At 40.3% G+C, this 121,896-nt stretch overlaps 3 protein-coding genes across 4 annotated transcripts; all 3 read right to left on the reverse strand.

The window, feature by feature from the left end:
- Positions 1–32,284: 32,284 nt before the first annotated feature.
- Positions 32,285–36,747, reverse strand: DUSP6 (dual specificity phosphatase 6). Its single transcript, XM_064702037.1, has 3 exons — positions 36,214–36,747; positions 35,203–35,640; positions 32,285–33,795 (listed from the first exon to the last, which is right to left on the reverse strand). Exons 1-3 carry the CDS (start codon positions 36,614–36,616, stop codon positions 33,488–33,490), a joined length of 1,149 nt encoding a protein of 382 aa, XP_064558107.1. The 5' UTR covers positions 36,617–36,747; the 3' UTR covers positions 32,285–33,487.
- Positions 36,748–72,720: 35,973 nt separating this feature from the next.
- POC1B (POC1 centriolar protein B) lies at positions 72,721–117,904 on the reverse strand. 2 transcript variants are annotated; one of them, XM_064702039.1, is made up of 13 exons: positions 117,779–117,904; positions 117,455–117,539; positions 109,531–109,702; positions 108,582–108,761; positions 107,271–107,378; positions 106,283–106,398; positions 105,787–105,920; positions 104,965–105,033; positions 101,903–102,055; positions 94,404–94,490; positions 81,812–81,847; positions 74,952–75,134; positions 72,721–73,754 (listed from the first exon to the last, which is right to left on the reverse strand). In XM_064702039.1, exons 1-13 carry the CDS (start codon positions 117,791–117,793, stop codon positions 73,653–73,655), a joined length of 1,440 nt encoding a protein of 479 aa, XP_064558109.1. In that variant the 5' UTR covers positions 117,794–117,904; the 3' UTR covers positions 72,721–73,652. The 2 variants fall into 2 exon arrangements, with proteins under 2 accessions (XP_064558109.1, XP_064558111.1); XM_064702041.1 differs by lacking the exon at positions 81,812–81,847.
- Positions 112,646–117,279, reverse strand: GALNT4 (polypeptide N-acetylgalactosaminyltransferase 4). Its single transcript, XM_064702038.1, has one exon. The coding sequence runs from the start codon at positions 116,964–116,966 to the stop codon at positions 115,215–115,217; it is 1,752 nt and encodes a 583-aa protein (XP_064558108.1). The 5' UTR covers positions 116,967–117,279; the 3' UTR covers positions 112,646–115,214.
- Positions 117,905–121,896: the final 3,992 nt, after the last annotated feature.

Below are 121,896 nucleotides of genomic sequence, written 5' to 3' on the forward strand. Positions count from 1 at the left end.
CAAATATTTTTGAATTTATACAAATTTTGCAAAGAACCTTGGCTAAATATATATTCTTCTCCTCTAGATCCCCAAAAGTTTTGCTGAAAACACAAAACCAGCTGGGCACATGTGGTTTGCAGGAACTCCAGTCAAGGCACTGCTGGGGAGATATCTCCAAAGCTCAATGGCCCACGTGCCTAGGGAATTAAGTGGATGTAGGGCTGCCTCTGCCAAGGTTGCTCGAGGCAGACCTGTGGGTACCAAAATACCTTCAGAGTTCAAAATCCAAGGGCTTGCCCTGTAATTTTAAATGCTAATCCAAGTCACTTGACCTCCTAACAGCAAGATGGCAATTTGGGGTTTCATAAACTTTTATCTACATTCTAACCAGTCACAGGGTAACCACTGAATGTGGATCTTTGTTTTGTATCTAATAAGTACTGCTGGGGTCTTGGGAGGATTTGAATAAATTTAAATAGGCTCTCAAAAAGTTTGAAGTCAAGAAACTAGGAATATATCTTTATTTCTTCCAAATAAGGCTAAAAATATACAAAATTGTTCCAGTTCATAAAATATTTTTACAGGGTTTTAATTTCTTCCTAGATTAGCATAAAAGGAGATTCAGTTTAAAATTTCCTATGTGCAATGTTTTATACTTTACCATTAGAAAAGATGGAGCAGATTCTTTGTATGTGATTTATAATATATTTTTATGCATGTATAGCCCAACCAGATATACTAATAAATACACAGCATGAATCACACCTGCGCAAGCCACTACTTCTTTCCAATCATAAATATATATTCCCTTTGGGACTACTATTTACTGTCTCCAAACAAAATTTTGTTCTGCATTTGAAAATGTAAATTTTCTGTATATAATCAGAATGACAGGGAGTGAAATCCTGAATGATTTAACAAACTGCATAGAGCCATTCAATCTAATTCTCCAGTGTAGACCACAAATGTTATAAAATGAAGGTGACAGAAATCATAACTCAAGTTCTTTATGCTTGGCTTGTGGAGAATGATTGTTCAAAGTGGAAAGTCAAAGCCATTTGGCTTTTGGCAGAATCAAGAACATGGAAAGGACTTTGTTTGTTATGCCCATTATGATATTGAGAAATATATGGTATCTCCACAATTGCATCGGGTGATTCAACAAGAGCTGAAATGAACAATAAGGATGTAATTTTGCATTATCTGGATCTGCAGGAAATGTCATATTTAAGGGTCTGGGTGTTTTCTAAGTATGAAATAGGAGAAGGTATACTCCTGTAACACATTTCAAGGGATGACTTACACACTACATTTCTCTTGTTTCAATGATGATTTCCCATTTATATCTGCATTATATTTGAGCTATACAGCCACTGTAATTTATTAATTTTATAAATATGTACATTTATCTATGTATCTGCCCAGATATAAAAATATATCTTTCTATCTAGAAGTGTCTCTCTGATAGATAGCCACAGCATTTACAGGATGGCATGCAAACATGTCTATCTTGAGGCAGGCTGAACTATACACATTTTCTCAAACATTCAGATTAAACATCAGAAACCTTGTAGTCTGGAATCTATGGGAACATTCAATATTTCAGGCTTATGAGAAGTTGTGGTGACACCAGATCACCAAAACTTTCACTTACAATTTTTTACTTTACTTTTCATTTGAAATGATTTACCAAAAATATTCAGCACTTTTTAACAATAGGTGTAACAGGCTGGTTTTATTGTTATTAAAAATTGTTCACACTATCTAGTGCAAATACAAACAGTGACACTAAAGCTAGATTGGCCTTCTTATATCTTACCCTCATTTTTGCAGGGGACTAGGCATTTCTTACCTAAGGAAGTTGTTAAACAATTCTATATTTTTCAGTGTTATAGGAGACCAGTAATGCTGGCTGATAGCATCATTCTAAGGGCTGCTGAACCAAGCTATTCAAACATCCATTCACAGTGGTTGATATCAAAAATGCAATGTTTCAGTTCTATTTGTAATAATTAGTAAACTGTCTGCAATCTTTTTCCTTGGTCTAAATCTTGTTTTCCAATTTTGCACTTTCATGAGCATTTAATACTGGTCCTCATTTTTCTTCCAGGCAATTGAGAGCAACAGTGGGAAATTTGCTTTAAGATTTGCTCTTAAAATCTTGCACCTCTTTTTCTTGGGTCTAGAAGAGTCCCAGTGTAGGCTAGGTTGCCATACTGGAGTTCAATAGGGACCTGAGGAAAAAAAAGTAATTTTATAGAAAGCAATGTTGTCTGAAGTAGCACAGGGGTGAGTTAGTGAGCATCATACTGACCAATATACTGAGCAATGCTCATCCCAGAAGAGCTCCCTTAGGCTCACTTAGTCCCTGCAGATTAGTGAAGCATAGCAGGTGTGGTAGGTGCTATACCCTAACCTGTGGTAGCATTTTACCATGATTTGAAGAACTAGATTATCTCCTGAATTGATCAGAAAAGGCTTTTTTTATCCCCTGAGATGCTTTTGTGCAACCATAAGCTACCCTCCTCACAAGGGGAGGTTTGTTCCCACCTGCAGCTCTGTGTGCGGTTCTGTAGCTTCGCGTGTTCTCTGCAAGGCACAAAGGGCATGAAAATGTTGGGGTCCAGAGACAAAGGTGATCAGAGGGCTGGAGCACCTCCCCTGTGCTGACAGGGTGAGGAAGTCAGGGCTGCTCAGCCTGCAGAGGAGAAGCTTGAGTGGAGACCTCATGGCAAATTCCAGTGTCTGAAGCCAGCCTACAGGGAAGCCTGAGAGGGACTCTCATCAGGAACTGCAGTCATGGGACAAGGACTAATGGCTACAAACTGAAAGAGGGGAAATTTAGGCTACATATTAGAAAGAAATTCTTTGCTGGGAGGATGCTAAGATACTGGAAAAGGTTGCCCAGGGAGGTTGTGGATAACCCAACCCTGGCAGTGTTTAAGGCCTGGTTGGATAAGGCCTTGAACAACTTGGCCAAGTGGAATGTATCTCTGCCCATGGCAAGGGGATTCTGAGAAGATTATCTTTAAGGTTCCTTCCAACCCTTAACCCTATGTTTCTATGACCTAGATGGAAGAGATTTTCCTCCTTGAAAAAATATTCATGCTATTGTTCTTCTGTGATTAGTGCCAGACCTCTCAATTTGACTTCTTAAGTACCAACAGCATTCATATGTGATACTGGGCAAAAAAAATTCAGTGAGAAACCAAATGAGTTTTCATGTTCCTAAGTGGGCAATTATTTTAAGCATTCTGGAAAGTGCTTTCACCTTTTCCCTTTCATTTGCTCTAACTGATTTTGTGACTTTCGTTCTCCTAATGATGACCAGAGGCAAAAGCAGACAACAGAAGATTCTCATGTCAGGCAGAGCAGGTTCTACTGATCACAGAAGAGAGATATAATTAAAGCCTTATCACTGTAATTGTGCTGCTATTTGTGACACAGGAGAGATTCTTCAACACAGAAAGATTTGTACAGTCCGTTTGTCTAAGTTCAATACTCAACAAATACTCAACTGTGCATCTGCAAGCAATTTTCACAGCAAGTGTTGATGTCAATTGAAATATGAATGCACCAATCAATAAACTAGCAAAGTCTTGTTGCCAACAGAGAGAAATTTCCAGCTTGAAGGAAGAGAAAAATTATAAATTCTAGGTTATCTGATCCTGAAATTATTTTTATAACTTGCCTGTGATGTTGTAATTTAGGTTATCATTTTCTGATGAAGGATGAGATAGTTCCCACTCTCTCAAATTTGAGCTTCAAATGAATTCTTGAATTTAAGTAAACCTGCAACTAGTTTTAAGTCTTCTTTGAATTTTACAGGTTTACTACAGTAATGTATTTCACACTGGTTTTAGTCAGCAAGTTCAGAACCTGGAATAGTCAAAAGTTTCTGGTTTGGAGTGGTGGCTTTTGGAGTTTAACTTGCTCACCTTATAAAACTTGCATATTACGTCTGTTTAATACATTGTTCTAGTTACCATGACTACGTGTAATAAATGTTTGTATACCTCAGCAGTGTCTACATCCAGTTAAAACCCCTTTACTGACATTTGCTTCCTGCTGCACTTGGCACTATAAATTGAAATCAGGAACAATTATGATTTTAAAGGAAACAGATATTCCATGTTCACACTTTTGAACCTGTTTTTTCAAAATCCCAGGTGGTTAGAGTAGCACATACACAGTTAGAGTATCCACAATTATTTCAGTTATTTATGAAGCAGCTGGTGGGAGGGCTGATGGCTGATTTGTGCCCACAAATGCATCTCAGGTGAGATTCAGTATCCGGCTTGGTAGTGTTAATTGTGCTAAAGTACAGATTCCTGTCAACCTGGAGCAAAAAAGGTTCTACTTCACATCTAATTATTTTTCCTGGAAATAGCACAAGTAATGGATACAAATTGAGACTGACTCTAAGGACAATCTTCTTTGCAAGAAGGGCAGTGGAGTACTAGAGAAAGGCTGCCCACAGGAATGTGGGCTCTTCATCCCTGGTGGTTTTCAGGAGTTAGCTAAACAGTCATGGCTGACCTGATCTGGTGGTGGCAACACACAACCACAATGGGAAGGAATACACACAGACCATCAAATCCTCTTCAAAGCAATATTTTAAAGACTTTTTGGTTTTCAAACTTAAGACAGTCTATTGTATGCATTGGATGCTGTAAGTTTAATATTCCAGTACTCTCCCACATGCCTGTATCCATGCACATAAGTATGTGTACACATGTTAAAATTGCCTGTAGAAATACAACCTGTACTTTTAAGAACACTGGCTATGCATGCATTTTTATTCAAACCTCTGCAGACACGTAGGTCCCAAAACAGGACTTCTAAATATCCGCTTGACGTATGTGTGTGTATTAATTTTGCTCAAATTGTGGTTGTGGCCTCCTCTGGGGTTTGTGAGATGAGTCAGGGAAGGGAGGATTGCAAAACACAGAGTGCAGCTGTCAGCAGCAGCTCAGGTCCTCCAGGGTGGAGGCATGAGCATAACCAGCTGCTGCACACATTTTAGCTGGTCCTTCCTCTCCTGTCCAAAAGGAACTAAACATGTGCTGGCTCAGGCGATGGCACAGAGTTAAGATAAGATAGAAGTGTGACACATTTTCTAGGGTTTTGAGAGGTGCTGATGCTATCTGTCTCTTGAAATGCAAGACCTTTAAGTTTTAATGTTAGATGCATTGGATATATTTATCAGCACTGGATTCCAAGCGTCCCTCCATGAGGGCAGGATGGTTTTGACAAGAAGAGTAGATTGTGAGTAGTAAGGAATGCCCAAAAAGGAGCAGCTCATTTAAGCAGCACCAATAAAGCTTGGGGTATCTGGAATGCCATGAGAAGGGGAGTAAGCCTCTGTAGAACAAGACAAATCTTCCATTAACTGAATTTTGCTGAGCTGGGTTGATGCCAATTTGTAGAGCACATTTTGATGGGAAGAAATCAACATTTTAAATGAAGAGTTGGTTTTGCTGAAAGTTTTCAGGTACTACAATGCCACTTGGAGATAAATTAACCTTTGGACCACTTGTTCTTTAGTCAAAATCAAATACTTCTGAAAGTTTGATAAAGTCTACTTTAGGAAGCACAAAGAACAGACAGAATTCTGCTTTAAGAATTTCTACTTTCAGAAATATTTACTAGTCTCAAAAGATACTTTTTATAAAATTTACAGTAAAAGAAACAATAACATTTAGCACACTTACGAGCCACCATATTTATGGCCACAGTGTCTGCTTAAGGACAAGTTTTGGACTTTTCTTATGCAGAACTCTTCCAGCTGCCAAGTAAACAGAAGTGCAATGCAGCATAAATTTTTTCAAACAATTTCTAGCATTTATTCTTGTACCTAAACTGTAACACTGGACAGAAATATATTGTAAATACATTTGTAAAATTCAGAATTTACTTCCATTGTTCTAAATACTATTTGTTCCCATCTCTAATTCCTTCCTCACAAATCCTTCTGTTTCCTGTGCTCTACTCTCAGCCAAGACATCCCTTGCAAAAGTGAAGCTTGGCCTCTCTGGTGCACACCAAATCACACACCTTTTTGTTCACCTCTCCCTGATCCCTGTTATGTCTGGCTCACTGCCCAGAGCCTGCTCTTTCCCAGAGCTCGGTTTTCCAATACATCTCACCTACCTCAGCTGGTTTTTGGCAGGAGGGGGACAGTGGGAACAGACAGCTGGCAAATAGCAGCTCCCAGCAGATGCACAGTGCAGGGAAGGAAGGAAATTCTGTAGCAAATGGTGCAGATGGAGCTTGACCTTATTGTGTTCACATGGCCCTGCCATTCAATGAAAAAATCCTTCCCTTAGTCCTGAGCAGCTCTTTCTGTGGTTGCTGTAGACCCAAGGCCAGTCAACATCTCATTGCACAGCTGAACACTAAAATTTGCTTTCTTAAATGTAAGGCTTGCCACAGGTTTTGTATGTCATGAGAAAAAATAACTTCTGCATGTACGAAGAAGCCACTCTTAGTAAAATAATGTGAAATTGCTAAGATTTACTTTAACAAGTTAGGTAGGAAAGCATTTCTGATGAAAATGCCTGAACATCTCTTTTTTGTTTGTTTTGGTTGTTTCATTAACACTAATTGTTCATTTTTTAATTAGCACTAATTTTTTAATTGCACTAATTTTTAATTAACCTTATTGCCACAGATGCTGACAAGCAAGGCACACAAGAGTATACAACAAATTGTGATAGCAAGTAAAAAAACCATCCAAAATCTATCTTTAAAAAACATGTTGCATCTTCACAAAATTCCCTTTAGGACAATTTATTAAATTATGTCTTCTATTCAGTCTCAGCCTACAACTTCCTGTTTACTTGGAACTGTAGTGTGTGATTTATTTCAAGTCTTGGGTTTGTTTTCCTTTCTATTTCTTTTTTTCCAAATTATTTCAATTGCTTGTAAAAGCTGATACAGAAGTTCATTCCAAGACTGAAGTTAATGAAGGCAGCAGATCTTGATTCCTTACAAAATTAGAAAGCTGTGACCATGGAAACAAAAAGAGAAGTAAAACCTGAGATTCTGTTTTTCTTCTCTGCTGTATGATGTGATGAGAAATAATCAGTTTAGTGATATCTGAGGACAAATATTTTGTTGTAGCAATTCCAAGACATGAGGTGCCAGGAAACAAGCATCAGACAAGCTCCAAAAGATGACACACACTGAAAAGTAACACCTGCCACTTCCCCAGCTTATGTGTCTTGGAGTGCAGCCTTCCAGCAAGCAGCCCTAAGCCATCTATCTGTGGGTTTGTAACTATTGCTTCAGCAGAAAACACAAAATTGGTTTTGGTACTGGCTCATGGAAATATGTCATGATAGTTCTTTATGCCACAAGTTAATGCATTACCACAACTTGTTAATGTTGCTATTGTCCCAAGCTAGGTTTGGGACTTCATCTCCCTCACACAGCTACTTACATGTTATTTAGTGAGATCTAGAAGGTGCCAGCACATCTTGTGATGATATGTCAGCAAGCCTGACCTGGGCTGGTTTTTTTTCACCAACTATGTTTTTATGTTCACAGATTCTTTCATTTTCTATTGAGAACTATGGCCACATACTAGTTTCCTGTCTCTAAAGAACATTATATTTATAGTACATATTTTTAAAAAAGTTGTTTAAAGAAACATCATCTTAACAGGATAACTCCTCTCGCTCGCTTCCCTCCAACATGACTCTCAAAAGCCTTGTAGCCTTTCTTACTCTTTATTTGGAAACATCAGCCTCTCATCCTTCTAATTTTCCCCAGAGAACACAGACTTTCTTTCCCTACTCTTTTTTTAATAGGTTGGTTTTTCTGTATTGCTTCTGAAGCAGTCTCCTGTCTCTGTTGCCACAGATAGAAGTCAGCCTCCTCATCTTTAAACCCATGAAAGTTTATATCTATTTGGTAAAGTTGGAGGAATGGTTTAACAGATGAAGTCACAGCCATAAAAGATGAGTCACACAGAGGTAAAATACAGCCCCCACCACCCCCCCTATATACCCATGCACACTGGTCATGAACAGAGCAGTTACTAAAAATTAAGCCTCATCACCTACTCCAGGTATGGCTTTGCTCTCCAAACTTTCAGTTCTTCCGAGCTGGGATGGCAGAAACAAACAGCCCAAACATGATTTTGATCAGTAACTCAGACTCCACAAGACAGCAACACAGCTACTGGTTTTTTCTATTTTTGTAGGGAGTCCACCCAGTCCACCCATTCATTCCCTCTTTCCTTTCATCAGTTGTCTTGGTACCTGCTATATAAGCAACTCTGCCTGTTTCAAATACAGAGCCCATTTATCCAGCTCTACTCTATCAATGCCACTCCAGCAATTTTTTGAAGCCTGACTGACTTTACCTCAGAATAACGGAACAACTTGATGATGAAGTAGAAGTCCAGCAAATGGTCAGCACAAGAACAGAAGTAATGTCTTCTCTGGTTTAAAAATCATTTTTTTTTTAGCTTGAGCTACCTTGGAAAAATGTCTGTACTTGATCCTAGTCTAAAAAAATCCCTAAAGCTGAATCTAGAACTGACAAGACAACAGAAATATCTTCTAAGAACGCAGGAAAAATCTCTGTCGGTGCCATGTCAGTGATTAATTTCCTTTGCATAGACTTCAATATTTGTCATCCCCCCCACTCCATTCTTACAGGGCTCACCTGTTAGATATCTTTGGGATATCTTCTACATTAAGTCATTTAATAGAAATTACCCAAACACTTCTTCACACTATTTGAACATATTTAATTTCTATCCTTGGAGGGTCATTACCTTGCAGTGTCAGTGATATTTGGAGGGGGCTAAACAGCATACCTCCCTAAGTGGAAGCAGCACTGTATGTTAGGGTACTGCAAGGCTCCCCTCGGGCTAATTAACCCTGATTCAGGAGCACCACAGTGTGCTAATAGCTGTGCTGCTGATGAGGTGCCCAAGTAAGCCATACAGAGCTAGGTTATGAACCTGTGCTCTCTAGACAAATCTGTAGCATAATTTTTCACTCACACTCCAAAGAAAACTTTTTAGAAGTCTAGGACTGTGAAGTCCTTGGCTTTCCTTTAAAATTCTTTCTGACAATTCCTCCAGTTAGTCATATATCTTCATATTTAATAGCTACAATTAATTAATAATTTATCCTGTTCTTTAACTGTGATCTATACAACTAGTTTAGCTTTGGCTAAAAAGTATGTTTACTCCAGTCAATACTTTCCTCATTATTCTGTAAAAGCAACTCACATGGTAAAATAAAGAGTAACTTCTGTACAGCATTGAAACATCTTTCTTTTGAAAGAGTTGTTAAAGTATTTAAACTTGTTTCTTTGCCTGAGAGCACGAAGAAGTCTTTCTGGTAAAAGAGCTTTATTTCTCCTAGTTTATTGTTTTTTCAGCTTGCATCTGGTAACACCTCAATTTTTTTCTTTTCTTTCCTTCTTCCTATGGAGGAAAAAATCCTATATCTACCCCTTTATTTTCCCTTATGTGGTGAAAATTGCTGTAATGTTTTAGCAATGTCTTTACAAACAAAGACATTGCCACCTTTTGGAACCTTGATAGTCTCTTTCAGATGTTTCCTGTTTTCCTATAATAAAAATGACTTGATGTGTTTTTGATTCCTGTGCAGTCTTGTTTTCTGTTAGCACCACCTGGTTTACAGCTACACCACCATGTCATTCCTGAAGTGACAGTCTGCTTGGGCTGTCTGGTGGGGCTGAAGTACAAACAGACCACACACACAGAGTACCAAAGGCTAAATACACTGCAAACTTAACTCTGACTACTCAGGAAAGTCCAGTCAGAGCACAGTTTTTGCCTTTTTTTCTTTTTTAAAATCTTGTTAGCTTTTTAAAATTCATCACGTATTATTAATGCTTTTCTCCCCCAGTTGCTTGAAATGGGTCTTCTCTAACTTCTTTTCTTGTCCTGGACAATTTTGCTGCTTTTAAAGTTCTCTTTCATCTATATTTCCCCACCCTTGAACAAAATTAACAGTGTTACATTAGAGGCTAACAGTATTAAGTTAGAGATTTGCTTAGCTGTGACTATCTGCTGTGGTCTTGGTTTATTGGGATACTCTTGATCAAAGTCCATATTTTAGCTTTCCTGATGACTTCACTAATATCCCACTATCTATCTAACTGTTTAGCAACAAGTCATCATGTTATCAGCTTGAATGACAGTTATTTCCTAGTTTCATAAGTTTTTTATGATGGGACTCTGTCTTTCAGTTTTCAGTCTGCTGTTTTTCCACATTTTCTTTGCCACTTATAAAAACATTGTCTGGATGAAGCTGTTTCTTTGGCAGACAAAGAATAGAGCATTACAGCGTAAGAAGTGATGTGTTTCGGTTATTCAAAAATTCAGCCAAGCCAAATTTACCAATCATCATAATGCATAGCAAAACTTGCTTAAGAATAGCAGAAGCATATGCAATTAATTAAGTGATCTTTCCCAAGGTATCCAACCTGCTTCTGACAGTCAGCTGATGGATTTCCTGAGCCAGAGGTTCCATCTAGTAGACAAGACTCTTCTGCAAGGATTTGTCTGATTCTTTTTAGAACTCTTGCAAGCGTTTGGCTTTCAGAGCATCCTGTGGCAATGAGTTCCACTATGCATGCATGTGTTGTCTAGAAACAACATGGTGTGGGGAAAATTCCTTTTTGTGTGTGTTTTAAACCCAATCACTTAACTAGGTATGCTCTCATTCCCAAATTGCTACACATTTTGAATTACAGTTCCAAGTTTTTCTTCCCTTTGTCATGTATAATATTTGAACTTTGTCCATAAGCCTCAGCTCCTTTTTAAACTCAAACTCTCATCCATTTAATCTTCCTTTACCTGGGAGGAGGTGAATAACCATTTCCAAAAGGCATTCAGGAACACTTCAAGTGAACCTACAGAGTCCTTGATTTGGGGACCAATGCTTAGGTTCCAAACACTACCTCTCAGCTGTAAGACACATAGTGATGCCCTGCATCACTCTCCAGCCACCTGTATGGCTCACTTTTAGACTTCTTACAAGCTCAAAAGAGTGGGGTTGCTTTTCAGCTTACCCTGTCAGAGGAGACTTGCAGCTTTAAGCTGTGAATCAGAACCTTTAGCAAAAATTTAATGCAGCACAACAAGGCAAGGTCCTTCAGATACAGGGCATTGGAGAGTAAGCAGCCAAGCAAACACTTACATAGTACTCAGCCATCCCCTACTGCCACATTGCTAAAGAAAAACGTGCAATTACTCCAGCAAGCAGTTTTACATGATATGTAGGCAGACTGTCTGTGCTACACTTTAACAGCCTCCAGCTATAAATAACATTATTAGGAAAGCACATTGCCTTAGAAGGAGAGAACAGAGATAATCACCTTTCTAACTGTCTAGAAACATATTTAGATTTCATATTTAAGATTAAAAATAGACTCAACAAATGTATTCAGTTTTTGACACTGGGTTAAGCTTCTTAGCCAAATGATACAATTGACACAATAATGCCAAGATTTTATGACAAGTTTTAAAACCCATTAAAATGCTAGTCAAAAATCTGAGACCTTAAAAGGCTTTTTAATTAAAAGGTGAAAATTAGGGCCATGACACATTTGTCCCAAGAGATAAAACACAGGTGGCTCAGATGGCTACTCCCTGTTGTGGTACATGTACCACTCTCTCAATGGACACCACAGCCCTGAGCCTCAGACTGTTCAACTACCACAGATTTCAGCCTGGGTTTCCATCCAATATTGAGAATAGTTTATGTACAATGTCAGCCTGCAAATTCTGTCTGACTTTAAGGGGAACATTCTGCACAAGTCCCTGCCACATGAGGGGTATTATGGGGTGAAGTCATGTCCCTGCTGTGTCCAAGGATCAGATGGTGGGGTTACTTGGTATGCACTGCACTGTCCTCTTTCTGAAGCAAAATAGAGAAGCAGAAGTCTCACATCTTTCTTGCTCTCACACCTTCAATTCTTCCTTCTTAACATGGTAGAAAGAAAAACTCTGAGCCCTGTGGCTCTGTTTATGCACCATTGTGCCACTTCACCCCTGTTCAAGCACCACTGGCCCATGGACATGCTGGCCTGCTGGAAAGGCCAAGTGTCTCCCCTGGCAGAGCCTAACCTGGAAAGCCTGACAGCCATTTGGTCATCAAGCATTTCCCCAGGAAGCTGTGTAACCACAGAGCATGCAGCTCCCTATGGATAGACGCTGTAGCATACGTTCTGACCCAAGAAACTGGATATAGCTTTGTGGTAAGCTAAAAGACAAGTGTTCACGGAATCCTCATTAACCCAGCCACTCTCCCCTCTTGCAGTGTGTGGATGTTGATGCCACAGCCTTCAACAGTATTGTTAGGATGCACAGAAACCTTGTGGCATATGCCATTGAGGGCATTATAGCCCTTTATGTTGTTTCTTTCTGTTTGGCCCATCAAAGCTCCAAGGAGCCTCAGAAACAGCAGCATTGCTTCAAAGCCTGAGAGCCAAAACCAGGAGCAAGTGGCTAGGTGGAATTTGGCCAGGCAGATATGCATACCTCTGTGGAAAAACTTCATTGGCCAGAGTTACTGAACTAGTGAACTACCTATAAAACTAGGTCAACTAGGTTGGACTTCCACTTTCTGTTTGTAGAAATGCAAAATAAACAAATGCACACATTGAGCCCTATCACTTTAGGAAATTACAAACCAAGGATGCAACTGGGCTCCAGCCCACACAGGATATTCATTCACACAGGATACCTGTATTGAACACTCCTTGCTATAAATTTGCTTGTTTTCTTGACAGAAGGTTAATCCCACACCCAGGCGCTCCCTGTATGTTCTCAGCAACGTTGTAAAACAAGCTCTCTGAGTCAGGAGTTACACACGGAGGGTAAATACACCCAAAGCAATACATCCTACAAGGATATCTGGTGTAGGACTTCACTGGCATGCATGCTCTTGTGTAAGTGCCAAATCCAAGTGAGATTGCAATGTGGGATACTTTTATAATCTATAAGGAGAATAAAAAAGGTATAACAATCTTTAAATTATCTTCATAATTTGGTTCCTCTGAAATAAAATATTTACACTTTCTGTTGATTATCACACACTTGTCTTTGCCAGTTCACCTACTCAGACCAACAGGTTCTTGATTTTTGTGCCTTTCTAAACTTTATAGTAGCTGACCTATTATGGTATTTTTTCTCAATTATTTCAAGGAGAGAACGTCCACAAATAGAGATGTGTCTAAACAGAAACACTGAAGACATAAAGCACCACCTCTATGTTAATGACTATTTCACATATCTACAATACTAACTGAGTAGTTGAGAATACAAGTAACATCCAAGTTAAAAACAAATAGCTTCATTACAAGCTGAGCAGTAAACAGACAGCTGGCTTTTAAAGGATATTTTACTTCCTGCTCCTTTCTACATACGTAATGTTTATTTTAAATTTCTGTGGGCTTAGGCAAACTGGACAGCTCTACAAACTTCTGATTAGATTGTTTAACTTTCTGATGAATGAGCAGTACAAATCTCTCTTTGTGACAAGACCCAGAAGTTAAACATATTGCAGACTCCTGCCATAGACATTTGGCACCTTAATTTGTACTGTAGCAGCCCAAGGTCCTGGTGTGATGGTGAAGAAAGAATTGTCATCCTTACTTACACACAACATTCAGCCAGTGGATAATATTTGCTATGTTTAATTTTTGCTCATATAAGCCTCAAAATATCTACTTTGCAATTGCTAAACAAGGAAACTAGAAGTTTCATAGCAAGACTTTTCTTTAGTTAAACCAATTTCTCTCCAGATTATGAGATCATTTTGACAAAACACAGTACTGCTAAAGCAAAGTGGGATACACAGTGGTTTTTAGCACGAGCATTTCTAATGGTATTTTTAAATTAGTTTTAGTTGCTATTCAATTCTATGAATATTTCTGACCTAATCTCCTTTCTCATTTGGGGCGTGATCCAACACTCACCAAAACAGATGAGGACCTTTACACTAATTTCAGTGGGAACTAAAGTGATCCCTAAAGATCAATTAGAAGATCATTGCTTAGTTATGTGTGAAGTTCTTCTGGGATGGATTTTACAACTATTTTGTTGAAGCCATCCAGAAAGTGGAGATTTGTTTCCTGTAATTCATAGCCCCATTGGGCAGTGCAATAGAATGCATTATGAGTGCTAATGTGAGCACCAACATCTAGACAAATATCTTGTTTATTCAATGCCATCAGGGTTCTTGAAAATAACACCCAATAAATTCTTAATGATAAGTACCTAAAATAAGTGTCACTGAGACACACTGGATCAGAGCAGAAAGCAAGCACAGTATCATATTCTGAGATCTTTAGAGCAGTGTTTAATTATTATACCTGAAGAGAGTTCTTTCCTTTAAAGGTGACATTTACATAGATCATAAAGTCACCCAAATAGAGTAGATGTGGGGAAGACAGTGCAGGGAAAAGGTTGTCTCATTTTTTTGTACTGCCTCCCAGCATAGGAAGTTAAAAATATTCCAACAGCTGGATAATCCACCTTTGTCTAGAAACAACTACCATCACTTCTCATGTTTTTCGTTGAATCAGCAATAGTATCTAAATAGTATTTTGAAGAAATATTGTTAGGCTATGTGGGGAAAAATGAAGAAGTCAAATAAGGCACAGCATATGTTCACCATGCCAGTCTACTCAGATATCTTTACTTAATAACTGTTTTTCAGGATGAATGAAAGGTGGGAAAATTATTGGAGGAGTGTCACTGGGAAACTATTAATTCAACAAAGACAAAATGGGTAGTGTTGAAAGAGGAACTTCTGGCTAGAGGATGACTAACAAAGGAGTTTCTAAAAGATCAGTCAGGCCCTTCTAAAAAGGCCTATCTTCTTCAATACTGTCATCAGTATTGGATGGAGAGTTTGGCACAGAAATAGAAATGAGCTATTGAAAGCTAGTGACAATACTTATTTGAATGTATTTGTCATTACAGTGAGGGAACAGGCTTTTTAAAGGAAGAGTTGGACAACTTTGAGGGTGAGAGTATTAGAAATGGCATAAAATTCAATATTATTTTTGCAAAGTATTTCAATTACTAATGAGATTTTCTTAAACACACTACTTGCAAATAAATGAGACCGAGAAATAACTGAGAGCACCAGTTGCTCACAGGATGATTATGATCCATCAATGTGATATGACTCTGAAGAAGGCAATCCCCATAACTCTTTTTTTCCAAGAGACATAAGAAACCATTAATGTCTTTGTACTTGTGAAATCTCTTCTGTACATAATTCTGACTGCTTTGTGTTCAAGAAAGTTAAATGCAAGCTGATAGAAATATAGTGAACAAAGTAGTGACAAACAACTGAAAGCACTTAACTTTTCTAACAAAATAAGAAACATGTTTGCTGAACCTCAGGGGTTAAACAGAGAAAAGAGAGAAAAGTATTAGAGCTAGACAATGTCGGAATGATTAAGATCAAGGGCAAACCAGCCATGGGTGAACATGGACTAGAAATTAGGAAAAATTTTGTAACCATGAGAATGTTATGATCTGGAACAGCTTTTTCATAGAAGTGTGGAGCCATGCTTTTGCAGTGGATCTTCAAGAGTCTATAATGAAGAGAATATAATGTGGCCACCTGAGGTAGCAGAAATTTGCACTTCCTTGCTAAAGTTTTATATACATTGATTTCGCTCTTCCCTTCACTTAAAATCTCCTGGAGTGATTTTGATGAGTAGTTAGAGGAATCTGGGTCATTCATGGGCCCAGCTGTAGTTTTACCACAAGCCCTTGAGGCTGATGACTTGTTATAGCAAGTTCAAGAACAGATTAGCAATCAGACTGTGAGCCAGAGGTGGGATGAATGTAACTTTTGCTGGAAATTTTGTTTGCTGCAACACCACAGAGAATGAACTGCATTGAACAGATGGAACAAATTCTTTTTTCATATTTACCTTCATGAACATAGCCCATTACATGGACTGATACACAAGTATTTTCAAATGAGAGGAGCAGAGTAGTTCATACTCTCAATTTATTCCTGCTAACAGATGAACCTCTTTATTTTCTGTGAATATGAAAAAATGCTTACAAAGGTAGAAACTGTAGTGATAATGGTATTTTTTCAATAAACTCTTCTTGGTATCACCAATACTTCAGACCTACTGTTTTGCTGGGGTTCTGTGTGGTTTACCTGTAAAATCAAAACATCTCACAGGTTGTTGGAAGGATTCAGATACCAGCAGTCATTTTCATACATTTTGCATTCATTAGCAGTCTTCTCTTTTGCTGACCTTTATGTCATGTGCCATCATAGTGTTGTGTGAAGTATTATTACCTTTGTTTTACCCAAAGACTATATGAGTTACTGAAAAAAAAGGTCATAAATACTGTGAAGAGATGACAAGCAAGATCTCCCAAGTCCTGGAATAGCATTTCAGCCATTGAATAAATCTTCACTTTCATCCTAGAAAACTTCAGCTGAGGCTACCAGGGGTTCCTGAATGTAAATACCAATGAGATTCATGCCTGGAATAGAAAGTACACCGTATAATTTCTCACCTGTGCAGCTGAAATGACAAACAAAAAGCCATCAGTACTTCCTACAACATAGAAGAGACTAGCTACAGAAGGACTCTTGGCACTGAAGCCTGTTAATTTTGGTTTTCTGAATAAAGGCTTGTGCTGTTGTACAAAAAAAATATTCTCTTTCTGTTGTAAAAGGGACCATATAGCAAAGGACCCAGGCAAATACACAAGAGAGCTTAAAAAAGGAAACCTCTTAGGCACTATGTGTTTCAGATCTTTATCAACAATTTAACTTCTTTGTGGCAAGGAGCTGTTGTTCATAGACCTCATGTTCCTTTCTGATAATTGATTTGGGCTGTGTTGATTTATAGAGTGAATGGTCTGCCTATGTTTTTGAGTTACCTGCTTTGCTACTTGCCCTGAAGAAATCACCAATAAGTATTTCCATTGAGATACTCTCTGCCATCTCCCAAGCTCTGGCTTAAGTCCTTTGTTCAGGCTTAAGCACCTATTAGAAATATGGGATAAAGTTGCACTCAGGCTCCTTTTAGGGACATGAGTCTGTAAGACGTCTGAGTGTCCAGGACCAGCTGCTAGAGTTACACACCTCTGACAGGGAATCTAAACAGCCCACTTACTGAGCCAGTCATTTAAAGTTAATTATTAAGAAACAATTAAATTATTGTAGTAGTCAGCCTGTCCCTTATAGGAGAGCTTTGCAAAATGACCATCATGACGCCATTGCAATCCTGGTCCCTTGCCAAACAGTGGCATCATTGACAGAACTGAAGGATCTTCTTGTGGATGGGATTTAAAATCTCTAATGCTGAGACATGCTCCAGATCTTCTAAAGAGGAAATGTAAGCCATTACAGAAAGGCTGGACGCCTATATCTCCAGATTTTCAGAAGAAAGAGGCCAACACTCTTTTCTGAAAGCCTTTATGATACCAGAGTATATTTATGAGCATGATAGTCTCATGAGGAACTTAGATCATAGAATGGCTACTGCTGGTCTCAGATGAGACTTCTGAGGCCATTTTCTCCCATGAGACATCTGTGAAGAAGCACAAGCATATAACTCCAACCACCAGGAAAATTTCAGGTTAAAGAGGTAAGGACACACCAACAGTATTTTTTCTACCAACAGGACTTTCTATCAAGATTTTAAGTTAACCTCCTCAGAGGAATTTTGTGCCAGAGAAGTTTTAATCCTAAAGAAGAAGCAAAGATTTTGGTCCAGGCATTGTATTAGCTGTAATGTCCAATATAAAAAAATAAGCATAAATTGTCAGCTTTGTCCAAAGAAAAAGTGCAAACACAAAAGATCTCTGGAGGGTGTTCCTCTGGATATGCACTTTGTTAGATTTTGGACCCTGCTGACTTCAGACAGACACATGTAACTGATACCAAATCTTCACCACATGCATGTAAATGGCTTTGCTTTATATGCATTATGATCAGTTAACCCACCTCAGGTGACTTAAGTATTGAAGGTGTAAGTGGAGCTAAAGTGGTGGATAACTTTTGGCTACCCAAAAAGCCTCTTGGCTTAACTGTTTGAACTGGGCCCATGGGTACTGGGGATGTCACAGTATCAGTTTCTCCTGGACAATGGGGTCATTCATTGTGAATACACAAAGCTGATAAGAAGGCATAAAGAAATCACACTTAGAGGAACTTCCATGTCACCTTGGTCACACTACACTTTTGAGAAAAACTCAAAGCAGAAACCAACTTTGAGAAGCGTCTTTGCCATTCTTGGCACCTGTGTTATCTGCCAGCTGCCTGTAGAGATCCAAGGTGATTTCACCATCACCTTCTTTATAGCCTCATTTCCTGAGGAACCTGAGCTTCTCTATCATCCTGTCTTTCCATTTATATTTCAGTTTGCTTGTCATTTTCCTCCTACCCTAGTAGCTTTTAAATCTGACAACTGCTCACAATCATGTTGGGATAAAAGGGAGAATTTCCAATGAAATACGAGTTCCTACAAGTCTTGTGAAAGCCAGCAGGTGGGTAGAGGAAAGCAACTAATACAAATTGGAGAATGGAGATCCAGAAAAAAGTTTCAATATGAGAGCCCCAAGACCTTCTGCCTGGATGATTACCTTGCATGTGTCTGCTTTCTTCTCAGTGTGCAATTGGGTCACAGCATCTGCAGCACTGTGCTACCTCAGCCCATAGTTAAGGGACAGGGGCCTGAAATGAGGTGAAGAAAAAATAGGGAGATGGAGGAAATGGATTAATGTAAGGATGTGTAGCAGACATGAGGGAACTGGGGAAGTCTTACAGACTTTTGACAGAAACTGTGATTACCACGGGAAGGTCAGATGAAATTCCATAGGAAGCTGGGCTTCCTTGTTCTGCTTTTCATGAAACAGGATATGGGGCATACTTAGAACTGAACTCACTCAAAGTACAGTAACAAAAACGCAGACTTTAAAGTACAGCCAAACTATACGTTCATTACTATCTTCATTCCAGATTAGGCCATTTGACAACAGATGTAGCTGCCCCTGTGGAGTAACCATACTCGAAATGAAAGGGACATGCAGCTAAACTTCCAATAAAGGGCCTTACTGAGTGGCTCCACTGCTGAAAACTGAGTATCTGAGCTTAAACTAAGGAAATGTTGGCTGCATCAAGTACTGAATGCTGGTTACATTCAAGCATAAATTATACCCTTGCCATAGTTGAAACAGACTCCTGTCAAAGATCAACAGATGTCTCAAGAGTCACATACTTCCACTCCCTGTTTGTTGCCAGCATCTGATCCACTAATCATTCATGCTGCATGTATGCCCACTCCCTCCAGGCTCCCTTCTGAAGCAAAATTACTAGTTTCTTGGAGAAGAAGTCTGGACACAGTTAACAGAATAGCTTGCTCCAGGCTCCACTCCAGACAGAAAAAAATGGACTTGAACCGCAGCAAGTTTAACTCCCTCAGTCCATGACAGTTGTCTGATCTTAGTCCAATAGGCCTTGTGTCCTCAAATTCCCTACACACTGTCCTGGGATGGCATAAGCAGGCAATACATGCTTTGAATTAGTACATCACAACTGCTTAATAATAAGCTTGCATAGTAATATGGGGCCAGCAGAGACCTGGTCAGCACCCCAAATGTGGCCTAAAGAGAGTAGTTCCTTCTGAGCCATGTGGACAGGAGCTGTCTTGCACCACCTGGTCTGGGTCAGAGATTAGCCTTGGGGCAGCTGCTCTGGTAGCACAGTCACGGCCCATGAGGAGGCCAGGGCAGAGGCCAGAGCTCTCAACACAAGGACTTTGCTTCCAGGCTTACAGCTGGAATTTGAACTATTCACACTGATAGGTGCCACCCCTCACCATCAGCTCTTACTCCCGGGAGACTAGCGTGGCCCCTCCAGCCTTTTTCCTCAGAGGCCAGTTAAAATATTCTCTCAAAATAGATAATGAGGTAATAATTTTATTTTCCTAGTTGCTTAAGGAGAGTCTTAGAAGAGTTAATCCAGGGATCAAAGGTCTTTGTTAGCAGACAGCCTTTTGATTCCCATGTGTGCTGGTCACAGAAATAACAGTGAAAGTGTACAGACCTGGAAATGACAGCCAGAATGAAAACCAAATCTGCCACAACCTTCTAATGGCACTTAGCATCTTTTAAATGTTTGGGTCAAATATGATTTTGCTGGTTTATGTAGTCTGTTGTGAGATTTAGCCAGCTGTTGTAGCTTTTCATGCGAGTAAAACTTTCCAAAAGGGCCTTAAACTCTAGTGACTGAATACAGTTATTTGTATGTCAACTGCAGCTTCTATTTATAGGATGATGAAAATATCCCCCAATCAGTAACTCTCTAAGAGACAGGCATTTCATAAAAATAGATTATAGAATACAAACAAAGATGAAGGCATGTTTTAGGTTAATCAAAACACTCATATTCCAAACTCTCCTCATAACCCATATATTTAAGACATTGGTAAATTCAGATAGTAAACCCGTTCAGACACAAACACACCAACTTTACATAGGATAAGGAATTTGGCTATTCAGGAAAAAGGAATATTAATATATCCTACAGTGAATTAACCCAATAGTAAATGGAGAGGTTTAATGACTCAAAATTAAGTTAACTGTTTTCTGTGATACCCAGTAGAGCTTGCATGAAGGCACTTACCAGAGGTGAATGTGCTTTTAAAGGGTGTTAATTTAAGACCTGAATTGTTTGAAGATTGACTTGAAAGAATTTCAAAGGACGTAGCTTAATTAAAAATATTCCAAACTTTGCATTCCTGGCAAAACCTTTTGACCTCCCACGACATTTAATGCTCGAATGTGAGGAGCTGACTGACTGCTACTCACTTCACTAAAGGCACTGGGGATCCTTCCCCCCATGCCACAACCATCATTAATTGTTGATGGGTGCTCATTACACTGACCTAAAGCCAGAACCGGAGAAGCAGCAGGTCAGGAAGTGCAGGCACCCAACTGCAGCACTGGGGGTACCTTTCCTGGCTATGCGTCAAACGCGGCTCATCCTTTCAAAAAGCCCCAAGAACAGAGAGTACACTGGAAGCTCTGCTCGCTGCAGCCATGCACAGCCTGGCATTCCCAGTGGCAGAAGGATCAGATGGGGCTGCCATCCATAGCAGGCTGGCGAGGAGGCCTTGGAGAGGCTGCTCCTAGGCCTCCGGTGATGAATGGCCTGCTGTCGCCCGTGCCGAAGGGCCTCTGCAGCACAGCCTGTTTGCATTCAGTCAACACTTGGCTTTTATAGGCCTGTGGAGCCAAAGATTGCTAGACTTTTGAACCCCAGGCTAACTTCTGTCTGGCTACAGCCTCATTTTCTGGAGCCAAAATCTTTTTTAACAACTACACAATAACAAGTAATTAGGGTAAAGTCTGCTAATCTTCTCCTTTGGGCCTGGAGGTTGTGTATTCAAAACCCGTTGAAGGTAGAATTACTGCCATCAAAGCCGGAGGTTACTTTGTGAAAGGGGTTGAACTCTAGGTCAAGGAAATGTTAACTGGACAAAGAGAGATCAGGCAGATAGTGTTAAAATTAAAACTGCCCTACTGAGATAATGCAGAATTGACTGCATTTGCTCTGAAAACTAGCTGAATGAACAATGTGAAGGGAAGGCTAGAGCAGTTCTTTCAAAAGGTGAAAACATTGCAAATAAAGGATTTACTGACTTTCTTTCATTTGGGAATTTATTTGTAGTCTCTTTATTCAGTAAGACAAAGTAAAATATCTTTTATTATTTTATGTCGCATTGTGCTTGGGCCACCCTGTTTCCTGAATCTATTTGATTTACTAAATTGAATAAGTTCTTATTATTAAATTTAATATTTCTTATATATCTTCTCTCTCCCCTCTAAAAGCCCCATGCAAAAATTCTTAGAAATTGAAAGGTTTCTGCTTTTGACTTAAGAGTCCTGGGAACAAATGGAACTTGCTGGGCAATAGGAAGGATAAACAAGCACAGACACACACATATGAGGAGAAAACGCTCCAGAAGAGAGTGGTGTCCATGAAGTGCCCTGGATAGGGTACAAGGGTAGATTTTATGTCTCTGGTACTTGTATATAACATAGGTCAGGGAGAGACTCCAGTTTTTCAAGGGCTTAAAGCCCAACCACTTAAAATCTTCAAACACTCAAAATCACAGATTTTGCCTGGAAATTCATCACAGAGCAGGACAGCCCTCATTCCACCACATGGAGTCATTCCAAAATTAAATCCACACACTGCTGTCAAGAGTAACAAATACATGGCTGTCCCCTCACCAGTATCAAAGCTGACAGCTCCGGCAGGACCAGAAGCACTTTGCTCTCCCCCAGTGCTGTGAGGAGGCTCTTCCCTGCTGCTGCCGGTGGATTTTCAGTCCATGTGTGGGAGTGGAAGGGCAGAAATGTTGAAGCCAGCTATTTCCCATGCCAGGTTCTGCTGGGCTCTGTCACAGCACCACTGCTAGCTCCCTAACTTTTGGGAAATGGATGGAAATGCTTCAGCTGACACAGGCAAGGGGCATCTTTGGAAATGTGATGGCAATTACCACAGCAGTGGAATTAACTTACGGGTCAATTCTCAGGGCGAGATTTATTTAATGGTGTTGCAATTGCCAGCTGGATTAAGCCAAAGACAGGAAAATGGACGCTGCTTTTTGCTTCCAAGCAGAGCTATCAGAAGAATTCTCTTGTGGGACTACTTCAAACCTGAAGGCTCCCAGAGCAACTGGTACAGCTACCATCATGGGAAGAAAAAGTGTTTTGCAGAAGACCAGTGGTAGCAAAAATAATCCTCATCTCTGAGGTGGGACACTTCAATACATGGGGAGAGACATCTCCAGCCCCACATTTTGCTCCCAAGGAGGTGGCATTCTAGAGCTCTCCCCTGAGCGGTGGGCAGAAGGAGAATTTCCAGCCTCTCCAGGAAAAAAGCAATAGCCAGTGTTGCTTGGTGCCCATTTTATTGGCATTTTCCAGGGGTCTTAGAAACACCAAGTTGCCATTACCTTCATGAAAATACAAACTTTCTCCGTACATGAGTTATAAGACACAGGCTCATCAACATTAGCTTTCTTTCACAGTGTACAGGTTTTGCATGTATTTTCCTTTACTTATATCAGAACAAAATAAATTAGTGGTAATGACTAATCATGGCACAAAGCTTTTTTTCTTTGAAGCATTCTTCTACTTTCTGGAGACAGAAAATGACAAGTGCATTTTTATGTTAATTATGGCCACGTGAATTACCCCAGATAGATGGCACAACATCAGTGCTAAAATGCACCAAAGTGAAGCCTGACTTTTTTTCTAAAACATAGCACAGGAGCAGAACAAGAGGCATTGGAATATATCTCTTCAAGTTTCAGGTTAAAAATAATTATTCTCTGCTGCACTAGCAACAGTAGCAAAACTAGTTAAATGTTGTCTGGTTTAAAAGCTTCACAGATTAAACTAATCAGTGTAGCTGTACCATGAAGCAATCCTGCATTTGTGCAAATATAAAAAATTGATCTTTAGTTGGATATTTCTCAGACTAAAGTGCAAGTGGGTTTCCTAATGCAAATACCTCCATCCACACTGTTTTCTGTTTCAACTCTGTGAAATGAAGTTTTGTGGCCACTATTGAAAGCTGCCCATCAAAATACCACATAATAGTGCTTCCATTAGGACAGCTTTTTGTTTTAGGATAAGATATATAGGAACATTGTGGCTGTTTCACAAAATTCTGTTCAAAATGGGAAGTAAAAGTAGGCAGAAAATGATGCTGCAGAATAAAAACCTGGCAACCTTATGTGAGGAACTTGTAGATTTGCAGATGGATGTTACCCTGTTGGATAGCTGGGAAGCTGGTTTAGGAATCTTCCTGGCTTCTTTCCTTTAGGAAAGAAATCAAGTGTGTGAGTCAGGTGCGCGCTCTGGTACCATTCCTTTTTAATTCTAAAAGATCTTTTCCATGAAGCCAACAGAAGCAGACATCAGGAAGCACTTTCCTTCCACACACACCCCCCAGTCTCTTCCAATTCTATGCTCAGACATTGAGGCCATGGTTGGGTTTTGTAGCTAAGCCAATCACAGCTCAAATGAATGCCAAACAATTCAGTTCTATCCATTATTGCCATTAACTGCATCCTCCTCTTCCTGACATTGCTCTGTGTCTGATGCTTTTCTGACCTCATGGTTTGCTGTGCCAGGGCCAGATCACCAGAAGAAATATTGATATATTTCACAGAGCTTTGCAGACAAGCAAGTGCTTAAAGGAAAAGAAGAAACAAGAGTACATAAATGAAAACAAAAAGGAGAAAGCAAATAGACTGTCTTTTCAGAGACAGCTGGTCATCTGATTGCTTGGCCTAGCCTCAGACTGTGCACTCCACCCCGACTGTCTGCTCCATCTCAGTGTGATGACCATGACTCTTTCCCTTCTAGGCTGGTGACTTTTTCCTTTTCTGTACAAACAACAGCTTGCCCATCATACTCTTGTTTTTGCATGCACAGACCAAGTATTTTAGTACTGCTCAAGCTTTGTGTCATGCACTCCTTGCCTTGGGCCATAACCCACATCTGCTTCCTACCATCGCTGTATGAAAGAGCATTTATTAAATTCTCTGGTACTGAGCCTGAAAGAAACAAACCCATTGTCTTTATCCAGGTCTGTGATTATCAACACTTTAAAGATTTGCCTGACAAAAATTGAGACTTCTAGGTAGACACACAAGACACCAAAAGAACCAGAAGCTTTTCCAGAGAATGAATCAATCTTCGGCCTCACTGTAGGTAGAAGGTGCAAGGAACAGAATTATCTGACATTCACTTTGAAATAATACAGGTTCATTTCTATGTTTCTTGACTAACAGTAACTCATATTTACAGGAATACATTAGAAAGTCAATTTTTCTTTTTTTCTCTAAAGTAATGGCACTCACATGCGCAGCTCCTGCGCCTGATTCATTGCTGCATTACTTCAGCTTTATTTCAGGAACTCCATTTATAGTGCAGCAACTCATGAACCATGAGTCCTGTCTGTGACGCTCTCAAAAGCAAAAGTGTAGAATGGGCTTTTAAGTGGCTCATGATACAGGATTCCATTGCCCCAGTTCCCTGTTCGATTCTCCTCTGTGGAACCAACTCACAAGACTGTGAGGGCTCTGCACCTCCCAAAAAACCTGCTGCTTCTTGCCTTATAATGAGCCAGAGCAAAAGAGCATTTACCTCTTCAGTTAATTCAGAAATCTCTAATAATGTGAGAAATTCACCTGCCCAAGAATCCCCAGCTTCTTCAATCATTAGTGGATATTATCAATTATTATGCAGCCAATGGTGTGCAGTGTGTTTTCACATGCCCCAGCATTTGATTTTGCCAATGGTTAAACACTTGAGTAACTTTGTTAACCAGGATTAGCTCACTCAAGTCTGCTGTAAGACCCAGCCATCCGAGCATGTAAACCAGTAATTATGGAATATAGCAACATGCCCTTTGTATAAGTCAACTTGCACCCTGCACCTGGCTGTGCAGGACTGAGGGGAAAAGGAAATTTTCTTTTGACCTCAGATAACTATTATGTTTATTATTAACATCACAATAATATCCCATAGCTATAACCAGTTTATATTAGCCAAGGCACTGTATAAGATAGCAGATTGATTAAATCCCTGCCAAATGAAGATTACATACACTTTGAAACACACATACCTACAAAAAAAAAAAAAAAAGAAACAAAAAAGGAAATCTGTTAATTTTATTTCACCATAATTGGCAGATTATTTTAAAACCTTAACACTGTAATAATAAACACCTCTTGAGTGTGATCTCTGCTACTGTTATGTAAAGCCATAGGAATGTCATTCATTTACATCTCAACAGAGAAGTTGAAATATTATTGCTGGCATAAAACAAAAACACCATTAAAAGAATATTATTAAGGTTGTAGTGTCAAGCAATTTGAATTTTACAGAGGAATGTATAGACCTAGCTGCCACTTGAGACACTTCAACACATACAAAATTTAACTGACAATGAGCCCCAGAAACAACTACATTTTCTCATCTCTTGCCTTTCCAGCAACATCACCAAGGTGCTCTGCTTTCTGTCAGTTGATATGTGTTTTCTTTTCTGCCTAACACCAGAATTGTTCTTAGCTGACTGGCCCCATTAATATTTTGTTCAGGGAAAACAGGGATGTAAGGAGTATTTATACTGCACAGTGCAGGGATGCTGGAGGCAGATGTGATTGGTACACAAGTACAGTACATATCTCCAATCAAACCTACCAATTTTGGGGCAGACTTACTGCACAATCCTGCACCTCACAGACACAGCATCACAAATCCCATCCCTCCTCAGAGTGTGCTATGCTGTCCTGCTTGGCAGGCCTGGCAACCCAGCACCAAGGGCAGGCTCAGCTAAACTTTATCACTGCTAACTTATAAAGAAAGTTGCTCACGAAGATTCAGTTTCTTGGCATGTTCAATCCACTGTCTTCCAACAGCTCAAATCTTGGGCAAGAGGAGCTATTCAGGGGAGCAGCACCAGGCACATCTCAACACACCCTGACAGATTTAGAGTTCCTTCCTTCAGGCGCAGAAAGCTGAGGATGTTCAAGGAAACAGTAACAGATTTTGTTACATAGACAAAAAACAAGGGATTTTCTTCAGAAAAGAAGGGCCAAGTCTTTTAGGATGACATATTCAGAGGGATATTAATTTCTTTTCATCTTTTTAGACTAGCCTGAGGCATTTATATTCAAGTCCAAACAAGGTCTAGCAAAGCTGTAAACCTCTGAGAAGTTTCTTTCAAGAAGAATTGGTGCACATGAATAATAGGCATTTTCTACTCTCTGCTCTGAGAGCAATTTGCAAATATAAAAGATATTTTCTTCACATACAGAAGCCTGCAAAATTTCACTGAATCAAAAGACTTAAGTGAAGGACTGTAAACGTGTGTTAAAGCCTAATTTGTTGTACCTGATTTGTATTTAAGAAATCAGACACGTTTAATCTTTATTTATAACAAAAACATCCTGTGCAGAACCCAAGTGTTACTCAGTTCCTAATGCTTAAATAGAATATCAGCTCAGTGCTGGGCTGAATTTCAGACTAGATGAGAGGTGCCGTGCCATGTTTCTTCACAAAGAGCCAGGCTAGCCTAGAAACCCCTCAAATAAATTCATTTGGTCAAAATACTGACACAGAAAATGCAATTCAGACCACTGATAACACAGGAAATCCTAATCAATCAAGCAATAGTTGAAATCTCAGTGGTCATGATTTTATTTTTTTAATGCGAGTAGGTCCCTCAGATACTAAAATTCTCTTTTTTTATAAATAAGGAAAAAAGTTCTCTCTCACCACATTGAGATATCTTGACTTTCTACCTCTATATCTATAACATTACTGTATGCAGGGAAAAATGGAACTAAGAATCCCACTTACAACCTTAATGGTCACCAAACAGAGAGAGATAATGTCTTCAAGGGGTTCAAAAGTGGAACCGTAGACTCCACTGTTACACTGACTCACATCATTTGGTTGTCCAATGTACCTACTAAACAACCAACATGATTTCACAAATACTGAATACTAGTGCTTCCAGTCTGGCTTTGGTTGGATGTCATTTCCCAAAAACTGCCACCTTCAAACCATAAAGAACTTTCACCTTATTTGAACTGTCAGCCAGCAACATTTTTCAGATGGCTTCATTTGCAGATGGGAATTCATTTCCTTCAGAGTTGAGGTCAGCAAGAAAAAAAAGATGAAAAAACAGATTTCTGTAATGCCCCAAAACATGATTTTAACAGAAAAAACAGAAAATTAAACAGAAAATTCATTAAAATAAAAGTCTGGAAGTTAAGCAAGGACTTTTGGGAAGATGGAAGATCTTGGGACAACTCTGCAAGACACTTGTGTCCCTGGCAAAATGAGCAAAGTGCTTCACAATGGTTTCCACATTATGGTAAACAGACCTCCCATGTAGCATCATTTTGTGTGCTGGTATCTACAGTGCTAGAACAGCGTAGGGACTGGAGAGTGCCAGCATTTTCCTGCACATCCTGTGTCCTGGGGATCGCAGCTGTGAAGGAGAGCAGGGAGCACTTTCTGTTGCATCTCTCAAATATAGTCCTGAATGCAACATCTGTCATTAAGAAGTATTTCTTAGGCAGACTCCATACCCCCCTTTTCCATCTGATAATCATCTCCTTGTGTTTGTGGTAAGTCAACATCCTTCATCGTTGCCTTATGAGGAAAAGCTATGGCTGCGAGCACTGCAAAATTCCCTCAGCACTTGCAGATCCCTACGATAACAAACAACAGAAAGCATCTAACAGGGTTTTTTCCTTTCCTTACAGAGACAAGCACTTCGCTCAAAAGAAGGCAGCTCCCATACCAGCCTTCTCTCTGTACTATCTGCTAAGTTCCAGCACATGCTTCTCTCTCAAATTTGGCAATGAAAAAAGGAGACGTATGATGTTACACTCCATTTCTGGCTGTTGCAGGGTCAGGAAAGGGCAGAGTTTGTATAACCCAAGTCATCACACGCCATGAAAAACCACTGATGGGTAGCCCTTATTTCCTTTTGGCTATGAGGTGTTTGGAGCAAACTCAGAGACCTTTCCTGGATGCAGCATCTCACCGAAGTCCCAGAGTGTCCCATACGTGCTGCTGCACACTGGAGGGGGCTGGCCCCATGCTTGTGCTCCTGGGATAACTGAGCAATGCTGAGCACGCACACCCAGGGTCTAGGGGGGCACAGAATTGAGCTCAGCAATTTGTTCCACCGTCTTCACTCAGGCAAAGCTTTCAGTGATTTATAGCAGCATGGAGAGAGGGCTTAAGCTGTAGCTTTGTTTAAACGTTCATATACAATTGTTTTTCCTGGAGCTCTGAATAAAGTGTCATCATGCTTCTCAACAGGGAAAATTTTTGGATAAGCTTTTCAGAGAAGCTGAAGAAATGTTATCCAGACACAATTATTAAACCTGGCTTCAGTTTTGATGGCAGAGCTGCCTTTGTTGGACACATTTTCTGTCTTCCCCACTTTCCTCACCACTCCCCTCTCTTCAAATGGGGAGTCGGTGCCCTCTGACATTGGATAGGCCCAAAGGAAATGCTGCTTCCTCATGCCTGCCTTCTCTGTTAACAGCAGCTACAGAGAGAACCCAGGGAAGCCATGTGGGGCCAAATCTACACAGAGACAGGGCACAGAGATGAGAAATAATGTCATCTGCTAGGAAGTGGCAAGAGGACAGAAGTAGTGTTTTGTTACTTTTTCCTCTAAAGTATACCTTTCTTATAGCTCACTATAACTGACTGAGTCCATAAGACTCATTTTGTTTTTCACTGTGAAAACAAAGAGGAGCAAGCTGGCTTAAAGCTGGCAGAAAGATGAGCTGATACAGGAAATATGAGGAAAACAGTGAGAGAATAACAGAGAAAGAGAGGGTAAGAATACAAAGGAAAAGTTGGAACTATGAAGCTTAGAAAAAGACCTGTAGAAAATTAGAAGGCATAGGAGAAAGAGCAACATTAAAAAAAAAAAAAACACACAAGAAGGAATATGGGGAAAATTATGGCTACTACAGCAAAACACAGAGAGAGTTAAGACTTTTTCAAAGGAGGCATAAAGCAGTGTGAAAGGGTGTGAATGGGAAAGAGGAAATGCAAGAAGGGGAACCAACACAATGTTACATGTTGCTGTTGCATAGAAAATGAAAAGCAAAGTGTACACAAACACAAATGGAAACCTTGACCTTACCAGAGCAAATAGGACAGGGTGCCACAGGACACAATTTTGTCCTTTGTATTAAAGGTAGATGGGTCATGTGAGAAAGCTCTGATCATTCCTAAGAGAACAGATTTCCTTCCTAGAATCTCCACACTTTGAAGCATTTCCTTACCTCACATTACTACGTTATAATATGAAGAGGCAGGCTGTGATTTTGTTAGCTGCAAAGGGCAGACATTTCTCCTCTTTCCTCCTCTACCCACCAGGCCTGTCCCTACAGGCACAAAGGATTTATTCTTCCCTTCACAAATTACTTTACCAGCTGAGGAGCTGTAATAGCTGCCAAACCCCTCAGAAGTCTGAGACCTCTGCCCCATCCCAGCAAGGACTGAAACGAAACAGGGGACAGAGGAAGTGAATTATTTTGAAACAAGTGCTGGGGAGGGGATAGATGGAGTAACCAGGACATGCACTGCAGAAGCAGAACCCAGGCTGAGAAAAGCTGCAAGTGCTGATGTACGATGAGCCATTCCCTGCACCATGCTCGGACAGAGTTTTTTGGGAACCTCTGTTGCAAGGGTGAACATTGTGGGTTAGAGCTCTCATCACTTTTCTTCCTAACCCCTTGTAATTCAAGCCAGCCTATGACTGCCAACACTCCCAGCAAAATCAGTCATTGAACCAGGTTTTGGGTTGGCTCCACTTGTAATTTGGGGTTGCCTGTGACCAAAGTTGCTGTCACACAGTCTGGTTCAAGTTCAGCCAAGGGTCTGAAACAGCCCTGCTTTGGGCCTCACTCAAGGAAAAATCTGGAACAAGTTTTCAGCCTGACTGCTGTGTGTGTGTGTGTGTGTGTGTGTGTGTGTGAGCAAAGCTCCTCTGTGCTTGCTTGTCGCAAAAAATGATGAATTGCAGAAGTACCCATTTGGTGTTAGTCATTCTGTGCAGCAGGAAGGAAGCAGGAAGCCCTTGTGAGCATTAACTTTTCAAAGCAGTTTGCAGAAAAAGCCAAAGCTCTCCTCCCCTGGGCTGCACAGCCACATACTGATCTTTACCTCCTCACCTCAAGGGCCACGCAGCCACAGCTAACACTGGCAGCTCCTTCAGCGGAAGCATTTGCCCGGTGCAAACAGCTGAGGCATTTGGTGCCAGCCCTTTCCCTGTGCAAGGCGTGCTCAAAGCGGGGAGGGAAGAGGAGCCCTACACTTGCCAAACGGGAGAGGTCTGATTGCACTCAACAGGTTCAGTTCACGCTGTGACCCTGCCTGGCTTCCTGCTATTCAGATGTGTTACTTCCCCTTTGTGGTAATGGCCTGTGGCAGCCGGCCAGAAAACACTATTAATTTCAGAAGTGGCCTGACAACAAACCCATAGCGAAACGAGAGGAAGTGGCAGGGAGGCCATCTGTTAACTTCAGCAGAACAGTAGGGACGCAGCTATGTAGGTTCTACAAGGAAAGCAGATTAATAATCCACAAAGAGGAAACTGGCTAAAATTATCCACAGACCATATTAAAAAAAAAAAAAAAACACACCAAAAAAACCAAACAAGGGAGTCACTTGAGCTGCAGCTGGACAGGAAATTGCTAGAGCTGCTTGCAAATCTCCACTTTGAACAGAACAGCATAGGGAATGCCAAGAGCGGAAACCGTTCAAAACTGGATTAGCACAAGCCAAGTTTAACTGCAACCCACTTCTACTTTCACAGTTTATGCACTCAATCTAGGCCACTGCATGAGACACTGACTCACTTTTTTCCCATGTTTTGTTTGCATTTCATTTCACACACTTGCAGTTTCTAAAATTACTTCAAATGTGCTTTGGCTGCCAGGAGTTCTGCAGTACCTCAGCCGACAGCCCCAGCCCCTCGCTGTGGTGCTGCACACAGATTTTGGCACCACCCTGCCTTGGGCCAGTTATCATCAGGAAGGATGTTAATGAATATAAGTTGCAGCAGGAAGTTTTGCAATTGCTGTAATCCCCCTTTTTCCTTCTGCAGAGACAGAACTGCTCGAAGGGTCCAAAGAGGAAATGAGGTGACTAAGGGTATATATAGACTTTTCCTCCTTGCCTTCATTAAGTTGCAAGGTGGCTGAATGGCAGCAGAAAAATCATTTACAGGCTGCAGACTGTTGATGAATCTCTGTGAAATGAGTTCCTGCCAGACAGCTAAGCAGAGCATGAACCCATCTCCTGGCATCTGTAATAAGAGTGACCAGAATTCATAAACAAAGCCAGAAAACAACACCTCCTTACTCTAAGCAATAATGAGGAAAAAAAATTATGGCCCAGAGTCAGGTGCATCCCTAGTACAGCAAAGAGATGCTGGAGTATTTTGTAATTAACCTACAGGCCTTCAAAACCATTCTCTTCACCAAAGCAAGATGAGAATCTAGCACATTCACTGTTTATTCATTTAGGCACCACTGGACCAAAGGGGAAATCAAGGTTTTATTGTCTTAGGGGGATGCACAAAAGCCATTGAGAGCAATTATTGCCTTTAAACATAACCATATGGGTATGTGCAATTAACCACAACTACACAGAGGGGAAAGGGGGAACAAACCAGCCAGCTTCTCCATAACCAAAAATAGTTATTTATTTATTAATAATTTAAGGTTTTACATTCTTATAATAAATTCCATCTTAAAACTTTTACACTGTAGATTAGACTCTCCCTTATTGGCAACCATGTGCAGGTTCACTGTGCGTACACACAGGTACAAATGCTCGCACATACTTCCAGTTTTATACAAAAAAAAGACGCAAAATATTGCATTTGAGGTGAAGCTCCCTGAAGAATTTGTACAGAGGTAATGCACTGTTTAGCACATCTGAAAGTTTTAAAAAGTCATCAAAAATCTTTCGCATTCAAAGACAAGCCTCCTCCCAGATGATCTATTTACAAAAGGTAAGGCAAAAAATTAATTTAATTTAAATATATATATATGTGTGTATATATATATATATCATATGGAACCTACATCAAAAGCATGTGGAAAAAAAATCACCACAAGGAAAATAAAGATATATGAAAGAAGAGACTCTACTTCCTCACAAAACCTGATCTGCAAACTTCTTACCATTGCCATTTCTCCCTCATGGAAAGCTTGCTTCAATGAAATTCAGCATGCTGCAAATATATTCTTTGCAATTAAAACAAACAAACAGAGCAAAATTTATGAAAAGAACAAAAACACAGGTGTCCCTTGGATTGATTTCTTGAGTACATGTGAATTAAGAAAAAAAAAAAAAATCAAATAAATTTAAGGTTAAATATTTACATTGATCAAGTAAAATACTACCAAGCTCCTAGCAAACAAGTACTCCAAATTCACTACGCTGAAATCTCTTTCTTTGGCTCCTCTAAATTAAAACAAACGAACAAACAAAAATAACCAGTCTTCACTGAAGACAGAGATGTGTGTCACAGATCTGAGAGCAGAGGGCAGGAGGACAGTCCCAGCCCTAGAGAACACGTGCCCAGCCTGTCCAGCCTCACCCCAGCACACGGCAAGTCCTCGGACCGGCTGCTGCCCAAGCAGGGATGGACACGCTGCCCACCTGCTGCCCGGGGGCACCGCGGCGCTGCCCCGCGTCCCCTCCCTTCGCAAGAGCCGATGCCACACTGGGTAACCTTTCGTTGCCTGCGCTGGCAGCTGCCTGTTAACAGCAGAGGCCAGAAAAAGAGAAAGCTGCATTTCTTTATCAATGCCAAAGAGAAACCATTGAGGAGTGATCCCATGAAATGGACAGGAGAAGGGAGGTGGTGGGAGCTCACGTGGACTGCAAGGAATCCACCTGGAAGACGTTCTGGTTGGAAGGGGTGGTGAAGTACAGCTGCTGGTTCGGCACTCGGTTGTCACAGGGGCTGCTCAGTCCCAGAGTCCGCTCAAAGTCCAGCAGCTGACCCATGAAGTTGAAGTTGGGTGAAATGTTGGACTTCTTCATCTTGACAATATCATAGGCATCATTCATGGACAAGTTCAGCTTCTGCATGAGGTAGGCCACCGTCACTGTGACCGAGCGGCTGATCCCTGCTAGGCAATGCACCAGGACGCCGCAGTTCTTCCCCCGTGCTTCATCTGTACAAAGAGGCAGAGAAGGACACGTAAGACAGAGGGTTGGTAACTGATCTCTCAACACAAATGAGATTAGTATCAAGTAGGAAGAAAGTACAGTTCTGATCCCAGTGGACAGCAGTGCAACTCAAGAGTTAACTTTAGCGGCTTAAACCAGGACACGAGAGGAATCCACTCCCCCTACTACCCAAGTCCAAGAGCTGAGAAAACTAAGAATGAGACAAAGAGAGCAGGACACGCTGCATGACACTGTTTTAAAGGCCAGGTTTAAAAGACAGGCTTTTTGCCTGGAGATTTGCCTTTACATTCTTACAGTCCCCTTGCCCCAGCATGGAAATCCTGCAATATGTCACTGAAAGGCTTTATACAGACCAGCAGACTGCAAAGGTCTATTAAATTATTCTCCAACTGTTGTGCAGCTAACAATGGAGGTATTCAGGCATTTTAAAAGAATGAGGGAAGTCACAGGGGACAGCCCATTAGGAGGAACAGGATGTCAACATTGGTTGAAAATGGGTTCCTTTGTAATAGGAAATGCATTACAATGCCTGGAGATTAGTTTCTTTGTGGCTTCTAGCCCACATTTCTTCCTGCTAGGCTCAGATTACCTACATTCTCCACTATTACCGGTATCATTCAACCGGATTACAGCACAGCTTCTCAACAGATAATGCAATGCCCACCCCACCGCACCCCGATGGGGCAATTTGAGTCCTCCCCAAAACGAAGGAGAGTGCAGATTTTCACCAGAACTCCTTGGGCCCAAGGGTACAGATTTCCATCTGAGGGCTGGCTGACAGAGGCACCGAGCCCGAGAGGTATATCATTATTACCACGAGATTTAAATTAAACTCTGGCAATATATTTGCCAGGAATACCGCTTATTCATAACTTGCATGTAAAAGCTAAAGTTAGATTCCCAGATCGTTTCTTTTTATTATACTGCTCTTCAGTAACCTCAAGGAAAAAGGAAAAAAAAGCCCAAAAACCCAAAAGCAAACAACCCCAAAACCAACATCAACAAAGAAAACGATCAAATAGGCTATCGACCCCAGACTCATCTGCCCCCCACCCGCCACGAAATGGTTTAAGAGCCCCCAACATCCGCAGGGCTCAGTCCCCAGCTCCAACACAAATGACTCAAGGAGGAATTCCACAGCCAGACAAATTAGGTATGCCTGTGCAACCCTGCAAAGGTCGCTTACAATTCACGGGGACTCCTCAATAACCCCCCCAAACAGTCCCCGACAGCCCCTCAACTTAAGCCGGCTTTAAAATCAGAGAACGGGGCATGCTCCAGAGACGGCCATAAATGCTGCTACCGCTTCTCGCCCGAAATTCACGAATTCTGCAAGATACAACGAATTCTGCCTCTTGACATGTAGATGTTAGCAAGTAACCGGGTCTTACCTATAAATGAGATGGCCTCAGGAAAGAACTGAGACAGATTTTGGCTCCAGTGGTCAGAGATCGGGATCTGTTTGTACTTGAATTCACCGGCGTTTTCGAAGAGATTAGGCAGGTTAGGAGTAACATTCAAGATGTATTTAATGCCGAACTCTTCTAAAACATCCAAATTAGTGGAGTCCTTGGCACAGCCTAAGTAGAGGTAGGGTAAAATCTCCACCGGAAAGGAAGGCTGGTTGTTGGAAAGAGGGCTGCCATCGGAGTCGGTGGCACTATTGGGGTCTCTGTCAATGTCAGATTCAATGTCGGATGATGAATCGGAGCTAATTCGGAGGCCTCCCAAGCCCAGGACTGGCAAAGGAGGAGAGCTGCTGCTACACGAACTGTCTAGGTTAGTTTCACAGTGCAAGGCGAACTCGGCCTGGAACTTGCTAAAACCACCTGGAGAGAAAAGCAAAGAGGAGAAAATGCAACCTGATATAAGATGGCACGTTGACTTACTTCCCTGGTACAGCCCTGCCTGCAAAGGAGCGTCTGCTTTGCACCCTCTCGAGCTCCGGGAAAAAGAAGAAAAAGCATGTCACACTCTCCACGCAGCCAGACTAACTTAAAGGAAGGGTTAAGAAAATCGTCCGCTGCGGTGGAGGGCTCAGCACATCCAAGATTAAAGCTCTGTACCGCTTTGCCCTGCGGGGACCGCTGGAGAGGTATCTCGGCGGCAATTCCTTCTGCCAGGCTCATGCCGGAATCCCCTTTAGCCCTGTCCTCCCCACGCTGCCATAGTGATTTCAGACAGCAAGGTTTCTTTAAACAATGCGAGAACAAGGATGGGGGGACGGGAGGGGGGGAGAGGTGCGGAGCAGGGGGAAAAGCCCCTTTCCCAGTTCGGTGCTCTGCTGGCGCATCAATCAATCCCCAGCGCCCGGGGAACGCTGCAGACCGCGTCCCCCCTCCCTCTTACCCGGGCAGAGATCTCTCCCCCAACCCTTGGCGGCCCTTGGCGGCCCTTCTCACCTTCCAGATAAAATGCCTTGCAGCCTTCATCTTTGAGGCGCTTGAGGAGCAGCCCCAGCACGGACTCGCCGCCCGTGTTCTCGTTCCAGTCGCGGCTGTGCTCGTCGTACAGCACTACGGTGTCGGTGCCGCACCGGCGGGCGAAGCGCTCCCGGTCCTCCTCGCTGCTGGCGACGAGGGAGCGCAGGGGCAGGTTGCCCTTCTGCAGGCGCCGCAGCATGATGCCGGGGATGGCCACATTGATGGCCGACTCGATGTGGGACGACTCGTACAACTCCTGCGGCCGACAGTCCATCAGCAGTAGCCGGTCGTTGCCCATCTCCAGCTGCTCGTTCAGCCACGCCACGGATTTACTAATCGCCATTTCCGACGCGAAAGGGACGGGTCTGAACGTATCTAGCATGAGGAAGGACGGGGGGAGCGGAGCGTGCTCTGGAAGCGCCCCTCTCTCTCACAGAGGCATGCGGCTGGCTGGGCGGGCGGGCTGCACCCCTCTAACTCCGCACAACTTATCTCCCTCCGCCCCAGGAAAATGAATCACGCAGCTCCCCCCGCGCCGCTTCCCCCGCGCCGGGCGGCGGTGCAGTCACGGGGAGGGAGAAGCAGCCCCGGCCCCGGCGTGTGTGCGTGTGTGTGTGTGCCTGCGTGCGCGAAGCCAGCCTGCCCCGTCTCCTCTTTTTTCTGTCAATGAATCCCTGAATGAACCTGCCTAATCGCCGCTGCAGCCCGAGCCCTTGGGCTTTTCCTCCGCCGCGAGTGAATGAAATCCAATTAACGCGCCGCCGAGCGGGGCTCCCCGGCTCAGCATGGAAGCGCTGCTGCGGCGGTGGCGGCGGAGCCCCTTGCCTCGCGTTCCCCTCCTTGGCTGGGCTGTGCTGTGCTGCCCCCGGGCCGCCCGCAGCGCCCCTGGGCCGCGGCCCCGGCAGCCGGCGGCTCCTCAATGGGCAGCAGCGCGGCTCCGCTCAATGGATACATTCTCCGCCGCAGCCAATGGGGGCGCGCGGAAGGGGCTGTTGCCGCGGCGACGGGCCGGCTGGAACAGGTTGTGTTGATGAATCGTTAATGAGTTTGTCATTCACAAAAACGGAAAGGAATTTCCGCTCCGGATAAGCCGAGTGCAAACAAGCGGCAGCCGCGGCGCGGCGGGCGGGGGCGGCGGGGGCAGGTGAGGGGGCGCGGCCCGGCGCTCCCCCCCTTCCCTCCGCCGGCACCAGCCGCGGGGCGGCCGTCGCTGCCGGCGGAACTAATGGCACTTTTTCTTTCCTCTCCCTCCCTTCTCCATATTTTCACTCCCTAAGTCATACCCCGCGGGGGCCGTGTTCCCCCCAGTTCCCCCGAGCTGATCGTGGCCCGGCTTTTCATTAGGGCGTTCTGCGAATCCCATTTTTAGGGAGGCGGGTAGGCTCTGTCCTCGGCTGATCCCTACGGGGGTGAAGAGTAAACCCCGAGCTAATCTCTTCCTACGCGGTCCGGCTTTATTCGCTGCACGCAGCGCAGCCGGGGAGCCGGCCCCACCGCAGGGACATCCCGCGGGCGCTCCTGCTGCAGCCCGGCCGGGTCACCCCGCAAACGTGAGCAGGGAAAGCGGCCCGGCCGGGTTACCCCACAAACGTGAGCAGGGAAAGCGGCCCGGGCGGGTCACCCCGCAAACGTGAGCAGGGAAAGCGGCCCGCCCGGCTCCTCCAGGTAGCCTGAGACTGAACGGGGCTGGCCCGGCCGCGGCTGAGCGCGCCGCAGCGAGGAGCCCGCAGGCAGCCGCGGGGCTCGGGGGCCGCCGGCGGGGCGCGGTGCGACCCTCGCACCTGGCAGCGCCCGCCCCGGCCGCCGCACCGGCTCCTCCTGCGGGCGCGGCCCCGCCGCCGCCGCCGTGCTGCGCTTCCCCCAGGCCGGGCGGCGGGCGGAAGGGCGCCGCGGCCCCGCCGCACCGGGAGGCGGAGGGCAGGGCCGGGCGGCGGTGCCCGTCGGAGCGGCGCCGGCGAGCAGGGGACGGAGGCGACCGGGGGCCCTGGGCTGAGCCGGGAGCTGTGGCTCCAAGGTGCGGGTTAGCAAATGGGTAAGAGAAAAGCGAGGAGCGACAATAAATCAGAAGCCTGGTCTAAATGCTAATCCTGCCACCAACATCTGCTTTGAAGTAAAATTGTCCAGGAGAGGCTAATCTCTCTTCCACTACTATTGCCCTTCAGGGCTCGCTGTTTTTAACCTCGGCTGAAGGAGGTTCTTTAGGTAGTGAGTGGCTGGAGAGTGTGACCCTGGGAACAGATAGTTGCATGGGCAGTGCTGTGTGTTCCACAAAGAAAATACCCGTGATGTTAATTAAGGTTGGCACATCAGTCGCTGCAGTTTCCAGCAAGGCTGACACCCAGATGGCATTAACGACATCCTCCCCAGCAGGGATTTTGAGAGGATCCCTTCTTTCTACCACTTTTTCAGAAGCTTAAAAGTGGGACTGAAATATTACACAAATCTTATCTCGCCCCCTTACTCATGAGATTTCCTTGAACTGATGTTCAACTCACTGGGCACACCATACACCCTGTCCCATGGCTCCGCAAGGGCAACTTGTCCAGCTCACCTTGCCCACTATGGACCTCTCTTGTGAAAGACTTTCCACCCTGTTCTTACCAGGTGCTTCATTTACTGCTCTGAAATGTTCAGAGTATAATGTTTAAATGTCCAGAGCAGTGGCAGAGCAAACTAGAAAGCAGAAGCCTTTGGTTTTATGTATTTAAGCTTTTTTTTGGGGGGGATACCTGCCTAGTAGTATAAAAGCACTATTACAATATGTAATGATAGCATTTAAAGATATTTTTTACCTTTAATACTCTTAGTTTTGAAGAAAATACTATGAATGTTCGAGGGTAAGTGAATGAAGGCATTAAGATGTTAGATGAAGCATACTCCAGAGAGTTGTATTTCCAAAGTGGAGCTGGAGACAAACTTGTAGTGGTGGTAGCTATAGTCTGCTCATTGCATGGCAGGAGTCTGAGGGTTGCATTTGGTAATCTGGACTCAGGCAGGAGATTTTGCACTGCAGAAGAGTTAAACTGGTCAAATACAAACAGCACCCTTTGAATTTGCAGTTATACCTCCCTCAGCACACACAGCTGAAGAACTCTAAAGGAGAATGAGAGCTATGTACCGCCTTGTTGTCTTTCTGTTTGCATGGATGTATGCACTCCCTTTTCCTCTTTCTGCCTGAACCACTCTGTCCTGTCAGCCACTGAGGGATGCTGGAGCAGATTCAGTTAACCATGCTACCATCTGATGCTTTGTCAGAGACCAGATGTACAACCCAGGCTTCATCAAGAGACCAATTATCCATCAACTTCCAGAAGTTTTTGTAGTATCTGAGAGTGAAAAGAGCCTATTCCTGTCAGCCATGATCCTTTCATTCACCCAGCCTCTAGCAGTTAGGTTTCCAACTCTGAAATGTTTATTTTTGGATGGGGAGGGACATTGTTTATTTTTTTATTTTTGTTTATTCACTTCCTTGTCTGCAAATAAGACTTCTTCAGTCCAGCTCTAAGCTTATTAGTAACAAACAGCCTATTTTGCTGGCTTTTGGATCCCTTTGCTCATTTGTAGCATGTGTAGGGGTCCCAATAGATCTACATGAGTGCTTATGACCTGAGCTTCTCTTGGCCAGACATGTCAGACAGGAGCATTGCATGAATGACAATGATTAAAATTTAGTTTTGTTTTGCCCAGTTCCTTCATATCTCTCCCTGTAATGGAAGCCTTGGCCCTGAATTAGACAGACAGGCTATCTACATAGTGTAATGGGAGAGAGAAGTACCAAAAAGGCAGGTATCTATGACATTTTGAAACCAGGCCAACTGGGTCGCTCTGAGACACTCCACAGTCTGGAATACTAAGGCAGCAATGTAGAGGCATCCTCAGAAGACAAGGAATTGATGAAGTTTCTTCTTGCATTAGACATCAGGGATGAGATTTTTTTATATATATATATAGGTGCTTTCTTCCTCTAAAGATTTAGCTTCATGCCTCTCTTCTACTTAATTGAAGCAGAATTTTATGGGAGTCTGTCTTTCTATGCCACTGATGATCTGAACCAGAATAGCAGAGACACCTTCTGAATCTGCAGTGTTAACTTCAGGCAAGCAAAGAACACTCTGGGACTGCCTGCTGGAGAAGGCCAAGGAGCATAACACATGCTGGCATCGGGATTTGGGTGAGATGCCACTTCAACTCAACTCTGGAAGTGCAAGAGCTTGGAAAATGTAGTCAAGACAGGTTTCTCCACTGGCAGGTCATACTTAGGTGTGAATTTTGAGGATCATGACTATCAGCTTTGATTGAACCAGCCTGTGATTCAGCTAAAAAGTCATTCAGCTTTAGATGCTGGAAGTTAGAGGTTCACATTTTAACCTACTTATTTCCTCTTATCACTTTCAGAAGGTCTTCAGAGAGGACAAACTGCACTCTTGAACCGCTCAGTTCCCTTTGCTGTCTCTAAATTGTGCCTGGTGGAACTTGTAATTGTTTTAGGTGGAACATAAAAGCCTGTACTTTTACATGCTTACCTTGCAGTCTGTGATTCTCACCTTCAGGTTTACCTCTGAGTCCTTTATACTTCTCCTTTTATTTTCAGTAAAAGTGAAAAATCAATGTATGTCTGTGTTGGTTTCTGTGAATGATCTGTTTGAAAATAGAAATACACAAATCATCCCAGACCAAATTGTCTATAAAGTGGAATACCACTGGTGTAAGAGTGGTTAGTGCAAGGTGTCTCAAAGGGGGAACAAAAGTGTCCTATAAAACATTTTTATTTGTGTAAAGTACAAACAATTTATGGAAATGACATTTAACTGGTTATTCAATGTCCAATTATTCACATCTAAAATAATCCCTGAAGTTGGAGAAATAAAACACTTGAATGACTCCATTTAGGAAATCCTTTTGACTCAAGTGCTTTCCTTGAAACAGCAAATAGCTGGATGACTTCAAGCACACATTTAATTGTGCCTTGTAATAAAGTAATGTAATTAGCAATTACTTAGGAATGATGCTTTAAAGTACTTAACAGCTACCACAGACATGCATTTTTTTAGGAGGACTCCTTGTGGTATAAACAAGGCTCCCTTCTGAATGCAGCTCCTGAGTTCTCCAAATTGTTCCTTAGGGTGTGCAAAGGTGAGCAGTTCTGTTTGACAGCAGATCACTGCTGCCTGTTGGATTCTCTTCTTAGAGGATAAAACTAAGCTTGTAGAGGGCAGTGCAAGGCACACATTTAGCAAGACTTGCAGTGTATTGGCCAAGTACAGAGGCAAGTGCTGTAATATTTTTTCTTCTTTTTTCCCTTCCCACCACATGCTGCCATTGCTAGTGACACTTTTGGTGGCACTGACCTGTGTATTACTTCACAGTGATTTACAGTCTTCTGGCAACAGAAACATAGCACAGGTGGGCAGCTGTCTGTTAAAAATAATAAACATGAAGAGAACAGAAGGCTACGTGTCTGCACACTTTTTTATAATTACATGCTAATTTGATAGCTTTCAAATTAAAAATGGACTGTATAATAGTGGCAAAAAACAGAAGACTAAATTATAAAAGCAGACTAAATTATAATTTAGCAGACTAAATTATAGAAGTTGTACTGTGTGTGTGATTGCATGAAAATACAGATGCACCATTATATTTGGTGGCAGTGATTAATAAATTTGCTTACTGGTTGGAATGTAGATTTATATGGTTCTGTTACCTTAGCTAAGGAATCAAGCAATTCCTATCTAAAACTCCTGATCCATGGTACAGAAATATCCTGCTATTTGTATACAGACAGCAATGTGCTTATATTATTTCTTTGCCAATACCAAAGAGTTCAGTAGTGTCCAGAGAGTGTTTTCATGTTGTGCAGGCTGGTGTTTCTCTCTGCTGTTGACTGCTGTTCAGTGGCAGCCTGTATCACACTGTACTGGGCACATGCATCACACCAGATGAGGCTGCTGAGAAAATGCTATAATCTCTTTAAAATGATGCTCATTTTGATTGAAGGGCTAGCTAGGCACTAACATGTGGGCTTACCTGGGGAGGCATAGTGCTGTCACCAAAGGATGTTCCTTCAATAGCACAGTCCCATTTTCATCCTGTTCACTCATCCTACAAGGAAGCAAACCTGACAGCATCAAGGAAGCGTGGAAAGCAGCTCTCTCTCCCCAATGCTAAAGATTTATTTTCTGTGTCTGCAAAATCCCCTGCTACCAAATCTCTCTGTTCTGACCATGGGAATAAAGCCTGCCCCTGGGATGACTGAAGGCTTGTTCTAGACCATAAAAAGAGTAAACAAGGGCTTCGTTTGCACAGTGCAGGGTAAATCAGCTGTGCAGAGAGCAGAGCAGGGACAGCAAATTACGTAAGAAAAAGATTTTCATCCTGGGACAGGCATATTCAGGAAAAGAAATGCTATGCAGCTATCTTATATTTTGTTCCCAAAGAGAGGCAATTAGTAGTTCAACTAAGGCATGAACAATTCAATTTCCGCTGTCTGTTTTCTATACAGCCACTGAAATGTGTCCTGGGGACCCCGTGGAGCTGAGCACAGTTTGGCTCCAGGATGTCACAGGGGGAGACACATGGACAATTATGCATCCTGACACCTGCAAACTTCCATTTAGCACTTCTGCTTTACTCTTCACAGATGAAAAGTCCCTCATGGAGACTTCTCCTGGGCCAGGCAGGACCTGCACCAAACCAGATTCATACACTGACAGAGGCAGGAGTTTCCTTATTACTGAGCCTGGAGCTTTCCCTTGTGACCTGCTGCTGTCAGAAAAGGCTGGTAAAAGCTTGCTGATGGCTAGACCCAGGCATTAAAATGTCCTACTCTGTTTCAAAAAAAACAAAGGACTCAAGTCACAGGCTAAATTTGAAGTGCCCATAGTGCTGTCTTCCAGGAGGTGGAATGTGATATAAGTCACACAAACCTTTCTGGTTTAGTTTGTTACAATTTGCACATCCATTCCCCCCAAACAAACAAAAACCAGACAAACAGACAAACCAGAATATAAAAACAAAGTTGCCAAACTCCAGTGTCAGTCAGTCACTACAACTCCTACATCCCATAGATCAGATAGGCTATTTCATTTGGAAGCTTAAGTGACTTTAGTTGATAGGAGAGGGAAACAAGTAGAAGGAACTTTATGTAACTAGAACAAGTGGGGAAAGGGTAATGCCCTAAATTTGGAGCAGTATTACAGATGTTTGGGGCAATGTTGGGTTGTTTACATTACTAGAAAAGTATATATTGAGGGAACAGAGTCCTTTAGAAAGGCATACATCTCAAGGGAAGCCATAAATGGGTGTGGTAGTTCTTTGGTTCAGTATTTAAGAGCTTTGCAATATAAAATATACCTCAAAGGCTGGGTGTGTACAAAAGCAATCTCTGCAAATGTTGGCAAGACAGTTACTGTTGTCAAGTTTATTCTGGCTTTAGTATGCTTAGGTAGTTATGAGGACTTAATAGCAGAAGTGTCACATCCAAATACCAGGTCATCACTGGGTATGTCAGAGCACAGTGACATGATGATTACAGTACTGCTCATGGTCGCAGTTTTTGTCATTTATTTGGTACATTGGTGTCACCAACATACCACAAAGGTAAATTATATTAAAATACTGCTTTCTCTGAGTAATTTTGTAGCAGAACTCTAAAGCATGAACCATTTTTGCAAAGTTTCCTATTCTGGCTAAATTGTGTGCACAGATCTCTGTTCAGGGGTTTGCAAGACACTGTTGTAGAGACACCTTACAGCCCTGTGCTTCCCAGTGGTACACTGGAGCCTCCCTGCTCTTTCTTAGAGATTTTTTTTCTGGTAATCATTGTATATATTGGTTGGTAATTTTCTTTTTGCTTCTAGTCCCAGTTTGCAGCAATCTGCTTCATTTCATGTGGCAGTCCCATCAGATCAGAGAAGTTAAGCACTTCTGGATCACAATAGAATTTTAATGGGAATAAGAAAAGTGCAGGAAGCAGCATTCAGTGGTTACCTGCTCCCTTTTTAGACTGCAGCAGATTTGTGCTTTATCACAGGGTTATGATGAGCTGCATGGAGTCATGCATGCATGCACTTTTCTTCAGATAAGAAAGTTTATGGCTAGCTGTGAAAACTGGGTTCATGAAGGTGAATGTTACACAGCAAGGAGGCTAAAACTAAGTGGGTTGTAGGTACAATTACTTCTGTATCGTGTTTCAACAAGGAGAATCCTGCAGACCATGGCCAGGTGCATCTAATCCCAGCCTTGCCCTTGTATGGGGCTCAGGCAAGTCTTTGGAGAGTAGACACTGCCTGCAGTACTCCCATTTTTGGCTGCTTCCTCTGTGATTGGTGGGCAGGATTCTGAAGATATGGAGGGGTTTGGGTTTTCTTCCCAGAGTGAAGTGTAACTTTATTTAATCAGGGAAATCACATTAGGATTATGCTATGGATGATGTATCCTGGATGGTTTGGTCTTCAATACGTAGATGAACACTCAGTGAGTCAGCCCTGCAATTTTTGGTGGAGTAGGTCTATTCCGGTGTGTGGGTGTTTGCAGAACAATTACGTAAGTGTCAGGGTAACGAGGAACTTTTGACATTTCTGGCAGCTTAACTGAGTTCTTTTCAGTCAAAAATATACTAATTGTTGTTCTCTTGCATTAAACACACATCATTGCCTTAACTGGATTTGGGAGGCTTTTTTTTTTTAAGCATCAGTTGTCAGGGCAAGGCACTGGAGCAGTTTTATTCTTGAGAAAAGAGGAGATTTTTCACTGCTAGAGTGAGACAAACATTTATGAGAACAATTTAAATCATGTAAGAAGGTGCGAAAGTTGATATGCCATATGCCTGGAATTTACTATGCTAAAGCTAATTACTGCCACTGAATGCAAGGGCCCATCAGTATTTTCATTACACCCACCCTCAACACCTTGTCTTTTCTTCTCTTTTTTTTTTTTTTTTAATTTTTTGAGTTTTAGTTTGCCAGGGTTTTTTGCCTATATAATTTTTCCAGTGGAGAATGATGATGCAGCCTCCAAACTGACCCTTGAAATATGTGCTATATTCAAGGTGAGTAGGTTCAGTACCCCACTGAAGAATGGTGTTGCAAAGGCAACTGCTTTTCTACATGTATTGCAGAGGGAAAGAAGAACTGGTTTGTCTGCCAAGATCAATATAACAAAGTCAGTCAGACCAGGTCAGTGTCCAAATGACATTTTCAGAAAGGATTTCTCTCTGGAGATTAAATATGAAATAAACAAAAACTAGTAACTGTTTTCATTCTCATTTAATCCAAACTGTGTCTTTGGTACCAAAACCTGTAGTATAACTAGTCAATGGGATTTTATTTTTTTAATCTGGTTAAATATGAAATATTTCAAATTATCATAATCTTGATATACTGTCTCTTCTTCTACATGGAACAATTAATGAGCCAGATCACTGCTCTGAATGGTGTTGAGCATCCTGCTGACATGCCTGAACATCTAACAAAACAGCATTTGTCAGTGGATTTTGGAGAGTCAACTGTCTGCAGGATGTTTTTAATTTTAAAAAGTGTATTTCCTGAAGTCAGTCAGGGAGAGGGACTCTGTTGCATGCTGGGTACAGCATGGTTCAGAGTGAGAGCAGCCTACCAGCTTTGCTGGTGCTTGTCCACACTCAGTGTATTGGCTGTGTTAGCAAGTCCTTACTGAGGCTAGAGGTATGTAAGGTGAGGATTCCACCAGTGACAGTATGTGGTGAGGAATCACCAAAGAATCTGAGTTCTTTGGGCTCAAATCAATACAGTTTTGGCCAGGATTTTTTCTAATTAGTGAGGACAACTTCAGCCTAGATATTCTGTCTTAATGATGGATACATTATGTGAGGGTAATAATTGGATACAGGGGAGCATGTGTGTTCAGAGGGTTTGATTCTCCCCTCAGAGCAGAATCAAAGTGTGAATCTGAAGTTGCTGCAACCCCATTTGCTTCCCCAAAACAGAAAATTCTGCAGGTCTGCAGCATGAACTGGTTGCTTTATATTGCTTGTAGTCTGCTAGAATGAAGGGATTCATTGTTCTGGTGTGTGCAGGAGGAATTGCTTGAATCCAATGAGCAAAAACAAAGGAACTCTCAGTGCCTCATATTTCTTCCCCAGGATTTATGCAAAGAGGAACCAAGTCTTCTGCATTGAGATTTCGAGATGAGAGTGCTCTTCACTTTAGTTCAGTGCCTTCAAGTGCCACCCCTGTTGATTCATGTAGTTACTCAGAGAAAACTGGAGGCAAATAAGCATGAGTTCTTGCATTCAAAGGGCTCTCTACACTCAGTGATAAAATTAATCTCTTTTGGATTCAGAAACAGACTAATTATTTAAAAACAATTGCTCCTCCTCCTTTAAATACATCAAACTCCTGATGCTTCTGCTATTACATGTGGACAAGAAGTGTTAGAAACAGGTAGGGAGGGGTCACCTACCTGTATCGCTCAGCTTCAGAGCAACTTAGAAATGTACGACAGGGATTTTCTTTGAACCATTTTGTTAGCTGGACTTTTTTATTTACTGAAAACCTCCAGAGGTAAATGTACAGTATTTCGTTATTAGTTGGTAAAGCTAAGAGATACATTGTTACGGGAGAATACTGATTGCTACCTGTTAATCATCCCTCTCTATTGAGGACATGACATACCACCACATCATTTTGAAGCCATTTATCTCTTCTGAGTAAGACCATCAGTGGTGTTACTGCTGATTTTCAAGCAAGGTTCAGCTGACATAGCAAGACAAAAGCAATGCCTGGAGTAGGACCTATGGTGTGTGTTGATTGTCTTTTTGCTCTTAAAAGCAAAGCCTATATTGATTTTGCAACTGAGACCCTGAAAAAAATATATTGCCTATTACTTTAGAAGGTAAATGAGGCCGAAATGGCCGAGAAATTAACCATGGACTTTTTATTCTCAGGGTTTGGAATTGATCAGTCGTTCTGATTGTCCATTAAGCCGGGTTCAGCACATTGCCTTTGGAAAGAAGGGGAAGATGAACTTCTGACCACAGAGACAATACAGATGAGACAGGAAAAACAAGCCAGAAGGGTCAGGTCCAGCTGATTGACAGATTGAGGTCCAAGCAGGCATTCCAAGTAAGGCAAAGATGACCCCAAAACCACCCCTATGCCAACAGCTGCCCTGTAGACTTGTACAGGTTCAGCCCCATGTCCCTTGTCTCCTTGCCTCCCAAATTCCCACGTGACCTTCATACTCAGGTCTCCAAAAATGTGAGACTGCCACTATTCAGTATGGATTGAACAGTTTGCCTGTGAGCAATTCCCAGGCATCTGAGGTGTGTCCTGCATGGCCTGTTGTGAGGCACAGTGATGGGAGGGCTACGTGTCCTGGCGAGCAGGGAGCAGCGCTTGCTGAGACTGCTCTTGCCTAAGGCCACCCCTTAGAGCAGGAATATGTTTGGGAGCAGTCAGGAGACTTTCAGCTCACTAGGGTGGTGTGGCTGAGGACAAGGAGGAAGGAGCAAGGTCTAGACACAATGTGGCTGCCAAACTTGAGAGAACAGCTCCCCATGAAAAGTGCTGACTCTGCTCTCTCTGAGAACAGGTTGCTCATCGGGTGTGAGCTCTTTCTCTCTTGGGGAGAAAGTGCCTTAGCTGACATATTCTTAGATAGAGACTATTTTCTCTAGCTCTGTAATTTGCCCAGCCAGGCCATTTGTTGGAACTCAAAGTGTCTGGTTTTATTTCTGCTGCTGGGTGAGAGGGCACCCCACGCTTCTTCATGGGCATGGTCATTTAGAGGAAGTAAGAAATGCTTCTTGAGAAGTGGCAGAAGGGACTTTTTTCTGACTCCTTTCCTGCCCTCAGGTCAAAATAAGTTTCTAGGAAGCAATTTATTGTTGTCAGTTTTGGGGTTTTTAGAAGACACAGCACTTCTAGGAGCTCACAGTCACTGTATACTTGGAAGAGAGAAGATAGGTGTGTCAGATAGGTGTTTCAGAAGATGGATATATTTCATTTATTCAAAATGAATTTCTAAGATTGGTATGTCAGAGATTTCCTCCAAGGATTTCCTTAGCACAAGGTGCATGTTTTTCTGTAATTTCACATATGTTGTCAGGACCTTCATAAGAACATGTGGGCTATACTTGCTATGAAGTGTCCCTTGGACCAGGGTGAATTTTACCTTCCAAAAATCAACTTCAGCTGAAGCAACTCAAAGACCATGCCAAAAAAAAAAGGAATTTTGCCCTGCTGTCAGTGACATTTGTGACTGATGGAAAACCATCCATATGACTAAACAGACTATCTGCACTCCCCCACATGTAGTCACTTAGAGGATGAAAGTAATATTCAGCCCGATCATCTGGTTTGTAACAGGATATTTATCTCAAGCTTTCAGGGATGTCATTATTATTGGGGGAGGAGGGGAATGGGCAGTAAGACAGGATCTGTAATAGTTTATCAATGTTGGGAAGTGAATAAGCTGGAGGGAAGGAAACCTGCCTGAACCCCATCATTCACCAGCCCTGCTTTTGCCCAGAAAGAGGGGCTGTAGGCCCATGATAATACCAGGAGAAGGAGGAAATTTTCCCACGGTGATCAGTTAAGAGTTCAAGGAGATTAAGTGGGGTCAGAAAAATGGTAGGATCCTGAAAGGGAGGGGTAACACATTTAGTGTGTCTGAAGAGAGGACTGGTTAAGACAGGGAATAGGGACAAATCTGTGAAACAGTTCCTGTAAGCACATCCTTGAAAGCTAATCCAGCTGCCCTGCAGGGAGGCTGGCAGTGCCAGAGGCTGAATCTCAGCTCAGGGCCTCTGGTGCAGTTGAGCAAATGACACAGTTGTGGCTGATACTGGCTCAGAGTACAACAGCCTATGGCTGTGGCTGCCCAAAAACCGGCCACAACCACCTAATTTGAACTCCACTTCTGAACTAAGGAGCATGAAAATTTCAAAGCTTTTTGCTTCCAGTGGAGACTTCCAGGGGTAGTATTAATAGCTTTGGTGAACTGTGCTCCATTGATTTAAAGCACCTGTGCTTCTGAAAGTCAGGGTTTTATCAATTTTTTATCACTTACACAGGAAGCAGCGCTGGGCTTAATGCTATTTATCCAGCTGGACATATTGACTTTGACTTAGGAGATCAAAGCATTTTGGTTAGGGATTGTGTAACATCTTCCTATAAGAACTGTCAGGGGTAAATTTACCAAAGCCTGAAACCTTGATTGATGATGGTTTTGCATGAGTGTTCAGCGTCAGGAAGCACACAATAAACCCTTTCTCTTAATGGAGGTACAGGCTATGGCCTCTTTAAACATACATATTTTGAAACACATTTCATCAGCTCCTTGAACATAACAGTACACAAAACCCTGGAGGTGCACTTGAAGGTGAGCTGTCCCTCAGCTCCAGGGAGGTGACCCAAGATCCTTTAGGATGCAGCTTTGTATAGACCAAACCTGGAGCCAGTAAGGAGAGTAAGTTATTTGTTTTGGCTTTTTTTGTTTATTTTCTTGCCCTTTGCAATTGTAATAGCAACATTTTCCACTAGGAAAGAGGTTGGAAAGTGCTCCCTCAGGAGCTCAGAAATTCAGTCCTGTGCTCCCATGGGTCCTCCTTGGCAGATAGATCCAGCCTTTCCTTGAGGCTACATGGAAGAGACTTGACTTCTTGTCCCAGTTTAAGGTGACACTTATCACCTGCTGTGATCCAGCTTTCCCCAACTATTTCTATCTGAGTGGTACTAAATACACTTGTTAAACACTTTGACGTCTTATATCACCAATTACTGAGGGTTTTTTTAGCATACTCTAACTTTTAAAGGCAGGGCACTGTCCCTCTTCACTAGGGTAATGAGGAGAAACTGCAGGGAGAGGAGCTCAACAGGGGATTCTGACTTAGGGGTGCTAGCTGCCCTCTAACAGAGAATACCTTCTGTGGCTGGCTGTAAAGGGGAGCATGAACAGTGATCTCCCACCTCTGCCTCACATGAAGCCATGCTAAATATCTGTCCCAGCCTAAATGAACATGAAACAACGGTGGTCCCCTCACCATGAGAGGTGTTGTCAGCATGGATGTACTCTTTGAATAGTTGTCCTTGATACAGTAGTAGGGGGCATATACAGAATTAAAATAGAGGAAATATGACAGATGGCTGCTTGAGTTTTTCTCTCAACATAAAATTAAAGCCCTATAAATAATGTAGCATTATACTGGTCTTATTTCTGTCTACCAGTGGGATTCAAACCCATGCAGAGCTTTGATCAGTCTGAAAATTATTGCTGATGCACAAGACAGTGTTACTCCTTTTTTTCTCTAGGTGCTCAGAGTGCAGATTGGGCCCCAAAGATGGGCCAGCCCTGCCATGGCCCAGCACATCCTCTGCTGTGCCCTGCAGGTCTGCTCCTGGGCTGGGCATGGCTGTCAGAGCCCTGCAGGCTGGCACTGACCCGGGATCCCAGCACCTGCAGGCAGCTTGCTCCTGAGCAGCAAGGCTTTTTGAGTGATGGAGAAGTTTTTGTGTGATGGTAAAGTTGCTGCTGCCACTGTTTTGTGTGATAGTCACAGCCTTTGTCCTGAGCGTGCCACAGCCTGTGAGCAGCTGACCTGTGCCGCTGCAGTGCTCAGGGCTCTCCTGTCTTGCAGAAGGAAATGTTCTCTAGGCTTTTCCTTTATTTTCCTTTTTGTTTTTAGCTACAAACAAACACTAAATATTTTAAGTGTGGATCTCATGGCTCAAGGACTCAGGATGATTAAAAGCAGGAGACCTACAGAGACATCCAGAAATTATTGTTTTTAACAAGACAGGAACTTTGTCTGAAAACAGGATGACCTGCTGCAAAAGACGCCGACAAATCCCTGTAGAGCTTTAGAAAAAACAAGCAGGCGCCTGAGTGTGCTTTAAAAAAAAAAAAAAATCCTGCCTAGTAATAAAAAGGGATGTGAGGGTAAACAGGAAAAGAGCACTCCACACTGCAAGCAGCCCAGAGGAGGAGAGGCTGGGAAGAGCACTGATCTGAAAACCTGATATGGAAACTAAAGGGAAAGATTCCTTACTATTCCTGAGGACAAATTCCTTGAAAAAGCCTTGATGCAGCATTAGTGGCAGCTGCCCACTGGTTCCTGTGTGCCTTTGTTCTGGTACTACAGAGGGTGTGGGAGGGTAGCACATGCACCACAGGTTTTGTTGGCTGGATTCTGTGGCTGTAAAGAAGTTTCAGTTCTGAATTGCCTGATATAGAGGCTTAAGAGACAGTTCTACTGCATAACTGTGTTTCCTGAGAATGAAGTGACTGCAGTTCTGTACACCTGTGCAGTTACGCTGCAGTACAACTCACTTTTCTAATTTTAGTGTGAATCTCATGTCATATGTTGTTTTCTGCTAGGCCCTAGCTCCTCAAGTTTTGCAGTTTCATGAGAGTCTCACTTTCTATGAATCTGAATCCAGTCTTTCTAGCCTTCATGCCTAAGAAAGAAAATCTTGAAATCAAAGGCAGCGTAGCATAACACGTAAAACAAAACCCCTGTTATTGCTGTGTTTTGGATGGTGATTTTTAAAATCAACTTCTACTTTGAGAAATTAGTATATTGATATTTGGGCTCAATCACATTACCTCTTCTGCTTTTTGGTAGAATTTTCAGACTCAAGTGCTCAGCAGGTTTTCCATTGGAACAGGCACAGTGTTAGTGGGACAGCTCTAGCGTTAAAGGAGATGAGATAGGTACAGCAGCAGGTACAGGCCCAGGTACACCAGAATTGTAGGATTGGGTTGGAATCAACCTTAAGTATAATCGAATTATATCTATTATTATAATATAATCCTTGCCATGGGCAGAGATGCCACCCACTAGATTAGGTTGCCCAGGGTGCCATCCATCTTGGCCAACTTGCAGGGATGGCAACCTCTTCCAGTGCATCATCACCCATTGAGTAAGGAATTTCTTCCTCATATCTCGTTTAAATCTCTCCTCTTTTAGTTTAAAGCTGTTTCCCCTGGTCCTCTTACTATCTGTCTATATATTCACTCTCCCTCTTTTTTATAAGCCCCTGTAAGTGCAGGATGGCCACAATGGATGCCAAAATTCTTTGCAACAAGTTTCTGCTGCTCCAAAGTCAAACACTTCCCCAGAACTGAAATAACACCTTAGTGGCCAAAGGGGCATTCAGGGGATGTAAAATGCACTGACAGTAAAAGATTCATCCCCTCAAATGTAGGCCCCAGTACCTACCAAAATGCAGGTGAGGGGTTTGGGCTGGTGCCCAAGGTTTGGCACATCCCAGCTGAGGCTGTCAGGATGGAAGTCACTCCTCTTTGAGCACCAGAAAGTTGACATGGTCAGCTCTGCCACAGCAGCCGTGCTCCTACCATCGCTGAAAGGGCACAGCTTTTCTCTTTCATTGGGTCCTGTGGAAAATACAGCAGCTCAGACAAATGCTTGTGACCTTACAGGCACCGATGGGAGCCACAGAGAGGCCTTTGGATCACCTCCCGTGGATGCAGCCCTAAATCCCTGGGGATGAATATCGGGTCCTCTGGCGCTCCTTTGTCTCCCTGTGGTGTTTGCCAGCCCTGGCCTGGGAGTGCCTCCATATTCATCTGTACAAGGCTGTTTTCCAGAGAGTGGCAGGGAGCAGGGAAGCAACACTTGTTTGTGAGCTTTTCTGATAATGGAAAATACATTAGTCTCCACCCTGTTCTGGGTATTACTTGGAGGCAGACAAAGAACAGCTTCTCCTTGCCCTGGAGGAGAACAGGTGCTGGAAGAGCTCAGCACAGGGGCTGCCCTGAAGCTGGGCATCAGACTGGGGGCCACTCTGCAGCTGGTCACAGGGGTGACAGCTATCCCTGCAGTTCCTCATCCCCGATGCCAAACACCTCCTGCTCTGGAGTTGTTTGGTTTCAATTTGCAATCAGTTCACCAGCAGCATTTGGTTTTGCACCAGATTTCTCAGGCAGCCCAGTACCTTGGGCAGGGGTTTTTATCCACTCACTTTTTTATTATATAAAGGAATTGAGGTTTTTTTCTTTGCTTGAGTATAAATGACAGGGTGTTTGCAACTCTTAATGTGTGTGGCTGCCCATAGATCAAACACCTGTAACCTGCACCCTCCAGCACTGCACTGCTTGAGACTGAGTTACGTAGTAGAAACTATGCTCAGAGAAGTTTCCAATTTCCAAGAAATGAAATTAAAGCCAAACAAATTTTTATCTCCTCAAAATGAATAGAAATACCAGCTGCTTAGTCCACTGATTACCTCATTATTTGATACTCATATGCATGCTCACAGGAGCACAGCTATAGCAGCATGCTTCACTTTGCCTCTCTAACTTCCAAATTCACAATGAATACAGAGTACAAAAACCTACTGGCAGGGTGTAGATAAGCATGTCTGTGTAAGGATTTTGAGAATTTTATTTTTATACAATGTTCTTGTCCTCCTCAGACAAGCAAAGACATGATATCATTTGTATTGGCCTAAGAAAAAATAATTCTAAGTCAACATGCCAACATGGTGCCAGCTTGATTCACAAATCTTTGTAAAATTAGTGTGCAAGAAACTGAACTACATCATTGGGTAAAAAAAAGGTAATTCCTTCTCCACAAGTAAGAGATACTTAAACTCTGACTTAAAATGAATCCAAACTTAGTATGATGTCCCAGGTTCCAAATTCAACTCACAAATTGCCAAGAGAGCACAGCAGAAGAACCAGCATCACTGAAGATCTAACACAGTAAAAGATCTTTCATTTCTGTTAAAAAATGGTGAGTTCAGGGCAGCTACTTCTCTTTCTGCATTTTTTTTTTTCATAGCTCTGTCCTAAGTCAGACCTACTGACTTCTGTTGTGCTACCGGCCCGGTACTGGTCACTTTTTATTTGAAAAGTGGATGTTATGAGCTCTTTTTTCTAGTGTTTGCATCTGAGGACATTTTAAACCACTCTTGCAAATGAGTGGTTCATCTCAGCCTCTCGGAAGGGAGTCTTTGAAGACTGATGCCATTAGTGCAGGATAATTTTTAGGCTATTCACCCTTTAATGGGATATGAAGTAATTGGCTATTTTGGTGCTGCCCAGCAGGGTTTCTGGCTTGGCCCAGTGCTGCTCCCTCAATGGCTGCCATGCCTGCACCCCACCACAAATTCTTGGAAGAACAGACTTTCTTCACTGACAAAAAAAGCCATTCAAACCAGCCATTTTCCTCTAGAGAAAGCCTGACTGCTTTGGGTAGTGAAAACACAGCCTCGTGTCAATACCACCCCTCCCCAGGGGACAATGCCATTGCAAGAGCCAGCCAGGCAGCAGGAAGGTGGTGCTGGTCACAGAGAGGAGCAGCCCAAGGCAGGCTCGGGGCAGGGGACAGTGGTGGCTCCCAGGGTGACACCCGAGTTCTCTGTGACAAGGGACATCCTGGGGAGAAGACAGCGAGGAGGAGAGCAGCAGGAAGGCAGTCTGTGATCGAGGTGTGCAGGAAAAGGGGCATTTGAGCAATAGGAGAAGGCTGCAGGGAGCTCTGGGGACCATCCAGCCCAAGTCCCCTGCTCAGAGCAGGGCCAGCTAGAGCAGGATGCCCAGAGACAGATTCTGCACGTTTAGCTCTGAGTCTTGGAAGCCTTGAAGGGGAAGTTTGGCATAGCACAGCTTATGCCAGACTCGTGCTGAGAGGTTCTGAGCTATGTGGGATGATGCTCTAAAAAAAACATTTCAATGAAGTTCTTTTTTCTTTGTATTCCAATCAGTCACATATTACTTTTTTCTTTTTGCTCCAGATATTGTTTTGCATCATCCTTGCAATATGGAAGAAAGGAATGGTGCTGTTCTGATCTGCTGCCGTAAAAATAGGAAATGTTTCATAAAAATATGAAATGTGTGATCTTCAGGGTAGATTAAAACTGGGAATTCCAACTTAAAGGGGGTTTTCAACATGTTGAATTTTATCTTTCTTTTAATCTAACAAGCTATAGTAGTGTCAAATTTTCCTAAAAATTAGAAGTCTCATCAGAAATGGATTTGTATATGTTTTATTAATCTTTATAAAAACTGCTTCAAATTAAGACATTAACTGATAATTTCCTTTTATTATTTCAGATATTTCAATTTATAAAACTCAAATTCGATTTTTTTGGCCATCTAGATGCTGAAAATATTCAGTGAGGAAAGATTCTCAGAGACAGCATGACTGCTCCCTCAGAAGTCCTCCTGGACTTCTGGGAACAGAGCATGACAAGAATACGAGTGCTTTTAGCAAATCCAACACTGAAGGATGCTATTTAGCACAAGGAGTTAAGAAATAAACACTGTGCAGATGGGAGCTGCAGGCAAGCATCTCTCCAGTGACACCTATCATCTATGCTATGGTTTAGTGGTGAACACTGGTTTTGGTTTAATGGTTGGGCTCAATAATTTTAGAGGTCTTTTCCAGCTTCAGTGATTCTATGATCAGCTGCACCTGAGCTGTGAGCATGGTGATGGAGGAGCCAGTGCAAGGGCTACGATTCTGTCTGTTTGCCCAACATTATAAAATGGCACGTGGATTTCCTTTGCTACTCCTGGGAATGGGAATAATGCAGGTTATACCTAATTCCCACAGAGGGTTTAGATATCCTGTCCCACCTTCCCAGTACTCTGGTTTCTGAAGAAATGGGGTGGCTGTGGTGGCAGTGAGCCGGTGGTCCCCAGGCAGGTTCTCTACTCCAGCTAATAAATCCTTTGGGAACTGGGCTGGCAGCACAACCTAGTGAGCTGGCACTTCAGTGGCCTGAAGAAGAGCTGGCCTATGGTTCATACTCCAACGGAGTCACACTGGAGACAGCCTGAGTCTCTCTTTTCTGTCTCAGGAGATGATACTCTCATGTCCCAGCCAGCTCTGTGTGAGCTGATGGGTTTGGGCTTGTGCCCATGGGGACACAGCCACCCTACTTCTGGCTGTGTTGTGCTTCCTACAAGCCAGGAATCCTGGCTGCTTTACACCATCATCCTGAGGGCACTGTTTGTCCCCCAGACAGTTCAGCAGCCTGGACACTGGGATGGAAACAGATTTGAGACCAGCTGTCATCATTATACCCCTGTAAGAATTAGACAAACTTGTTTATTCTTAGGGGGGCACTTAGAGTACAGGGGAGATTGGACTTTGCATCACTGCATTGACGTGCTGTGGCTGGCACTGTGGCAGCAGCCAACTCCCACATGGGGATGGACTCTTACTCTTCCCATTTGCATTTCTTAATCAGACAGAAGCAAAGATGCAAAGAAAAATATAAAATTATTTATTAGGGTATGTTATACCAGTGTTTAAAAACAATGCAGCAAAAACTACAAATAGCATAGAACTTTATCCCCATGTATTTTGGATAAGATTTTATGGTAACACAGGAACAGTTTCCTAGGGATTTGACATAGAAAGAGCATCTTATGGCCTTTCCAGGTATGAAATTGAGAACATTTTCAAGGTTTGTTGGCAGTGCAAATGGCAAATTACTGTGGACTAGATGAAGTGATGCTGCCACAAGTGGGAAGCGACAGATGAGGAGGCAACAACAGCTCTCAGGGTGCAGACAGAGACACTCCATGGCAGCACAGGACAGATGTAGTTTTTTCAGTCCAAAATTGCTGGTAAGAGTCACCACTGAGTGAGATAAAGCTGAACTGATTACTGAGTGTCTAGTCCTTTTCTCATAGTCTGAATCTGTACATCATAGCACCAGGTTAAATCGTATCTGTTAGGAATGAACACAAATTAGAGCTCAGAAGTGCAGATAACTGGGGAATCATATGTTAATGAGATAAAAATTGTATTCTTCCTCCCAAATACAAGTGGACTATTTAAAGAGGAGAATTTTCCTTGGGGGAAAGACCATTTCTGAGAGTTTTTTCCATTGTTTTTCAGCATCATTTCAGCCCAGACAAGGAAGCCAAGCTACCAGGAACAGGGCAATATCACCTGTGAGTGATGCAAAAGCAGCTGGAGAAGAAGACAATCAGGGGTTAGTTGCTGTGGCATTTTGGGAGGCTGTTGAGGTAGCTCCTGAAAACAACTGGCAATGTTCAACTGGAGTTGAGAGCTGCTGCATGAGGGACAGGAAACTGGGGTAGATTCTCTTTCCCAAAAATGATCCTCCAGTAAAAAAGACCAATAACTGAGGAGAAAAGAAATATAACAAGTGAAGAAAATTGTTAGTAAGGGACAGAAAATGCCAGGCCTTTCCATGGTCCACTGACTCCCTTGCCAAGCAGCTTTGTCCTGCTGCAGGAGGATAATCCTGGACAGAGAGCCATGGAATGCATTTCAAGAGCAGGGTACATTTGATGCCAGTACTTCATCTCCAGACCTTGGTGGAGGAAAAGAAGCAGAGAGAGTCTTGATGGGTAGAAGCAAGCATAGATGGGATGTTCTTTCATCACGCTTTTTTGTGTAGCACCTGGGCTGAACACATTTGTTTGTATTGCACTGCATGCTGTGTGAGTGCTTAGCAGACATAGACAGGTATCTGAAAACAAGGTACTAATCAGGAGATCAGGAGCAGAACGACCTAAATGTGATCACAAATAAGATTTAGTATTTCATTGCAGCAAAGAAGGAGTTTGAACATGTGGGCTGCTGGCTTCTTGCACTGTGCCAAGGACCTACACACCAATGTTTTATAAAACATCCTAACAAGTGTCTGTGAAGAGCCCTGGGGTGCAGAAAGGGCTGGCTAGCTCTCTAACACATTGCATTGGAATTTAGGGAGTGAGGGACCTGAATTGGGCTTGGACCAACTAGCAGCAGTTCAAACCTTGTCAATTGTGCCAGGCTACACACCTGAGCAGACTTAGCTTGAGCAAAGTACTGCACTGGGGCTACCACAGCCTGGACAACCTTCGCTGGTGGGACTTTCTGGAGAGAGTGGAAAAGTACTGAGCTGGACAAGCAGGGCAAGCAAGGAGGACACATTGAAGACTATTCTGTAAAGAACCCAGCTATGGCAAAGTGCCTGGAAACAAGCTTCCTGAGAGCAAACTGTTGCACGTGAAATGCTGTGCTGTGATAGGGAGTTGATGATTATTGACTTTGCAGGTGAATGACCAAAGTGCCAGCATGAGAAAATGAGCTCTTGGTTTGCCATAGAGGTATTTGTTAAGCTTTCATGTGTTGAGCAACAGGAATGCAAGACCTCTTTCAGTGTGGAGACAAGAGGCATCAGAGAAGTAGGAGCACTCATCTGAATTAAAAATCAACTTTTGCTGTACTGGTATTCCTGGCAGGTTACACCTGCTTCCCACCCCATGCCTTGCTGCCACTCTGTCTGGAGCAACGTGCTCTTAACAATAGCTGGTGGCTGGAAGGTACAGCGTGTGCTGCATGCTCATTTCCCCTTCCTCCCACCCTGATTGTTATTGCAGCAGTTGGGAGTAAGAAGGGCTCTTTAACACCATTAAGCTGTGAGAAACCATGACAGTGAGGACCTGACTTCATGCAATATGAAGTTAAAGGAAAATATTTAAATAGAGAAGATGCCTTCCTGTAAGTACTTTGTACTGTAAAGTGTATGTATATACACAAACACTCACATGCACATGCATCCGGGAGGAGCTGTGTGTCCGTGGGAGGAAATCCTGCCTGCACCACTCAGTGAACAAATTCCCACTGCCCCTGGCAGAGCAAAGCTTCATTCCCACTGCCCCTGGCACAGCAAGGCTTCATTCCCACTGTCCCTGGCAGAGCAAAGTCTCATTCCCACTGTCCCTGGCAGAGCAAAGCTTCAGCATCTCTCTGTGCATGGGGTGCAGCTCCCTTGTGCCAGCAGCGCTCAGGCAGGCGCACTGTGAGCCCCTTACTCACTCCCTGCAGGACTGGGATGGCCCCTGGGCCATGCTGGCAGGGCTCTGGAGCACACTGAGGGCCTGTCCTCCAGGCAAGGCCACTCTGCTGGCACAGCTGCCTGCCTTGCACCTGGGCTGGGGCAGCTTTGCCTGCCCACAGGCCACGGCAGCTCTGCCAGGAGTGACCCTGCCCACCTCAAGGGCCTGGTGGGGTCTTTGGTTGCCTGCTTGGTTTTGGCTTGGGGACTCTCTCTTTGGGTTTTTTTTCCTCTCGTAGTCTGTCTTTTAACAGGTGTTAGGATTAATCTAAAAGTTGGTGAAGTGCCTTCATTTAGTCTGTTCCCAAAATAGATAGAACAGTTTTTGAGGGTCAATTAGAAAGGCCAACAAGCCTTTGGATAATCCAGACACTACATTCACTGATTTCATCTAGTTTATTTTACCCTTGAGTCTGCCTTTGGGGAGGCAGAAATTCAAGAAACTACAACCTACAACTGACTTTAGTGGTTACTGTCTTGAAAACTACTATTTTAAGGTTGATTATAATTCTGTTCCAGTGAATTTTCTTCAACTGTTTTGAATTTGTGCAGCTCTAAGCATATTTCAGTGATAATATAGATGGAAATTTAAGATACCAGCATAATGAATATAAATCTGGGTTTCCTTAGGTACTATTTGGAGATGCAGTAAAAGCAATTTAGGGCACCAAGATTTGAAGAACCGCTTTAGTATGTTTAGCTACAGTGTGCCAAAACTTAAGTGGCTATTTTCACCCTAATCCCTGCATGCAGTGAGCCAGCCACCTGATTTTAGCAACAGAAAATGAGTGTTCATAACTATCATTTTCTAATAGCTGGATTCTCATTTTTTTGGCCTTCTCTTGCACCACAGGTATCACTAACCAGCATCACTATTGAGTGACCAGCACTTAGCTGCCACCTTCATCCTGACTGCCCACTGCAGCTCTTGGAGCGTGGAATTAGGGGGCTCCCAAAATCAGAGCTGTGATTCCTGCAGGAAAGCATTATGTATCCGCGTCTGGGACCAGATCTGGGGCAGTATGCCAAGCTCTTTTGTGAATTTGGCCTAAACTGTAATTACCATGACTGATGGCTGCCCGCTGCTGAAAATCTGCTGCAGTGTTACGGGTGCTGAACATTTGGACAATCCCAAAATAAAGGCCAGCCAGTCAGTGCAGTGCTGCCTTCGTTTGAGGGTGACATGAAGGACAGCAGGACAGGGGCCAGAGCTGCTTGTAAAAGAAAGCAAAAATGTGTTCAGAGTAAGAGGCACTCTTTGTTCGAGATTTCAAATATCTGATGAAACTGAGCCAAAACAACAATATTACTGAAAAATGTCAAGCATACCTATTTTTGTGTAACAAGTATAAAGTACCAAATCACTTCCACAGTAATGGAACCTCCTTTTAAGACTAGCATGTCCTCAGTTTCTGTGGAAGAGCTTTGAACCAAGAACCTTCCAGTTGCTCTAGACAAACACTTCCATGTGGAGCTGTGTTCCTTGGCCATGCTCTGCATTTCACCAGGAACGTTGCTGGGAAATTTGCAAGCTGATGAAGAAGAAAAAATGCAGAACTGCTTTGGAGCTCTTAGTGAGTGAAATTCATTATAATTTAATGATTTTTTTCCATTCATTTTAAAGATGTGCATGAACGACTTCAGAATGTAATTATCATCTGGTTTTTTTTTTTTTTTTCATATTCTATACACTGTCCCCTTGGCACACCCTATATAGGGAAGTTTGTACCGGATAACACATGAAGGACTGTGATAACCATGCTATAAAGATGAAATTGCAGACATTGCCACAGTACCTACAAATTATATTCTATCAAATTTACCTTCAAACAGTAATGACAGCTGCCCCCAAGCATGTCTGGATGACCCCACATGTGTTAGCCATACACTACAATGACACACATGTGTTCCCACACAGCCCATCCTGCACTGGCAGCACAGGTTTCTTTGTTCAGAATCATATTATGCATGTGTTTGTTATTCATGTTTCTGCTCCCCCAGCTTTCCTTTGATGTAAATTTAATACAACTTTTTTTCTTTTTTTTGCCTCTGTCATTATTTGAAACAGAAACTCTGGGACAATAGCATCAAATATTGGATATATAGAAAAACATTAGGCACCGTGTTATACTTTTTCTGCAAGTCTATGCCATAATAAAAAATACCTATTTCTCAAAAGAAAACTAATAGGCTTGACATTTTTCCAGAAGCTACAGACTTAGAGTTTGAGTCAGGCTGTGATGCCATGGCACTGAGGCAGCCACAGTCTATTGCAGAGCCCTTGTGTTGGGTGTGCCAGGAGGAGACTGATTGCCTACAACACTGTTAGAGACATTTTATTTGAAGTGAGCTCTACTTGTAAGTCCCTTGCAAATCCTATACTGTGCCATACAGTTTTGGAAAAGAGTGGAAACTTCACTTATGTGAAGGTTGAGAAAGATGCTTAGCTTTAAGCTTTGCATTCCTCTTTAAAAGTTTCTGAGCAACACTTTCACCCATGATTAGCTTTCAGAGTGTATGAAGATCATGCTACTCTGTGCTTAACCTTTAAACAAAATTTCTGTGATCGCTGGCCCTGGTTCCCAAAGCGACTGTGAGAAATGAACAGGACAGATGGTAGCAGTCTTCCCCAGTGGATGCTACAGAATATTTCTGTAATGATTTAAAGCCATGCTAAACAATAGCTTGTTCACATTCAAATGCAGAGCCTCCCAAGATGCTTCATGAGACAGGGGAGAGAGCTGAAATTGCTTTTGCGGTGATGCTGGGCACAATTAAAGGCTTATGTCTGAACCTTACATCTATCAAACTAGTGTACAACAAGGGAAACAGCTCCCCAAGTAGCTTTTAACAAAACACTAAATATACTATCATAACAATAAAACCTAACTATCCAGCTGCTGGAGAATTATGTACATGTGGTACTGTGTCCATCATGTCTCCTCTCTCCCCTTTAATCCATCCCTTCCTGCTACTGGAAAATAGCAAAGCTCCTCCAAGGAGCAGCTGAAAAGTTTAATAAAAATAAGTCAGAGCTGCTTAATCTGTTTTTGTGATCTGGCTGCACTTTTTCTGAAAATCATGATTGTTCTTTTGGCAAAGTTCAGTGCAAAGTGAGAGCTTTTAGCATGGCCCCAAAAGAGGGGAGAAAAAAGCCAGTTGCTGTCTTTTCTTTTGACATGGCAAATCAAGGCAAATGTGTGAAGGTATTAGAGCCCCACTGCAGAGCAGGAAGAGGAAAACAAATGACACCACGCCATATGCCCCTAATCCCAATTAAAATGCATTCAAACTCATTTCTCTTCTTCTCAGCTTACCTTTTCCACACCAGTGAACAAGCATGTTTGACAACAGAGTGTGGGAATTTCTAGTTCACTGAGCAGGTTTCCTTTCTCTTTGCTCCTGCATCTACCTGAGGCTGCAACTCCAAACCCTCACCATGTGCTTTAAAGCAAACCCTGTCTCCCCTCACCACACAGCCAGGCATGCACACATTGCCAGGGACTCCAAGGGAGCAAATTGAGAAGCAACAGACCCAGCTCGAGGTTAAACATTGTCAGTGGCCAAGCTGGGCTTTGCAGGAAATCAAATCTTTTAGGATCCCTGATGATGCTGTGCTTAGCTCAGCACTTTTCCCAGATATGGAGCTTCCTGTGCTTGAGCAGTACAGCAGGAGGAGCATTGAGAAAGTGAGCAGGATTTTCTACCTCCAACAGGCATGGAGAAGCAGGCACAGCAGCCAAGGTACCTTCTCAGTACCACTGCTGAAAAAGGGGGCAGGGGGAAAATGCTGCAGGGTGCTTGGAAGATTGGAAAACACTTTGGAGTTAGTGGGGATGTGAGTACATGAGAGGAAGGCAGCAAGAGCTACTCATTAGAGGCTGAATGGACAGAGATGGGGAGGGAATGTTAATGTGGTGAATCAATCTGCAAGCACTAAAATTATTTTGAAAAATGGAAAAGGATGCACTTGCCATTATAAAATCAAATAGGAAGAGCAACAAATAAACATGGTCTATAAAACCATTGTTAAATAGATAGCAGAATCTTTTTCTTGGGCAGGAGAACAGGCAACTTCAGCTTTTTCTCATTTCTACTTTTCACAAGGTCCTTCCTTGTCCTCTTCATCTTCCCATTGACATAAAAGCTATTGACTGGACCTATAACCACAGCATTGCTTTTCTTTGTCTCTTGATTTAAACTCTGTTGCTTTCTTCCTTGTAGGGCATCTCAGATCTCAGTGAGAATTCAAAACACTTCCTTATAACTTTGCAGTCTCCAGGTTTTGGGTTTTACATCCCCCTCCTTGCCAGGCTTTTCAGAGCACCATCCCACTGCTTCCTACACAGAGTACAGCTGCCAGGCTGATGATACAGATGCAGAGATAAAATTCTATTCTCAAAAGTTGGCTTAGTAAAACGACTTAAGTATACAGTTCCAGATCGTTTTCTCTGTATGTATTTTCTTTATGCTTTTAGATTCATGGCATTGATCTTTGCCTCTTGAACAGGTAAAGAAATCAACAACACAAGCAGGGTGTTAACCTCCATGCTTGTTCATGCCACAGGGAAAGTGAGCAGTTGGGGAAAATACTAAGCAAGTGCCTCAATAGCTGTTTAGTACAACAAGAGGAAAGAAACAGGACCTAATGGTCCAGAGCCATTTCCTCCCTTTGCCCCAAGCCTGGCTTCTCCCAACACTAAGATCTCCTCAGTCCTTCTCCAGACTTCTCAGGGTCTTGTCCAGTCCCAAGCCCCTCTGTGTTTCTCAGATCTTTCATCTCCTTACTCCAGTCTCATCTCCATGCTGAGCTAGTCTGGGTCCCACTGTAGCTGCATTTGGTCTTGCCTGGCTCATTCACTGTGACAGCTTTCAGTGAGCTGCCTGCCTTTGTGCTCAGAAGAAATGTCTCCTGCACCAGTTATGCATCTTTACGTTTTCTGATGCCAGAAAGGCTAAAGCAAAGGTCTAAAGGGGGAGGTCATGTATTATCTTATTCCTTCAAAAGGCAGAGAATTTCTAGAAAAATTCATCCTGAAAAGGATGCCTAGCATGGAAAATTTAATTCAAATTTTGCAAAATGTATGCAAACAGCCTCTTGCAAGAAGAAATGCAGGAAAGGATGGCTATTTGTGGCACACCGAGTCTGTGACTGAACTATATGAGCTTTTGTCCACTGCTTTCCTAACCAGGAATAGGAGCTCCCAAATGAGTTAAGTGATTCTCTATGTCAAGCCATATTAGTGCTGTATGAACTGTAATATTTATTTAAAATCCTCTTACAGACAAGATTCAAACTGGATTCCATAGCTGTTGCAAACAAGGTCATTATTATACACCTTGTTATACCATGACAGCTGGCAGAAGTGAGCTTGGTAATTCACATGCAACTTTGAAAATGTGGCTACACTTCTGTCATCCACCAGAACTTCTTAATGGCTGCTTGGACAGACCTCTACTGAACAGGATTAGTCCTGATGCTCCAGGCCAATGGAAAGAAACACCTGAAGATGAGGTATGTTTCTCTGGCCTATGCTGAGGTTATGCCCATGGTCACTTTTTGCTGTGTGACTGTGAGGATCATGCTGGCTCTGTCATGTGAGGTACCCATGAGATAAATCTGCAAGAAGGCACAACATTTTGAGGTTGCCTCATGATATTCAGGGTTTGACCGGCCCATTGTTTATACAGCATTAATACCAAATTGATGCTTTTGGGAAACTCCACCCATGAGCGATGTAGAAAATTTCCTGATATGCCCAACAAGATTTCAGCCAAGGGCAGTAATTGAAGGTTGCAAAATATTTTTTCAGAGGAAAAGGATGGGAGAGAATAGAGGATGAAAACACAGAGCAGAAGAGATAAGCAAAGAACTGATGGGCTCTGGAAGAATGGAAATACAGGCATGACAAAATTAGTGCAGAAGGAGGCAGAGCTTGTCCTCCATTTGTGAGGACTGTACAACCATATTACCAGAGGCTGCATTTAAGCAGAATGGGGTTTATCTTTTTCCTCTCCCTATCTCTCTCTGCCTGCATTCAGCCTCTGCTGGCATTGTCTCTTCCTCTCACACCCTGAAAACTTGAAGCCTCTTCTCCTTGGAAGTTGCAAGGTCTGGCAGGACTTACAACATTGCCTAGAAAACTGCACAGGAGGACATAACTTCCTTTCCCAATTCTTTCTATAGCTCCTGGTCATGCTTTGACAGCAATATAAGGCTGATCTTGTCTGTGCCAGCCTCTTGAGCAATCTACATTTGGATGTAATGGGTCACTGATTGAGAAACTAAAACTAAAAGGTCTGGAAAAAATGACACACTCTAATGCTTAAAGAGAATATTGAAATGATGCTTGCAGCTGGATTTTGTTGCTTGATAACACCAAGCCCAACCCAACTTCAGAGGTTAAATCATCAGATTTTCTTGATGTTGACCAAATGTTCTCCTCAGTCAAATGCTTTTCAAAGCCAAGGTAACCCAGGTACACAGACACACTCAACATACTGATGCTTATGAACTGAATTTAAAAAACAGATATAGGATGTTGTTAGAGGTTAAGAGTTTGGAGTACAAAGGCAGATAAAAGTGACTGCCTATGACATGAGCCCTGAGGTGGAAGGGAAGTTATCTGCCTTCCACATCTTGCTTCACCCATTGAGCCCCCAGGATCCCAACACATGCCTGCACAAGGCCCTGTCCTCAGATAACCCCGCATTAAAGAGAAGGAATGAAACATCCAACACCCCCAGGTGATTCAGACTGAAGTTCATAGAAATATCTCTGGCTCCAAGGGAAGATGGAGCAGATAAACCAGGGAGCAGCAGCCAAACCACCAGCAGCTGGCCACCGAGGTGGCTTTCAAGAATATATCTCTGTGTCCCAAGAAACCACCTCACATCCACAATTCCAGCAGCCAGAGTGACCAGAAGACAGTCAGCCTCTGTCCCAGAAACTGGCCTGGAAGTGAGTGAAGGAGACAGTGCTGAAGGACACTGCTAGCATGAAGAAACCACAAGGCAAGTGGGCATTTTAGAAAATAGAAGAGACAATATTGGCACTGGGAGGTCTCCTGAAAATGCTCAGAAATGAAGCTCAGTGTGATATGAAAAATATTTCTCTTCCAAGGCATTTTAACTGGAGCAGCTTCTCGGGAAGGGAGGAAAGCTGCCCTGGGTCTCCCACATAATAAAACATGGGACAGGGCTATGCAAGGTCCTTACTTATCAAAATGTCTAATTCAAGACAATCAGAAAAAGCCAAGCAGAGCCAACATGTATTTCTGTCAAGACCTTTTCCCTCTAATTAAAAAAAAAAAAAAAAAGTCAAAAAATAAGTAAAAGAAGTCAGGAAGAATGGCAGGTTCAGTCCAGAGCCATCCTGGAGCCGTGGAGCCTGGAGAGCTGCCAGGTAAGCTGGCAGGAAGTCAGGCGGGCTTGTGATGGAAACCTGCCCTGTGTTTCATCGGAAGTGCATTCAAACAGAGACGCTTCTGCAAAACATTTTGCTTACGACAAATCGGCATTCTCTGACAAAAACCTGGGCTGACAGAAACCTCCCAGCCCCTGCTCCTGATGGCATAATCCTTCCTTACATAATAAAAAAGGAAAAAAAAAAAAAAGAAGGAAGAGGAAAAAAAACTGGGTGTGCCATAGCTAACATTAACAGGCTACATTATATATAGTTTTGTAAGTGACTCCTTACATGGAGCAAATCTTAAAAATGAGCTCTTGAGCATTTCAGTCTGATCTTCCACAAGTGCTGAAGGCTCAGATTTGTTACCCTACAATGTACAAAAACACAGAAGTAACGGTGAGTTTTGGGTGAAGATGGAGCAATTTTATTTTATCCATCATCTTTCCCTTCTGAATAGGATTTTTCAGACATTACGGGTTGTTAGTTATTAATTTCTCCTTGTTCCTACCAAGTCCATTAGATAAGAAAATATTGATAACTTCTCCCCCAAATACATATTCTGTAACAAGGACATAACTCTCTCACTTTGAAATTTCTAACTAGAGCATTTAGAGAAAAGAGAGAAATGTAGAAAATATATACACAACTTGGGTTACCTGGATGGTTGACAGCATTTTTCTTCTTCAAATAAAAAAAGACAAGATGAGGCATATTTCCTCTTTTATGGTTTTGAGTGATACTGGAAGCCTCTCTTGATCTAGCATCTCTTCTAAAGGAGAACCCAAAAGGTGTAGGAGAAGGTCTGCATACAAACTGGGGACCTAGTCCTACATTCTCTTCATTAACCTGAGAACCAGAGCCAGACTGAGGAGGGTCTAATTCAGATAGCTGTGAGATAAATAGCACAGTACCCTTTTAAACTAACCAGAAGCTCAAGTTAGAGACCATATTTGTTTTTCGTGTACTGTTAATGGAAACAGACATCAGCTGCAATTCAAACTTTCTTTCTTTGCCCCACAGGTATGTAAACACAGTGCACAAGATTAAGACATTTGCAGCATGTAAATTCAATCACGTGAGAAGTCCCACTGATTTCAGGCAGTGACTTCCTATTGAGTCAGCAAAGCCCTTCTGCCTGTGTATGATTTTAAGGTGACTAATCTCCCTGGCTGTGGGGAGGGGCATCGGCAGGATGTCCTGCGACCCTGGCCCCCAGCACACGCCCTGGCTGTGTCCTGCCTTTGGTCTGGGACAAGATCCGTGTGACCAGATGCTGTGCTCTCATCCCTGTGTCCAGAGGCAGCAAGAAGTGCACTGTGTTTTGTGAGAGCCTGCAGCTGGGCTGATGGGGGAATGCTCGAGGGGGGCATTGCTGCTGCTCCATGGCCAAATGCCCAGCTTCGTGCTGAGTCTTACCCACATGCTGAAAATCTTTGGTAATTTGGAGTGGTACCATATCAGCCCTGGCTCGAAGGAGACTTTCACAACTTCTCTAATGAACCTCTCACAGTCTTTCAATAATGCAGCTATTTATAGGCAAGGTCTATACTGAATAGATTGCAGAAGCTGCACAAAAGCTCACAGTGTTTCAGCAATAAAGCTGCAGAGAAACATCAGAGCAGACTGAAATCACTCAGTATAGTTACATGCAATCAAATATAATCTATGTTTTGCTTGATTAGACTCACTACTTAACTGAAAAATTAATCACATTTTAACACATTTAGGTAATTTTCTTAGAAGTGAGAGCTGGTTTTGGGAAGTACAAGAATTTTCAAGTCTTAAGATTAAGGGCTAAAGCCTGCTCTTGCTCACAACATCAAATTTTAGGTGTGGCATCAGTGAAGTTCAACAGAATATCCCCAAGTAGTCAGAGCAGAAATTGGACATTGTCAGAAACCATCACCAACCATCTCATCTTTCTCTTTCAAATTACTCCTTTTAGGCTTTAGCAAATAACCTGGGTCTTGCAGTCCCAGCATGTATCATGAAATGAAAATATTAATCAAAAACTATTCAACCAATGCACTCATGAGAAAGAACTGCTGCTGTTCTTTTTATCACCCAAGCCCATTTCATCGTAAATGTTTGTGAGATGTGCAAGATGAAGGCAGCACAAAGCAACAGAACTTTGTGCATATAGCTCACCTGAATCTTCCTTAGAAAAAATCAGAGAAAGAATTTTACTGCCTTGACCTTCCCAGACTTGTGTCTCTCTGACACTTACTCATGAGGTCCCAGTAAAGAGCAGATTTACACAAACATTACATGAGCTTTGCTCATGAATATTATAAATATTTTCCTGAATTTTAAGGGAGAATAGACATTCAATGCAGGTGTTGGAGTAAGCACTGCAGGCCTTTGGCTTTCACTACGGTGGCCAGAAGAGGGTTTAGTGACACCCTTTAGCACAGAGACTCCCAGCTCTTGCTACCTTCTGTGAGCTAAGGTTTTATCTCTATAAAAGGAGCAGGGATTTCCTCTGGGGATTAGGAGGAGATAAAAACCCAAGACAGAGCTACTATCTCATTACATTACAAAGCACAAGTGGATGAAAAAGAGTCAGTGATTGTCCTTCCTTTTTCTCTTTTGGCAATTGTTTCCTCTTTAATGGCTCTGAAGAGAAATAAGGTCCCTCTTTTTTAGGCAGGTCTCTAAGAACACAGGCCATAGATGGACTTACAAACCTAACTGCTACTGAGAGCTGCAGAATTCTATATTTATATGGCATTGAGACTCTCAGTATTTCTTCTCAGTTAATTCCTGCTTCTGCAAGTGCACTGAGCAGGTCCTTGCTACAGGCATGGGAAAATCATATAACCCCAACCACCAGCACCCTCATCAATGCCAATGGGCCATCCTGAATTAGATTTTTCTGCACTGGTTTAGACTGTTGATACATCCCAGGCAGAGAAATTTCACATCCAGCCCTCCTCAGACTTTGAAGGATGAGTTTAGGCTAGGCATATGGATCCAAACCAAAGTTCCTGGTGCAGTGGACTTGTATGAGTAGCATAGAAATTCCCAGAGACCTCTGAACAGAACTATTAAATCATCCAACAGCAGCTCTTTTAACCCTGATACACCCAGATAGTTGGTTTTTTTTTCCACCTGCTTCATTAACTTTTGCTTCTGAACTGTGGGAAAATGAAGCAAGGCAAGACAAAGACCTTGACCTGATTGTGTAGCTTCATGGCAGGAAACGTGTTAGTGAAAAAGACAATCTTTCTGCTTTAAGTTTTATTTACAATTACACTGGTGGTACCTTGTCTAAAACTCCTGACTGTCTTAAAAAGAAACAATTTAGAAAGGATGACACATTTTGTCTCATGTAAGGTACCAGTGCTCAACAGTAAAATGTGACAACATCGTTAAACAATCAAAGATTTTATTTTCATATTATTAAGATGTTTAATTGTAGGTACAATATTAAGTTATAAATATGCTCTATGACAGAAAATAAAAGCAGCTTATCACTCACTGACTAATTTAGAAACTCTTTTTTTCTGCTGGATTTAAAATTTCTGGTGAAATTGGTGAGGAGTGCACTCAGCACATCCTGTTAGCTGAGTCAATTGAAATTGCACCTGTTCTTGGATGCAAGTCCTAACAAATGCAACCCATATACATTGTAAAGAAAAGGACTTGTATGCACTTTTTCCAATTAACATCTGCCTTTTGGCAAGTCATTAACCTATTTTCTCACAAAGAAACAGCTTCAATTGTATTATGCATCTGAAGCGTGCAAAAGTCCCTGAGGGGGTACTCTGACAAAAACATACTGTTCCTGGATCCAATGTGAACATACATATTCATTAATTGTTTGGGGCAATGAGTACAGAATTTCTGATTTTTACAAGTCCTACAAGGTAAACGGGTTACATAAACCTATGTCCCTGGAAATAGCCACATCCTGGCCACTGTCACTCAGTAGAAAAATCAAGAGCGGTTTTGTGCTGTGATACGGCAATTAAAATAATTCAGCAACACTGTGAAAAAACTTCCAGGAAGAAAAAAGAACACTACCCTAAAATAGTACTGCATATTTATTTATTTATTTATTTAAAGAGACATAAATAAAGATGGTAAGTTGTATTTTTCAAATCTCTCATTCTATATGGATGTGTTCAGGACATCCTAAAATGGCAATGAGAACCTATTCTACCAACATTTTTCCAGCTAAAAGATTAATATGATCAAAATTTAAAGCTACAGATTTAGATTTCTCACCATGAAGATGATAATGAAAAAACTAATGATTATCTTAAATAAAAGCAAGAAACAACAATCCCCCAAGGACAAGGGAATTGTTTAGATGCATTCACCTCTGGGAACTGGTTTTCAAAAATCCTAAATTTATAAAAAATATATCAATATCAAAAAGTGAATGCTGAAGTAACAATTGGTAGCATTTCTTTCAATTTGGAAGAGCATTTTTAGTTTGAAATGTCTGCTGAAATACGTTGCAATGAGCTGCTGAGCTGCTGCAGAATGCTTTGACACTTGAGGAATTTGAAATTGAGTTTCTCCAGAGACAGTCTCCCAGCAACAACTATTGCTGCCACCACCTTCTCTCCCTCAACACACAAACCTTGGGGATCTACTACATGTCATTATTTTAAGAAGTAATTGAGCCATTTTTGCAGTAGCAGGCCTGAAAGCTGGAAGCAGTCTTTCTCCAGCAGGGGGGCCTATTTATATTTAGTATCAGAGGGATAATTTAGCCTGAGGGAAACTGTACTGCATCAGGTACATTGTTCAGCTTCTTTAGAACAAGTTTGGGCTACCAGTACTTCAATGCAGTCTCCAATACAAATATAATTTTCATAATTATAAGATCCATGCAATTATTTTTTCACAAAGTGCAAAAGCACAACTAAGACTAAACAGCAGTCATTTTCCTCTAGTTTTGTAATTCAAATTAGTCAAATCACCAATTACTTGACAGAGTACAAACCCTAGAGTAAATGCTTCTGAGAGTTTAACAGCCTTGGCAGGTGCTTTTAAAGGAAGTATTTCTGTTCCAAAACTTTATTAGAAGTTATATGGATGAAGAGAATAAGAGAACTAGCCCACATCAATGCTTTTTGAAAAGAAACATGTTAGATGGTTGTGGCTGTGTTTTAGGAAAACCATCACACCTTGAGGAAAATACATCCATCTTGTTTTCAACCAACCATGACCAGACATCCTCCCAAGTGTCCTCATGCTGAGTTTCAGTATCAGCAGACCACCCAACAGAATGACAATAACATGTCTTAATTTGGGAATGTTATGTTGGCTCACCAGATGCACAAACAACGGAGGAATAAACTGGATTAAGTAGTAAATGCTCCAGATAATAGGTACTGAAAAGGTAGAGGGATTAGTGACAGGAGCTAAGGCAGAAGGGAAAAATGCAGTAGAGATTTTATTTCAAAATATGGAAGTAAAATAAATATCCAAATCTTATTGATTAAATAATCCTGAAAAAAACTTAAAAGAAAAATCTGCAGATTTAAGACATATATATATATAGTCCACCAAGAGATAACAGGAAATAAGCAAAAATTTTAATAGCTACGTGGTTTTGTCTCTTCTAATGAAGACAAGAAAAAGCAAAAACCACAAAAGTATTTGCAAATTCATAAAGTGAAGTACATATGATCCAAAAGACAGCATTTATATAACTTTGTGTTATGTAGTAGTATAAACAATTGCATAATCAAAGGTCAGGCTGGAATACATTTGACCATCCTCTAACAAAAATCTGTGGCCAGGATGCTGCCTAGAAACAGTTACATCCAAAAATTTTATAAGAGATTACTTCTTTGCCATAACCCGCAGAACTCAAGACTGAGCTGCAAATATTGAGTACCTATTGGTAAAAATCAGAGTTAACAAAGGAAGTGAGATGATGTCTGGCGATCTGAAGATGGTTACTGAAAGAGAAAATAAGTTATACAAGAAAAATTGACTGCACATTTCTGTGGCCTGAGCTGCAGTCATATTTACACAGTGAGCTTGTGTACTAAAGTTGAACTCTGCTGATGTTAATGAGGTTCAGCCTGGGAAATGGGCTTTATCTATATAGAGTCAGGTGAGAATTGGATTAAAGTGCTTCCCCATTCCAAGTGTCCTATTTTTCAACAGACATGTAAAGTTACAGAAATGCATGATTACCTAGTTTTGACTGTGGATTTACAACACGTGTTCTGCAATTGACATTTTAAAAAATAGACAAAGAAAATAAATATTTTCCTTTAAATAAGACCCAAAATCATCTTTCTAAGAATTGCATTTTTATTAAAAATAAAACTCAAATCATCATACACTGCAAAGTTTTTCCTGACTTATGTCAGCATTCACAATGCATTACTTGATCAAGTACATTCACAGCATGCAAAGCTTGAGCACACGTGGACATTCTTATGGGATAAGAATCTTTTTTATTTATGACCTAGATTTTGCAAATTTTTGTGTTTGGTTCAAACATATTCTTCAGAAGTATAAAGCTCATTTTTGTTTTTATAAATATGAAAAGTGAATTTTGATGGGGATATGATAAGCAGAAGCGTTCAAGTGCATCAAAACTCATGTTTTGCAACTGGATTCACATAGATGCAATTATAGCTTCCAAGTTAAAGTGACTTAATTCCTGCATTTGTAACTAAAAGTTTTCACACAACATCTTCTTGCAATCATTACTAAAATGTTGAGAAGATAAAGAACAGCACACTATTTTTTGGTAAAACACTTGAGAATATGTAAGGGACAAAGAACACCTGGGGCATTTTTGTATTATGTCTTACTTAATTTAGGTGTTTCAGTAATGTTGTCTTAGCACAAAGAACATTATTTTTAAAAACATCATTGACTGAGTTTAAAAATCCGCAAAGTGGTAATCTGCATAACTGCTATTCATCTAAAAATACGTAGTTAGTGGCTTAGTTATATACAAATATCTTGTTGGGTTGAAGTAAGAGTTCTGAAATGTTCAATGAAAATTATTTAGGAAGTTGTAGTTTTGATTGGGTTACACTTCATTAAATAGACAACCAGAATATCTGCTTGCTACCAATGTTTGATTTTTTTTTAATTTCTTCCATTTTTATTACTTTGATTTGATGTTTCTGCTTATAGCAAAATCCAGGGAAGAAACATTCCTTGTGATTTTATGAAACATACTCATCAACATAGCTCATTTTCGTCTTTTATTAGTTCTGTTTTCCCTTAAGCAACATTTTTTGCTGATCTTTTATGCATTCTTTCAATTTATCTTCTGTACAAGTAAGACGTTCTTCCAGGACTGAAATGGTCTGCATGAAGAAGAGAATAATTTCAATGGAGTTTATATTATTCACACAGTATTATAAAAGTGTGCAACATAAGAAAAGTAATTTTAACTCAACAGGAAAAAATACTATAAGATGGCTTCTCCTTAGCTATTCCACTATTTACAACTGTATTTAAAAACTAAGGCTTTGCCTCCATGGAGATTGTCTAAAGGCCCTTTGTTTTCACAAAACGTTTTCACTGAGAAAGAGAAATTCATGCACGTATAATGTAAAGTACTCTGAAATACTATGTGAAAGTTGCATCCATATTCCAATAGAAAAACAGCCATCCCTGTGACCACAAATGATATCTTTAAAAAACTAAAAGAAACTTTTAAGGCATCCCCAAGAACAGGAAGTGAGAAAAAAATATACTATTAAAAGGCATTTATTCTCCATGATATTATCTTCAGCAGAAGAAGTAAGTTTTTGGACCCAGGCTGGCAGTTTCTTTTACAACTTACTACACAAATAATTTCCAACTCATGACTGGACTCCATACTTCTGAAAAACTGTTTCTTCCTATTTAACATATATATTGCAAAAGAATGCAGGAAAAAAACCCCTTAGCTGCTCCATTTTGAAGTGATTTAATGTCAATATATTACAGACTACAAAGTATCTGAAGATATAAGCTAAATCTGGACTAAAAAAATGTATTGAGCATTTGCAAACAAGCGACTCAGAGTCACTGACTGAGACTGAGTATTTGTGCAGTTTCATTGGCACAAGGACTTACTGCACTGCTTGGATTCCTACCTAAGCCAACACCTCACACACTAAGTTGGGAAAGGGATTTAATTGTACATTGCCAATTTACTTTGTTCATCCCTTGCTAGTGCATGATTGTTCCAGCTGGAATGTCTGCTAAATAACTGGCTTCTGACAAAACTACCCAGATCTCATTACTGAAAAACAGTGATCTCTTCAGCCAGAGTTAAAAATACAGCAGCAATCTTCATGGTTGTGTACCAGGAAGCTTTCACTTTGGCAAACCCAATACATGCAATCAGTATCTTCTGAAAGGAAAACACCAAAACAGTCACTTGACTATATAACTATTCAAAATAACCCCATAGTCTTCAATGTTCTGATTTATGAACATGACTCCAGGCTACTGCTGCCTTTGATAGCACTGTCATTTTGCACTGCAAGTGTCACCTGTTATTGCATACTTACTACAGTTAGCATCTCCAGCTGGCCCACAATGTGGTCCAAAGCCCAGTCCATGGAGGAGGAGATGCCTCTGGGCTGCTCCACACTAAGCACAGCTGACCCACTCTCACTCTCTGCCTTCCTTTTTGAACTTCTTGCTGAGGGAGAATCACAGGGACTCGGCAGTTCTTCACTTCTGCCATCGCTCTTGAATACAGAAACATAATTTGAAGATTCAGCTGCCTTTGTCTTTATTTAAGTGAAGTGTGTATATGTGTGTATATATATGCATCCACATGAGGACTCTCAGATTTGCTTTTTGTACCAGGTTCAATTCGTAACACTTCAATTTTTTCTGACCTAAGAGAGAATTCCAAGAATTCCATCTGTGATGGATGAGGCAATAAGGGAAATCTTAGCAGTTTTTAGGTACACGTTTCAGGTACATATGATCGAAGAGCTATGTGCTGTACCACTAGGGCTTGAATAAATACAATTAATGAGGGGCATTTTCTTCAAAAAGACAGCCCTGGTTGACTAAGAAATTCACTCAGAGTAGTCATACAGATGAAAAATCCGTATGTTACTAGACAACCACAAGCGCTTCTTCCAACTTCATAGTATGAAACCTTTGTTTAGTATGAACTAACCTCTTATTTCAGCTTTTTAAAAAAGTAGTTTTCAGCTGTTTGTTCAGTGATGGTACTTTTTGAAAAATTGATTCCTTCAGAAAATGGGAGAAGGAAACAACAGAGAAGATCCACACAATGCAACGTTGAGAGAAAAAACTTTGATGTGTAAACTTTGCTTCAGGCTAAGTGAGAGAGCATGATCTTCCCAACCAATTTGGTTTTGTCTGTGCCTTGAAGTTCTTAATGGTATTTTTGAGTCATGAAAGGTTAAATCATCACTAATTCATTAGAAAGTCCTTCACAACAAGTTTACCTGAATAATTAATGACTTATTGAGATTTCTTTAAAAACTTCTTGTATCTTCAGACAATTTTAGTTTACTAACACACTAAAATAAATTGAGTAGTCAAGTCTTACTATTTCTGATTACATTTCATATATCTACATTTACAAAATAAGCCTTTAAAATAGTTCCAATCAAACTATTTCTTTGGAATTTATTGACAGTCCATGAAAATATCTATTACCTTTGCAAAGGGAAAATTTTAGTCTCACCTGATGTATTTAAAATATACAATATTTACAATGTGCCCAAAATATATTTATGTTGCAAGGCTGAACAGATTTTCAAAATAGAGGGTATTAAAATAATTGTCAAACATTTTAAAAAAATCTCCTAAGTCTCTAAATAATCTTGTAGAATGTAAATTGCTAGGCAGAATTATTAGCAGACTTTTACAAGATCACCTAGATATGTTGATGAGTTTCTGTCAAGAATGATTTACATGTAGTTGACCTTGCCTTTGAATCACATACAATCAGAGACTGATGGTTTAAGTACTGCAAAAATGACAGACTCTTTAAAATACTATCAGACATCAACTATTTTAAGTAATACTAAATCATATCAATATTATTGTGAACTTCTACTGCTGCATTATCCACAATAACATTCCTGTGTGCTCGGTGCCATTCTGCACAGTCCTGTGTGGTGGGAAACAGCTGAAAGCAAAGACTCTGGTAAGGTAAGAGAGCAAAAAAGGAAGTCTTACAATCCTCTCTGGGTGAAAAGTTCCATTGTGCAGTTACATTCTGCAGGACAGGTCTCAAGCCCCAGGCAAGAACCCATGAAGTGCAGAGCATGGTTAGGAGAGACAGGGGCACATACCCAGGCATGTACTTCAGACCTTAACTGACGGTGCTACAAAGCCAGGGTGAAGCCATCTCAAGGTTTGATAGTACCATGGCATTCACTGACATCACTTCCACTGATTTCTGTTATCCTAGCATTGTCAGGTAAAGTCTGAAGCAAGAGGGATTATTTCAACCCAAGGAGGAAAGCTACCAATTCAGTAAACACAGCAAATGCTAAGCTAGTAAAAGTCTCACCACTTCTTTCCTACAGCAAAATTGATCCAAACTTCAATATATCAGACAAATAGATCTGAAAGAATGTTTTGTACCTCAGTAAACTGCCACCAGCATTGCAAGTCAGAGTAATGGAAAAGTCCTCTTATGATTTACTGGGTTAAGCAGCAAATTGAGATTTTTCTGCTACATATTCAAAGATTTGGAAGTACAATACAACATAAAAGCATTTACAGAAATAAGACAAAGACCTTGATGTTTGTCAAAACTCAAACAAGATAAGCAAATAACTGAGCTTTCAAAATTTGTAAGAGAAATCAAAAAAGACCATTTCAAATTTTCAACTTATCTAACTTGTGTCCAAAATGGTTATTGTTATCATAGTCTGGAAATTTGTAGAGACATTTTTAAATACTATCAGACATCAAGTATGCTGCTATACTTTTAAGGTTATCTGTTTTATATTTTAACCTTTCCTAATATCTAACTTTACAATCTCCTCCAGCTCAGCAAAGGTCCAAAATGGCTGAAATCTAACACAACACTGAAATGCCAAAACCTTGCTGTAAAGGAGTGACACTAGTCTCAAAGCTTGCCTTTACTTTTGGATACCAGTTAGTTCATGTCCAACACTTCTATTCAGCACATTTCACTTTAAGTTCCTTTTAAAGAAAGTCTTTCTACTCAGTCTATTTCAAATTAAAAGTTTCAAGAATTAAATGTTATCTTTTCTTCAAATTAGCCCCTTTCTAAAGTACTTGAAATGCTACCAAGCCATAAGCAACAATTCTGTATGTCATCAGCAATGTAGTAAAAATGTCTCATATTAAAAAAACCCAAACTATTCTGAGAGTCAAAGCTATAGCTTATTTTGAGAGAATAAATTTTAATAAGGCAATCAATTTTAAATTGTTACTTCTGAGCAAAGCAGAGAAGAAAATTAAAATGTGTACAGTGTTTCCATTCACAGACCATTAGTAATAACATAAACTCACATTTGGGCAACTTCATGCAAGTTACAAATAAGGAGGAGAAGGAACAGATTTAATTAATCAATAGGAAGTTATTACCATGACATTACCAGCGGATGTTCAGCAGAAAATTAAATTTAGCTTATAAAATGATGTCACAAACAGCAAACCATAATTGCACATCTTTGTTTTCTGTCAAGCAAAATAGCCAAAACTCTGTGGGTGGTACTTGATCAATTTGTGAAAAATCCTTACACATAACCTTATCACCTCTGCGTGTTCCCAAACGTTTTCCCATGAAAGATTCACACAGCACATAGACACAAACACTGCATCCCAGCCTCTCTTTGCTTCATAACTGTTAAGAATAGAATCTGAGTAAAATGCATCCATATATAAGGATGCCTGAGCAGTTTTATTTATAGAAATTAAAAAAAAAAATCCCTCAAGGGAAATAAGAAAAAAAGAAAAAATACAAGTCTCTCTCACACAATTGCCTATCCAACAGGCTTCCATCCTCTATGAGCTCCAAATTTGGAAACTACAGACCAGAGTTTCTAAAAGCATGTCTTAGAATCTTATAATTAAGATGTGCTTATAAAAAAGTGACATTGGTAAGCTTCCTAATGAATCACAAAAATTGGCATAGTCTGCTTTTTAAAATTAAACCTTTAAATTTTGAACACATGGTACATTTGCCTATTAATAGTAAAATATTTCTGATACTGTGATTAAAACAACTACAAATAATTAGTCATTAGCAGAGCATTAAGCTCAAACAGATCAAAGAGCAAAGGCATAACAGAGTAGTGTCCCACTTTACCAGATATTGAATTCCTGTGTATTTTGGTTATTTGAAATCATGGGAAATTTTCAGGAGAAACAGTACTATCATTATCACTACTTTTTTCCTCCTCTTGGGAACTTACCCTCATATTAAAATGGTTCACTGTGGAAATGATAAATTTAACCATTCAAGAGTTGGGGTTTTTCTGCCTGTTTTGTGGTTTTTTTGGGTTTTTTTTGGGGGGGGGTGTTTTTTGTGGGTTGTTTTTTTTCTTTTTTGGTTTTTTTTGGGTCTGGTTTTTTTTTTGGTTGGGTTTTTTGGTGTTTTTTGTTGTTGTTGTTTTTGTTTTTTGAGGGGGTTGGGTTTTTTGTAGGATATAATTACTCACAGATCACTTCTTCTGCTTTGAAATTATGTTTTTCAGTCCATGAGTGATCCACATAAAACAGCTCTGTGATCTATTAGTCGAAGACTGAGTATGTTAAATGCTGTTTTATCAGCTCCTACTGAAGAAAACTTCCCTGTAGTTTCAGCTGATGACAGCACTCTTCATTTCCTCTCCTCTTGCACGCACAGCAACAACTTGCCATGTGCCCACTGTGGCTTGCTGCCCCATGTCATCTGATAAGGTATCTCTGGAATTGTTCATCTGCAAATTTTAATGAAGTTTTGCATTCAAGCAGTAAAATACAGATAAACTATGTGGTGCATCCAGAGCAAAGTTCTACTAAGCACTTCTAGCTTGAGAAGTCCGCTTTCAGAACTTGTAATGCAGACTCTCACACTTCAAAGTCTTTCATGTCATCTTACACATCAGAGTCTTCTCCAGTTTTTAAAAAAATGCCCAAGCTGAAATAAAGAACTTAAAGTGCACTTAACAGAAGTGCATCACATCCAGTCTGACATGGAAACACCTGGAAGGACTCCTGAAGGTAGCACACCCCTCAGTTTAGAGGCTGATCATGAGCAGTGGTACCAGGTTACAAACTCACAGCCAATAAAACAGGCCAAACTATCAGACTCTACTCTTCAGCAAAACAGGCACTTCCACCTTAGATGGAAGAGCATAACACTTGTCTTGAAAACAGCAAATTCAGCCTGAAGCTAACTGAGTTTATAGAAGCCAGGGCAGCACAATGAAAGCAATGAAAACTCTTAGCTTACTTTGGTGGAGTTTTTTATCTAATTATCTGTAGAAAATTAACTGAAATCCTGATGCACTTACAGCTATGGTCTGATTAATCAGATTTATTTATTTCTATCAGGATGACAGCTATACTGAATTTAGTATTCCTGCGATGGCATGAAATAATAAACTCCCCTGACCATAGGCACATCTGAAGATATCCTGAAAGTTCTAGGCAAAGAAATTACATCACATTTTACAAGCAATCTTTCACACACATATTGAGAAACTGACTACATAGTTTTCTTATGTCATCTTTTTCCCAGAGTGAGGCTTCTGGTTTGAGAAAACCCTGTAAAACAGTACATCCAATGCACTCAGTATTTTATAATTCCACATACACAGAATCTAGTAAAGAATGAAAATATTTTCTCTGTATTCCATCCATTGAACATATCCATATTCCATATATTCCATCCAAAATGAACATATAATAACCCCTGTTTTCTCCACAAAAACCATTAAAAAATTATTTCTATTTCTCTAATAAAAACCTCTTAGAAGTCCATGTATATTTGAGTGCATCCAGTTGGAAATGAATAATATTGCCGAAATACTTCTTTCTAAACTCTCAGATCATCAGTAACAAACTTTAGTTAAAACCAGGTGATTTCTTCTAATTTGCTCATTGATGTTAATTTCTAATATTAATAGTACCCTGCACAGTCTGTATGAGTTTAAACTTTTAGAAAAAGCCAAGTATTTCCCCACAAAAACAAGCAATACTGGTGAAAAGTTACGAATTGATAATTAAAAACCAACTGAACAAAAAACCTCACAAAACAACAAACAAACAAAAAAAGCCCCCAACAAAACAACCAAATAAAAAAACCTCAAAGTATCTCATAAACATCCAGAACAAACCAGGCAGAAATCATTGGAGGTTCAATTTCCAAAGTGAGAATCCCCTGTCAGGAAGTCAATTCTAATGTAACAGTTCAGGAAGACTATATTCAAACACTTTCATAAGTTATAAAAACACTTGCACCACAGGCACCAAAATATAAAAATGTACCCCGTAGAAGAAAGGCAAAAAAAGGTAATGAATTACCTCCAGTACACCTTCAGCTTCAGCAAGAAGCTTTGCAAAACTAAGGAGAAATAACATGACACTATAGAAGCATTTCCTACTATTTACAATTATGAAATAAAGCAGTCAAGTTTAATTTAGGCAAATTACTTTGGACTGCTTGCATGCATACCCAAGGGGACACCTTATGGCTGAAATTGAAAAAAATTTGCCATGATGGTTTCTTTTTACCTGCATACAGTCCTATAAAAATTGTATTTCAAACTCTGCTTGAACTTCTTATCCATTTCAGGTCAGAGAAAAGTTAAAGGAGAGCAGGAGGAATACTTACAACAGAAACTGGAAATATAATGAAACACTTACTAGAAGGAAGTAATATAGTAAATTAATAACTCTATGTGGACAAGGTCTCCTTTCTACCACTATAAATAGAATATTCTGCTATTTTTGATATTACAAACATTAATGAATAAAAACAAAGGTATAAAAACCCTAGGACTTTCCTAGCATGTGGGCAAACTCCCTGTACTTCAAATAGCAGATTGTGGGGGTTGACAGAGGGCATCAAGCACATGGGAGGAAGGAGGCAGGGTGTGAGTGAGAGTAGAGCATCTTCACCAGGAACGTACCTAATCAGAGAAATGACAGTAATTCTTCTGGCTTGCCTGCTCATGACTCCTTTCTGTGCTCTTTCCCCTAGCTAAAAAACTGAATGAAAGCCTTTAGACCAAAACCTAGCTAGAAAAGTCTAACTGAACTTTACAAAGAAACTATACCTGGTACCAGTGACTTTGTTGTACAGAGTCTTAAATTATATATAAAGGACAGCACTTCCTCTATCTCATTCAAAGTCACCCAGTATATCCACATTCAACATGAATTTACAATGAAAAGAGGTTGATCAACAAACCCAGAGGCATTTCTTGTTCTCGAAGGCATGTTTCTCCTGAGAAAAAAATAAAAGAGTATACTTTACAACATGCAAATGATTTCTCCTAAATAAGGCTTTCATACTTAACCTGTTGGGGCAAAACCAATCTTGAACAACTTACACTGTATGTAAAGGAGAAGAACTAAAGTTCCACTTCAGTCTTAAACCCCACTTCTCAATAACAATGAACAAAAAATTACTATATAGACAAAAAATCCAGAACAGACAGGCTCTGCCAGAACAAGAACTGAAGGCTGTGAATAATGTTCTCCTCAGCCCTGCAGAAAGCTGAGAGGGGCTGCAGTTCCTGGGCTCCAGCCAGGGCTCTGGTGCCCCTCAAGAGCAGGAGGCTGGCACAGGGCAGAGCTGCCTGCGCTGCAGAGCCTCTCTCCATGCCCTGGCACTGTAGCAGGGCCCCCGGTGCAGGAGCACTCAGGTGCTGCTTGCCAGCCCCTACATAAATATATACTTATATGCATATCTACACACAACTTCCTTCAAAGTTATATGCAAAGCTAAAAGAAACTCCTTTCTGCCAGTAGAGCTGCATCTGTATCAATGGTTTTTGTCAGGATAAGTGTCTGTACTCTGGTACAAATTTTCTTATTTTGCTACCTCGTATCATCATAACTTGTGTAGCAACAAAACTTTGTTGCACAGACGAACCTAAATTGCCTCCTGTTCGGGGATGCTATGGGGGCGGGATGTCCACATGATAATTTCACAGAGAAATCTCTTCCTAGCTGAGATCTGGCAGCTTTGATTTCCTTTCAGAGCAGCAGTAACCACAGGTGGTTATACCACTTGACCAGGTGGCTATTGACAATACACGGAGTTTGTTTACTCCATAGAAGCAAGTGTCAAATCTCCTCTAATACAAATTACTTACAGGAAAACAACAAAGAGTTAAAAGCATTTGAAATTAAGTTAGCAATCCAACATAGCAGAGTCCAAAGTTAAATCCAACAGGGCTAGCACAACTGCTTGAACACTTTGCCAAAGAGACATATACTACTTTCTGCAACAGAAAAAAAGAAGTCCAATATTTCATAGCTTAGAACTGAAATCCTCCGACTATAGCCATAAAAATATATTTTACTATGAAATAGAAGAAACATGGTTCTTCAGCATTTTAACAAGGTTTTTGTTCATGAAATGCTACACCTATAGTGGATGGTGAAGGTTTCAAAAGAACTTCAAACATTTTAACAAAAGAGCCACAAAAATACTCCCAATGAGGATAAAATGAAGCTTCAAAATTTTGATTGAAAAGTCAAATTTATATGCTTTTATTAGATTTCACAAAATACCTGGAGAAAGTAGCAAAAGTCCATCCTGAGCTATTTCAGTGCTCAGCATTAGTAAATATTCAGAAGGTTTGGATAAACTGTCCCATTTGTTAAGGTAAAAATAATACTCAGTCCTGCTTTGTTCAGAGGAGGGATTGTAAAAAAATGCTTTGGTAGCACTAGAACAACTTTGCATTTAAGTCCGTTGGGTTTTACAATTTACTGTGATAGAATCAAATTAGGGAACAACAGAAACTGAGAAATTTGAAAATTACATACAAATATCCAAGAAATGTTAACTTTGGAGTGGCCTGTTTCACTCTTGAAAAATAATTTCTGTAACTCAAGTATTATTTGCACTTTAAAAGAAACAGAAACAAAAGAAGCCCCAGCAACAGCATTCTTATTAGCTAGAGATGTTAAAGCATTATGCCTATTTTTTATGTGTTTAATGGCATCTTTTTATCTTCCATTTCAGAAGATAATAAATGTTGTAATTGTATTTCTGGCAAAATACTTTCTACTCCAACCACAGCAAAAAAGACTATTGGTTTGGGAATAACTTCACAAGTCAGATAATGATACGGATTTTTAATATATCCTGCAATATTATGGAGAAAATAGCAGGGGTGTGGGGAAGCTGAAATTCCATCAGTAATCACAAAGGATAAACAGGAGAATTGCATGGTCACAGGTCACAGTCAGCATGAGAACTGTGTCAGGAAAAAGCCAAAAATCAACTAAAAAGTTGACCTAGGGCATATAGAGCAAATATTCAAGGCTTAGCATCAGTACAGTTTGAGGGGACAGAAAAGAAATGGTTTTTCAAACTGAAGACCTATCTAATGAAATATTTAGTCAAACTATTACTGACAGAATCATCCTTTCTTTTATATCCATAATATGCATTCGACAATTTTATTAATGCATTTTAGGTTGTAATGCATCATAAACTCAATTATCTTGCTAGTGTTTCTTCAAAAACTGTTAAATCAGAAAGACACTGCAGAATTATGCTGGTTTTAGTGACTCCATTGAAATCTGCTCTTGTTTTAATCCCACACAAAACATAACCAGCTATCTGGAAAATCAAGCTTACAGGTGACAAAAAGGCATCCTGTAAGCTACTAAAACAGTCAGGGTGACTTGGCATTCTGACTTCCTTCAACTATCAAAATACAACTTTATGTACACATGCAAGGCATCAGAGAAGAATACACTACAGAAAGCAATAAACTACAGAAAGCAGAGGTGTTGAAAATATCTACAATGACACATAACTGGACAAAATGATAAACCTTTATGATAAGGTTACTGAGTGAAGAATTACTGTATCTTACGTGCAACTAACTGAAACTGCTAAGCAACTAGTATTGTACTATTTCACTACACTAGCAAAAATTGGAAGCATGCACATTGAATCCCTTTCCCAAGAGACATAAGGAAGGAAGAAACATCTTGGAAGAGTAACCTTTTCAGTGAGAAACATCTGATACTGGTTAATCTAAGAACAGCTTAAGGATAAAGCAATTCTTTTAAATCCCTGTTACAAGTAAGGAGTCTTCCTTTACAATAAAAATACTGCAGTATTTAACTCAGAGTTGCATTGCAATGCCTTCACTTCAGGATCTAACATGCAGAGTGGAACTCACACTTTAGTGTTCAGGAAATATCTATGCAGGAAGAACATGCCAGAGGACAGCATCTCTCCCCTCCCCACCTCCCTCCTTCAAACAACCCAAACTGCTACAACCAGAGTATCATATGCCAGGGGATACAGAGAAAAAAAGAATGAGCCCAAACCCAACCAACCAACTCTTCAGAGCAGTAATGCTGATGGTGTCACCCACACAGCTACTCATTTTTTTGCGCAAATATTTTTTATTGCAAAAACCAACAGAATCCAGTGTTCTTCTTCCAGAATCACTAACCATAGACTGTTTCTCACTTGCTTTCCTCTGATTTCATGTACTCTCAGAGCTTTTACTTTACAATGCTTCAAATTCAAGCAAAAAGGATGGAGCTGTCTCCATTCAGTCTCAGTTACCTGCTGTTTATATTACAGCCATGCAGACAGAAAAAATCTGAATCCTTTCAGGCTGAAAAAAAAAAAATGAATCCAACATATGTACTTCCTGAACAAAAGGAAACCATTACTACCACCTCCTTTCCTCCTATTTTTTTCCATTACAACTTAAGAAAGATATTCAGCTGTTGCATACATGTAACACACCTGTTTGTATTACAGCACAATCACACTGGATACATGGCTCCATAGACATCAGTCAATACTGCTAGGTTACAGCCAGCTCTGATTTACTCCTTCATCTCTAAATCATTTTTTCTCATTATTTCCTTTGTGCTCCTATTAGTGTTTGGACAGCTGAACAGATTGGGGAATTGACATGGATGAAATTAACCAGATAAAAACAGCCATTAAGTTGAAATGACTGTGAAATCATCCTTTAGCATTGTTCTACCTAATTTCTAACCCCCACACTGTTTTGGTGGAAGATACAAGCCAAGATGTTTTTCTACATCAAACACCTATCTGCTGAAGAAAATCTTTCTTCCTTAGTTGCTGAATTTTATTTGAAAAGTCTTGTTTTTTCAGTCTTGTTTTAAGTAACCTATGTAATCTTTGGATGTGACTCAGTGTCTCCATTATCTCACATTAAGCAAGTAACTACATCTCTTACTGCAAACTCGACAGTAATGCAGCATGGCTTCAAGGAGAGATGTACTGTATTGGAACAACTAACAGATTTGGAACACTCAAACAAGCTTTTAGTCAGAAAGCATCCTCTGGGTTTAGATATCATCCTAATCTAAGTGATAAATAGAATTTGCTAGCACTTGTTTAAACACTGTCGTTTAGGAAAAAAATAAAATTTTGAAGCAGTATTAAAGTGTTTGCTTTTATAACAAACTTGCTTTAACAACTTTGAATAACATATGGGATTTATATATATATATATACATTTCATTCAAGTATATATATAAATTTATATTATATAAAAATTTCAGTCAAGTTCAGTCATAATATAATATATATTAATTTCAGTCAAGTTTCTATACTAAAGTTGCAAGCATGCTGTGCTAAACTTAGACTTCAGTTGTATTTCAGAACAAAGAAGAGACAAGGGCAGTATTTAGCTTTACAATCTTGTTTTCTGTCATACTTGATCTGTAGCTCAGCTTTACTACACAACTTAAAAAGAAAATCTTGCAGCCTCCTCTAAGAGACACACATCATTAGGTAAACTTTGCATTCCCTTGCTTTTTAGTCCCACAAAATGTGCAATCTCAGAATTATTAAAGTCCTGTGAACACTAAGAAGTTGAAAACTTTATTTGTACTACTGCATTAAAAAAGTTAAACTAGGTGCTTATAGGGTAACAGAACCAGTGAATGATAACTTCATTAACTTCCATTAAGCTAAATGACTCACAAATGGCATTTAGATCAGTAGTAAATCATCATCTAGGTCAGCAGGAAGCTCATTACAGACTGACAATCCAAGTGACAGAAACACTTTTCTACAAGTGCTATAGTAGTAATTTCCTGTGTGAAAGGCTTGCTGCTGTTCCTGCATTCCTCAGGGGACACTTCTTCTCAGAGGATGTTACTCTTCCCCAGGAAGAGGAAGGAACCAGTTGTTATTGGATGTGTGGGCTGATAGCTGTCGGGCATTTTCTGCATGCCGCAGAATCAGCTGTGAGAACTGTGAATACAGCTTAGATTTCCAGTCAAAGCAGAGGAAAACACTGCTTGAGCAGACAAGGTCAGAGAGTACATGTACAGTATCTCAGGAAACTGAGAGAGAAATAATACCTGGAACTTCCATCCCTCCAGTTCCCAGATATGTGCTAATGTGCTAAAGGAACAATACACACACATGGATCAATTTGAAAAACATTCCTGAAACACAGCTGCCATAAGTAAGGCCCTACACAAAGTAAAATTTTGCCAGTTTTAAAAGGCCTGTGTTCTTACAAATGTGTGTATGTGTGCATGCGTACAATTTTTTCCTGTTAGATCCTTCTCCTAGGCTTCCTGTTCTATAGGAACTCAAGCTCCCTCCATATGCATTGAGACACTCTTACAGGGTGGGTCACCAGTAGCTACTCCATGTCTATTCCAGTATCACATACACTGACTTTTTCTTAAGTGATAGAGCTTACATGTTTCCTTATTCTAACTGCTTATTTCTAAATTTCATTTAAAAAAAAAAAATTTGATTATAAAATTATTAGGGAGACAGAACAGTGACAGACAAATAAACAGCACAATCTCATAAAGTACATTCCCTCAGGAAAGCAGGCTAAAAATAGCATAAGTATTATATTCTTGCACTCTCTAGTGCCCAAATTCAGAACTCAGTCTCCGATAAAACCTGACTTTCTCTCCAGCTCCAGTTCTCTCAGAGAATATAATCAAGACCATTAAGGAACATCAGGACATGTATTATTACTTAATTATGTAAAGGCACAACATACTTCCTGTTCTCTCCTTGTAATCCAGCAGTTACATTCTGTGTTAGAATAGCATCACCACAAAATGCAAGGAGCATTTGGATCATATTCCTCTTTTATTGCATGCATTGGGTTCACATTCAAGCATTTGATCCTTAAGTTCTATTTGATGTTAGTGGTAGCAAAGCATACTAATTTTAAGATTATGTACACAAATCTTTCTAAACGTGCCTAGACATCTACAGCAGCTCAAAATGCAAGTTTAGAAATTCCCTGTTCAATATGCAAAACACTTCATCTTTTCTGCACTTGTGATGAGTCATTTTGTTCATATACACCATACCTTCTTTAGAAGGCTCTTAGCAGGCAACAGAAAAAGCTGTCTGTACTGTTTCATGCTTACTCCAGATGGATCAGGAGTAGCCTTTGGGGGGAATGTGAGACATTCCTTCTCTGAGAGCAGCTGAACATGTTTAACTGCAGAGTTTTGGGGACAAGACAGCCTACCCTCTTGCACCAGCCCCACATATTCTACCTGCCTAGCATGCAAGGAGTAGAAAGGTCTGTCTAAAGTGTACTATAAAGCCAAGATGACACAAAAAATTGCCTGTCTAAAAGCAAGATTGGACAGAGAGGGAGATTCATTTGCAAAGACACAAAAGCACAATTCTTATTTTTATTCTGCTGCACTGAGTACTTCAGACTTCCTCCCGTTACAGTATTTATTCTGTGTTTGTGTAAGATTTAGCATGAGCCATTCAGAGCCTGTTTGAGAGTTTTTGGTATGCGTATCTACGAAAAAGGTGCAGATGGCTTTACCTCAAGACTTTGGAGACACAGTATCTCTTCACACTATTTTCTACTTTAATTCTGTTTGTCTTTGGGAGTTCAGGGAGTTCAATTCAAATAAGCATTTACTGGTAATCAGAAGAATGGCAGTAAATGAAAAAAAAGTTCATAGCTATTCAGGGAGTAGCCTTTCTTATTTCCCTGTCTGGGAACAAAGAAGGCAAGGTGATGGAAGAGGCTGGGAACTGTCAATTCTTATCAAAGCCCTTTTACCCATGGGACCACTCCCCAGTGCAGAGCTCAGTCTAATTGGAAACTGAGTTTTGGACAAGGAACATAAGTGGGGCAGTGATTCCAGTCTTTCTTTCAAAGGGAATACTGCTGGAACTTTTCTTTGGTAGAGAAAAATGTATGCATACCATGTAATGATCAGAGGTTTTGTCTGAGGACATTTAGGAAAGTTGATATCATTGAATTACAGAAAGCTATTGTGCTTTCAAATGATCTATAAAAAACAGCAAAGGTAACTACTCTACACAATGAAGTGACATATAAGTTTTGTTCTACCAGCTGTTCCCTTCTGAATTGGACTTAGGCCCCAGAGGAGATGATCTATGTATAAAATTGCCATTACTTCCTTTCTTCCTTTTACCCTCCCCTGAACCTCACTGAAGACAGTTGGTGTTTATTTCCTTGTAAGGCTGAAACTAGGAAAGGATGCAAATCAGTACATCTGAAGTTGCATGGTAAGGAAAATATGAAGTGTTTTAAAAATTAGTTTTTAACATACAATTTCTATTGCCACCCTCTCCTACTGGATACTGGAGTTATGTTAAGGAACAAGGAAGAGACATTACAGCAAGAACTTTTCAAAGCAAATTTTTACGAGGAAGAAGAGCTGACAAAGCCTTAATGTATGCAGAAATAGAAAAATACATGCAAATTTTTCATTCATAATTGCTGCCTTTCCAAATACATGGGGTGTTTTTTGATTGTGGAACTTGGTTGGTTTTTTGGGGCTTTTTTTAAATTCAAAACAAAGGCAGAGTGTATCAAAAATACCTAAACCCTGAAACACAAACTGCAAAAGTGATATGTACAGAACAAATTGAGAGCACAGATACTTCTACTTTTTGCCTCAAGACACATACTACAAATGCAGTACAGATAAACTTTCTATTTTAAAACTTAGTATGTTCTTTTTGCTCCAAACAGAAACAATCCTTATCTTTCCTTATTCAGTAATTAACCCAGTCTTAACTTTGCAGGAGTTGTACTGTAAATGAAAAATAAGAATGTCTTGTTTTTAGTGTTAAATGGCACTGGAAGAGAAAGAACAGCAAACATCTCCCAGCTAGTGCAGACATTCTGACTTCCAGATTACAGTACATTGCTTTGCTTCCTCCAAATCCTGTTTACATGAGCAAGGTCAGGGGATGAAACATTAGAGAGCCTCTACAGTGATTTCCTGCTTCTGTCAGTAAAAACTACAGAGACACCATCAACTTTCCCTTGTTTCCAACAGCTTATCAGGGACTGGAGGTTACCAGAGTAGTGCCTTCCAGAATTGAAAAGACTCAACCTCTCTCATGACTAAAACTAAAATTGAAGGATGAAACAGAAAGAAGTAGTCCCAAAGAGAAACAAAAAACTTCCAATTTTTCCTTTTCAATAGTTCAGAAAACAAAGGCAATGTTAAGTTGCTTGACACTGGGTGAGTGGGAGAGAGGCATTAATGCTTTCAGAGTCTTCAATGAAATAGAAAGGAGAAAGAAGCACCACCCCCAGCCCCCATATTTGACCCCAATTTAGTGAATATTTTCAGAGTTCAAAAGGCTAGAACACACCTAATTTCTGGTAACTGCAACATATGAGGACTCTTATCATTGAAAAAGTCAGGACATTACAGAAGTACCGGTTTGTTAGGCATTCACAGCTAATTTTTACAGTGCTTTCAATAATACACATGAGAACTGAATAAATGAATCATCAAATCCAAAGCTATTTCCTAACCATAATAATACACAGGAATTCTTTGGCTTTGTAACTGTAGTCCAAAAGAAAGCAACTCCATACTGAAGATTTCACTGAAATTTTTCCACTGACACAAGGATCATACTCCCTTCACTGAGTTTACAAAAAAAGTTGCATCAGTACAAACTTCAGAAGAAAAAAGATTTTTTCATTCACCATGTTCAAAACAACTGGCTTTAATACTAAGCTAGAAAAGAAGCTGAAAAGATAAGGGGTTTACAATTCAGGCAGTTTAATAATGTAAGTGTTTTTAGTAAAAACCCTGTAAGAACATTCATATTTGCCTATCTTAGCTTAACCTCTGAAGCAAGAAAATAGAACTAAATTAAAAAGCAACAAAACACAAAAGCAGGCATTTTAAGTGTGGAAGCTGTGATGGATTGTTGCTTTTGATGAAGCAAGAAATTAAAATTCCTTGAAAAGAGGAGAAGTAGGAGGAAGAGATAATATAGTATTTTCTTAGACAGCTACAGCTCAAAATAAATGAACTGCTAAGAAAATATCTAAGTATTTATTTTAAATTCACAATAAAGAATCAAGAGTGTTATATTTTTAAATATTTGTTTTTGAAATCTTCTCTAGGCAGACTGTTGTCAAGAATAGATGATGGTGATACTTTGTTGCATCCTAATTCTCTAGAATAGTGTGTCCTCTTTTGGGCTTCTTGGTCCCAGATACACTGACATCCTGAAGCAAATCAAGTTGAGAGTGAACAAGATAACAAAGCGGCTGGAACATGATATCGAGGAAAGGCAGAGAACCAGGTTTGCTCTCTGGAAGAAAAGGTACAGGGAGATCTTGCTGCATCTCAGATATCTAACGGGTAGATAGAAAGAAGACAGACACACACGTATTAGAGGACCACGGTGAATTCAAGGCAATAAATATGTTGGAACATAGGATATTCTAGTAACATATTATTAAAAAAAATTTTCATCAACCAAACATTAGAGCAAGCTGCCCAGAAAGGTGGTGGAATCCCTATCCTAACACATTATGAACAAATGAAATGGACAATGTTTATAAAACCTTGATCCAAGCTGGCCTTGCTTTAAGGGGAAGGTTAGATGAAATTACTCCAGACATCCCTCTCAAGTGATACTCTATCACTTTCATTAACAAATCTTCAAAGAAGGAAGGAAAAGGAAAAATCCTTTTGCTTTGTCACAAATCATCTTAGGGGCAGTAATAATGCATTTCCCATAAGGGAGTAGAAGAATGGACAATTCAAGTTGAAGAAAAGATTCTCAATAAGAAGAGCACTTTCTTCTACTGTCCTTTCTCCTGGACTAGACTGAGACCTACAGAAGTTTTTGACCACTTACTGTCAGGAATTTTGGTAGTTATTCAACAAAACATTACAAGGTTCCTGAAAGGGTTTCAGGGAGCTTTAAGAAACTCACCAGAAATCCTACAGAAGTTTCAGTGTTGTTACTCATCCCAGAGAAAGGCTGTATTTAAAGACTCGCATTTTTGTGGATCACTATCCCAAGCATCTCTCTCCTTCAGCAGAAAAATTGAAGTAAATATGTTAATTAACTACTTCCAGTGGTCTAGGAACTTGCCAATATGTTTTGTAAATAACCCTTAAGATCCTGCTGTGTTACATGAGTGATAAATGCATTGAACAAGAATGCATAAAGATACCTAAATGCAGACTGCATTTTTCTCTCTGCACACGCCAGAAGGGCAGAAGAACTCCTTAAGGCAGAGCCTTAAAAGAATAAGTAGGTATAGATAGGACATGCATAAATTAACCCCGCAATCTGATCAAAGATTTTTGTTATTTAAACAGCATTCTTTCAGTAGAAGCAGCACCAAAAAGCCATAAACAGATTTAAAATGGGTCTCGAAATGTTTGCAGGGGAAAAAATTGCACAGTTATAATGTCTTTGACAAGCAGTAGAAAAAGAGCAACCCACTGGGGCTGGAATCAGGGATATGTATGAGATAGGATGATGAATTAGACCAGGACTAGAGGATGGCGATCTCAACTTGAAAAAGGACTAAGGAAAAAAATACAAATAATACACAAAAGTAGTATCATTCAATTCAGGACAAACTGTATGAAAAGGAATCTGTCAGTGAAGGTGTGATAGAAATAAAGGCAGTGTCTGCTTTTCTCCTTGTTTCTTAAGAAGAACACATCAAGCCTCTATTAGACAGTCTCCCTCCATTCATTAGGGAAACTGAGAAAGTTTCAGATAAAAGGTCCAAGTCACTGAGATCCAGAACCCTCTAGAAACAAGACACAAAGTGTCTAGGTGGCTGGCCTGATTAAGAAACAGATGATAATTCCACAAATGTCAGAAGCTGGTAATGTGGCAGACAGACAATGGACAGGAAGATGATACTAAAGGATGAGCTGACATTAGAAAGCAGGGAGGACCAGATTGGTTAGCAAAGTTGAAGAATGTTATTGACTGTGGCAGAGGAAGGGTATTAGCGGCAAAGAAAACACGCAAATGATTCCTGAATTTGTGTGAACAGTGGCAGGGTTAGGGTTAACCTGTGTTAAAAAGGACAGTTGCCCTTAATGCTACAATCTGAGTAACAAGGTTATAGAAATGTTTCTAGATGGAAAAAGAGGCAGATGGGGAATGCTGAAATACAACAGTGGCGAGAACCAATGATAATTGGTAGATTGAGATGCTGGGAGAAAAAAAAATTGTGATTACTGACACAGCCAAAAAGCATAAATTCTGAACCAGCATTTTTATATTGAAGATTGTAAAGCCAGAAAGACAGCAGTCAGAAAAATGCTGTACTTCTTGGGTCAATGTACTCCTTTGAGTTCTGGGCATAAAGTTTTATAAGGTGCTTTCACAGGAAAAGAATTAAGGGAGACTAAGTGATTTTTAGGTATGGAATAAAGAATTACAGTGCAACCACACATTTGAACTCTGTGATGAGCAGAGTAAGTAATGAACACACGGTACTTAAAAGTGATAGGTAGTCAATAAATTATATCCACCACAATGCACTGTCTGTGAAGCCTATTAAACAGATGCCTGTAAGTCTACAAAGAACTATATTCCCATTATGAAAACATGACAACTGATAAACCTTAAAATACATATCACCTCTCAAATATAAGTTCTTATATGATTATTTGTTTTGAAGTAAAGGTTTCTCATCAACCTGTGCATCATGATCTTCAAAAATGATCTTAAAGAATTTACATAGTACCTTCACAACATAGCTTTCATAAAGCATTCAGGACAAAATAGAACAGCAGAAACCACACCTGTTGCCTTTTCATAAGTATTAACCCTTCAACCACACAAACTTTTTATGGTAATTAAAATTGCTCAAGGCACAATTTTGTATGCACAGGAACAGATTCAGAGCTAAAAGAAAAATTCTCATTTTAACCTAATTCTAGAACAGCATGTCTTTTAGATTTCATACCAGGAGAGCATATTTCTCCTCCCACGAAACTGCCGCTAAAACATTGCCTTCCTCTCCTCCCACACGCCATACCAATGTCATATGTAAAGCTAACACTAGAAGACTCTAATCCCATCATTCTGTCTTAAAATGTATTACCTTTTTTTTTCCTTCTAGGGAACTATTAAGTGCCTTAAAAGGAGAAATAATAAAACATCAGTTTTAGAATTGTATTGGTGAGACAATGATTCTTTAGTGCTACCATTATTTGAAGATAACAAAAAGTGTTGGAGAATAAGCCACGAATTTTAACAGGAATATTTAGACGTACTTAGCATGGGCTTATAAATAGAATTTGTTCTTAGTATACTGGTAAAACTGTAGGTATAAAATGAAAGCTTTGCTATTACACCATCTTCTGGTTAGACTTGGGAACTGTGACAAAGTTTAAGTTGAGAATTTAGGATATTGAGCTCTGAGCACTCGACAATTGCTGAAAAATTAATTTCATTCACATGGACAGTAAAAGCACATTTCCAGAACATGTTAGCTATACCTTACCCTCTTCCTTTTTTTTTTTTTAAAGTAACTTACAGGAGTACTCATATATGAAGATGTTCTAATATCAAAGATAACTGGGTCGGGTGTTTGCATATCAGGCACATCAAAGGTAGGGTCAACCTGTTGAAAATAAATTATATCATTATTTCAGCACCAACAGAGAAAAGGAAATAAGACTGAAATAAAAAGTGAGAACACACTTAGCAGCCTAGATCAATTGGTTCCCAATCCCTATTCAAGTTCCTTAAGTCATCCATTACTAACAGACTGTTGATACGCTTACTTCTGTACCAACTCTGATTGCCAAAATAACTTCGAAAGCACTTCTGTGGAAAACAGGTAGTAGGTAACACTGAAATCTGTGATAAGGTAACAGATCAAAGACAAAAGATCTTGCTCCTGAAACCACAGGAAAAAGTGCTTTTTACTGGGACAAATTCAGAGGCTGATTGATCAGAAAGAATGATAGATGACAGAAATGTCATTACAGTATCTGCAATTTTGCTCTTAATATCAGTTACTACTTGCTTATTTTTGGCCACAGGAGTTAATCTATAACTTCAGCAATATTTTGCTAATGTCTTCTCCTGAAAGTGAAGCATTAGGAAAGTACGAGAGAATATGAAATTTGAGAAAGCTGCTTTTATCTTATGGTTTCACCTAAGAAATCACAATAACATCCCTATAAAAAATCTGTGTGCATATTATCCCTACCACTATATTACCTAGGTGTATCACAGCTTAAGATGTTTGCCTTCTCAGAATGATGCATGGAAGTACTATTCTTAATATTTTATGAACTGGCAAAATTTACAGAAAGACTAGATGACTTTCAAATCACCAAGAAGCCTGATGTAATATCAGCAGTAATCCAGACACAGTATTTATCCCAACCACCTTATTGAAAGCAGAAAAAAAATCCCAGAACCCCCAAAGCTCACACTTGCCTAGTGACAGGATTAAGTTTGGTCACTGAAAGTTTCTTAGCTACAATGGTCATTTTACTTTGACTTCTCAAGAGGAAGATCCTACTATTTCACCCGAAGACTGCCAAAACTCTGGCTCAGTCAGAGCTGCTCTCTCAGTAACTGCTTCAGTGCTATTTCCAAAAGGAAAAATCCCTGATGTCCCTACATTGGTATAAAGACCTTTAGGTCAGACACATGTTTGTTAAGTATCTAGAATTCAATCTCATATCTGGAATTAATAGTCAGGGAAGGAGGGCAGCAACACCTTCTACTGCCTGAAGACTTTTCATTCAGTTTATTTAGATTTACATAACTTAAATGCAGAAATTTAGGTTAAAATTAACAGAAGTAAGATCTCCCTCAGTAAATACAAGTTGAAGAAGATGGACAAAGTTTACTAGCAAGCTAGAAGGCAAAAAAACATTTAAAAACAGATATTACCTGATTATTCAAAGTGAAAATGATTCTTACACTTTGCAGCACTTATAAATCAGAGATGACAGACCTTTCTTAAGGTGAGATCTTAACACTGTTTTTAAGCTTGTTCACTTCTCTGAGTAGCAGTGCTTAGCTCTTTCTTTTATTCAGTTTCAACAAGCCATTCTTCATCTGTGATCTTTTTTTCTGTCTTCTGATTACAGGTGCATCAGTCAAGAATGAGCAGGGACTCAGGGACAATCAAGAAAACCCATGCAGCTACATGGTCATCACAGCTGAACACTTAAAATTCTCTCTCATTTGTAGATATTAGGATCAAGCCTTGTTTTCTTTCAATTTTGTAAAATAGAATTGGAGGAAAGAAAGGGAAAGAGGAGAACCAAAGCCAGGTAACATATTCTATGTAAAAACCTCTATTTAGCTGAAAATTCTACCATTTTAACTGGACTTCTCCTTTAGAATCTTCTCTACAGAAACATGATTAATCAAAACCTCCTCTGCATCCAGTATTGCTTACCACTTTTTCAGTGTTAAGGTGAGCAGGAGAGGAAGTGCAAATTTTACTGTTTTGCCTTTGTAAATATCATATCTATTGAGATTACACAGCCAATTGTCCACAGAGTTTCCATTTGTTCAATGCCCAGGATAATCAGGGTCAGTTGCTTCTGACATTGTCAGCCCTACAATAAATATAATTACTTATATTGGCATTATCCAAGTGCCAATCATACTAGGGACAGGTAAGACAAAAGTCATTTTCTGACATGCATCATTTGGGCACTGAAGAGAGGACAATGTATCTGCAGGATGCTGCAGAAGGGGGACAGTAGATGCCTACTACCTATCAGTACTCTAATGTGGAGAAACTACTACAGTATCATCACAGCTCTTGAAACATGTTCTTTGAGATAGTATCTCTTTGTTGCATACATGGAGATATTGCAGAATGAGTTAAATTCTTGATACTGGTTGGTAAATAAATACATGGTATTATTAAGTTTTAAAAAATGCTCTTTTTGTAGAAGCGTCACATCCTGAAGCAAGAATCAAAGTTCCTCTGATTATGCCTCTGCTTATTGTTTTACCAGTGATAAGGGGAGGATGAAGACCACTGTAAACACTGACTAGAGGGGGAGGAACTGTCATAAGCCATACTAAAATAATCAATATAAAATTATTAAGCAACTAGCCAGAAATAGCATCTAAAAGGTGTTTAAAAATGCACAAAAATATAAAGGCTGTATCTAAGTCCTTCATACAAATATTAGTGTTTAATATTGCACTAAAACTGAATGAGGCAATGGAATGAAGCTAAAAGTGAAAGTTTCAAATTACTTGATATTTCCTGACAAGGTGATGTGGTTAGCTGTAAAATAACTTTACCAAGGGAAATCTTCAAGGTAAGTCTTTTTTTAAAGACATAACTTTAAGAAACAAGACAGAAAAACCAGAGCACTAAAATGCAAGGTAGGGAGTACTGTCACATATTACAGGTTTTCAAAAACACTCTTTTCAAAGCCTCGCTTTAATTACCTAGTAAACTGATACATACATATTTTCAATATCATCTTCCAACATGATAATGCAGTTACCAATTTTGATCCATAATACAATAAAATATATTGGAAGGGAAGGTTTCTACAGAATCTCTCATGAATTAGAAAAATTCAAAGAGGAAGTTTTAAATTAGTCACAAAGTATTTCTTAGGAAAGCGATTAGTGAAATAGTCTCTCCAAACACATTAAGAGAAAATTAGGTTTCAATTTGACTGTTCTTGGTTCTTGACTGGGGCCCTCAAGCAAGCCATATAATCTTTTTTCTACTGCCATCTAGTGTATATTTGAATTTCCTTCATCTGAGAAAATATTTACAACTGAAAATACGCTGCAAATTTTAAGATTAAATTAAATCAATAAAAGCTCTTTGTGCACAAGAGATAAACTCTATGCACCTTAATGTGATCAAACTTCAAAGCTGTTTTGAAAGAAATTAATTTAAAGAAGTCTTTAGCACATGAAAGGTCAATTACATACAATCATGGCAAATTCAGAAATACAATTCTCACCAAGTGGAATGTAGTTTTTAGTATACTTCACTAAAATGGCATAACTGATTAAACTATTTTCAAAAAACTCCACAAGGTCCTTATGTTAAACAGAGACAACAACTGGGATTTATCTCAGCTAAATTTAGACATACTGCTAGACACCTTTATTTGAGCTGGTAATCACCTAAGATTATCTCTGTGACCAACAGAAAAAAATAGGCGCTATTAAAGAACAAATAATTTATTTAAAATTCCAAGTTGTCTGAAAAACGGAAATTATCATAAGCATTACAACTCTACTTACTTGAATATTCAAGAATCACATTGATAAGTGCAGTTGGGAAACAATTATAAAGTTTTACAACTCAAGAACATGAAATTCAACACTGCTTTAAAATTCAGGCTACTGCTGGGCTGAGAAGACACAACTAATGATTTTTTTGTAAAAGTTAATTTTGTATCAGAAATAGGTAGGTAGAGAGAAAATAAAAAAGGGAAGGTATCTGAAATTTTACTGGTTCAATGTTTAGCCTTGAAGACTGAATAAGAAAAAGTAATCAGAAAAGACAAAATATACTCAAGCTTCATCTTTTTGTTACTATCCTGAAGGCAAAACACCAGATTATACCTGCAATTCCTAATGCCCTTGTGCCAGCTGCTTTATTCAAAACAGCATTTCCAACAGGTGATGTGTGAATACATTGCAACTGTACCTCTGATCCCAGCTGAATCTAAGCCAGCTCCATTTTTGTGTATACTATTCCCCCAGAATATAGCTCTGGAATTACAGGGACTTTGTCACACTGAGACAAGCAGGGATAGAGAAGCAATCGCTAACGAAAAGCAGTAGAAAAAATTAGGAATTTTTAAAAATAGGGGGCAAATTACTATCCTCTTGAGTTCTGCCTGCATATCTGTTTAACTTTTTGTGTTCTAATACCTTTAATTCCATCCTAAGGCAATCCCTCTTCAGTCCTGTTGTAGAGGTGACTAAACCAGCTGAGCATAACTCACGGCAATGTATTACACCACATCTCAAGCATTTAGATGACATTGTAGTGGCTTGCAGCAAACCTTAAGCAGTCATTGATATTTTGAAAAATCCCATCTCCAAACTGCCTCCTCTGTCTGCCTGTAACTCTTGTTCATGTTACCAGGTCTCTTACTTGTTACTTCTGTTTAGTTTAGATGAATTATCTTACTCTGTTCACATAGAAATACGATGAGAAAGGAAAAAAAATAAGGAAGAAAGAAAGCAGTTCTGCATATGATCTGAGGTGTAGATGAGATAATAGGAAAAAATTGTCATTACAACTGCTATGCTCTAGTGGAATAGATCACACAGAGATATAGGGGAATCTCCAAACCTCTTCAAGACCCCCGAATCAGACACAGCAGAACTGATGTCCCACTGGTAGGAAGAACAGATCGTCTCCACAAGCTCCCTCTGCCATGCCTGTGATTCCATTCCTCCTTTTCCTTATATATTAGAAACATGATGAGCCATTGAAAGATGAGGGTAAGATTGCAGTGCAACAGCCTAATGCTAGAATTCTCTGTATTGCCTCTGGCTTAGAAAGAGGTTGGCATGTAAAAAAAATATTTTAACTGAAGAAGGACAAAAATACTTTGTTGTCCTTTTCTTCTTTGTACTTTTTTTTCTTTTTCTTTTTTTTTCCAGATAACAGTGCAGTGGGACTAGAAATTTTGCTTTTTCTCAGTTAGAAGAGGAAATAGTTAAGAAGATGGAGCACTAAAAAATTTCAAGCACCGTGCTACCTAAGAATTAGTGCATGCTAATGAAAGCATGTTACTGCTGGTAGTAACCTGATACCACTTTTGTCTCTATAAATCATGGCTTTGTCCAGTTGGTGAGGTCTATTCTTCCTGACCACAATTTTTGTTGAGACAGATAGGAGGAGCCATAAAAACAAGAAAAGACAAATGGAGTGAGAAAATGTGATAATTTCACCTTAACACCATCTCAATTATTATACCATTACATTAATTCTAAAAATTAGCTGCAAAAGCGATTCTAATCACTATCACTTTATTATTTAATTTAAAATGTGAAAATATATTGTATTACAATAATGAGTTTTGTTGAAACTGCCAGACACTGTTTTGTCTCAAAGAATATAACACACTTGATATCTACCTGAGAGAAAGATATTCTAGTGACAATATAATGTTAATAGAAAACTAAATACAGTGACTCCCATTAAAATCCTGAAATCAGGCCAGAAAATATAACACAGAGTCCAAAACTTTGCTATGACAAAGCCATAGAGCTCTTTCACTACTGTGGAGCAACCCAGGAGCCTATCAGCTGCTACAAATGCTGCAGCCATTAATAAATGCATATAAAGCTAAGTTAACTCTGTCAAAGCTAACTAATAAATAATTTCTTGACATTCAGCTACTGAATTTCCTTGATGAGCCTTTTCAGTATTGATAATGAGGCTTCCTAGCCTTCGTTTAACTTCAGCCTGAACTCATTAATGCTTTTCCAGAGCTTCTTAATTACCCAGGACAAGAAAAGAAAAAAAACCTGAAAAATTCATTTAGAGTATATTCACATCTTTACCAGGAATGTAAACAGCAGAGAGGTCTGGAAATGTTGACCTGAAAAGAAGACAATGGACCCCCACAGCTATAAGCCATGTTTGTTAAGTACATGTTATAACTGAGTGCAATTTGAATGGTCTTGTAGCAAAATGTTGCTCCAGCAAGACTGGCTTGAATCTGCTGGCAAATGCTTAGATTGAGTTTGTTCTGGCACTGAGCAGCTATACTGAAGGCTGGTACCAGTAAACTGAATGAACTTAATTCATTTACCTTACAACAAATATGAAAGTCCAGCACGGAAGTTTGTTTATGAAGTTTGTTCATTAATGAAGCTTTTGGTCAGAACAGGATGCAGTCATCCTGTTCTGACCAAAATGCTAAGCACTAGAAAGCTACACATCCAACTTGGCAATAGAACCAGGCACAGAATAAATCTTATTTTGTCAGAGTTCTCTTCCTCCAGCAAATGTTCTCAATCTTTATACCACTCATTTGCATGTATTCATACTGCAAACACAGCCACCCACCCAAAAAAAAAGCTCAGTATTCCCAAATGTCTGTTTTAAAACTCGGAGCAGGAAACAAAATCCATGGCAGCAGTATCTACATTTTCTATGTAGGCAACCAGGCAATGGTGAATTTCTATAGTACTCTGATAGCATATTACAGCAACCACAAAGTTCTGATTGCTGTTCTAGATTTATCTCAATTAAGTTTTTCAACACCAGAGGAACCTGGAGACTATCAAAAAAGAGAAGAAAAAATAGGTAATCACCATGCAGAAGACAGCCAGCTCTATCATGGACTGCGACAAATAAAGTGTAAACAATGATCTCATTGAAGACATAGCACTGTTTACCTATTGGGCATAATTTTCAGACTATTTGACAAACACAAGATTTTTCCTAATACTGAAACAGAACATTTGACATTGCACTTTTATTCCCTAATTTCCAACACTTTCAGTGGACGCCAGTAGATAGTTTGACAGTAACTACTGTTCAATGAAATATCAGGAAATCAGATATCATAGTGCTGTAAAACACACTGCTAGCCTAGAAAGTCTTTTAGGTAGATATCAAGACCTTCTCACAACACCTAAAGGTCTTGGAAAGAGGGACAGTTTGTGACAAGCAAGTATTTGACTTTCAGTAATATCACCACATTGTCCTCCTTACAATGATGTATTTTGATAAGTATTGTTAAGCTCAAGATACCTACTGCAACACTTGCAGAGTTATTCCAGAAACCAGATTATCAGGTATGTTTTGGTTGAATGAGATATAGAGTATAGACACAGAAGAAGCATGAAAGTAATTTCAGCTTAAACCTGCCAGCATCAGCTTGCCTAGTAACCCTAATGAGGATTCATAAATTATGATTGCTTCAAAAGTATTACACATAACAATAAAAAGCTCCCTGATATAAATAAAACATATTTAACTATAAATGTCAGACAGTGTTAACAGAAGCTTCTTGTTTCCTATATTAGACAATTTATTGCACTCACCTCAACTGATGTAATTGTTTCATCATGGAAATGACATGACCTTGGGTAAACATCAAGAAGATGAGGAGGATCATCAATATGTGTTCTTCTAAAATTGTGTTTGAGAACTTCTTCATAATCCAAAGTATCAAAGTTGGTTTTCCATAGTAACACCTATAAGAAATCTTCATATCAGTAACTACTTGAAGGTTATTCAGTGCTCAAAACCTAACTATTCAATAAAGTCTGCTATTACTAGTAGATAACTGCATCATAACAATAGTGCAGTGATGTCTTAGTCCAATCTCTACTGCAACACAGGCACTTCCCCAGAGTATCTTTACTTCAAATCTAGAAGATGTGGTTCAATCTATTAAAAAAGTAACTCCTAAAACACATTTATAATCACAAACTGTCCCACTGAGCTGTCCCAAGTTATTTTTCTGCCAGATTAAGAGATCATATACTGTTGAATTTCTGCCCCCTATAAAGGCTTGCAGGTCTAACAAGAAAGTTTGAAGGAGTAAGAGAAATGAGAGAGTTCCACAGAACTCTAAAACACCTGGTTTCCAGTGTTTTGGCAGCTGGAATCTCTTTTCTGAACTTTGTCTCATTATGTTCTAGGTAGAAACCATATCTGAAGTCACATATATGACCAAATGCAGAAGGTCATGGGACACAGAGGTAGTCCAAAGGTATTCTAGCCAGTCTTATAAATATTCCACGTAGGCTACTACTTTTCAAACCAATAGGTATAACTTTGCTCTTTCACATAAAAGGTCTTATGTTTTCCATGGCAACAGGTTAATGAAATAAATTGCAATGTGCACATACTGCCAAAAATGTGAGGAATATGACAGAACACTACACTTTGAGATCTTTGTTTGAGGAAAGAAGCAAATAGAAAGAAACAAAAGCATCCAGTGTTTGTTTCAAATATTTAACCTGCATCTGAACTGTCAGCTGGTTCTGCACCAACCAGAAACTTGATACAAGAAGCAGAGATACTGGTTTTCCTTCTTTGATGGAAAGGTATGGAAGGATCTGTTGACTGAAAACATCTTGAAATAATATATGTATGAAGGAAGCAGTCTTGCATAAACTAAAGAGTGTATCAGCTGCCTCCAGTGCATGCTGTGAACAGACCATATATTTTGGGTACTGCATGAGGGGTAGCAGATGATACTTCTATGGCCAACCTCTGCTCATAAGCATGACATTGCCAGCAGAACTTTCCCAACAAATACACCCTACAATTACAGTAAACCAATAATCACAGTGAATTGAGAACTCCTCCTGGCACACCTGGAAGAAGGCTGTGGACAGGTCAGCAAAGTGGAATGTTTAAGAAGTATGTGTGTATAACCAAAAGAAAATGGACACAGAATAAAGTTCTCATGTTTACTATAGATAAAGATATACACCTTGGTAGTTACCCAACAGTGGTTAGCACATTTTAAAACTTCAAAAAGTGAAAGCTGCAAAGTACTCCTCTCCCACCAAAACTTTCATAAAACAAAGGGAAAAACTTCAACAAACCAGGAAGGCTCATTTTAAGGTAATTGGAAGTTACTAGATCTGCTATGACTACTTTTTAATTCAACATTTCATCAGTGTTTCCTGATGAAACTGGATCTTCCCTCTCATGTATTCACCATGAACCCACTATATCAAACTGCTGAGGACTAGAAGACATGGATTTTTACCTACTTTTTCCATGCTCTCATGCCCCAGCTTTACAACAGAAAATCAGGGCAGGAAAAAGGCAATGACATGACTGCACTGAACACACATGCCATTCAGGGGGGCCCAAGTTCAAAGAACTTTGAAGTAAGACAGGCATTACCAGGGTGTGGGAGGCTGTGTTAGGCTTAATACTCTAAGTCTTTGCCTTCATCAGAGCATTTCAGATTAATCTTCTGTCATGTGAACACATGCACTTTTGCTCCTCTCAAGTATAATGTACTAACAGTCATAAAACTCAGAATACGTAAGGTAAGGTCAACAATTCAGAATTACATAGGACTAAGTTGCATTTTGGTACTTAAAACCTTATTTAGAAATTCAGTATGGAAAATCAAAGATCATACTAGTGAGTCAAGAAATAAATATCTTTCCTCCATTCTCAGTTGGTTTTTGTGGGTTTTTTTCCCCTGCTTGTAAAATTAATATTGGATGTTTGATAACATTTTCACTTTTCCAATAACTTCAAGTCTTGGCAGTACATTTTACTTAATACTTTCTGATAGAAAGCAATTTTTTTTCATCTCCCAAGACCATCTCTGCTACTAGCTGAAATTTATTTCAAACTCCATAAAAGAGAATATAGCCATGAATTATGGTAAACTCAAAAAATCTGAATTTCAACAGCATAGTTTTTTATATCTACATTGAGCTTTTAGCTTTTTGTAACAGGAAAACACGAAAAAGACAACTAAGGAACATTTCAGACTGAAAATTTAAATATTGCGCTACAAAATTTCTTTCTTTTTGGAAACTTTATAGATCTGATAGAGGTGATTCCAATGTTGATAGCATGTGTTCTTTATTATGAAATTTATTACAGAAGATAGAGATTAATTATAAGACTTACTGTTTAACTTTTTTTTTAATGCTCAAATGACTCTTCTTCCCTTTATAAAATCCAGCACTTTTCTGCTTCACCAAAGTAAATTAGTAAAGGTAACACAAGAGGGTTTTTTCCCCAATTCTAGCCAAAGTTTTCCCAGTAATACAACTTAATACCTACAATTACAGAGTAAGGACTTGAAAATCAGTGAAACCTAACAAAGCAGGTACCACTTAATAGTAATTGCAATATAACTACTTCATTGACACTGAATTGCAACACTTTAAATATTCTTAGTCAAAAACCACTAAATATCTTTAGTCATATTATTAAAATATGTAAAATAGACGTGGTTAGTCTTCTCCTCATCATAACATCCAATGGAAAGTCTATATAACACACAAGTAGCCAGAATGCATGTGAGTAATTAGCAAGTTATTGTGACATACTATATTTAACTACCATCCACTGAAAAAAACTAAGACATTTCATTTAAGGAGACAATACCACAAACCTGAGCATCCACTCCACCTGAGGCAAAACTTTCACCACCTTTTGAAAAAGACACACAAAGTACAGGTCCCTGGAAAAAAAAAAATAGCATACACTAGAATTAGGCTATTACTGTAATCATGTTATTTTAGTGCAGAGTAAAACACCAATGCCATTACCTAATGTAATAGATTTTTCAATTTTAATAAAATAAGGAATAATTTTACTGTAGTGAAATTTCTGCAAAACTTGATTGAAAAGTTAATATTGCACATTTTCATAAGATGCTACATTACAACTACAACAATCTATACTAGGAAAATAGTGGCAGTGTCCTTAGATTTTATACTTCATCTTTGCAATGAAAAATTACAAAATATATATTACATTACTCAAGGTAATATGTTTGAATGATTTATTATCAAAAATAGGATTTGTTTGGCATTAACAGGAAAAGGAGGAAATGCCTGCCATTCTTCACCAAAGTTATCCTCTGTAAGCTTCCCCCTCCTTAGAAAACACTGTTTTTCAATAAACAATAGCACTGAAGTGCCAAATAACATGATTTTGAAAATTAAGTGAATTATTAATGAATTTAGAACATGAGCTTTTACTTAACATCAAGTGTTTCATATTGACAGATAAAAAGCATGCTAACAGGTAAAAACTGATGCATTTCCTTAACCACTTATGACAAGGTGTGTTAACACAACACCTTGCTGTCCACTAAATTTCATCTGCAAGTTGCAAGATAAAAGACACAATGGCATAAATGTTACTTCCCTCTGTAAAGATACTGAACAGCCTATTAAGATCTCCATTTAAAGAGGGTTATTGTGTATACCTTGTGTCCATGAAGAGTGTAAATAAGTCTTTCTCCTAAGAGGTCCAGAATCTTAAGGGTACCGTCAGAAGAAGCAGTGATGAGGTAGTTACCAGAAGGATGGAATGATATACAATTAACCCCTGCTCTGTGAACTGATTTACAGAAGACAATATTCAAAAGCTGTAGATATCTACTATGAAGATATGTACACTTTATTTCTTTGCTCTTTTCTACTTCCCAAAGAACTACTTCATTTAAGGAAAAAACAACAAAAGTGCTGAGGCATAGAAGACTTGTCAGAGTATTTGCTTAGTTCAGGTCTAAAAATTAAGGGAAGCAAAGAAATAAAAAGTATTCAGACTAGATTCTTGGTGTTGCTAGACTACAAAAAGATACTTACAACATGTCAATATGACTTGTTTGCCAACTTTCCCCAATAATACTCTTAATAAATCACATTTAATTGCAAAGAGTCCCATTGTAAAGAAAATAAACCAAACTACATTGTTTTTACCTTTGAAATGCTGCAGTAGCTTGTTCGTTCGAATATCCCATAGTTTCACTGTGTTATTGGAACCTGCAGAAGCTATACATGTTCCACTTGGGTTGAAATCCACAAAAGTTGGAAATCTAAATATAATTAATGAAAACAGATTTATAATGTGCTCCCACAGGTATAATATCTAGGTGCATGTATATATAAAGCCCACAACATTAACACTAAGCTGCCACAAACTTGTGCGGAATCTACATGTACAGAAACTCAAATAAGGCATTTCAAGGAACTGAAATAAGCATAAGAAAACAAGATGTACATGACAAATCATCTCACTTTTGTTGAAAACACAGTATAATTGATCCAAGTCAAACTTTCAGAGTTTGTGCTAGAATACAAAGTTCCTGGAAGATAGTGCTGCAAAGAGTTCATAACAAATAAAAGAATTTTTTCTAAGAACTGACAACACTTTGGACTTGAAAAAGGATGAAGGCAGCCATGAAATCAGCAAAGCATATATAGAAGATAAATACTCCACTGAGTTGTTAACTAAAATTCTGGATCCAAGATGTTTAAGACAACTGCATATAAGTAAAAGCAAGTATTTTTTAAACTTAAATTAGTCAGATCACTGAAAGTGTTACTGAAAGTAACAAAATACTGTTTTCATCAACAGGTGGAAAAGTCTTAAAGCTTTCTTCTTGTTGAAGCATCCAATATCAAATAGCATTACCAAAATTGAGGGAAAACAGGGAAACATTCCAAAATCCAAGAACAATCTTACTTCTGTTTAGATTATCTCTTGATTGCTGGAAAACAGCTGTATAAGTGCAGCCAGTTAACCTCTTTAGAAAAACATGATATGAATTATTTTAGTTGACATGGGTTGTAGAAGTCTGATCTGTTTTCAGATTTAACATATATAGATGTTAATAGCACAGAACAATAAATTAATGCCAGTAAAATTACACTATTACATTTCTCCTTTTTTTCTAGTAAAACTTACCCTTCATAATCTGAGAAGGTATTAATGCAAATTTTATTTCTTGTATCCCAGAGTTTAATAGATTTGTCCTCACCACAAGATGCTATTATTCTTCCATCAGGCGAAAATCTGGAACACACAAGTCTATACATTACTTAAGAACTGATTCTGCCTATATTAGCATTAGAGACATAAGCAACAAAACACCAGAACCAAGGAAGCCTGTTTGAAATAAGGATGCATAGCACTTAAAGGACATTTGAACTTCTGGTATTTCTTATGGACTAATAAAACTGAAAAGCTTCTTCCCTGTTCCACTCTGGCCCATTTCATAAGGAACTACAATTACAAACAGAGCCATAAGCAAGAGGAAGAGAGGGGGTTGAGGGGAAGGTATCAGCAACCTAAGGATGTCACTACAGACTACTAAGAGATTAGCAAAGAAAACTATAGGTAAAAAGACACAGAGGACACAGTAGAATCTTGTGTTCAATGTTAACCTATATTTATGTTCTCTCAGTTCTTTCAAAACTTACAAATAGCAGGCAAAGAATTCACAATTATTCCTAGACTAGCAGACCAGGTTTTTAAAGAGGAAAACTGACTTGTCTAGAACTTCCTCAAGCATTATTATTTCACTTGCTGAGCAACTGCACAATGACACTGAGAAACTGTTCAAGAACTTTCAAATGTGATTTCCCACAACTTTCCTTTTTCTTATATCAGTCCTCTTAGCTGCAGATTTTCCATTAATATGGAGGAAAGGAATAACTTTTTAAAAAGATAGCAAACAATATTTTCTTGCCTTTGAGAAGCTGTCCTGTCTTTAAAGAGTATGAATCCTAACTTGCAGTCCAAAGGCCATTTCTTTTACCTTTTCCAATTATGTAAGCTTAACTCATCTGGGTTCATGACCATTCTTTAATGCCACTATGATTCCAAGAATACTTGAGAAAACCCCTACAACGCATAGATAAATCTAGACATGAATGCTGGGAAATAAGTTAATACAACAAAAAACCAAACAAAACTGGAGAAAGACAGCACACTGACTAAAAATAAATACAGAAGACCCCATTTGTCCTTTAATGTAGTAGAATGAAGACAGTAACTGATTTAGTATGTTCACATATTAACATGGAGCAAGCTTTCATACTTCAGCTAGGTCTACACAAAACTTGTGCACATAAGATTCATTTATCAAAATTTAATTACTGGTGAGAGACCATTGCTTGTCATTCACAGATGTTTCTTCCCTTATTTCTACCCTGGGATACAAAATCCCCTTTGGTAGGAATTCTACTTTACCAAGAGAATAAAAACAACACTTACTTGGCACAGCAAACCCAACCAGTGTGTTGGAATAGCGTAAACAAAAGGCGCTGAGAGCAAACACTCCATATTTTTATTAATTTATCATTGGATGCTGAAACTACAGAGCAGCCATCATGGGAGAAGCTCACACTCCGAACAGGTGCTGTATGACCTTTCAGTACTGATGATTCTCCATAACTAAGGGGGGAGCAAAGAAAAGGAAACAAAACCCCAAATACCAAGTCACAAATCACAGTTATATTAAAGAACTTAAATCCCCATAAAACTCAATGTTGGCATTTTTTATAATCTTACTCAAATGAAAAAGCAGTATACAGAGGCCAAATCTTAACAGCACCATTATATTTTACTTATTTAAATATTATTAGAATAACATTCCTTAAGTTGCGTTTAACATCACCAATTTTACAGAACAGTGAAATTAAGTAGCATCCTTGGCCTTTAGTCTCATTAGCATTAGTATTGGAAAGAGAATTTTTTATATAGTAATCTATAAAACGCTTGAAAGTTCAAGTAACATCAGTCTAAGATCATACTGAATTACTCATAATTACTACTACTCAAGAACAGTCTGAAAAAGCAAGTAAATTATTTTTTTTTCCAAAAAACTATTGTTCTCTTCAACACTTGTCTCCCCAAAATGAAGTTCAGCCATGCAATCCTTGTTAAAATATCATCTTTAAGCCAGAGAAATATTACAAAGCATAGTTCTACACACATGAAATTGTGACCTCTCAGTTATTATATTTTTCTTTTGAAACTACAGAATATTCAGAAAAGAACAAAGTAATACAGTAAAGAACTGTGTTGGTTGTGGTCCCCAGTCTCTGTTTCTGTCAAAGCCCAGGCACGTGGGAAGGAAAAGGAAACTTCTTTGAGTAAAGCCTCGCATATTCACACTGCTCAATAATGAAACACATATCCGACATTGCTCAGTTATACTCACATGCAAGGAATCCATAGCCTGACCGTGTGATCCTGAGAAGCTGAAGCCAGCACCCGCCCATCTGGAGAGAACTCTACACTTGTCACCGCTTCCGCATGCCCTGAAAATCTGTAGGCGCTGCACGGTGTCCTCAGCTTCCACAGTATGAGCAGGCTGTCCACAGAGCAGGTAACTGCAAGAAGTGAAAGGCATTAGGGGCCTGCTCACTGTTCTTATGAAAGTCACAGCTAACGACTATGGATTTGGATTCGCCAGAGAGCTTGATGGGTATTGCAGGAGCGAGGAGTTACTAGGCTTTAAGGGATACTTAGCCTAAGCAGAAGCCTGGTAGCAAGTAATGGCAACACCAGGCTTTCACAAGACTGGGAGAAGTAAAGGATAATGCTTAACAGGTAGCTCTCTCACATGCTAAGCCAACTGGTTTACAAATACTTTGATGACACAGAGCAAAACATTCAAGGCCAAACATCATGCACATGAGTATGAACCCAGATTTGGTTTTACCAAATCCTAAGAACAATTGGCAAATTCTTCAGTAACCTCATTTTCATCTCTGAGATAGAATTTGTTTCAAGTATCAAGTGTTCAACTCCAAAAAAAAGATGCCAACTTAAACTGAAGACATGACTTCTAACACTTGAGTGACGATATTGATGTATGATAATTCTATAATCCTATTTAAGTACCAATTTTATAGTACTAACATTTGTCTAGTTCAAAAGAAAACAAAGTTGTCAGTTGAACTACACTATCTACAATCAAAAAGGCAAACCTAACTTTCACCAGAGGTTGATCATTTTCAGGAAACTATAAGAAACAAAGATAATAAGCAGTTGAATTAAACTGGTACATGTGATTTTCTTACATCAACACCATCTTCATCTCTGCTAAATGTCAGTATATAGACATAAATAAAAACACACTCCCATCCCTCAGTTGTTAAATTCTCCAGTAGAGAAAAGAAGGGAGAGGAAGAACAGGGGCCTCCTGAAGCTGGAAGAGTATATGAAGATGCCTTTTCTCTTCCCAGTTTCTTTCAAGCACCAATATAGCACAAAGAAATTGAGTTTCCTTATTAACACATGTCAAGGCAAACCTCAAACATAATATTAGCATATTAGACTATTAAATATTAACTAATAAATTCCCTTTATAAATTTGCTACAAAGATGCTGGTTTTATTCCTTAAAGACTGGTTTCTGCTAAAAGATGTGTGACCAGACTATCCCTATGCCCATATCAACAGGCCTATATTTGAGAAAGAAATACAAGTTATTTTTTCCCCCACTTCAACTTTTCAAAACCCTGTTTTACAGCAGGGTTTTTCTAATTGTACTTGAAAGAATTCCTTTTTCCCTTTGATTCTGAAAAGTGATCTACAGTGGAGTAAAGCTAAAAGGAAAAAGTGAAACATAAGCTAAAATAGAATTTGAAGGCATAGGGCTGGAAATGTGAAACAGACAAGACTGATGGCTTCTAAAACAAATCACTGATGAACTACCAAATACCTGTGGCATCTTATGAACTGCATGAAGGCTGTGCAGTATCAGCTTTCAGTTCTAAAAACTGAGGGAAATATTCTTAGAAAGATGACAGCACCATTCATTCAGAGCCTGGCTTCTTGTAGCTTGCTGTCTCATAGATGGGCTGTCCCAAGGTAAATGAGGCACAAGCAGCGATCTGAAGTTCTCCTTCCTGTGGGACATCTGTGACCATCATCCTTATTTTTCCTCTGGACTCCCTGCCACCTATGCAATGCTTAAATATTGGATCAGAAACAAAAAAAAAGGACAGAAAGTCCAGAAGAAATTTTTCAGGATGCACCACAGCACAAATAGGCCTGGTGCTTCTCAGAGAATACACGACATAACCAGAACCATGTTTAGAGGTGAAAGACAATTTGCCCTTGCTATGATCAACTGCAAAATATAACCAAAATTTAGAAAACTGGAAATCCACAATGAGCTGACTCCAATGCAATATACAACTTACTCCAGTTTACAACCTGAGTGCCCTTTCCTCTCTAAACATCAATGCTTCTGTACACATCTACATATAGCAGACACATCACTGGATAATTTGCTTTTCTGCTGATGAGTCACTACAGAATTGAACACCAAAAATAAAGACTTGGCCTTATGCAAAGGCCAAGTTGAGAGATCTACAGCAAAGTGGTGCGTAAGCAGATACCTAAGCTTACATATGCCATAAAAAAGATTTTATGGTATTTGCAATGAAACAAAGTTCAATTTATGAACTGTGACTATTGATGGCATACATTCTTATATACACACACAAATATATGAACACAAGTTGCTGTAATACAGAATTACCATTTCACTCTCGCTTTCCACAAAATAACAAAGTAGTGACTAAGAAAGTTGTGCAAAGATCAAAAGAGACAAACTCAGACAGGCTTTAACAGCTCGATGTACATCTCTCCAAATACTGAAGCATCTCCAATATCATTAATCACTCAGTGCAAGAATTACAGGGCAGATGGAATACAGTGCAAATGATGGGTGTGTGAATATTCAAACCCTAGCACTGCCAACAAACCCCCACACTTTACAGGAACCCTGCAGCTCTCAATAATACAGTACAACCTCACAATGCAAACACATTTTGCAATGAATTGCAAGATTTCCTACTTGGAGAAAAAATATTATTAATTTAACCTCTGTCAAAAAAGCCAATCTGGAATTCTAAGCACACTGGATAAAATATGAAGAATTTTAATAACTCCCATAAATTCAAGTTATTGGCAGTTTTTGTTGCATTCTGTATGCATGTACAAAAGAGGAAAAGAACTGAGGAATCAGCACACTAGTCAACATTTAATTTTCTGGATTTTATTTTTTCAAAAGAAATCCCAAAGCCCTCCACATTTATTCAGTGTAAAGTTTACATTCAATTTTTTTAAGTCACTTAGAATCAGTAGTTTAAAATATGTACAAGCATTCACCAAATTTTCAAAGTCTAACATAATAGAAAACTATTCAGATTTTCAGATTTTCCAGAAATCTCTACATACTGAAAAATAATTCGATAGGAGTATTGAAATGGTAAGGTGTTGTTTGTTATTTCCTTCTTTCTTTCTCTCTCGTTCTAGTCCGTCCTCCTTTTATTCACGTTTTTTATTCCCATTGGGAAACTTTTTTTCTTCTTTTTTTAGCGACAGGTAATTTATTTTGGTGTTTTTTTGTTCTCCTCAGTTTGTTTCTAAATAACTCCAAAAATAGAAAGGGAGGTCATGGGAAGGAGGAAGGGTTCAGATACATAGGGAGAATAACTTTTCAAACTCAGAGGCAGATTCACTTATAATTATTGCTTAAATAGATAAGGAACACTTTGAATGTCAGGTTTAACTTGAAGGTACTTCTTTACACAAAAAATAGTTTCTGCCAAGTACTAAAAAATTAACTGTATAAAATTTGCATAGTCTGTATTCATATCATTTAATTACTTTCATCTGAAGAAACATGCATTGCACACACTATTTATGATCTGCACATAAGAGAACCTAGGCGTCTTCCCTGTCACTTCTATTGAATGTAACAGCCTACAGAAAAGCAGCCTACAGTTTTCACAAAAGCACATACTTTATATAATTTATTGCCCCAGTATGTAACGACTGGCTGCCTTTTAAAATTTGATAAATGGTTCATAACTTGCAGGTACACAAAAGAATTCCTGCTGCAAAGTGGAATGCAATTTTTCAGGAATGCTTCCCTTATGTAGTAAAAAGTTCCCTTTCATTTTTTTAACAAGCAAACAAAAAAATCACCACCAACAAAAACACAATTTAGGGGAAAAAGGAAGATAAATGGGAAAAAAAAATCAAATTGCAAGTAACTGCCTAAAAATAAATTAAAGTCTTAAAAGAATCCACGCCACACAGTGGCAAGCATTTTTAGCATGACTCAGTGCTGCATTCCAATTTCCAAATTTTCTTCTGCTCATCTTCTACGGTAACCTGCTTCCACCCAAACCTCTCAAAGCTTTCAAGTCACTACAATTTAAGAATATGTTATAACTTACTCTTACTTTATTTTTGGCAAAACTTCAACTATATCAGGTCTCACTTGTCCCTTTTCAACCCTTCTACCTGCTAACACCTGTAGTAAGTGCACATCTACTACATTCCTCAAGTATCCAGATAACTAATGCTCACTAGCTTAAGTTTCCACCTACCAGCCCCAGGTAAAGACTTACTACACTATGGCTACTGAAGAACATTTATCACTTCAGTGAGAGTAATAAAAACAGCTGGAATGCCCAACACACTAAGAAAAGTGTTCAACTTAAATTTTAAGAAACTAAAATACAGATACTAACGCAAGATTTTTTTCAAGTACACAATATATCTATCATGACTACCATCTATAATCATTATCAAAACAGATTAGGGACACTAAGAGACACTATTCAAGAATCAGTATTCTTCAAAAACTCAGCATAACAGAAAAAACAAAACATTCTAAACAAGTAATTATTTGTATCACCAACAAATCTTAGTGTTCTCCTTTGTCTTCTCAACTCCCTTCATGTCAGAAGCTTCAGCTTCCCAGTCTTACCTAAGGTCCCCAGTGGTATTGTTTTGACCAGAAACAGGCAACTTATGCTGTATTATTTCAAAACTCTTCCTAGGGCTGACCCATGCCAACTGTTGCCAAAACACAAAAAGCAAAATAAAACAGCCCAAATGTTCCTCTGTTACCTTTCTCTAGCCTGCTGACAGACCAAACGAAAAAAAAAAACCAACAACAACAAAAAACCCAAACATGGTCTAGATCACATAACTTTTGTGTCCCTAAGATGTGGAGCTGAACATGGAAAAGCTTACACAGAAGCAATGTATACATTAAATATATAGGTGAGAAACAGCAGTAGCTAAGGCAATTTTGTGATTCCTTTCCTTCTCCATTGCCTTTAAACAAAATTCTTACTTGTAGCCATCCCTATTTCTTCCATTTCTGGTATCAGCATGTCCTTGGTTCCACTGCTACCACGCTCTCCTCTAAATGCATGAGAGCTCCTGACTAAGCCCCATGGGGTAAGACTTTTACAATAGGTACAAGACTGCAAAGCAGTGCCAAAGCCCTTTAGTAAATAAACTTCCTATTCTTCCATAGAATATAGTACCCTTAACAGCATGTACATTCCCAGAAAAATGGAGACCATTACAAGGCTTGGATTGAACTTTCCACATCAATGTCCATTCAATCACATGCTACTGTAGCATTACTTAGGGTGTTAGATACATGTTTCATAATGTATCTGTAACACAGTCAGCGAGTACCACGGCAAGAACCTTAACTTTTACTTCTGTAAGTAAAAATTTTTTGTTTACATGGAACATGATCTCACAGGATTATTGCATAATTTTAAGATTAAAAAAATTCCGCTTCAGTCCCCTCAGGAGCCTCTGTTTTATAATCGAGACTGAGGAAAGTAATAATGGACCAAAATTTTACAAAAATAAAAGGCATTAGATGTTCTAACCCTAGAAACCAAACCGCACTATTTACTTTTGCTTTCCATACAGTTCATCATAGTAGACAGTTTCTACACCACTACAGACAGATGTGAAAACATTTCAAGGTATTCAAACACTGCTCTCTGTTCACACGTGTAAAAAGTTTAAAGATCACAGTCCATCCAATTCATACTACCAGTAGTGATTATTTCTCAAATTTCCAAATTTGATTTTTATCTCCAGCACTACAAGTTCTCATTTGCACATCAGCGTGCCCTTCAGTTGTGCGATAAGCAGTAAGGCACTTCCCCGAATGAGGATGATAAATAGTCCCATCTTCTTTGAAGTGCCAGATAATAATTTCTGGGACAGGAGATCCATCTTTTGGGCAGCTCCTCATACCTATGAAGTCTTCACGCTCAGGGACTTCAGCACATAGCTCAGTTACAGAGTTAAATCTAATCTCCTGATTTGATGTATATTCAAAAAATTGGTTGCCTCCCTGACCATGACAGCCAAAGAGAGACAGGTGAGAGCCGGTAGGATTATGCTCCTGTAAGACATAGTCAAGGCACTCTGAAGGTATTCCTGTGCTGCGGATAGCGCCGTGCCAGCCAGGACGATCTTCTGGTACATGCAACTCAGCAAATATGTTTTTTAAATACCAGTGAAAACTCTTGCATTTCAAACGCTCCCTAAGAATCTTTCTTTCAGAAATGTCTCCATAGTTTTCCTTTCTTGCTGAAGGATTTCTGTTGTAAAAGTGATCTTTGAACTCATCCATCCACACCTCAGCAGCACGTGCCGTGTTCTGAAGGAAATTTGGTCTAGCATAGGGTGCACGCTTTGGAAATACATGGCCCACGTGGGAGCATGGATGAATTTCCAACATGCCTCCACACTGCCAAACCCTAAATGATAATTCTAAGTTCTCCCCTCCCCAAACATCCATTCCTGTATCATAAGTTCCCAGGTACTCAAAATACTTCTTGCTGACAGCAAACAAGCCACCAGCCATAGTTGGGGATCTGATGGGGTCGGTTTCTGACTTGCGCCTGAGACGTTCGTGTTTAGGCACCGAGTGCCACTGGAATGTCAGCCGCCAGTCAAAGCCCCCAATCATGGGCTCTGCCGTTTGCATGTAGTACTCAAATGTTTTCCAGTCAATAGTGTCAATGACAGGACAAACAATAACAGTCTCATTCTCAGCAATCCTCTCGAGCAGTGGTTCCAGCCAGCCGGAAACACATTCACAGTGACAATCCAGGAACGTGAGAACATCACCTGTAGCAAAGGTAGCGCCAATCAAGCGTGCACGAACCAATCCTTCTCGTTTGTTGGTTCTTATCAAGCGAACTCTTTTCAGACTGCTTATGTATTTTTCGAGTTCAGCCTTCAAATACATTTTATCACTCAGGTCATCCACCAGTATAATTTCTTTCAGAAGCACTGAGGGCGAAGTTTCAAGAACACTATGTATCGTCCGTAGCAGTGTTGACCAGGCTTCATTGTAGAAAGCAATTATAACAGATGTTGTGGGCAGTCTTCTGTAGTTGTAAGATTTAGTTTTACAACCACTCAGTCGATTATCTTCAATGTGCCGGTGGAGAGAAATTTTATCACTTAAATAAATATTTATTGCATACTTCTCAATCAGCTCTTCTTCCTGTTTCTGCTCCTCAGGACTCAGCTGGGGGCGAAAGGGTTTACCCCATTCTCCTGGAGCATAAGGATCGGGTGGGGGTTTGTCATAAACTGGACGAGCCAAATCGACAGCTTTTTCTGCTCCGTCAGAAAAGCGCCTCTCCCATTTCCCTTTAGTGATGCTCTTGCCGGCGAGGGAGGCACCGAAGGAAGAAACGGACAGCTCGACCACAAAGTAAGCGATCATTAAGAAGCCAAGGAACACGCAGCTTTTGCGGATCCACGTCCATCTTCTCGCCAGACGAATCCTCATCTTAAATAGTTAAAAGCAGCTCCTTGGCAGAGAGGGGTCCGTGAACTCCTGCCGGCTCTCCCCACGCCCCCAGGGAGGATGGGGCTGTAGGCACTCCCAGCCTCGGGCTCGGGACGCCAGCAGAGTTTGCAGCCAGCCCTCCGTGGTGGGCCCGGTAGATTCCAGGGGGACCGCGGGGGAGAGGGGCGGCGGCGGAGGCACGGAGCAGCCCCTGCCCCTCCGGCCTCGGCGCTCCCCTCACTTACTTCCTCCTCCTCCTCTCTCTCTCCGCGGGACAAACCCCTCCTCCAGCCTTGTGGTTTGCTCAAAAAGTTGTCGCTTAAGGAAGGGGAAGAGACTGCTTAGCCCGCCCGAAGGCGCGGGAGCCCGCCCCGCCTCCGCGCCCGGACCTGCACCCGGAACGGCCCGGCGGCTCCGGGGAGGGAAAGAGGGAGGAGGGAGCGGGCTGCCCCGCCCGGAAAGCAAACGGCGCCCGGCCCCGCACTCACCCAGCTCCGCCGCGTTCGCGTCGAAGGCGACGCCCGTCACCGCCGCCGTGTGGCCGCGGAAACGCCGGATCAGGACGGGGTCCTCCTGGGGAGAGGGTGCGCAGCGTCAGCCTGCGGGCGGGGGCGGCCGCGCTCGCCCTCCCCCGCCCCTCAGGGGCCGCTAACGCCCCGCGCGCGGCGGGAGCCGCAGTCCCGGCGTCCGGAGCGTTTCCACCGGCGGGGGCGGCAGCCGCGGCCGGGCAGCTCTCGGCGCCGGGTGACACCCGCCGGCCGCGGCTCGCCTGCCCGCCGTCCTGGCTGCCGGGGCCGGGGCCGAGCCCTTACCAGCGGGGAGGCCATGGGCGGAGCGGGGGGAGCAGCCCGTGAGAGCCCCGCGCTCCGGGCGCGGCCTGCCGAGCCCCGGATTCATGCGCCGCGCCAAGAGCGCGGAGCCCCATCCGCCCATGCGCGCGCGCGCTGCGCGGGGCGGGGCCGCACCGCGGGCGCGGGGCGCCCTTAAAGCCGCAGCGTCCCCGGCGGCCCCGGCTCAGCGCTGAGGGAGCGGGCAGGGTTAAACCGGCCGGGCCGGGGGCTGGGACACGGCCGCGTAGGGGTTGCGGGGGCTCTCACAGTTCTCAGTGTGGGGCACGGTGCGGCGGAGCCGCAGACATAGGTGGAACGCTCGGCTAGCGGAAGGTCTGGCCCATGTTACCTCGATTTTGTGACTTACAAATTCATGCAGGACGGCTGTGTTTAAAACCTCGGACTGATTTTGTTTTAAGCTGCCTTAAGTAGTTTGGCCTCTTGTCTTCTTCTGTAGTTGTTTCTTATTTCGGTCGGACTTTCTAGATTGGCACTCGCGTCTGTATCATGCAGAGTGGTCTTTTAACAGACCTTTAGTGCTCTAACAAACTACACCGACCTTAAATAAAAATTAAGAAAACCTCAGTGCAACGTTGGTGATAGTAGTGCTGTGAATGTTCATTACCTACGTGAGGAAACCAACCTCGCCGGAAAAGTACGGCTCCCATAGCTCTGCTAGTAAATGGCTGTGATGTCAAAGCTGTCACTCGATCCGCCAGTGGCCAGTGTTCCTGAAGGAGTAACTCATCCTGCAATTACCCTTCACTTCTGTTTTAAATCCAGTCTGTTACTGGGTGTTCTGACATTAAACTTTTACATTTTCAGAATCAGGTCAATAATTAGGCCAACGTATAAGAATTGTCACTTATAGGACAGTTCCAAATAAATTGTGTTTAACCATGAAATGCACATTTAAAATAATAACTTTGGAAGCGGTGAAAAAAGTAGGACTATCACAAGTATACAAGGAAGTTTCCATGAAAATCTACTAGCAATCCTTACAGTGAGGTCATGTAGGCTGATAACTTACCATTTTGACTTCACCATATGAACACTTTTCATAAATATAAGTGGTGGGACAAGACATATTAACTTTAACTTGGACCTAGCAAAAGCTACAGCTTTTTAACTGTTATTTGGTTTTGGTTTGGCTTATTGGTGGAGTTATGTTTTGGATTTTTTTTCGTTCTACACAGCTCACCCATCCTTTTGTTTTAGTCCCTATTATTTAGATCACAAAGTAAAATGTAGCATTTAAAAAAGTTAGTAATGGTAAGACTTAAATGCTCTGCACTCTACCCCACTGCAGGAACAGTAAGTTAACTAGTTAAACTTAAATTAAACCTTTTCACCATTATTAAAGTCTTCCAGCCTTTCTCAACTTTTTTTTCCAACTATCTTCTTTCTGCCAGGTTTTTTTCAGCTGTGAATGATGTATCTCATCAGGGAGACTACATTTAGATTCTATCCTTCTGGGCTACTACTAAACTTTGTGTGATCTTAATTTATTCTGCGTCTTCTCATCTCCTGAATGGGAGAAAGTACCATCTCTGCTGCTTTAATTGTGTGCTGCGTGCTTTCAGTATTTCTTGTACTTTGTGTTTTCAGGTTTGGATATGTTCTGGAAGCTGCTTAAAACCCAGTGGTCAGAAGCATGTTACTTTTTTGGAAACTGAGCTGAATGACATTTCCCAGTCCTGCTGAATCCTTTCTATTTGCTTTCTTTAGAGCTGCTATGCTTCCAGCAGGTCAGTATATTTTACTAATTTTGGTATGCTCACAATAAACTGGAATCTCTACCTGCCCACAGAACTCCTGGACTATAAATTGCCAGGTGATAGACATAAAGCAAAGAAAGGGCTGTGATTTTGGAGAGAAGGAGGGTGGCATCTCTCTTCCTACAAATAGATAGATTAGTGTTTCCCAAATTATGGGGTTTACAAAGTTAATCTGTTTCTTGCTGTTTCTCCTCAGCTGAGAGTGCTTTGAGGATTCCCAAATGCACGTAGGAAGCAAAGTATTCCTTTACTGCAGACATGTAATTAGCTAGAGTGACTGTAGTTATAAAGCTGGCAGGTAATAGTTTTTATGATGATTATGTTCCCTCATTAGTATGTATAGATTTTATTTTTGAAATTATTTCAAGATTATTGTAATCTCCTAATAACACAATTATGAGCTGGCATGGTCTTTTTAAGGTTGTGATATGCAGGAGCAATTTACTGTAATAAGTTGTTGTGCACTGTGATGACAATGATAAATGGTGCCTCAGAAAATGTGTTCCAAGCATCATGTGTCAGCAGGCTGCTGTTTCAGCAGCTATGGAGTTGGTTTTTTCTCAGGCACTGTGTTAAGGTAGTATATGTCCAAACAAAAACTGTATCTGAGAAGAACACTTTAAGATGGTAATTCCAGCTTCTGCTGACTGCATGGTCACTGCAGGAAAAGAATTAGTAAAAGGATGTGTAGAATTCAAGAACACGTGGATAAACACGATAACCTCGGTGCATGAATGCTGCAATGCACACATTAATTACACTAATTACATATGGTTTCATAATAATAATTGATGTAAAACAATACATGAGCATAAGGGGCAAATATACTAGCAATATAGTAGCCCACCAAAAATTCTTTCATGTAAAATGAGGTATTTTAACTTAGTGTTAATCCTACTTTAAAATAAGACTAAGAGCCCCAGCTGTAGTTCTGTGGGCTCCGGTTGGGAGCAGCTGTGTTAGCAGCAGAGCAGTCCAGGCTGCCGAGAGGCCTCAGGAGGTCATGCTCTGTCACTAGAGGGGAGTGTGAGATCTGCTTTGCCAGCGTGGTGTTATTCCACCACGTGGGTATTCATCCACCTACATGCAGGAAGAGAATGTAGTTCAAGGGCACAAAGATTTAATTGCAGGCTGTCTTGCTGCTGTAGAACCATTATACCTTATGATCTTTCTTTCCATCCTCTGATCCTACATTTTTTCTCCTCCAGCAAAATGGTTATGAAAATAAATATTAAATCTGTGAAATGACTTGTGGAGTAATGTTGGGTTTTTGCTTGTGTTGAAATTTTCTTATCAAAATCCCATTAAAGTCTTTTTGCCAATGGCAGTAAGAGAATGGAAAAGAAAAGGATATCAAGTAGGTACATAACGATTGGAAATACAAGGATGATTTGGAATACTTATGATCTTACTTTTAGTCTAAGAAACATCCTGGGGTTCTGAGGGAATTGGCAGTTGTAATGCAAAGCCATGTCTCCATCATGTTTGAAAAGCCACTGCCATTCAGTGACTGGAGTGACAGTGACTACCTGCAACAATCTCAGGCACTGGAGGGAAGGGATTATCACACCCAGACCCTGGGAACTGCTGACCAATCAGCCTCACCTTTGTGCCCAACGAGATCATGGAGCAAGTCCTGCTGGAAGTTATGTCAAAGCCTATGAGGGGTGGTTGTATGAAGGTGATTAGCGACAGCCGACATGGCTTTGCCAAGAGCAAGTCATGCCCAACTAATCCATGGCTGCCCATGACAGAGACACTGCATCAGGGGACACCAGAGGACCTTGACAGGTGTGAGGAATTGGCATATACAAACATCATGAAGTTTAAAATTGTTCTGCACCTGGCTTGAGGCAATGCACAGTGTCAATATACACTGAGGGATTAATGGATTGAAAACAGTGGAGAAGGTGCTGGGAATAGCAATGGATGAGAAGCTGGACATCACCCAGCAATGTGCACTTTCAGCCCAGAAAGCCAAATGTATCCTGGGCTGCATCAAAGGTAACGTGACTACTGGATTGAGAGGGGTGACTCTCCCCATCTGCTCTGCTCTCATGAGATCCCTCCTGGAGTTCTGCCTCCAACTCTAGGACATGGACCTGTTGTAGCAGGTCCAGAGGAGAGCCACAAAAATGCTGAGTAGTCTATTGATGCAGATAGATGTTTGAGATTTTTCTTTTTTCAGTGTAGGGATTGTATTTGTACGGAAGGATGAATAAGAGAATTTCTCTCTTATTACTGATGCCTGAAGGGAAACACGTGTGAAAGAAAGACCAGCACTTTAAAACAAATAACCATCTGGATTAGAAGTTGAGAGTG

Source organism: Zonotrichia leucophrys, chromosome 1A (assembly GCF_028769735.1).
Source record: "Zonotrichia leucophrys gambelii isolate GWCS_2022_RI chromosome 1A, RI_Zleu_2.0, whole genome shotgun sequence".
NCBI lineage: Eukaryota > Metazoa > Chordata > Aves > Passeriformes > Passerellidae > Zonotrichia > Zonotrichia leucophrys.

Coding starts and splice junctions, on each gene's coding strand:
- DUSP6 (XM_064702037.1), bottom strand. CDS start 36,616: ATGCTAGATACGTTCAGACCCGTCCCTTTCGCGTCGGAAATGGCGATT. Junction 35,641..36,213: donor CAAGGCATTTTATCTGGAAG/GTGAGAAGGGCC, acceptor TTTTCTCTCCAG/GTGGTTTTAGCAAGTTCCAG. Junction 33,796..35,202: donor TGAGGCCATCTCATTTATAG/GTAAGACCCGGT, acceptor CTCTTTGTACAG/ATGAAGCACGGGGGAAGAAC.
- POC1B (XM_064702039.1), bottom strand. Junction 109,703..117,454: donor CGCGAACGCGGCGGAGCTGG/GTGAGTGCGGGG, acceptor CACTTCTTGCAG/TTACCTGCTCTGTGGACAGC. Junction 81,848..94,403: donor CTTCATATATGAGTACTCCT/GTAAGTTACTTT, acceptor TTTTTTTCTCAG/GAGAAACATGCCTTCGAGAA.
- GALNT4 (XM_064702038.1), bottom strand. CDS start 116,966: ATGAGGATTCGTCTGGCGAGAAGATGGACGTGGATCCGCAAAAGCTGC.